The sequence below is a fragment of the Biomphalaria glabrata genome, chromosome 5 (assembly GCF_947242115.1).
Source record: "Biomphalaria glabrata chromosome 5, xgBioGlab47.1, whole genome shotgun sequence".
Lineage (NCBI taxonomy): Eukaryota > Metazoa > Mollusca > Gastropoda > Planorbidae > Biomphalaria > Biomphalaria glabrata.
The window spans coordinates 3,812,169-3,952,840 of NC_074715.1; the positions used below are offsets into that span (position 1 = coordinate 3,812,169).

Below are 140,672 nucleotides of genomic sequence, written 5' to 3' on the forward strand. Positions count from 1 at the left end.
ATTTTTCCAAAACGTATGCCAGATACCCACTAGAACCTGGTGGACTTAGAACTCAGAAGTGTCCTAGATTTAAAACATCCCAGTATTTAACAGGTTTTAAACCTAAAAAAGACTCTGTCGGGGAGCCAAATGCTTTACGAATCAGTCACTTGGCCTTGTTTATTCATAACTTATAACTTAATTATTTTATAAGTCATCATCTAAAAAGCTATGTGCTTTATGTTTGACTGTGTACATTGAGTCTCTCAGCTGGTTTTTTTTTAATATATATGCGTATGGCATGGAGGCCAATACGAGGAAAGCGCAGACATTAACGTCCTGGTATAAATTAGCTCCACACCTTCATGGAGGACCTCAGAACAGTAGAAACCTAATGGGAGGAGGCTTCAGACAATGCCAGTGGCAGATCTTTGTGGAGACAGCTTGACGCCCAATGCGCCTAGCGTCGCGGGAGGACCCAAGTCTAATCAAATAAGTAAGTACGGCATGTTCTCACCATCCAATGGGGTAGTCCCGGATTTCTTCTCAGTCACGTGGGTGTGTTGTTTACATTTATGACCTCATTGATTTCATTATCTTGTAAAAATGAAAATAGTCTAGATCTAAGACATCTTTAAGTAATAAAAAGTATGTTACAATAATTCACTAATTTTTATGATTATTTAGTAGGTCTACTAGATCTAGGCTAGCACTAAATCTAGATCTACATCTTATCATAGGAAGATATTGCCATTATTCGCCATGTATAAGACCACAGTCACGTGACTTTTTATAAAGTAGGTCAGAGATTCGGAACTACATCATTTGTTTGCCACCTTCAGTTGTAAGAATGATGTCGTCCCAAAAGCTATACCCCCCTCCCCCCCCCCCTCGCAAAGGAACGGAATTATTTGATACAGTTTGAAATGGGTAGTGCCGCAGCTTCTATGGCACAGTGTGCAGCAATCTGCCTAAGGGTCACCTAATCCTGATTTTTTTCAGGGTTATCTCCCAAAACCTTTTCGATGATTGGGTATAGCTGCAAGGCAGCGGAGGTTTGGATTCAGAGTTTTCCTTCTCCTAGATGGGTAGCCAACCAAGGCTAACGAGCTGGCCAAAACGTTACACGCCTTTGCCCATTCTCATGCTCCGATGAGCTCAATATCCAAAGTACAAGTGAAGTCCAAGAGTTGAACTGGTTATCAGAGGCTACTTGAGACGTGTGCTTTTGGAAGCAGTTTATAGGTCGTAGTGCACTTATAACCATTAAAACTTCCGCGTTAACAACCATGAGAAACCAACACTAAAATCTATAACAAAGTTTAATTTGAATGCATTATAAAACATATATTTCAAAATATATTGTAATAATTTATTGTATGATAATTAGATATAAGCGTGACGGTTTACATGGATGTCATGTGGCCAGCACCATAAAAACATTACGTTTACTATAAATAATAATAATAATAATAATAATAATAATTGACATTGCCATACCACTGTCTCATAATTTAAGAAAAACTGAAATTGAAAAACAACGAAAATATGGAAACCTAGGCTTGGAGATTAAGTGGTTATTGGGGTTGTCTAAAAAAACAATATACCCCATTGTTATATAACTTCAAGGCCCTTAACCTTATTAAGAAGATTCTCGTTGCCTGCTGCAGACCTGCCAAATCACCAGAAAATTCCACAGCGGAAACGGATAAAGGGACTACAATGACATCTGTTTCCCTTTAACGAAACTCGACCCTGGCGGCGCCAGAGAATAAATAATCGTTCTTTTGTAACATAATAATAATAATAATAATAATAATAATAATTGCTATGAACTGGCACAATCATAATTAAACATATTGACAATAATAAATATCGAGAAAGAGAAAATGGAAAAAGTCTTTACAGATCAAACAGTTCATAGGGTTCAAAATGATACACTAATGACAGGAAATGACGACAAAAAAACTATATTAACCACAGAAAAACAAATGCTTTGTCTGAGTCAGAAAAGGCAAAATATATAGGTGATAGCTAGGTCTATTTTAATAATTACTTGTTAAAATATTTAGAAAAAAATATTAATAAAGTAAAAAAAACAACAACAACAATATAATCACAAGGATTTGTAATCTTAACTCGCAGGTTCACAAGCCAAACTCTTTATTGTATGAGTGGATAATGAATGATATATATATATATATATATATATATATATATATATATATATATTGTAATGACCATGTTCTGTAGTGACTCTATGGTTGCGCACCTGCGCACGAGGATGGACTAAATGAACGGGGAGAGAGGAAGAGGAAGTGCGAGAAGATTGAGATTGTAACGGGTCTTGTTTTGGTGATCTATGTTGATTAAACTTTGTATTTTCTTTGTTCCCATACCTCGTTTAGTTGCCTCCTTTAAATGTTGTAACATTGGTATCAGAAGTGGGATTATAGGCGACTCAACGAACGGGAGGTAAGTTAGTAATGGCTTCCTCTATTATGAAACAACTAGACCAACTCTTGATTAAAGAACTAAAACAAGAGCTTCGGTATCGAGGTCTAAAGCTTGGTGGTAGCAATGAGACACTTACAGCTCGTCTCCGGCAGGCCCTGATTGAGGAAGAAGTAGACCCGGACAGTTATCAATTCGAAGTAGGGCCAGATATAACTGAACTCCTAGGTAAGATGCAGGAAAAGATGGAACTCCTAGGTAAGATGCAGGAAAAGATGGATACACTTGATATTAGGGATTAGATCCATGCAGGACAAAATAGAAACACTCGATTCAGGTATCAGACTGAATTGGTATCGGTTAACCAGAAAATAACCACGATGGAGATCACGATGAACCAGAGAGTCGATGTGGTAGAAAAAGACATAGAAGAACTGAAAGTTCAAGTTAGAGAAGGGCTCAGTAAGGCGCCGGTGAGTAATACAGGATCAATGTTACCCGAAGGGCTTGTAAAGATGAATACAGGATCAATGTTACCCGAAGGGCTTGTAAAGATGAAACCCCCTGTGTTTGATCGGTCCGTCTCCAGGTCAGTCTACAGAAGACAGTTTGAGGCAGCGGCTAAGGTCAACAAATGGGGCAGCGAGGAGGAAAAAGCGACCTCTCTAGTACTGGCCCTTAGAGGAAAGGCTTCCGAAGTACTCCAAGCCATTCCAAACCAGCAGGATTATGCTGCTCTCGTCCAGGTTATGGAGCTTCGATACGGGGACGAGCACTTACAGGAAGTTTATAGGGTCCAGCTGAAGACCAGACAACAGCGGGTCAGTGAAACCCTATAAGAGCTAAAGACGGACATTGAACGACTTGCCCATCTGGCATACCCCACAGCAGCACAGGAGTTCCTCGAACTAATCGTCACTGATGCCTTCATCGATGCCGTTCGAGATCCAGAGCTAAAAAAGGTTATTAGAGTTAGTGGCAAGCGTAAGGCCAGCGAAGCCCTTGTGTACGCTCTGTCCTATGAAGCCGCTAAGAACGCATCCATCAACAGTCATCATGGTCGGAAAATTGGAAGTTCAGGAAGAAGATTTAACACAAGTACTCAGACGGATGACGGAGGTTCTTGAAGAGTATAAGCCAAGCCGGTCACATGGAGCTCATTGTGCGACCAGGGTCCGTTGCTGGAACTGTGGTGAATCTGGACATATACAAAGGATGTGTAGAAGAACACCTAATCAGCAAGAATCGACTCAGCACAGATCAGAAACGGGTGCATGGCCTGGAGCCAATGGCTATCAGGAAAACTAACATTCGTCGGCTTCAAGGGGCAGAAACCGGCGATCCAGGAAATGGGAGCCCCTGTCAATGTCACTCCAATAGCTGTGCTGGGACAGAGTAGGAGTCTTATGGTGGAAGGAAGGATTGGAATTCGGAAGTATCGGTTTCTCATAGACACTGGTGCTTCACGCTCAGTCATTCGGCCAAATGTCGCAAACAGCAATAATACTACAAATGTGAGCCTTTTCTCCCTGAAAACAGCCAGTGGAGAACTGATGCCAATAAAAGGACTTAGAATTTGAGCTCGAGTGTCAGTCATTCGTGCATGAATTTTTGATAGCAAACATAACTGATGATTGCATTTTAGGTCTAGATTTTCTACAGAAATTTGGATTTTCCATTAACATTAGCGGAGGAACTTTGTTGTATGGAAATGTGGAGATTCCTTTGTTAGGTGATAGTGAAGAAGGAAACAATCGAATGATGAAAATACTATTGACGGAGGATACAAATCTGCCTGCACAGTCCGAATCAATTATTTGGGGAAAGTTAGAGAACGGACATGAAAAGTCGGGAACGGCGCTAATCGAAGGAACGGAAGACAATTACGACGGAGTGGCTGTAGGGAAAACGCTGGTCATGATCGGTAAAGATCATCAGAGAGTACCTGTCAGAATCATGAACCTTGGTTTGAGGGAGAAGCATCTACGAAGGGATAGTTACATTGCTAAATGCCATACAATTGACCTAATTAAGAATTGCAACATTAACAACGTTTCTTTTACGCCCACTGAATTGGTCAACCCTCAAATTACCAGGCTTTTGACAGAAACCAAGGCGAACCTATCTGAAGAGCAGTATAGCAAAGCCAAAGAGCCAGGATTCTTTTTCGGGGGTATGTATGTATGTGTGTGTGTGTACATAATCTTTATTACATTCTGTCCCCTTCATTCTTTCGGAACACTTTGATTGTGCCCTAAAATAGGCTCTTCCTGGAGTTAGTGAAAAAATTGTACACTCCTCGCCCTTGCCAGCAAGGGGGTCTGGGGGAGCCCTGGTAGCTCCCCCAGGGCAGTATTTCTGGTAATGAAAGCCAACTAAATGCATATTCTGAGGTACATACAGTGCATTATTTTGCTATTAAAAAGTTTAATTTCAAAAATCTAATGTGCTATTCTTACTGACTTAGACCCTGCCGCACCGTTTGGCGCATTTGCTGGCAAGCTGTTTCCAAATAAATCTATCACTGGCAATGTCTGAAGCCTCTTCCAACCTGCTCTGAGGACCTCCATGAAAGTGTGTCTCCAAGTTGTACTAGAATGTCATCACAACTCTTATTATGCGTAATTCATTTTGTCGCAGAACATGTTGCGCGAACCTCATGCGACGCTCTGTCACAACTTTACTAAGGGGTCGACTCCCATTTCGGCATAGGTTTTCCTTGATTTAGACCCGATCTCTATAACTGACTCCTAAAATCCTTCTTAGCCATCTTTGTAGAGCCACATTTAGTGCTTTTCAATTTCATTGCACTTTATTAATGGAGCCCAGCCACTGGTAGACATGTGTAACTTCTCTTGACTACGATCTAGGAATTAGGTGACTATTTTGCTTTAGATGTTATATCGAAAAGGGAAGTTTTATCGTTAAATCATCTGTTGGGGGGTTTTAAACTAAAATATATCTGGAGACTGGAGTTGTTGTTTTTTTTTAATTCAAAACCACACTTAGCTATTGTCATATAATTTGGTGACTGTAGTTTGCTTTAGAAATAATATTGAAGAGAGAGGCTTTCAACCTTAAAACGCTCTGTAAGGGGATTTTAAACTCAAAACTATCTTGAGGGATTTTAAACTTTAAAAAAAGCCATCTGGAGGAGAGAAGTTGAAACTCAAAACTTCCCATTAGCTTGGCTACGCTCAAAGAATTTTAGTGCGTAATTTGCTTTTTTTTTTTTAATTGAAGAGGTATTTTTAGCTTCAAACTAGCTGAAGAGAGTTTTGTCAAATATAGATACTGAGAATATTATTAATGCCTTTACTCACAAATGTGTAGTTAGACATGGGATACCTAAAACTTTGTTATCTCATATTGCATCTATGTTCACATCTGAACAGTTTAGGAAATGGATAGAAAGGTATAGGATAGAACATGTTAGATCATCTCCATTTCACCTTGAAGGAAACAGTATTTGTGAATGTATGGTTGGAATATTAAAAAGATCATTAGCTAAGATAGTACAAAACAATCAGAGAAATTGGGACCAATATATAAATTTGCTCAGAGAAATAACATACATGAAGCAGCGCAGTTCTCACCATATGAATTAGTCCATGGCAGAAAACCTAGAGATGAGTTACAAATATTTAGAGAAATTTTGATATTTAAAAAGTTAAAAAATGATGAGGAAGAAGTAGTACTTGATTAGAAACAAATATGGAAAGAGGCATATGACAATTACAAGAAATATAAACAAATGGCACATGAAAACATTAATGTGAACAGAAAGTTGAGAACATTACAGGAGGGGGATAAAGTATTATTATTAGTTGTAGATTTAAAAAATTGATTAGGAAATCAATGGAAAGGTCCTTTTGTAGTTACAGAAAAAACAAGTGATGTAAATTATAGGATAAACATGAATGGCAAAATTAAGACTTATCATATTAATAATTTAAAGTTATTCAAAGAAAGAGAAGAAATTCAAAAACAGAACTTAGACATAGATGATAATAAAATAGATGAGTGTTTACTTGTAGTGATAAATGAGGAAAACAATGACAATGATGTTAAAAACATTCCTATATTACAAACTAAAATGATCAAACATGGGAGAAACCTAAGTTGGATAATTTATCACCAAAAAGGGCAAAGGACATGTTAAATGTAATTAAGGATTTTAAAGAATTTTTTTCTAGCTTGTAATTAAACATGAAGTTAAATTAACTAGTGATAGACATGTTTACATGAAACCTTATAGAGTTCCTTTGCATCTTCAGGAAAAAGTAAAGAATGAAATAGATAATTTGTTAAAGTTAGGGATAATTGAGCCATCAACATCAGCTTATGCATCACCCATTTTGATATCAAAGGAAAAAAATTGTGATATTAGATTATGTGTAGATTACAGACAATTGAATAAGATCAATGAATTTGATCCATATCCTATGCCTAATATGGATGATATAGTACATAAGTTAGCTAATGCAAAAGTATTTACTAAACTAGATTTAACAAACCGATATAGTCAAATTCCTTTAACTGATAACGCTAAACCATTCACAGCTTTCATTACTCCATATGGTACATTTCAGTGTAATTTTATGAGTTTTGGACTTGTAAATGCTCCTGCTACATTCAATAGAATGATGAATATTGTAATTGGTCACAGACAAAATGTAATTTGTTATCTGGATGACATTAGTATTTTTCATGAAAGTTGGGAATAGCATGTAAAAGGAGAAATATTTAAATTACTTAAAGACCATGGTTTAACTGTACAGGCAGAGAAGGTAGAAATAGGATTAGATGAAATAACATTTTTGGGTCACAAAGTTAAAGATAATACTATTTGTCCTATTGAAGATAATGTTAAAAAAATCTTGAATATTGAGATACCAACAACTAAGAAACAAATGAAATCTATTTTAGGAATGATAAACTATTAGTATGTGCCAAATTTAGCTGATATAGTTAATCCTTTAAATGATTTATTAAAGAAGGGACAGCCTAGGAAAGTAATATGTAATTTAAAATGTATTAAAGCAATAGACAGGATTAAGGACATTTTTTTCTTCAGATTTAATACTAAGATTACCAGACATGAGTAAAATATTTTTTGTTACTACTGATGCTTCTGGTGATGCTATAGGAGGTTGCCTTATGCAACAACATGAAAAACTACATCCTATAATTTATGTTAGCAGAAAGTTATCAGATGCTGAAAGGAAATACAGTGTAATAGAAAGGGAGGCCCTAGCTATTGAGTGGGTGGTTACTAAATTAGAAAGTTAAATTATAGGAGACAGATTTGTATTATTATGTGATCATAAACCTTTGAAGTTTATGCAAGAAAAAAAGTGTTAAGAATGGAAGACTATATAGATGGTTTTTAATACTTCAAGAATAATAATTTTAGCATGTACTAGTTAAGGGCATGAATAAGAAGTATTGTTATTTTGTTAAAAAGGGAGATAATGCAGTAAATGTTTATTTTATAAATCAGGGGAGATAAGTTTGAGTTATACTCATGGAAGTCAAACAATCATTTTTTTAAAGTAAGTATATTTATTTTCAGCAAAATATTTTTTTATATATATCATCATCATTCATCAACTAAAAGTTAGTTCATTTTTGGAAAAGGGTAAGTGGAGAGAGGTTATACTTATTGATGCCCTGAAAAGAGTTAGGTTGTAAATATTTAACAATTTAATTTGTACAGTATTGTATTTTGTTTACAGGTATAAATTGTGTTGTATGTCACAGTCGCCACTCAGTGCTCAGAGTGTTGACTGTTAGTTGACTTATTGTGATGAAACTTCATGTTTTATGCAGTACTGATTGTAAACTTTCAATTGGATTATGAACAATGTTAGGAAACTAATGAAATTGTATTGTGTGAATTGACTTTTAATGAAGTATTACTCTGAAAACTTGGATGGAGGAATTGGTACATCACACAGCACAAGATATATGTTTGTATTGTCTTCCCCTTGGCCATGTAAATTGTATAGACTTACACAGTAGGAAAGTCTGGACAGAAAAAATTGATTGACATTTTTTTTTTATAAAGGGGGGGGGGGAGGAAATATGTTATATATTTAGTTTTATCGGGGATTTCCTTATGAGCGACGTGACTTTAAATAGAACTTTATTTTAGACGGAAGAGGAAATATGGGAGGATGACAGTTTAAAAATCGAACTCTTACTCTTATGGCGTCACAAGACGTGAACTTAGGACTGTTGACATCTGATATCTTCAAGTTCTAGAAGTCTTATCAACTCATTTCATTAATATATATGTGTGTTCGGACCGCAATCCAGACTGTGAGTTAGTAATAATTATTTAGACTACTTCTAAATCTACTAGGGTCTACATCAGTGGTTCCCAAACTTTTTTGTCTCGTAGACCCCTTGCCATGCTTTCTGGTTTTCGGTAGACACCCTGCTTAACTTGCAAATGTTTGCAAATTTATCAACATTTTAAAAACTTATTTCTAGCTGTAGTATATTGAAGAGTGAAAAGTAATTCAAAGCTACATATGAAGTTATAGAGATATATCTTTTTAATGAAAAGATTCAAATTTAAACTAATTAAAATAACAATTAATGTGTATTGCTTTTATTACCAAACACACTGGAAATGTGTTTTTTCAGGTTTATCACCCATTGCTACGGATATTATGTTTCATATAGAGATTATTGTTCTATGAAGTAGTCCTTGAAACATTAATTTTAATTAATTTGCCTTAAGAATCATTGCAAAAGTTTTCTCAAAATATAGTTTCTTGTGTCTTTCTTAATCCACCACGTGTGGTTGCGCGGAATTGTTTCCACTAAGAGGAGAAGGGGCGAAGGCAAGTAACTGGCGCCTAAACAACTAAGCTTCGAGCAGGAAGGGCTACGCACCTAGCAGAAGGAAAACTGAATTCAAAACTCTGCTGCCTTGCAAGTTGCAACTATACCCAAACAAGAGAAAGGTTTTGTGGGTCAAGCCTGAGGAAAAATATGGAGCCGACGACCCTTATGCAGTTTGCAGCTCACAGCACTATACCCTGTCAGAATCCAATCACAAACTGTATATATATCGTTTGCAAAGAATTACTACAGAAACTTTTAATTTTATAACTCATGCCACCAATGTGCCCTTGAATTGTAGTGTTGATAAAAGAAATTCTTTTATTAATCTCGGACGTAGGATTGTGTAAAAGAGTGTTTAAAACTACAACGACTGGTAAAATCAATGTTGTTATCTTATAATGTTATCCATATTTTGCTATAAGTAAAGAGATAATGATGATGAAAGAGATATTGCAAGACTCTCACAAACCATCAACTTCTCTTTTATGATGTGGAAGAGAGATTTTGTGGTTCTATTCTAAACTTTATCTTTTAGTGTTCAAAAGTTTTTCAAATCTTTATCTATTTTGTCAGTGTGGCATTGTCTCAGATGATCCTCCAGTGCAGTGGTGCCCAACCTTATACAGAATGCGGGCCATTTTAATTTCCGACACTCGTGTCGCGGGCCACATTAATGAAAAGATAAAAAAAATGAAACAGTGACTAAAGCATTTTAAATAGTCTTATCACAATCCCGTGGATGCAGAAAACCTACTTACAGCCATAAGTCAATTATGTAACAAGGGTTATAGTCGTCTTGTAACTGAAAAAAGTTTTTCTACTAAATTAAGTGCTTCTAAACATAGTGATCATACTCAGTAATTGTTTTCGGAAATGTGCAGGTTTATGTATACAACATGGTGTAGAAATCTATTGTCTGTATTGCTCGAAATGTCTGCATGGAAGTCTGGCGTTCTAAGTCAATCAGTTCCAGTTGGTGTCAATCCTAAGCGGCAATAGAAATGATTTCAAAATCTCTTGTTATGTCATTTAGTTTTAAATGGAGATTTTCACCAACATCGTCCAATAGTTTTGTAATTGTCATGCCTGGTTGACAGCTTCTACATTTTTCTTTCAGGCCGATTTTATTCCATCACTGATAGCAAGCACTTTTTAATGCTTCAATTCTCTTCTTAAAATATGAGCAACTCGGTAGCCTCCATTACAGCCGACTCATTTTCTTTATTTCCTGGTAAATATTTGTGTCAATCGGTCAACTCTAGACTTAACTTAGCGACTCTTTTTTTCTTAGCGGCTCAAGCCAACAATGCCACCATATTTTTGTAATGGTTTGTTTTAGGATGTCTTTTTATGTTATGTTCTTTAAAACAGCCACACTCTCTGTAAAAATCAAACATGTTGTCTTGTTAATTTAGATTTAATAAAGATTTGTCCACTTGTTTTAAGTTTTAACATCCAATTCTTCGACATTCCCATGTCATTAACGCACAAATGTTACATGGAATGGCACCAATCATGTTGATGTCAGAAGTACCCGAACCAAAATGAAGAAAAGATGCGCTGCATTACGCACATGAGATGTCAAGGACACGGCTAGCTCAAGACTCGTCCAGGACTCTAAAATAACTGTCAATTCTTGTCGCCAAAAACACCTACAACCTGTGTTCTTATAGAATAAAAAATGAACATAAATAACTAACAAGACAATAGATTCTAGTATGAAATACATCCAAGGAAACGTGAGAGTCCTAACATAGAGAAAATACATTTTTCAACCTTTTTGTAATATATATTTTTTTCATTTTCTTCTTTTTGTGCTGTTTTGGAGGGGCCGGTTAGAACCACGTCGCGGGCCGGATCTGGCCCGCGGGCCGTAGTTTGGGCATCACTGCTCCAGTGTAATTGGTTTCAAATCATCTTTAAAAAAGGCACTTAGGCAACCGCTTGTTTGACAAGGAAGGAATGAATCCCAATTTAATGAATTTTAAATAATCAATGCTGTACAGTCTAAATTCTTTTTGTTAAATATAGTTACATGTAGACAAAATGAAGCTATTTAAATAAGCATTGACATTTAATACAACAATTTTTCGTTTGAATAGCAGGATAAATATTTAAAAGATTAACGAAGGTACAAATCATATATTTGTGTATGAAAGAATTACATTAATGGGTTGTAAAAATTATTTTAAGCCACGACCTGTTTAAATGAAATCTGTTATCGTAGACCCCCATGAACACCTCACAGACCCCCAATTTATTTTTACAATTCGTGGACCCCTTGGAAGTCTTCATAGACCCCTGGGGGTCTATATAGACCACTTTGGGAATCACTGGTCTACATTAACATGTACATCAATGTCATCATTCAATTGAATCAAATATCAAATAATCTACATTACATGTTATAAGTCACACACACAACACCAGCTAAAAAAGGTTCTCTCCACTGCAAAGGTAATACAGCAATTAAGGGTGACGTAAACACACAGTATTCTTGACAACAAAACGCGCCTAATACAAACTACTTTCTAAACATTAAAACACACCTATTGAACATGAAAAGAAACTTCAAGCGCGCACGACAATCGCTGGGCATCGCTGATCGTTCAAAAGTTAAAGTTAAATATTATAAATCTCAAAGTAAACTAATCAGACATGAAATTGCATCACTTTTTCAAACTCTACTAATCAAATTTGATGTGAGAGTCTGAAACCATTAATAAAGCATTATTGCGCTGGATCTGGCAAAATTTGTAGGTAACTGTGCAAGTCTGTCTACAGGACAAGATGATAAAAAAAAAACAAGTATGAAATAGAGTTTACAATGGTTTTAATAGTGGCAAAAATTTGTACAAAAATACTTCATAAATTTGTCATCTATTTATAAACTATCGAAGCAGAATTTATTTATTAACAATAATAAAAAGCCACTGGTTTATGAGTAACAAAATATACTGTATTACAGTGGTTTTTAAATTAATAATTATTTAGTTTTTTAACTATACATTTTGCCCCTTGTGCGAAAGGAAGCCACATTCCGGCTCAACACAACTGGACACTCTTGAGCCTAGTAATCAGTAAACAATTCGACAGCACGCTACATTGTTTCAGTACGTCCGCATTCTAACACTTGCTAATACCTAAAACTGGCCCCGAATCTAACACTATTAATAACTTTTGTTCGGCACTGGCCTTTCATACCATGGTTCCTTAAACGAGGTTCTAGCAATTTTGGATGCGGCATAAAGTATACAAAAAGAAGGATACAGGAACGACCTTATACCTAATTTGACTATCAATCAACGAGCGACGTCTTGTATAACAACATGTCTGCCCTTCAATCAACGAGCGACGTCTTGTATAACAACATGTCTGCCCTTCAATCAACGAGCGACGTCTTGTATAACAACATGTCTTGTAATGACACAAGATGCGTAGAAGTTGATGTGAATCGGGTTTTTCCTAAGTAATGTGACGAGTAAGAACAGAGTAGGATTATGAACAAGAAGAATAACGGACAAGACGCCTAAGAGGACGACGCTAGGCTAGCGACGACAGAGGACTGTGCCCTTTTTATTGTTTATTAAATTGTTGAAGTTATCAGCCTGCGTTATTAAGTATATTCTTGATTCATTCTGTTGTTGTGTCATATGGACTCGCATGCACCAGTAACATATATATACTCATCAACAAAATAGACCATCAACAGATGTGGCGACCCACGACGGCCAGGGCGTCATTTTGATCTACAATCTAGTTAACTTCGTGTTCTGGATATATCTATCTACAATTCTACACTTGGCGAAGTACACTGGAGAAGTACTGGATTAACATTCGTTTGTTTCTACTAGATCTACCCTACGTCTGTGCTAATTATCTGGACTGCAGCTGGATTTTGGCATCTTTGTTCCAGTGGATCTAGACTTTCTATTAGAGAAAATTCGAAACCGTTACCAGCGTCTAGCTTTGTCAGCCAGGTTAGATATTTTTAGATTGAACCTGGATCTATATATAGATCTATATTGACTATATCTATTGTGTCTGAATCCAGAACTATTTCGTCCGTGTAAGTGATCTAGGGCAGTCCGTCGTCAGTATACCTCTATCTAAATATATATACCTCAAGACTACTCAAGAGTGAAGATACCTCATTTTGTCAGGTTTATCTGTTTATTGTGAGTACGGAAAGTCATCTGAGTCTACATATCTAGTATCTACAAGCTGACCGTTGGATCGAGTCACCTTGTCAGGTTTGTTTTTCAAGCTATTAATTGACTGTTGCAGTGTTGCTGAGCTTACAATCTAATCTACACACGAGTGATGGTATACCCTACTACCACACTGCGTGACCATCTATTCAACTTGTAAAGTTGACTAATTTATATTCATCAAAAGAGAGAGTTGGACTTAATCATTTTTTTTTACCTCTCTTGAGACAGCACCACCAGCTTGTCTCAGTATTGACTTATGTTCCTGACCTGAAGACAGAAGCCAGCACCAACAGATCATCAAGTGGAACCGGAACCTTGGAACCCTACCAGAGGACTTTATCTGAGAACCGTACCATACTGTGGCAGCACCAGGAGAGATTGGCCTAACTCAGTACTGCCTGTCGAATAGCCTTTGTGGGAGCACACCTTGCCTTGCCTAAGACTAAGACAGTGGGGAACTTGTGTGGAACTGACCGTTGTAGCTCCGTGGACTGAACAAAGGGGATCTAACTAAAGATAAGTTTATTTTTTCTCTCCATTATTATTAAATTAAGTCTATTAGGGACAGTAGATCTTTGTTAAGAGCAGGTTGCCTGATAAGGGCGTCATTATAGGACACATTAGAAAGTGGACCTGCTCCATTTAATAAAGTCTCGATGATTGTTTAGATTGTCTTGTTTTGTTCGTATCCACGTACATTTTATTTTTTTTTAGAAGTCAGGTGAAGTCATCTTTATTTGTCTCTTTCAGTGTATACTTCCTCTAAAAAGTCTCATCTCATTAGAATAGATTTATTTTTTTGTGTCTTATGTTTATTTTACATTATTCTTATTATATATTATTAATTTTATCTTAAGTAGATAAGGTAAGCCACGTTTAATCTAGATTATAAATTCTAGATTGTTTCCAGGTATTAACTAAATTGTTATACCTATGAGAGCCTTAGATCTATTTTATCCTGAAGACAACTGAGTCTAAGGAGTAATTATTTATATATAGATCTTTTGTCCCGATTAATCGGTTGACATTATTTTATAGATGTGTTTAAACACAGTCTAATTGGTTAGAATAAAATTTTTGTCAGTATCACTGGATTGTGATTTACTGTTGGAGGTATAATATTGATTTATCTATTTGAAGTTGTATTGAATCTAGACTAGTGACTAGAATAGTCCTAGGGGTATTTATTGGCAAGAAGTAAGTCCATTGAATTAAGTATTGAGGTATTGATAAAAGTATATATATGATATTTGTTTATGTGGCCTAAAGTAAGTCCACTGAATTAAGGTGATATAAAATTTGGAGTTGTATTCAAGTATTGTGGCTGTGAGTAAGTCCACTGAGGTAATATTTGTTAATATAACATTGAGCAAAGGTATTTAAATATATATATATTACAAGAAGTATTTGAAAGTGAGTTTTTGTGAAAACTAAATTGTGATATTTAGGCCAATAGGGAGGCCATATCAAAACTATATTGAGACATTGTTTAAAATAAAATAAGCATAATGGCAACAGCTCCAAACTTTGATTATATGGAGACTTTTCGCCAGCAAATTATTGCTGAGGCTAAACAGCTAGAACTTAAAGGAAAGGACCTAACTAGCTATGTACAGCAAATGGTGACAATAGAGAGAGATAGAATAGATAAAGAAAGAAGAGAAGAAACAGAGCGTAGAGAGAAAGAAAAGGATAGGGAAGCACAATTAATAAAAGAAGAAGCAGATAGGAAATTACAATATGATTTAGAGAAATTGAGGTTAGATGCTGAATTGAAAAAACAAAACACAAATGATAGACCTACTGTTCAGAGTGAAAACATAAACAATAGTAATAGTACAAGTAATGGTAATAACATGAATGAAAATAGGGATAATCAAAGTACTAATCATTGGCTGAAAAAGAAAATGCAGCCCTTTCAAGAAGATAAAGACAGTATTTCAGACTATTTAAAGCGTTTTGAGATCAAAATGAGCAGTTGTAACATAAGAGAAAATGAATGGTCTCAAATCTTACTTGATTTTGTTCAAGGTCAAGCATTAACTATTTGTCAGAACCATGATCATACCATTCAGAATAGTTATGATATATTAAAGAAAGAGCTTCTTAATGCCTATGGTCATAATGCCAGTACATTTAGGAAAAAATATTTTGAAAATTTTCCTAGTAGTCAGATAGATCCTCAAACAACAGTAAATCTTGAAAAAGATTATTTCAGTAAATGGATGTCATTTGAGCAAATAGATCAAAGCTATGAAGGACTTAAAAACTTTATTTTGATAGATAACTTTACAAACAAATGTGAATCTCAGTTACAGTCATTTATAAAAGAGAGAAAACCAAAAACTTTAGAGGACATAGTTATTATTATGAGAACTTACAGCAGTGCTTATCCTAATAATTCATTTTCAAATAAAGACAAGAAACACATTGATTTTGTAGGATATAGTAAAGAAACTAAGAGTAAAGATAGACATGAGAGCAGAAATGATAGAAATAGAGATAATACTGACTATAGAGAGATCATCTGTTTTAATTGTCAAGGTAGAGGACATATTGCAGCACACTGTAAAAAAGTGAATTACAATAGATCAGAAAATAGGGACAGTTACAGAAAGCAGAGCAGGAAAGTTGAGTTTAAAGAGAACAGAAACAGAAATAACAAAAGTAGAGTGTATTTCACCAATGATAGGGACAGAGAAAGTAGTGATAATGAAGAAGTAGAAGAGATGAACTATTGTTGGGGTGTAGAAGAAATAAATTTTGCAGAAGATGAAACCAGCAGAGTGAGAGTACACTCTGGTTTTATCAATGGGAAACCTATGAGGTTTGTCAAAGATTCGGGATGCAGTACAGTTGGAATTAGGAGTAACTTAGTTAAACCAGATTGTTTATTAGGCTATGAGAAAAAAGTAAGGTTGATAGATGGCAGTATCAAGCGCTATCAAGCCTGTAAAGTTTTCTTAGAAACACCATTTTATACTGGTTATTGTAAAGGTTTAGCAATACCAGGATTGTCTCATGATTTGCTTTTAGGCAATATACATGGACTAAAGGAACTGACTCAAAGAAAGATAGATAGCTGGAATAGAAGACATGAATACAAAATGAGACAAAGAAATTCTTATGGTAAAGTGAGAAGAAACATTATTTGTTTTAAATGTCAAAGAAAGGGACATATGGCCAGGCAATGCAGAAGTTGTGACTATTCAGATAGAAGATCTGACCATTATGAGTATGGCAGAAATTTTGATAGCAATTTCTTTGATAGACAGTATCATAGAGGGAACCCTCAGAGAAGATGTAACTCTGATGAGTACCAGGGTACAAGGGACAATTGTAGGTCATATGGACCTTACCAAAGAAGAAATGGAGAAGCAGAATATAGTTGGAGAAAGTAAATTCTTGATGGTTTACTTATAAGTATATATAGATATATATACCAGCAATGGTTTAATTGTATAGTACATGAACATATAGTTGGAGAAAGTAAATTCTTGATGGTTTACTTATAAGTATATATAGATATATATACTAGCAATGGTTTAATTGTATAGTGCATGAACATGTTGAGTTCTTTTAGATTGTAAATAAGTTGTATATGTTATGATATTTATTTGTATGCTATAGTATGGCACTCATAAGACAATGTTAATGAGAAAGGGAAATACTTTGAAGAGTTACAGTGAGATAAACTATTGTAAATAATGATTATTCATTTTGATTTGTTTATGCATGTATATATATGTATATGTTCTAGTCAATGGGTATGAATAAGTTGTTTATATATGAATACTATATTTTATTTCCTTTAAAGGAAGATAACTCAGTAAAATATAAATTGGGAATTTTATTAAATCAAGGGAGATAATTATATATATAAAAAAAAATTTCAATAATTAAAGTCAAAGGTGTAAATTAAAGTAAGTATGATCATCTACAGTCATTATTTTTTTTTATATAATCATTATCATCCATTAGTAAAAGGCTAGGTCAGTTTGGAAATGGTAAGTGGTGAGAAAATATACTTATTGGTACCCAACAAAAAAGTTAGGTAGAATAATTTGGAAAGCTGTTGTGACACAAATATTACATTTTGTCTGACAGGAAAGGTTTGGTGTGATGTGAGGCGATCAACCCTGTACATATAGCCAATGACAGTATTTACTCTGAAAAACTCTGTTTTATGCCTATGGAGTCAGCAAAGGCATCGTCGTATGGGGACTATATACATGTCTTGATGGACTTAGTACTATTGGTTGGTGAAAATATTACACTGGACTATACTATTTTATCGTCAATGACATGAGTGATGATTAGAACACCGTATACCGGATATTTTCTTACCAATAACTGTATTGGAACTGTACATATTGTTTTCTTGGTGTCAACATTCAACTACAGGGTGAACTTTGTGACATAGAAACATGGACACCAGGAACTGATGAAGATGGGAAACATGATGATGTCCATCAAGATCAAGATATATGTTTGTTTTGTCTTTCCCCAAAATTTTGGCCATATATATTGTACAGACATGACAGTAGGGATAGTGTTTTAGACTGAAAAAAAAAAAATTGACAAAATTTTTTTTTTTGATAAAGGGGGGAGGAAATATGTAATGACACAAGATGCGTAGAAGTTGATGTGAATCGGGTTTTTCCTAAGTAATGTGACGAGTAAGAACAGAGTAGGATTATGAACAAGAAGAATAACGGACAAGACGCCTAAGAGGACGACGCTAGGCTAGCGACGACAGAGGACTGTGCCCTTTTTATTGTTTATTAAATTGTTGAAGTTATCAGCCTGCGTTATTAAGTATATTCTTGATTCATTCTGTTGTTGTGTCATATGGACTCGCATGCACCAGTAACATATATATACTCATCAACAAAATAGACCATCAACAGTCTGCCCTTCAATCAACGAGCAACGTCTTGTATAACAGCATGTCTGCCCTTCAATCAACGAGCAACGTCTTGTATAACAACATGTCTGCCCTTCAATCAACGAGCCGACGTCTTGTATAACAACATGTCTGCCCTTCAAACAACGAGCGAGGTCTTGTATAACAACATGTCTGCCCTTCAATCAACGAGCGACGTCTTGTATAACAGCATGTCTGCCCTTCAATCAACGAGCAACGTAGCTTTAACAACAAAGACAAGATAATAGTGGTATCAAATCTCAAACATACACATTCAAAATTCATGCAATATTCTATTCAAGTATTATACGGTGTGTACGAAGTGTAACGCAATAAAGACTAGCTTAAGCGCCAATTTATCTCAATGGCAATAAATAGAACAATGAGGTAGTTCCGAATCTCTGACCTACTTTATAAAAAGCTACGTGGCTGTGGTCTTATACATGGCAATAATCAAATATTTTTCTATGATAAGATGTAGATCTAGAGTTAGTGCTAGTTAGTGATATTGTAACATACTTTTTACTACTTAAAAATGTCTAGATCTAGACTATTTTCATGTTTAAATTACAATGAAATCAACGAGGTTTTTAATGTAAACAACACACCTACGTGACTAAGAAGAGATCCGGAACTACCCCATTGGAAGAAATTATATTTTGAAAGAGACAGCCGGAGAATTATTATCATTGCAGAAGTGGCACACATTTGAGACAAAAAAAAAAAAAAGTAACCATCGAAGTCCGCATTTCGGAAAAAAAGAGAGCCTACTGACATTGTCTTTGTGTGGAGTTTGGAACAATAAGTAGCCCTCATCTCAATCTACGCAGTTTCTTATCTTATCATATGAAATACAGACGTTACTTCAAAAAAGAATACGGTTACGTCCTACGCGTGTTCTTATGACAATCAAGTTATGATTGTTAACCAATGATTTAAATTCTGTCAAGTCATTGGTTTTCTGGCTAGCTCAGGCAACCCATTCCATGTTTTAATAGCACTAGAGAAGAAGGAACATTTGTACAAATTTGTTATAGCATATCTAACAAGGTATGTACCTTCTTAACATATTGCATTCCTATGTCAAATTGGAAATAAAGAAAATCATATTTTTTTTATTAATAGTACACACCAAAAAAAAAAAAAAAAAAAAAAAATAACGATTACTAAATGCACAAATCGAGTGTGTTTGTTTTATATTGAAAGTATAAGTTTGTGTATGAGCTTCTCTTCTGTAATAAAAAGTTCTTGATTTGTACATCGCTTACATTAAAAATACTTCTTAATTCAATATTGAAAATATAAAATAAAACAAAAGTACCCGATGAGCAAATTATATATAAAGCACTTCCGTTTTGATGGCAAATGGTTTACGAAGGTGTCATGTAACCATCACAAAGCCTTTACTTTAGCCATTAAATGAGAATTGACTCAAGGACCTCCCAGTCTTTACAAGAAAACCTGTGGCTATCAGTTATGATGCCTAGGACTGCCACTAGGCCAACGCGCACATATATTAAGAGTGTACATTCTAAGTTGTTATCAAGTATATTGTGCAAAATAAATAACAATTGCAGTGCTTTTCGCGGGAGCGCAAGGCATTTTCAAAGCAAATTTTTGAGTTTGCAATCATTTTTAGTTCATAGGTAATGATTGTGTAGTTCTTTTTAGACTATGAAAGATGTGCTTAACACACTTTTTATATATCTATGTGCATGATTAACAAAAAATCTTTGAGAGCGTTTTGTGTTTAAAAAAATCGAGAGACCATCTTTTTATCATTTGTCATTGATGGCAAAATGCCCCAATTGTTTTTTTCTGGAAAAATTTTCATACTGATTGGGGCTTGCCACTTTCTCATATTGTGCATTGCTGGTCTCATCAACATCTGAGGATAACTTGTCGTATGGGTTTTGACTTGAGACAGTCTCATATTGACTTTCGTTCTCTTTCTGTTTCCCGTCACTTTCGCTCGAATCTATGTCATAATGATCATGTATGGAAATAGAATCATTTCTGTCTATATTTTGAATACTTTCATAATGATCATTTTCTTGAGACTTTGCGACATTATCAATACCAGCATCAGATTTTAGCTTTGTTGGTTGGACTCGTCTCTTGTAAGCAACTGTACCAGCCATTATCAACAAAACTACAACAGTAGCTGCACCAACTGCAATGCCAACAGCAACATATACGTCCATTGGATCTATAAAAACAATGTAATAAAAATATATTAAAAAATATATAAATCTTTTTTTTTTCTTAGCCTAACTTTACATTTACAACTATATCTTTCAATAATATAGAAGTTATTTCCCTTTTGGAGATCAAACAAATAATAATTTATCACGAATTAATTAACTAGTTGGTAAATTTTTTAAATTAATGTATGATTTGTTAGGTGCAGTAAATAATTTGATGTTTCAACCTGATCCGAGAATGTGTGTGGGAGAAATAACGTGTTATGTTGCTTCGAGAATGAGAGAGAGAGATGGAGATTTGATAATACGTTTTGTTAATAATTGTAAACATTATTCCAGGTCTAAAATTTCAACGAAACTAAAATTTTATCACTACAGTATCCTGACTGATCCATTTTTTACACTAAAAAAATATATTGTGAATCAACTTCTAGTTGGGTTACGGCGATGTAGTTTATAATAATGTCAACGTTATATAAAAACCAGATCAGCTTAGGCTGTGTTTATCTAAATGTACAAATGTTAATAACAAGATATAAAAAAAAACATAAACACACACGATAAATCACATTTCATAACAACTTACTTCTGTCACAAAAATCTCCGACATAGTCAGGCTTACAGGCCAGACATTTACCAGTACTTACGTCACATGAGTCATTCAGGCAACGACTAGAACATTTTTCTAAAAAAAAAAAAAAATGTGTTTAAAAAAATATTTTATTTTTATAATTTTAATTAATGTAGGACTCCTAACACTAATTTGAATTAATGTATATGCAGTTTTGTATTCCTATTTATTATATGCTTATATCCAATAGTACGTATTATTGATCAAAATAGAACCTGTTAAATACACTGAGAAAAAAAGTCTTTTAAATAGTTACTTATAGAAGTCTTTCTCAAACTTCAACATTGACGCTAGTCATGTTCATTTTGAGTAGGTACTTCGAAACAGATGATGTATACATCATCTGCCCTATAGACAACAAGGTCTGAAAGGGGAACTTTACTTTTTTACTTCGTACTCTGCTCTATTTTATGCACCACATTAGTTTATGCACCATATTAGTTTATGCACCATATTAGTTTATGCACCATATTAGTTTATGCACCACATTAGTTTATGCACCACATTAGTTTATGCACCACATTAGTTTATGCACCACATTATTTTCTGCACCATATTATTTAAGTTATTATAACGTTTTTCGCCCCGCGCAATCGTTTTTGCTCACTACCCCTCTCCACGGGCCTTATTTGGTTTGTATCACTGGCATTGTGCCTTTTGCTAAGCCAGTAATCTGTTTGTAGTTCTGTACATAATGTATACTTACTGAGAATAGTATTTAACTTAATAGTTTATATTGTGTTTCCTCTAAATTCTAGATCTAATTGCACCTATGTCATAATTCGTCATTGTGCCATTAATACACTATCGCCTGTTGTAACTACTATACTTTAGCCATCGATATTTCTTGCTTAAGGTAAAAAGTTGTTGGACTTCACAACGCACCCCAACAACGCACTCTTTAAGTTTGGCTTTTTGTGTATAATGTTTTGTAATACAAGTTATGAATATATATATATATATTAAATAGTGCTGAGAAGAGAATTAGAACATAACAATAAGGGTCATTTACATTTGTAGAACTTGAAATTGGGTTGAGTTGTTACTGAAGTTAATAATACAATTTTAAATAATATATTTTCAATATATATATCGCAGGTTGGGCATATATAATCACCAGGCGCCGTTGCATTTTCACCCTTCTTTCAGCTTCTTTTGTGTATGACATCTGCAATCCGTGACCCTTCCTTTAAGCTCTCTCTCCATGTGGATCTATCCAATTTGTATCAAGGATTGGCCTCTTTAGTCACACAAGAAGTTGCAAAGGGAAAAGATCGTCTCTCGAGACGTAAAATGCCATATCTCTATCTATCTATCTATCTATCTATCTATCTATCTATCTATCTATATATATATATATATATATATATATATATATTTATATATATATATATTTTTATATATATATGAAAAAAAGAGAGAGAGAGAGAGAGAGAAAGATTGACATACTAATATATTTGATTTAAAATAAAATTAAAAACTCTACCAAGACACTGTCTCCCATACATTGTTTTGTTACAACGCAAACAATGTCCGTCATAACGGTCACAAGTTTGATCAACACATGAAGTACTACAGATGTTGGAGCAATTTTGACCATAGTATTTAGAATCACAAACTATGTGGAAAAAATAAAAAGAAAAAAATATTTTATCAACGAAATAAATGTAAACTAATATTATGTTTCTAAAATGTTCAACATAACTACGACTGAAGGATGAGAAAAAAAATCACTACAAATCTGCATTAAAGTTACGTAATAACGTTACTAACAACTAGCCCATTTAGATGTTTCCTTTTTCAAAGGTTAGTCTTTTGCATTTTCAAAACAGGTCTTCATAGCTTTTATCAGTACAAAAATCTGTTATATGACCTTTATAACCTTTAGCAATTTTCTCCCACGTAATAATGACACTTTAATTTATAGAGCGCTGTATAATATATATAAATATATATATAAATTTGGCTCAAGGTGCTGTGATAACATTACAAAGAAAACCACGAGACCTAAAATGACAAAGTAATCTAAAAAAGTTTTAAACAGATGGGTCTTAATTATCTTCTTGAATGTAGTGTAGCATGTCGTCAGAGATCAATGGGGGGTAAACTCCAAACCTTTGGTCCGTGCACTGAAAAAGCCCGCAGACCGTAACTTTTGAAGGAGAAACGTGGTACCATTAGAAGTGGTGAATCCATAGAGCGCAGGGCTTTCTGAGGGACATATGCAGTGATCAGTTCGCTAAGGTACAAGGTCATTTCTTTAGTGTAGATACACTGGTGACAAAGTGTCGCCACCTTGTAGTCGATTCTCGCTTTTACAGGAAGCCAATGGAGTGCGCACAAGAGTGTAGTGGCAGAATCTCGTCTTATTTTCCGTTGGACGATTCGTGAAGCTTTGTTCTACATTCACTGCAGCTTGACGATTCTGTCATCAGGTACACCTGTTAGAACGGCGTTGCAGTAGTCAAGACGGGAGAGTATGAATTTCACAGCTAGCTTATTCGTTGACTCCGTTTTTAAATATGGTCGGTTCTGGCCTAATCTGCACAGCTGCTGATAAAGACCCTTGCAGAGTTGATGTCTGAAGTCCTGAGATTCCACTTACATGCATCTTTGTAGGTTACTCTTCAGCATTATCTAGGTCGCGTCTCTTAGAGAATAACCTAGTGTACGACATAATCTTTGTAGCACCACCTAAAAACATGTACACTATAAATAACCAGCCAACCGGCGGCGTAGCATAGTGATAAATGAAGACTTCCTAAAAGTCACAGTTGCCTAATGGGGTGGGTTTGGGCAAACAACTGTAGGCGCATGCCTAGAGAGTCGACGTGCATGCGAGTTGTCCCGCATTGTTGGGCGACGTAGAGACTTGCTCTCTCTCTCCCTCCCTTCCCTTTTTTTTCTGAACCGCGCTCTCTGTCGCCGAGAGAGTTACTTGGGGTAACTGTAGTCCGACTTGCAGAAATAAAGAGTTATCTTTTCATGACTTTTTCATCAAGAGTTAAAAAGTCGGCTAGCGTGTCCCACATGGTGTGGTGACAGATAATTCTATATACAGATATGTCGCATAGTCGTTGTTTTTGGATCGGATAACATTTTTTTAAATGTGATTTTGCTAAATGATATGTTTTTTTTTGAATTATATATACACAAGCACAAATAAAATAAAAAGAATGAAAAATATTTTTAAAAAATAAAAGAGAGTGAGAAGGAGATAAAACCAAAACATAATGAAACAGTTGCTACTTTCTCTTGTTTTTTTACACTGTTCTGATTTCTTCCTCTTTTTTTCATTATTTAATTTTTTTCTTTAATTCATCATCTCAATCCCTATTTTCCCCCTCATTTTTCCAATTTATACTCACCATCACGTTGTTTGTTATTATGACTTTGTATTTCACTCTTATGTTCTTACTCTTTGTTGTTTTTTATGACACTTATTACGTAGTTCTTCTTTTTTGTTTTTGTTTAATTAAATTATTCAAACTCCTAAATCTCGTTCTAAATCTATGATTTCTCTATTCTTGTTGCCATGACACATATGAAGTCTCACCCCACAAACGTGACCATTTTCATCTTTCCATTAATTTTCTATGTCTCTTTTTCCACAATTATTTCTTTTAATGACAAAACAAGAATCAATTTAAAAAATATATATTTGTTTAGCTATTAGCGATAATTTTTTTTATTGAAATCAAACAAAGAAAGAAATAGTATTTCATGGTATATGTTGAATTAGTCCCCGTTATACTTTGTAGAGAGAAAGCTTTAAATTTGAAACTAACAACAGATAACTATAAAATTATCTTTTTTAATAAGCACTTCCCTGTCGAAGTGATATGGATGTAAAATTTCGAGAAGGCTCGAGTCCTGGTGTTCAAATTCAGGTCATTCACCTTTTTTTTAATGCAATTAAAAAGCGATCGCGGTAACATTCACACAAATAGCTCTTCTTTCTCCCCCAACCCTTTTTCAGCTGGTCCAGACAAGTGATAGAATCCTAGATTATTGAGAAAGCCAAGCGTATAAAATTGCATACACGCATGCAATTGTTAAATTTGTTTCAAATCAAACAGATTTGTTTTTTTTCAGTCTAGCTCTATTACAAACGTAATATATGACTAATCCAACACAAGCTTTGTTTTTTATTTAATTTTATTTCTATATTTTTTTTTTTTTAAATCTTGCTTTCTCTTTCATTTAGTTGAAAGGTTATAATACTAATATTATGGGCAATTTTTTATATTATTTTATATTATTATATTATTATATTTTATATTATTATTTTATATTATTGTATACAGGTCCAGTCTGGATTTGCGTAGAGCCTTTATTATAATTTTATTACGTCATTCTATCGTGTGTATAGTTCTCTTTACATTAAAAGACTTTACTTACTGATGTTACAAAATTCTCCTTTATAACCTGGTATGCAGGTCAAACATCTTCCAGTTTGAGGATCACAAACATTTTGAGAACATTGCGCAGAACAGGTTTCTCTGCAGTTGGAACCGAAATGTGTTACGCTACACGCTATTTCATGAAAAAAATAATAATTGTTTAAATAATTTACTAAAAAAACCTTCAATTAAATAGATTGCACATAGAAAAAAAATATTTATCTAATTACTTTTTATTTCTTTTTTTTTTTAAGTAAACGTAGCGATAACAAACCTCTGTACACACAGACACACACACAAACACACACAAACACACACATACACACACACATACATTTTTTTATTGCCGGAAGTCGTAATGAATATAAGCAATCTTCTTCCTCTCAAATGCTTCTTAACTCTTTCTCTCCTAACTGACGATACCAGCGTTGATTCAACCAGAATGTGGTAAATAATTACGGAGAGAAAGAGTTAATGGAATTAGTCTCATTTATACTTTGAAGAGAGAAAACGTTATTTTTAAAAACTAGCAATATGTAACTATAAAATTATCTATTTTCATTGTCATTTCCCTGGCGCAATGGCGTTAACGTAAACAGGCTTCACCTCGGAAGTCTGAATTCAGGTAGTTCACCTTTTTTAAAACGCATTTAAAAAGCGATCATGGCAACATTCACACATATATCCCTTCTTTATCTCCCAACCCTTTTCTCAGCTTCAATGCCCTCTTACAACCAGTCCGACTTCTGGCTTTCACGCAAGGCCCAGATATTGAGTTCTGCGGAACTGTTTTCACTAACAGAAGACATGGTGTAGGCGCCTAAACCAGAAAGCTTCGGGCAAGAAGGGGCTCGTTAGCTATAACTGGTTACAAACCTGGGAGAAGGAAAACTCCTAAGTTCCTGAGATGATCCATAGTCGCTTCACGACTGAAGGGGTATACAATATTATTTTTAGGTTGCTAGAGTTTGACTGACACTATATAAACAAATTGAATATAAGAAGTTAAGAATTAATTATTAATAGGCCTACTTTGTTTTTATATGTATAGAAAATCCCTATTTCAATTTTTTTTTAAAATCCAGGGTTAAGTGCAATGTTGTCTAACATGAACTCAAAGCTTTCCTAAATAACAATCCCAATAAAATTTAAATTAAAAATAGTCAGCTACCATTTACATAAAATAGTGAAGTCTTGCTAATGAAACAATAGAAAACACCATTTTTTTAAAATTAGTTTTCCTAATTGATATTTGTCCCCAGATTATGTTTTGACCTTTTGAATCCCTTCAATCCTCAACGAAGTCAATGATGTCATGGAACGATAAAGAATTCGTTGTTTGTTTCATAAATAAGGGAAATTTTGACTTCGAAAATGACGCGACTAGTAAAAACAATACTAGGCTTTGAGGAAGAACAAAGTGTAAACATAATATTTATGATGGCTTTAGAGAAAAGCAGATTTTATGGACGTGGAGATTTAGCTTGACGACATTCGATAGTTCCCTTCTTTATTAATAAATCTGTTGTCAACTATCTTATCTTGTCAAGCTTTCATCTGTGTTATTAAATTTTCGTTATTTTAGTTTTAACTCTGTTTTATCAGTATAAGACATAGCGCGGATGTGCCTAACCATACAAAATTATATTGTGTTAATTTTATATTCGTACTTACGATTATTGCAATAAATCCCTGTGTAGCCTGGCTTGCAACTAAAACATTCCCCAGTGATAGCGTCGCAACTGTTGTCTACACAATTAAAGGGACACATCTTGGTACAATTTAAACCGTAAAAGCTTTTACTACATGCTGTATAATAAAGAAAACTAGGTTGAAATGATTTTTAGCTTGAATGGGGAAAGACTGCTATTTAGTTTATGTCTGTCCGTCCTTCCGTCCGATTTGTTAAGTTGTTGTTTTTTATACAACATTCTAGCTAAAATTAATGTTTAGGTAATGAAAAAATTTCGAATTTACATCGAGTTTTGGCGAAGCTACAAGTGAGATTTTATTTTCATTTTTATACATATATATATATCATGAAATTTTAAAGAAAATCGTTCGAACCGTTTTTGAAATAGCAATAAATACAAGAATTGCTTGTTTAAGAATATTTAACTACGATTCCTGAACGTTGTCTCATTGCAATTCAAGCATGCTGCAGTTTATTATTCTGTATGTAAATAAATGAATTTGCATAAGTTTTATCACATCAAAGCATATCCACACAGCTAAAATCATAAAACATAAAGAAGGGGAGGGAGAAAGACTGAAAAAGAGCAAATTAGGTTAAAATAGAAAGAAAGAAAGTAAGAGGGGAAGAGACGCAGAGTTAAAGTGATAGATAGATAGATAGATAGATAGATAGATAGATAGATAGATAGATAGATAGATAGATAGATAGATAGAAAGATAGAAAGATAAATATATAGATAGAAAGATACAAAGAAATGTAGTAAGGTAGATAGATAGATAGATAGATAGATAGATAGATAGATAGATAGATAGATAGATAGATAGATAGATTAGATAGATTAGATAGATTAGATAGATTAGATAGATAAGATAGATAAGATAGATAAGATAGATAAGATAGATTAGATAGATTAGATAGATTAGATAGATTAGAGAGATTAGAGAGATTAGAGAGATTAGAGAGATTAGAGAGATTAGAGAGATTAGATAGATTAGATAGATTAGATAGATTAGATAGATTAGATAGATAGATAGATAGATAGATAGATAGATAGATAGATAGATAGATAGATAGATTTGAAAAAAAAATTGGTTATGTTAACTTAAAGAATGTTCATATTACGAATTTTTCTAAAAATATTCAAACCATCAGTAAAGGAGGATGTTAATCCCACGTTAATCTAATCAGATATTATTGTCATTTTTAAATCATTCTAACAGCTTAGAGCAGTGGTCGGCAAACCGCAAATGAAAACAGCAATGTTTTTACAAAACATAAACTTGAATCATTTTAAATGACATTTAAAAAAAACAACAAAAGCTTTGCTTTACTAGGAGTATATTTCGAAAATTTAAACAGGAGTAAATATATAATTTGGAGCTATTTAGTTTCAATAAATGTGTCTTTGATTAACCATAGGTAAATGCGAATTAAACATGTTGTCCAAAGTAAGGAAAGAACAGCGAAAAAACGTTATGTATATGGAACTATTCTATGTCTTAAAAATCAATCTCCGTTCTCCAGAACTTTATGACTTACTTGCAGTGCAATGAGGAAAGTCTTGATACCCGATGCATCCAGTTGAACACAAGCCAGTTAATTTATCACAAGATGAGTTGTAACAAGAAGCGTTGCAGTTATTCAAACAATTAGGTCCCCATTTAGTAGAGGCACATTCTAAAATATAGCATTTTATATGGTAATTAGAACATTCAATTACATTTATTGATTTTTAAAAATACACATTAGCAAGTGTAATACAGATATTCAAATATAGTATAGTTACCTTAATTATAAACATTTTATTGGATATAAGCACAATAAATTATAGCACTAATATTGATTGTAATAGTTATTATTTTGATAAGTATAGTCGCATTCAAGAAAAACAAAGATAAAATATATAATATAAGTAATTCAAAAATAATAATCTACCCATAACCATCTTTTTTTTTTATTTTGTTTCCGATATCAGATTTAAGGTTTCAGACAACTAGACCCAATATCTGTGATTTAGGGTTTTTTATATCAGGCAGATTTTAACAGCTTCAAATAATATATTTATCTAGGTTTAAATTTCGTACTTATGGAACATGCATTATGTCATTCTATTTAGCCCTTTCTCAGAAAAAAAAATAAATGTTGGTCTAGTGTGAACTGAAAAGTTTGTACAAACTTGTTTCGTCTTTGGCTTTTTCTCCTTTCAATAATTTTCTTCAACTTGTCTAGAAAAATTGGCAATTTTTAAAGTTGTTTTTTTTTCGTTTTTTATATGTATTATGGGGCCAATATAAACAAAAAAAAGTTTTTTTGCTTTTTTATTGAGACTTATAAGTATTGTCTCGAGATTTTTTCTAAAGAATGCGTTCAGTTTTTTTTTAAGTTAAGTTTTTAAGGAATTGGCACTCAAAATGGCCACTCGGGCAGGTAAAAAGAGAATTCAATATTGTCTGCAAGAATATCAGAAGCTATATACTAAAAGTTAACCCTTTCTTTGCCAATATCAACTGAAGGCACATGTAAGTATCGAACGTTTTGACGATATTACCATATTGTTAGGTCGACTGAAGACATGATACCTCATAATACGGGTATACGAGCATAGACTAATCATAATCACATGTTTAACTCTTTCTCTCCTAACTGACGATATTAACGTTGATTCCACCAGAATATGGTAAACAATTACGGAGAGAAAGAGTTAATATTCAAAGAATTGTCGATTGAGAAGACATGGTTCAATGTGAATCTTGCTTATCTGATTATTTAATTGTTGGTTTTCTAGTGGGGACATTTTATTAATCAAGGTTTTTAGGAAAAAACGTTTCCCTTTATTAGCACTCCAGTTTTTTGTCAATGTGGTGCCGGTTAGATCCGTAAATGTACAATATGAAGTACTACTTTTAATTGATGTTTTAAATTATGTTTCACTTGTATACATATTAATTATATTTTACACATTTAAAATAAAAAGGTACATATTAATTAAAATATAAATAGATTGTATAACAGAATACTCAATTTAGTAATGAAAATATTTATATTATTTTTTAATAACAAAAACGTTTGCAAAACAAATTTACAAATATATTAGATAGCAATGCTCCATTGTAATATAGTCGCACGTAAAATTTAGAAAAATGGTGTATTTTTATAATTAAAAAATCTTGCGTATTAAAAAAAAACAACTAATTGATTTGCTTTCAGAAAAATATAAAGTAGCCATTGCATCATTAGTTCGAAAGGTTTAAAAAATGATGTCTGATTTTCAAAATCATTTCTAGCTTCTGTGATCTAAACAGGACTGACGAACCACACAAAAATTAATATCTATTCCCCTTTCTGGGCCACTAAAAACATTTTTTGTATGTATCTAATTTGAAAAAAAAACAACAAATTTTTAATGGCATACACTGAATATACTATCAGTAAAACTAAACGACAAGATACCACTGAGACCGTTGGCTTAAAATATACACAGTTAAAACATCTCTAATTCAAATCATTTCCATATCATGTTCTTTAGATGTTTAGATTAAAAGTTTACTTGTATATGCAGTATGTAATTTTCATTAGCTATTTTTTTTAAATTTCGTCTAAGGGAAAAAAGCTGATTATCAACAGTTGGTGAATGCTATACTAAACAATATTCCATTTCCTTGATGGAAAATACGTAACAAAAAATCAATTGTACTTTCTTACCTAAATAGCCCGCCAATTTTGTAAACAATATTTTAAAAAAGGTTTTAGCCATCATGTAAATTGGATGAATTAAGTGTTAAAAATAATGTCTCCAATTCTTTATTTACGAAGATAATGAACAGAATGTTTATCAATGACTTAAATTATTCCCTGGTATTCCTAGCTGGCTCAGGCAACCCATTCCATGCTCTTATATTACTAGGAAGGAAGGAGTATTTGTAAAAATCTATACTAGCATATTGAACAAGGAAATTTCCGTTATCTTTTTGTATTTCTGAGTATTTTATTAGTTGTTTTTTATGTATTTGAAGATTATTATGTATAATTGATCCTTTTCTTTTTTTTTTATTATTTTAAATTTAATTAACATAGAGTAATTATGATTTAATTATAGACATATCCTTCACCTTAATTATATCCCTTACACTGTGGGGCACCACGTATATATTAATTTTACCATCTATCTATAGTCTTGTTTATCTTTGCCTTGTTTAGAATCATTTTGGTCTATTCTTTTATTTCGTCTTCCCATCACTTTCTCATTCTGCCTCTCCGTCTTAGCCCTGGTATTGTTCCATAAAAAAAAGGTCTTAGCGAGCTTTGATGACCTTGAGGTAAGGCCATTAAGTTTTAGTTTTTTTTTTTTTTGTTGTTTTTTGTCACTTACCAATAGAACATAGTGGTGGATCTGATTTGCCGTTGCAAATGGTATTGCATGTTCCGAGTTGTACATGACAGGATGATTTACAGGATTCTGGACACAGTTTTTTACACTCTAAACCCCAAAATCCAGGGAGACAATCTTAAAAAAATAAAGAAGTTGCTAAACGCAAATTGGTAAAAAAAATAGTAATGCTACATCATCAAATCAAGGTGAATTTTGGAAAAAAATGTTATCCTTACCTGAGCCCATTTAACCATTCAGTTTGAGTTTTATTTATATTATTTATTTATTTATATTAAACAAAAAAAAATAAATTAAAAAAAACAAGAAAAAAATAATATATAATTTTTATACAGTCATAATCTAACACCCGAAAGCAGAGGGCACATTCCACTAGTCGGCAAAGCAGGTTTTTAAGTAACTAATTATAAGATAAACATTGCAATGCTATTTGTATTATACAATCTATAAGTAATATAAGCTTCTAACTTTGATATGTCTTTACTTTGCTTGTGTCTGTTCCAGTTTCTTAATGTTTTCTTGAGTTGAGGGGTCCCTAACAGAGGATGTATATTATATTATTGGCCTAAACAAGGTTAAATATAATTTTAGTTTTTTTTTGTTACTCTTAACAACTGACATTTTTCTGGGTGGAAAGACATGCTCCAATTTGATTCCCATTTCTGTAATTCATCTAATTCTCTTTGTAAAATATCTGTGTCATGTGTTGTTTTTATTGTTCTATATATTATGCAAACGTTTGCAATTAATCTGACTTTTGTTCCTGAAGTAATGCAATTTGGTAAATCATTTATGTAAATTAAAAATAGTAGTGGACCTAAGACTGTTCCTTGAGGTACGCCTGAGTTTACTGTTATCGGTGTTGATTTAGAGCCATTTATTTTTACAGTTTGTTCTCTCCCAATCAGAAAATCTTTAATCCACTGATGCAGTGCACCATTAATGCCGAAATATTTTAATTGTTTAAGCAAACTATGGTGGTGAACTTTGTCAAAAGCCTTATAAAAATCTAGTAAGATGGCATCTATTTGTTCACTATTATCTAAACCTTTTGAAAAATCATCAATTAGTCCTATTAGTTGTGTTTCACATGATCTATATTTCCTAAAGATATGTTGTTATGGGGTAAGGACATTATATTTGTCTAATTAGTTTATGATGTTGCTACATATTATGTGTTCTAGGATTTTACATGTGATGCTCGTAAGTGATACTGGTCTGAAGTTTCCTGGGTCAGATTTTTCTCCTTTTTTAAATATTGGGGGTGACATTAGTTTCTTTCCAGTCCCTTGGTACTCTGCCCTGGTTAAGAGATGCTGAAAAAGTATTTTGAACACTGGGGCTAGCTCATTGCTTAGTTCTTTGAGTAATCTAGCTGGAATACCATCAGGTCCAGATGATTTATTCGGTTTGATATTGGCTAATATTTTTTGGATTCCCTTTTCTTGTACTTCTATATCTCCTATGCTGTCTACTTGGTTCAAATTAAGTAATATGTCCTTGTCTCCTGGGGCTGATGCAAAGTATTTGTTTAGGATGTTAGCTTTAGTCGTTGTTTATATTTCTAGGCCGTAAGGCCGCGGTAAGTTAAATAAGAGTTGTTTTTTTTTTCATAAATATATAGAACTACACAATATTTTATATTACTACTTATCCATTTATGTCCGTCATTTATGTTATTCAATATTTGTTGGTACTAAGACCATTTATTTCAAGTTTGTAGTTAATCATTTAAAGTCGTTTATTACTGCAATAGCGGGTCGATATGGGGACTCTGGTTGTTTTCAAATCCTATTGAAATCCCTACAACCCACTTATTCTAAATTAATAATAAAAAAATCGAGAGCAATTAATATTTGATTAAAGAAGTAGAGCAGAAAACTTTTGAAATAGTCGCATTTGTAATGTATTTACAATTAACTAATTAAAATTATTTAAGATGAGTCCAATATAGTTTTATATATATTAAGTCAAGGTTTTTATAACATAGACATTTAAAGAAACAACAAACACTTCAAAAACTAAACAAAAAGTGGAAAGATACATATACATCCAAAAAGAGTTACCTCCATAGGCTTCAAATTCATTTAAGCAAACGAACGGTGTTGCATCCTGGTTAAATTTATTCGTCTGGCTAATTCTAACACCAGCGACAGAACTGCCGTTCAAGTTTAATACTGTGTAAACAAGTTTTGTTGGTTCAGAAGCATTTTGGTAAGTAAATATGGTCAGGTTGTTGTCGTCTAGCATTTCCAGAAGGAAACCTTTCAACCTTTCTTTTTCAGAATCGACTTATGAAATAAAAAAAAAGAACAAATCATCCATATTATTATATTATTTTTAAATTGTATGTATAGATGTTTCTTTTTCAAATCTAAGATGGTTCTTTTCTTGACAGATTATTACATTTATTTTATCTGTAAAAAAATATTTACTATACATTTGTAAAATACAAAATACCACCAATTCATAAATCAAGAGATCTTTCAAATCGCTGCACAGATCCACATAAAATTGCGTACACATGTTTCGTTCACCTCCTAGACAGTCACTAAGAAAGGTTTTGACTGGTTCCCAACCTAAAAACCCCAATTCTTGAAAATCCGCAAGTTTTCTATCAAACCTTTCTATTTTATTATCGACAAGCAAAGCTCTGAAAGTTGTAAAGAATGAATATATATATATCCGGGGGGGGGGGAAATCCACGCCCACCACCCCACAAAAAAAATATACTACCTGGAAATTATATGTAAGGCTATATTTACTAATTTATCAAAATATACAAAATAGATTAATAAATTACATAAATTTAGTCTAAAGATTTCCAAAGCAGGGCACACTTCTCCCGAGTATCTCAAGACATACGACCAGTAACTAACAGAAAATAATATATACAGTTTACAACACAGATCCAGTGGTCAGGCTAGTAACTCAGGAGCAAGTGAAAACTAAACAGTTTGAATGCCCTTACATAAACTACTCAAAGGAAATCACTTTAAAGTTGCTAAAAATAGTTAACTCCCCATTATATCACAGCTGCAATTGTACTGTTAATATGTTTTGAAATACAAACATAAATATAAATAAAATATATTACATAATCCTACGCAAGCTTTTGTCTAGTTTCCTATACAATATCAAATTTAATATATATTTTGTCGCTATATTGGCGTACACATATAATTTAACATGCCAATTGTGGGCCGGGTTGCATGGTGATGCCCGGGCCAATTTCAATACCAAGTCCAACCGTGCTACAAGAACTATTTAGCCTATATTTAGAAGTGTCGTGCTAAGAGGCTTCTGTCTACAGAATGTTGTGAGGCAAGCTAGATCCAGAAAAATATCGATAAATTCATTCTTAAAATACAAGCAATAACACTTTTATTATTTTAGCATTTCCTTGTTACAGAACTATTTTATTACTCGACGTAACATTTTTCGTTACCAAGTAGCACGACATTATGATACAATGAAACAAGAATAGCAGACTAGAATTTAACAACAGGCTACTGAAGATAAAAAAAAAAAGCCTCATTACCTATGTTCTCCACGTGACACACAGATACAGCATGGACAGCGCTTTATAGAGCTTGAATTTTTGTTCTCAAGCTACACAATAAGTGGCGTTTTTTTTAACACATCTTACTAAAATTAGATAAACTACTTAATCACACATAGGCGTTGCAACTTTAAAATAACCAATTTTCTCATAGTTTGAACTGGATTACAGATTAGCTGCCTTTATGTTTTGACACGCGCAAAGTATGATCATTGAGTCAGAGAACATCATTTGATTTGATTCTTCTTCTTCTTCTTCTTCTTCATCGTTCTCATTGTTATGTTGGAGTGTTCATATGACTAGACCAATACATGAGATGAACTGCGCAGTGGTTTCCAAATCAGGGAGCTCTCCATATAGTTTTCTTTCTATTGGGGTGATTTGGGGCCAATGTCTTATACGGGCCTCTTGGTAGAGAGAGCAGTTTTGGAGGACGTGGTCGGCATTTTCTGGTGATACTCCACATGGGCAGATTTCACTGGTTCCAATTTTGAGCTTCCGGAACATGTGTTGTCGCATTCTGTTGTGTCCGGTCCTAAGTCGAAAGATTAGACGTTGGTCTTGTCGGGATAGCTTATAGTAAGCATCATCTTTCTTGTGATTTAGATGGGAGCTCGTCCATTTCTCATTTATTTTATCTACAATTAATTTCTTCATTTCTTCTGGATAGAGAGCAGAGTTTACTTGTGAGTTTGGATTTGATTCTAAAATAAATGTTCGTATTGCCTGTGAAAATTAACTAACATAAATATATTTGCTATTCAAGATAATGTTTATAGTAATAGGTTAAAAGATTTAGAGAAATATAAAAAAGAGAGAAAAAGAGAGAGAGAGAGAAAAGAGAGAGCGAAACAAAAACAATAGTGATAGCGAGAGATAAAAGAATAATGTTTTCTTTTAAGTATTATGTTTAAACACTTACTTCTGTTATATAAAACACATTTTTTTATATTGTATTCTTGACCGAAATTCACTGTCCAGTATGGAGTTATATCACCTATGTTGGTATGACTACAACGTCCACCGTAACAAGAAACTAAAATCTTTCCATCAACAGCGTATTTTGAGTCATCTGAGTGAAACGTCGATGATTGGGAAGTCTTTTGAAAAAGTGCAAAATTACGACCTGAAAAAAAAAATCACGATATATTAATATAAATATAAAAATAATTATTATAAATTACACCTAAAAAGAAAAGGTGATAAATGTTTAAGGCATAATTAATATTAACATAATAACAAAATCAAAGACATAAGACATACTCCGAATTACGTCTAAGACAAAAAAAAATCCATTACAGCATACGGCCTATTAATAATAACAATGACAAGTCTACGTTTCCGAAGGATTAAGGATATTTAGTGTTGTAGCGTTGGTGGTGATGCGGATGGTAGTTGTAGTAGTAGTGTGGGTGTACTTAACCGAAACGTATCATCCAGGTCAGCACTAGACCAGCGGTCATCTGTGAGTTTGGTGAGTGTCACACGCAACGAGTGATATTACGAAGGCTCGAAAAGCAACTACGTTGGGAATAGCTGTAAAGAATTTGTCTTCTATAAAGAACTTGTCTTGTGTTAGTTCTTACTGTAGACAAATGGCTTCATGTAAGTGAATGCGACACCACACTGTACTAAGTGTATGATTCTGATAATAGAATATGAATAGATTGATCATTCTCGATTACTTTAATAGGAACAACAATTATATTAACACTCAACAATGGCGTATAAAATTTAAAAAAAAATTACAACACACACATACACATATAATATAAAAGAAAAAATCATGAATATACTTAAAGTATTAAATGTGCACAAATTAAACATCCAAGGGTGCGTGGACTAGATTCTGCATTGCAATATTTCAAAGCATCATCAAACACCATAACAATACCAAAATATTCAATTCGCACATATAGAAAAAATAATATATTCTAACTATACACGGACTAACCAAAAAACAAACAACAACACTCAGACCAGGTCAGCTCCACAACTGACTAGACTGAACACTCAATACCCCGTAATAATAAAAAGTTTACAAACACACACACACACTCTCACACTCCCCTGCTCTTGACAATAGCACTCAGTTCAGTAGTGTCAAATATAGTTGGGTAAACACCGAGAAATGTCGAGGGTTGTACCCGTCCGATTCCAGAAAAACATTAGGGATCCTATAGTTCGTCCATTTTGGTTCGAAGATGACTATTTTTATCATCCATAGGCTGAGTACTTTGCACTAGGATTTTGTGCCTCCTCATGTGGCTGGTGAGACCTATTTGAGCCCGGAATGTTCGACTGCACACTGGGCAGGTTATTCCAGATGGAGCTAGTGTCATTGGCCTTACTTTTCTACTCTGGCTTTTTTCTTCTGCCAGCTCTATTCTCTTTTCCTCAGCAACCTGTGCGCCAGTTTTCACATCGCGACGCCATGATGTTATTTCATGTGCCTTTGTCTCCCAGGTGCCTGGGTCTATGCTGAACGCCTCCAGAGAAGCTTTGAGGGTGTTTCTAAAGCGTTTACTTTTGACGTCTTTTCGATGCTTTCCTTCCCTAAATTGGTCTAACAGGAGTTGTTTAGGAATGCGGCAGTCTTTCATTCTGCACACGTGTCCTGCTCATCGCAGCTGGGACTGCATCAGGATTGTGTGGATGCTTTTCGAAGGACTTCAGTGTCTGGTATTTGTTCTTGCCATTTGACATTTAGTATTTTCTTAGAATGTCATGTGGAAGTGGTTCAGTTTCTTTACAGGTTTTATGTACACTGTCCACGTTACTAAAGCATAAAACTATGTATTGAGGCTGACAGCTCAGTACATCCCTAGCTTTGTATTTGTGGTGATACCTCGCTTGTTCCATTTTTAGACAGTCTGCCATAGTAGGATGCACTGACCTTTGTGATGCGCAGGTCGTATTCATTATCGATCTTTCCGTTTCTGGAGAGTGTGCTACGAAAATCTGTCCACTGCATTTATATCATGTCCATTTATGTTGATGCTTGGATCCGAGTAGGCTTTCCCTGCAGGACCCGATGGAAAAAAGAAGCAGATCAGGACACAGATCTTTTAAAGTCCAACCAGATTTGGGAACTGTGCTTGAAAATATTGGTCCTATGCAAGAGCAGATCACCAGTATCAAGCGATAACAGATGGGAGCTATTCGTAAAGAGATCGCTTCTATGCGAGAACAGATGAACTTCGAACTAGGAAACACCATTGACAAGACAGATGCTATGGACTTGGGAATCAAAACCAAAATATTGGTTTAGAGCCCAAGCATACATTCTGTGGAGGAGAGGATCACCATTATAGATGAACAGATGAATGGGAGTGTCAACGCAGTGGGGAAGTCCAACTAAGAATTAAAGACACAAGTTTATTGTAACAACACTAATGCACGGGAAGCGAATATGACGTCATTCGTACCTGATGTTTGCTGAAAAAAATGAGGCCCTTTTTTATTTGATGGTTTTGTGTCCTGCTCCATGTACAAGAAGCATTTTGACGTAGCGGCTTAAGTAAACAAATAGATCAGCGAGGAGGTGAAACCAACTGCCCTTGTGTTATCTCTAAGAGGAAAAGCCTCCATATCACTAAAGTCCCTACCAAAGAAACAAGACATCGTCGCTCTCGCCCAAGCTATTGAAATCCGATACAGAGATGAAAATTTGCTAGTACCGTATAGATAAAAAGAAAACTACAGGAGCAAGAGACAAACATCGAACGCATCACGCAATTGGTTTACACAATAGCCGCTCTAGATTTTTAGGAAGTTATCATCACATACGCTTTAATTGATACGCTTTGAGACCTCGAGTTCAAAGAGCCATCAGAGTAAGAGGTAAACGCAAGGCTATCAAAGCTCTAGTTTACGCTCTACCATATGAATCCGCTAAAACTATTCATGGAGCGCTCATCAAGTCAAAGCGGACAATTTCGTTTAACTTGTCAGAAGGGTCACAGAGGCACATGACAAATAAAGAACATCCCAGATACGAGACCATTAGCCTAGGTCCCTTTAAGATGTTGGAATTGTGGTGAAATTGGCCATATCCAAAGAAGCTGCACTAGAAACGATCGGTACCCATCACAAATTTAAAAAAAGTATACAGGTTCCTAGGAAAACTAGACACTAGTTACAATTGGCAAAGACAAAAGGGTACCCGTTATGAACTTCGGCTCCGGAGGTAGACATTTACTGGAGGGTTAAACCATCTCCGGCTGCCATGTTACGAAGTGATACGAAACTGCAACAACAAATTACTTTAATCCTTGCAGAAATTGAAACGATCGTATCAAAAGAGCAGTACACCAAAGTAGAACATTTCCTAAAATAATTTTCTGACAAATTGCCATCTGATGAAATGGACCTTTGGCGGATAAATCTGATTCAGTATTGAATAGACGCAGGAAACACTAGGCCTATCCGAAAGCAGTAATGTCGACTGACTCTAGCAAAGTATAAAGAAGCTATGGACATGATAAATCGAATGAAAATAACAGACTTACCAGTTTTACTGGCTCGGTTATCGAGATGATGTAGAAGAATGGTGTCGAAGATGCGCCGCATGTACAGCAGCAAAGAGCCAGCACAGGAGATTAAAAGGACATATGCAGCAATACAATGTTGGAAATCCCTTCGAAGAATTACAATCGATGAAGAAGAAACATTTCCAAGTCACAGAAAGGAAATAAGTACATTTCGGTAGCTATTGACTATTTTACTATATAACCAAAAACGTTTGCGATACCAAACCTAGAAGCCACCACCATAGCGGAAATACTTGTGGAAAATTGGGTTGGCCGATTGGGTAGCTAGTTTACCAGAAAAAAACATGGTTGAGAACATTTCGTGTACATTTATAAATATTTTTGAATTAGTGATATTGAAAATATTCAACTACTATGTTTCTTTATAAATATATTCTTGACATAATCTCCCTTACAATTATGTATTATTTTAGTAGTGGTGTATTGTTTTATTAAAAAAAATCGATTGCATAATTAGTTTTAAAATTAAAACGGTTTGCTTTTAGACAACAAAAAGTAGCCGTAGTACATAAGCTTTGCAAGCCACAAGGATTGTTGAAATATGATTTTCCATTTCTCTTCTAGTTTTTGACATCTAAGTGTGATAGCGGACAGACAGACATTTTACGCAAACCTAAAAGCAACATTTTTTTTTCCTTACTGGGGCAGCTAAAAATGAATCAGTGTGGTTTAAAATAAATCTCCAGATACTTAATAGTCAAAACTTGTAATACATATGGAATATTAAATACGCAATATATAAAAAGATATATTTTCTTAATAAATGTTTTAATAAGAGAATAATAAAATCTTTACAATTTTAAAAGAAATGTAAGAAAATAAGATATAATATACCTCCGCTTATAAAAATGGTGCATATAGATTCTACACTATTTCCTTCAAGTTTTAATGTTGTCATTGCAACATTGTTGTCACAAAATATGTCAAGTGTTGTTTCGTCTACAGAAATTAATCTTGCATTCTGACATAGTGCATTGTTTAAGCTGAGGGTTATGTTTCTGAAAGAAGCTTTAAAAAAAAGCAAAATAAGTCTTAACTTTTTTGTCTAACTACTTAAGATGCTTGTTGAAGTACATAGATGTTTTTGCTAAAATATTAGTACTATTTTGAATGTTTTTTTTTTCATTCTTAAATAAACTTATATCCAGGCTTTTGCCAAGGGTCTGTGAATGGAGCATCACATGAAGAATGCAAGTACAAGTAAACTTTTAGACAAACTATGACACACGAAGACCAGGGATAGAAAACAAAAACCCTTCATGTTTAAGCTGATGAACACTTGAATAATACCAGTCAGCCCCATATGCAGGTCCCTGACACACATAAAAAGATAATAATATAATTGACTTATTAGACAACGTCACACCCTGTGGACCGAATCGTCAACCGCAAAGCTTCCACTGAGAAAGCTTGCTGAATACAACGAGTTAGACCAACGTTCTTAATGACAACAGCAAAGTCACCCATTTCCTCTCTATGTGCTAGGGAAGTGACGACAACCAAGAATGCGGAAGTGTTGATTCAAGTGGCAACTTAGGTAGTCGTATCCGTGTGCGTAATCCGTCAAAACAGATGACACAGACCTGTGAACCGCGAGTGCTCAAACGTGACATACGGACGATTAGTCAGGAAACTACAATGGTATTGTTATGACTTTGCCATGCGCACCGCCATCCAAGATAGTGCAGAAAGAAGGTGCGCACTATCAGTGACCAGACAAGTCGGATGTTGACATAAGAGACTAACGATTTCCGCCCAAGAGAGAGCCAATATGGAGATGCTGTACTCAAGGCAGATGCCCTTTGTGTTTGTCATGTCTCTATGTAAATAAATATCGATGTGCCTCGTTGAGTTGCCTCACTTAAGTTATTACAATATGAAGACCCTAAAAAATAACTCGAGATATGAATTTGTGATAATCTAGAAGAAGCTGGTGGCACTTCAGTTGGGTTTCTATCGCATTCAAGAAGGTCTTTGGAAACCTTTATATGAAAGAGTGTTTAGACAATGCTGTCCTGACACCGTGAGTCCAGTAGGACATTATTCCGATAGAGAAAACAAGTCCAGGACGAGACAGAGAGACTAGTAGAGTTTTGTATAACAGTGCGGGAATCTACATTTAAATGATTTGTAAAATTAGTGTCTCGTCATGGGCGCCCGCAGGATTTTTCTCACGTGGTTGCAATCTATGGCTTTATTTGCAGTTTTAACTTTCTTATTACTTTCAAGTTACGCAGATTATTAAAAGAACTAGTGCCCCCCCCCCTTTTGTTTTAGACAATGTGATAATGACCACTTTTGTCATCCAGGGGCTAAGTGCTTTGCACTGAAGTTTTGTGCCTCCTCAAGTGGCTAGTAAGACCTATGTGATCCCGCACTGTTCAGCTGCACACAAGGCAGGTTATTCCAACTGGAGGTATTGTCATTGGCCTTGCTTGTCTTCTCTGGCGTTTTTCTTCTGCCAACACTGTTATCTTTTCCTCAGCTATTTGTGCACTAGTTTTCACAACGCGACGCCATGATGCTTTGTCATGTGCTTAACTCTCCCAGGTGGCTAGGTTTATGCTAAACGCTATCAGAGAAGCTTTGAGGGTGTCCCTAAATCATTTTATTTTTCCGCCATGTGAGTGTTTTCCTTCCCATTGGCCATACAACAGTCGTTTAAGGATGCGGTGGTCTTCCATTCTGCAGACGTGTCCTGCCCATTGCAGCTGGGACTGCATATGGATTGTGTGGATGCTTAACAGACTCACTTTTCGAAGGACTTCAATATCTGTCATATTTTTTGCCATTTGGCATTCAGTATTTTTCTTAAACATGTCATATGGAAGTGATTCAGTTTCTTTGCATGTTTTCTGTATGCTGTCCACGTTTCTGATGCATAGAGGATGACAGTTCGAGAGATCCTTAGCTTTGAACAAGCTGGCGATGAACGCCTATCTTTCACAGCGCTGAGAGAATTTTTCACGTTCCAGCTCTTGCATCGTTTTATGGAACCAAACAGAAAATCCGGTTTTGGTACTCCATTCCTGTATATCTAAAATTTGGCTTCTAGGAATTCAGAGAGGGATGCAAGCCCATAGTCTGACTCAATCACTCCTGCTTCCTGAACTCTATAATCTCCTCTGCCAACACGCAAATATCGTCACAAGATATAACAACAAAGAAAATCAGAGTGAGTGAAAATATTATAGCGGATTCACTATCTAAGCATTGTTGGCAAAATAGTTTTGCTTGTGCGGCACTATCCAGGCTACAAATGATAGCCTCTAGAGTGTCATTGTCGATTAAAGTGTGGTAGATCCACCATAGAACTAATATCCTCTTTACGATTATTGCGGGGGAAATTGAAAGAGAGAGAGACAGACCCTTTTACATCTTTTTTGTTAATCTGACTGAAGACTTTGCCATAACAAAATTGGCTTTCTTTTTAAACTCCTAGGGAGAAAAGGTTGCCTTTTGTAACTACTAAATTTGATTGAGTGCTTTCACTAGAAAACAAACACAAAATGTACTATCTAATAATGAAGCCCAGTAAAAACCTTACGTAACCATTAATAGTCAACCAGTTTACCATTTTTTGCTATCTTAGCTCCATCATATCCAACGATATTCTACTAGATTAAGACATTAACACTAGGCCCCACGACACGGTTGCAGAAAAGAGTGTGGGGCAACATTTTGCTGACAAACAATACTAAAGCTTAGTGATGAATACTTTGCAATACGGAAGTGAATCATGGTCAACCTACTAATGGCAGGAAAACAAGCTGTGTCTTCCACTTCCGATGCCTAAGACGGATTTTTAAAATAAGGTGGCAAGATAAAATTACCAATGAGAAAGTGATAGGAAAAGCAGTGTGCCAGAACATCAGCTCTGTTATCAGCAGTAGAAACCTTGGCTGGCTTGGCCACGTTCCTAGAATGCCAGTAGGTCGACTTCCAAGAAACATTCTGTATGGCGATCTAATAGAAAACAGGAGAGCCGCTAGTCGCCCACTTTTACATTATACGAATGTATGCAAACGCGACATGGAGCTCTTCCAAAATCGACACTAACAGCTGAAAAAAAGTGGCACTTGCAGAGCGAGCATAAAGAAAGAGTTACGGATTGCAAATGCTATACATAAAAGGAGCAGAAAGAAGGGTGAAAATACAACGCCTGGTGATTATATATGCCCAACTTGCGATCGCAGCTGTGTATCAATGATTGGCCTCTTTAGTCACACAAGAAGTTGCAAAGGGAAAAGATCGTCTCTCGAGACGTAAAATGCCACAGATATACAGAACAGAGCATTATTAATAAAATTAAACAGATAAATAGACAAGATAACATTGAATACGATTTTCTACTTTAATTTAAACAAAGTTATGTTTCAAATGTAAACGTTCGTATAGATTACTAAGAAAACATACATTTGTTTATTACATTCACCCTTAACCAGGTAAATGTTTGTGGTTCACTCCAAGTGAATAAGACATAATGAAGAAGTAAACGTAGACTACAATCTTGTCTTGATGAGTTAGACCTTAAGGTTTCACCACTTGGTGGCTCTATCTTTGCATCAATTACAAGATCATCTAAAAATAAAAGTGAACATTTATTAGAAAAGTTTAAAAGTATTTCTTGGCTATAAAATATTTATTTTTCACATTTCTTACTTATAACTATATTTTTAAATAAAACAACAACATCAAAATAACTGTCATCTCGCATTGTACACCCCAACATCAATATTTAGTAAAGTAAGTTTACTACACTAATAGGATTTTAATTACATTAACCCAACCTTTATTTAACCTTGTACTAAGGATGATTAGTTCATATTTCTTGGGATGCACGCAATCACTAAACAGTTAGTGTTAAGTCAGTCTCTAAGTAAGTCTTTGAGTTGTTTAAACTTATATCTAGACATAGAGATCTGGAATCCATTCTGATTTTGATTGTCATCAATTGTGTGATATGGATATGTCGAGACTGCGTGTTATCTAATAGTCCTTTTAATAAACTTATAACTATAGTGAAGTTCGTATTGGAAATCTTTTTTTTTAAATTAAATCAGTAACTAAATCAATAAGTTTCTTAATAAATGGACAATTATTTTAAAATGAGCCATTGATACCTTTTCTATTGTGACTTAAGATGATTTTTTTTTTACCAATGCGCAAATCTATGAATGAAACTTTTTAAATGAAGAAGTCTGTGAACTTTTTAAAGAAATTACCTACCCTGAATTTTGTAAAGTGGTGTAAATAATTGAAAGAAGCTGCTTACATAATTGATTTTGGCGATAAGGAAATATTGTCCCCGGTCTCAAGGGAGACAATAAAAAATTGTCAAGAAAGGGAGAGTTTATAATTTTATATTAACTTTGTTCTTTCCTAACAACGCTTGCTGCAGTTGTAATCCACAAACATACCAAAAGTATTGGAATATAGTTTTTTTTCTAGATACATTCATCTATACTTTCATTAGTAAAAAAAAAAAAGGTAGTCTTACCGAGAATATTTGACTTTAGTAAAAACTTTCAACATGTATGTAAATAGACTTTAGCATCTATTTCTGGCTCTTGCTGTCATCATTTTCTAGACCTTTGCTGCAGTCTACTCGACATTCGTGATGGAAATCATGAATTGTGCTTTTGAAACTATTTTTTACAAAACTTTGTTTTTGTAATGGTGGATTAGCTTAATTTAGAGACCTTGTTGCCAGACATTGTCAAATCCTTTTGGTTTCTTTCATTGAAAGCCGTCTTCTATTTCTTGTTTGATAAGGGCAATTTGATCCTATGTTGATCTTCATTTTTTAAAGCCAGCCTTGGCTTCAGTGAGTAGGTTATTTGACTCTAGTATCCAAGTGAGTCTGTAATTTACCACTTTTTAAAGTAAGTTGCTGTTTCAACCGACTCTCTACAGTGTCGTCATCGGGCATTAAAATTTTGCCGGAACAGGGCAAAATAAGCATCAACAGGGCAGTGCCCCGTCCTACACTGCGCAATAATGGATTGTTCCGACCTTTTCAGCCTCCACCATGGATCGTCGCGGGGCGACGCAAATGCTGCCAGACTCCACGTGCTTTGTTGGAGCCATCCCAGGATTTCAACCACTTGTCCTGTACCCATGAGAAAATACCAGAGCTCGCCACTCCTAGTCAATGTCACTGCTAAAAGCCTCTATTTGGAAAGCTTAGTGGCTTGATTGGACTAGTCGATTAAATCTCTGGTGAACATCCAACCCTGTATTTGCATTAAATTGCGATTAATATATTTTTACCAGGTTTTAATGTTATCAAGAAATAAACCATGTTGACTGTCGTCTTTTAGCGTCATGTTTTAACAATTCCTTATAGAGGCTTGCCAACTCTTCGTGGATAACTAAACGAACACGGGTAACTAGTTATATTTCCAGAGACAGAGATGATCAACTCACACCTCCATTTATTCGTTTAGTCCATCACGTTGACTTCATTGATAGGCAGGGGACCACAGGTCAATTACAATGGGCATAGGCTTAATGTTAGCATATTGACACTCTCTAGAGGTCATACCTTTCGAGAGAACGGAGTTTATTTACTTGATAAACACGTCAATTATATGGCTAGACTAAAAACACAAAGGACCTTTTGCTACACAGAAAACAAACCGAGCGATTTCATAGCCATGTAAGCCATTAACTAATTACTTTGTAGATAAAAATATAGCGTACTGACATTGTAAATATCATCATTGGCCTCCTTCTGTCGTAGAACAACTATGGTTCATCTCGCACAATTCCTCTTGTGGCTGTGGAACCCATGTTTTGGAGAGACACTCTCGTCCACAAATATTGCAGGTTAAGGTGGCTTTTGTTTCGGTGGTAGGGGCTGTCCATTTTTCGCATTGTCCATTTTTCTTCCATGGCTGAGGCCCATATTCTTTCGCTATCCATAGCTTTCTTGGTCACTGTCTCCCTCCATCTGGTGCGGTCTAGAGCTATGTCTTCCCAATGGTCAGTATTGATGTTCACTGATTTGAGGTGCCTTTTTATTACATCTATGTAACGGAGGTGGGGGCGACCAGTTTTTCTTGAGCCAGTCGCGAGTTGTCCATTGAGGATGCGTTTGTCCTCCATCCTGCGAACATGTCCAAGCCAGAGCAAACGGCGTTGTCTGAGGGCTGTAAAGATGCTGGGAATACCTATTCGTGCAATGATCTCAGTATTGCACACTTTGTCTTTTTCTAAAGTGTTAGCTTGAACACCACTTTTTGGGGTTAAGTGTATTGATCTGATAACGCTATTCTTAATAATTAGTGTCTCATAACTACTCGTTATCACTGGACTTTTTTTTATACTTACGATGAGTATTTAGCCACTATGAATCAGGATAAGACGCGACACACCTGACACCCATAAGCTGTTAAGCTTTAAGTCATCAATCACAAACAGAGGTTAAACAAAGAGGTAACAAAAAGGGAAAAAAAATAATATTACGAATACAGGCATGTTATTTCACAGTTTTACAAAACAATCTATTTACAAGACGGGTAGCTATGCGGCTCCGGCTCCAGTTACGGACGAATATCATATTTTACTATTCGGCCAAATCCGGCTCGACAGAATATCAAAAAAGTGCAATCCAGTGAGCCCCTAATGTAGACCGCGCCTTTTTGAGGGAAATACCGAAAAAAAAAAACAATTGGCGACACAGTGATTTCACCGTTATTTCTTTTTAACATAATCATCCAAAAATTAAATTAGGCTATGTTGAACACTGTTAATGTGTATATTCCATCAATCGTCACAAACGGTTTTTATTTTATAAAAAATATATACTAATACTAAATATACTAAAGTTATAGACCACCATTTTTTCATGAAAGAGAAATGTATTTGTTACTATTCCTATTTTTCAAGACAAATGAAATCTAAAAAATGTTCTTAATCGTTGGACAAAGAAAAGTTCCTTAGAACTATTACACCCATCTGTATTTTGTAACCAGCTCCATTTTATTTCACTTACACCCTTTTTTTTTATATTTGTCTTCAGATTTTTTAAAAACAATTATTATATGTCGAATATATAGATAGAATTGGCAGGTAATACTTACTGTACTGACAGGCTAAACCAAACCATCCATCACTGCAGGACGATCCTAGACAGTTTCCTTTAGAGTCACATGATCCTTTACAGCGGCACGCGTATTTACATGGTAGGGCATAGTTTACAATATTACAAAAATCTGTTGTATAAAAAAGAAACTCATTTTATGCATGTGTTTAAATTGTATCGTTTATCATCTCAATATGTTTTAATTATAAGAAAACAGATTAATGAAGTTCAAAATATAATTTAAAAATAAAATTAAAATGAAGTTATATTTTTTAACAAAAGAGAAAGGTAAATAAATAATGCAATAAATATGCGACTGTTTCGTAGAGAACATAAGACTAAAATGCTTTTTAACGTTGGATTCTCCAAATATTGCCATATGCATTCTATATTTGGGTTCCTTCAACTTAAAATACTACCAAAAAAAAAACAACTTCAACAGACGTAAGAATAATAAACAAGGTTACAAAGACAGTTTGTGTAGAAATAAAAACTCAAAATCGGCCCCCAGAGTGGTTGTCACTGCCTATTTCTAGTTGTAGGCGTGATGACGCGAATGCCTCTAAGTGTTGTAGATACCTCTTCTGGTATTGCTGTAATGTTCTTTAATTAAATACTTTCTCATACGCACTAGATTTGCAGGTGCGTGAGAACACTAACGTATTGAACTCTCCAAGCACAAACGTTCCGAATTATTAATAAACGCTCTTGCAGCAGACAAGAATTTTATTACATATAAAATATAGATTACAAAAGATACAGGCGACTTCAGCCTTCACCAAATATAATACAATAAATACTGGCTACTCATGCCATGTAGACAAAGTAATCACATCAATATAAATATAAGTCCAAAGAAATCTCTTAAGTTAACACTTGCTCAAATTTGCCACCGTACATATAACAGACAGAGAAAATTATATTACAGCCACTCTCTGCTGGAGTTCTTCACCAACTGATTAACATTGACCCTTATTTTAGAGTCCTTTAAACTTATTCTCGTGTTCTCAGCACGGAATATTAAAATAGGTGACTGAGTCCCTGAACTTTATTTTCGTGGTCTCAGCACGGAATATTAAAATAGGTGACTGAGTCCCTGAACTTTATTCTCGTGGTCTCAGCACGGAATATTAAAATAGGTGACTGAGTCCCTTAGACTTGTTCTCGTGTTCTCAGCACGGAATATTAAAATAGGTGACTGAGTCCCTGAACTTTATTCTCGTGGTCTCAGCACGGAATATTAAAATAGGTGACTGAGTCCCTGAACTTTATTCTCGTGGTCTCAGCACGGAATATTAAAATAGGTGACTGAGTCCTTGAACTTTATTCTCGTGGTCTCAGCACGGAATATTAAAATAGGTGACTGAGTCCCTGAACTTTATTCTCGTGGTCTCAGCACGGAATATTAAAATAGGTGACTGAGTCCCTAAACTTTATTCTCGTGGTCTCAGCACGGAATATTAAAATAGGTGACTGAGTCCCTGAACTTTATTCTCGTGTTCTCAGCACGGAATATTAAAATAGGTGACTGAGTCCCTAAACTTATTCTCGTGTTCTCAGCACGGAATATTAAAATAGGTGACTGAGTCCCTAAACTTATTCTCGTGTTCTCAGCACGGAATATTAAAATAGGTGACTGAGTCCCTAAACTTATTCTCGTGTTCTCAGCACGGAATATTAAAATAGGTGACTGAGTGTCACTTCATGTCACAGAGGTTCTAAAACTGGACTGTGACAGTGGTCCACCCAGGCAGGTCAAAAGGAAGGTTTCAATTTTTGCAGAAAGAACATCAGAATGAAATTATATCAAAGACAAATGACAGAGAAGAATGAAGAAGGTTGGCAGATCTTCTGTGGTGCCCCAGCGGCCCAGCAGACAAAAGTGAAAGTAAATGTTATGTTAGAAAGGAATCTGGCGTACCGGATGTCTTATAATGAGTTTCTAATTGATCTAATTATTTTTTAAATGGTCAATCTCTTTTTCAAATCCTCAAGAAAAAACACTTTCTCTTTTAGTTAAGTGTGATATTTAATGCTTGTGCTATTACAGTTCACAGGATAATATGAAAAACTACTTATTAATTCTTGTTTTTACTTATGTCGAACTTATATACATACTGAATAGAATTTTTCTCTTTAAATAAAAGTAAACATTTTTTTTGTTTAAATGTACTAGATAGTATGACAGAACTTAGTAACTTAGCAAAACAAATATATTTTTTTTTTACAAAAAATTTAAAACCATTAGCTTAAGTGTTAAAAGATATGACAGATAATAATCTCCCTTACTTAAGAGATTCCAGTATTTGTTACTATTATTAGTAAATAGTTGTAAAATTGGTGTATTTTGATGAAAAAACTGCATGCATACGTGATTTTAAAAATTAGATTTTTCGCTTTCAGCCGTTACATCAGAACTTTGAATAGTATAAAATATTATGATGTCGGATTATCACTATCTTTTCTAGTTTACTAGGTTTAAACGGGACGGACGGACGGACTGACATTTCACTCAAAACTAATTGCGTCTTTTCCCCTTTTGGATGAGCTAAAATGCGCTAAAAATTAATGTTTATATTTAACTACTTTATAATAAAGCTTATCTTTGAGTTCAAAGATTCCAGCTGTAAACTTCATATTTTGCCAAGTGAAGCTTAACCATTGTCCACTATTTTGTTTACCTTTTTGAATCATTTCGGTCTTATGGCCCGATATTATTACTAACTTGGTTAAATATCTTATCTTATCTTATATAATACAGACGTTACTTCAAAAAAAAAAAGATGATTACGTCCTCCGCGTCATGCATTTAGTCATGCATATTAACCAATGACTTAAATTCTGCCAAGTGACTGGTTTTCCCGGCTAGCTCAGGCAACCCATTCCATGCTCTAATAGCACTAGGGAAGAAGGAGTATTTGTACAAGTTGTTCTAGCATTTGGGATGAGGAATGTGCCTTTATCTTTGTGTCTTTCAGAGTATTTTATTAAATTTTGTTTTTGTATTTGTTGATTATGGTTCAGTGTTTTATGTATAATTGCTACTTTACTTTTGAGTCCTGATGGCTTTCTAAATTTAGAGATTTTACTAAAGGTGTCACTCTAGTTAAGTGTGAATATTTGTTTGTTATGAATCTCACTGCTCTATTTTGTGTCTTATCTTATATATATATATATCAATAGTATCTCGGGGGCCGCCTCTGAGTTTGTGTGATCATGTGCGTTACAACAAACTGTCTTTGTAATCTTGTTAAATTAATTGTTTTATATTCGGATAAGTCATTTCTTAAAAATTATTATATTTAATTAAATGACGCTTAACAACATAAAGATAAGCTTCCTTATTGCACTCTTCAGTTAACTGCATCTTTCAATTTCAAGAGATTTCAAGTAACTCTCAATTTCTCGGTAAATAGAGCTGTGTGAAAATAAAGTCATATGTTTAGGCTTCTTGATATTCTAAAATACCTGCAGTGTAATGACAAAAAGTCAGTATTCTGCGGCATTTGTTAATGACCTCCAGCTGTCTTGTTCTGAAGCCACATACACCAGATGCTCTCTTCTACGTCAGCTAAAGCGTGGAGCAACTCTTTTACGCTGACCACCATGTCGCTCACAAAAAAAACCTTTTCATACGTTCGTCCCACATACATGATACGTGTCCTGCTCAGCGTGACTGTTGGACCATAAAAAGTCCTCTCTATACTGTTCATACCGGCGTTTGCAAGAACATCGTTATTTGTATTGCGGTCTTGCCACCGTATGTACATGGTGTAGCGCAAGCATCTTTGGTGAAAGTGTTCAAGTAGTTTTAGTTACTTTCTGTCTAATACCCATGTCTCAGATCCATATAGAAGGGTTGAGAGAACCACCGTCTGGTAGACATTGACTTTTGTAGGTAGGCGGATCGATTTATTCCGCCTAGCTCTTGCCTAAAGGCGTCCAAAAGTACTACTGGTTTTGGTCTGACGGTTATCAACTTCCCTTGAATGCTATGCTTCCTAATTATATGAAGAGCTCTACCACGTTAAGGGGCTGGGGCTCTGTTGCTGTATTAATCTTGGTTCTAACAATTACATTGTTAATATACATCTGTATTTAATAAACTGATTGGGAGGTATAACATATGACGTAAGAACGAAAAATCCCCTTCGACTCACGGCCTAGTTAGACTAATAAAATGTCTTTATCAACACGAGAGAGTTGACAAGGTTTATATAGCATTTTGTAAAAATATCAAATGTAAATATGTCAAAAGAAAGGATTTATTCAATGCTTATGTCTTATTTGTTTTGTTTTTATTTTTTTTAAGAAATCAAAAGTAAATATGCTGAATAAGCGATTTCAAAACGTATATTGACGCTTTTAAGTTGTAATTTGTTTTTAAATAAATAAAATAACCTATTATCGATGCGTAGTGTTGTTTTTTTTAGATGTCTTGGCAGGAAAATTAAAATAAATTTATAAAAACAAATACTTCAAATAATAGATTTCACACAAACAATTGCCATCCGTATTTGGCAAAACAAACAAAAAACTAAAATACCAACCAACAGGTATACGTTATTAGTTCTAGCTTCTTTTCACGTATCATCTTTTAACATCCTACGTTTGTACTTGTTACGTGATTGTTTGCTGCCTTAAATAAGATTCCATTTAATCACAAATTACTGTCAAATCAAGCACCACATTTTAACAAGCTAAAGGCAATCAAGACTTAAGTCCCCCGACCATTGTCCATCCACACGAGGTGAAAACCCAGGGAACTCCACCATAACAACATAGACATAGCAGCATTGAGACTCAGCTTGCAGACGAATGCGAACTCTACGAAAGAGAATTCGGATATACTTTCTACTGGAGCGGTAAAATCAGTAAAGTACGACGTGAAGTCGCAATTGTTTAGTGACTAATCATTAGTGACTAAATTATTAGAGCTTCAAAAACATGGAATTAACGACAGCCTCATGCCCCCAAATCACGATACAAATTGTTTACATATTTTAATTGTTAGCTGTTATGTACCCACTATGACTTCTTCAATCTAGTAAAAAATGTTGGGACAAATCTATTGACAAATAAGGACAAAATAAACTCAGGGCGGAGCATTTTAAAAGGATTTCTAATATACTCTCCATTATCAATGATTCAGCCGTATACAGGCTAAAGCAAGTACAAATAAATGAGAAAATGGATGCCCCCTCCCCCCAAAGCAATAGGAAACTAATCTAATTTTTCAACAGCTTGCATACGTTAAAGTGCGAGGAGCTGACTTCATTCCCGCAGAGGTCTACAAAAAGATGAATAAGCTCTTTTTGAAAGAGTTTATCGGCTTAATTATGTGGAAGCCAGAGTGTATACTACGACTTTAAAATGTCATATTTGTCCATATGAACACAAGTGGAAATGAAACCGGGAGACAACTCTTTTCTCTATGATAGACAATTTTTATAACTATTCTATTACATCGGCTTATGCAGGGGTTCTCAAACTGTGGTCCGCGACCCCTTTGGGGGTCGATTGACGATTTGCCAGGGGTCGGATAAGACCATAAAAAAAAGAATTGTTTTTGTCTATTCTTCTATTACTGTGTGTGTTTGCGGGAGAGGGGGTCACGGCAGAGTGGGGGGGGGGGAATTGTAAAAAGGTGTCGCCGAGCCTAAAAGGTTGAGAACCGCTGATCTAAAGCATGGGCTACTACCAGGCAGCCAATGCGACTTCAGTACGGAGTGTGGAAGCTCATGTTAGAGCTTCATGACGTCGGCCTTTGTGACGGAACATCATTCGCTCACCTATTAGTTATCATTCACGTCAACAGCATGTATTTAATTCAAACTCAAACACCTTGTCAAACCTTATCTTTTCTAACTCTAGGCACACCTACCATTCCCTCCCCCTTTTTCGTTTATCACACTGAGAGAATGTTACCTTACCTCTCCTCCCATCTCTCCCTATTCAGCCCTCTGGGCACAGAGGGTAGACGTAGGAGGGGACATAAATATGGTTCTGACGACAGGTAAGATTCCTCAGCTGGACTGGTGAAGAGGTTTAAGCGGAGATAATCTTCGCAGGTCACCACGTTGTGTGTCTCTCTCTCCCCTTCTCATCGCGACGCAATAATTCATAGTGCTTTCTTACATTTCGCCTCAACTGTTCAACTCAATTCTAGTCTGTATCTTACAACGTTTTTCATAATTGCGCTTCTTTCTGGAGGGAAATTTTAAAATACTCACCTCTCTCCCTCACTCTACCACCCCCTGGCATCTCTAAACCTTAACCTAGCAATCAACAAGAGCTGAAAAGTCTTCATTGATTAATTCATCTCTTCCAAGAAGAGTCATTGGCTTTTACAACCGGTAGCAGAAGTTGATCTCTGCCTCTACAGCTAAACTGCGTACGGCCTAGATCCGCTTCATCAGCTGGATCTGTGCCTGTATGTATAAATCTAGCGCAAGTGAAGTCTCCTAGACTCATACACACGTACTCCTCTTGTCACATGCTGTAAAAAAAGCCGAACTATCCGGTCTCACCAGCCACATGTGGAGGGCAAGAAAACCATGTGCAAAAAGCTCATCATCAAAAAGTCATCATCAAACCACGTTGGACGGACTATATACTTTTTAAATAACGTCGTCTGAAAAGATGCATCCTTACAAAAACGAACATATTTTAAACGTTACTTTTTAAAAAAATATATGTTAATAAATCTTAAACATAAAATTATACCACAACTAACTTTTTGTAAATAAGAAAAAAAAAAGGTTTTTAAGATTTCAAGCCTTCAAACTTTAAAACCTCTTTAAAGTCAATAACATTTGCTATTTTATTTTCAACTAATTGTTCTTAATAAATTCATTCTTTTTAAAATCATTTTAAAATAGCACCATAGCAATAATAGCAATTAAAGAGATTCCATAAAGTCTCATCGATATACTTTACGAATTATACCTTGTTTTGCTACCGTATTAAGAACTATTATTTTTCATTTTATTTTCATTTCAATAATAATTAGGCCTGATTAGGAAGAGAGATCGTAACAATATATAAGAATTTATTTAATTAATGAAATAAAAAAATAATAGAAATTCCAAGGAGCTGCATCATGTTTTCTTAAAAAAAAAAAAAAGAAAGCAACTATTAAAAATGTTTACCTTGACAATCCACTGAAATTATAAAATAAAACAGTATCCATAAAATCATTTTATTTGGTTTAAGTAAGTAAAAAAAAAGTCACAGTGATGTGTGGCCTACATGAAATCACAATATGTAAAGTATACAGAATAGAACTATGACCCTACATTTGAATTATATCCATTCAACCAATTACATTTTTTTTATCAAATTAACCAGGAAGTAGAATACATTTCAGTCCAAGATCTATTCACAAAGTGTTTTTTTTAGCATTGACTATTCTATCGAGTAGTCAAAATAGAAATAATTTAATGAGAGATCAAATATATTTTATTTTATTCTTTTCTGAAATATAATAATACACATTTGAGAATTTAATCAATGTAATTTAGAAATACTGATGCTTTAAATACTCCTCTGTTTTAATTTAAAAGATTAATTCATTCTTTAAATACTGAAAACATTCGGCTTCGTTACTTAGTTATATGAGATTAAATTCATTTATAATTCCATCGCAGCACATTCATAAATCATACCAAACACAAAGTAGTGTAGTGAAATATCAAATTAACGACACTGGTCCAGAAGTTATCCATTCTTTACATATTACAGCAGTTAAAAGAGTATCACTAGTAGACAGGCCAGCTGACAAATAAGAAAGACAATTCAGATAGTCTGCTCTGCTTGCGCACATTTTAGAGATGCTAAATTACATTAGCAAGTGACATTATACAGTTTTTCCCAATAATAATGATGTCAATGTTTTCGATTCTGAAGATAAAGGATGAGTGTGCACTGTTTCACATGACCACGCTAACCCAGATGCCACCTGCATATTTTCCAGTATTTCGTGCAGACAAAGCCGTGTTCCGATGGCTGTCTTTTAAAAGTTTTTTTTCAAAAATAGCTTTTCTATGCGTCTCATATATTTGTCCCGCAGTCTTTGTGAGATCTCTAATCAAATCACACGTTTGGAGTGGTTAAATCCTGGATTCTCATGGGTGGACACATTTCTTTAAGAAGGCTCTAACAATTTTCCTTAAAATTTGAACCTTAATGCATATTGTTTGGAAATAAAAAAGCTTTTTGGCCAAAAAATTAATTTAAATGTGACTAGAGGACTATAAAATACTCATCTGGAACAGAATCTACGTTTTCGAATATTTCCGCATGTAGGCCCTATTAATTAAAAAGTTTAATAAAGGAGGTTGTCTCAGCTAGTTACTTTTGTAGTAAAACTGTACACAATCTAATAACGACGATTTCTTCAATGGGCGATAACATCATTTTTGCTATTATTTATTTTAAAAACAAATTATGCTAAGCTATTACTTAAAATACTATATCCTAGATGGGACAATTACATAAAGTAAAATTTCAAATGGTCCATAACAACATCCACAATTTTTTTTTCAATAATTTGTAAGTATTGAAAAACGTTCTCTGTAAGGAAACAAAATTAAATAAATGTTTAAATCTGTTGTTTTATTAATCAGTAATTGATTCATACTGTGACATATAAATCTATTTATCAGGGAATTTACTTCACTATACTGATATATCCTGCTATTTACAATGGAAATGTACTTTATTATAGTGACATATCCTGCTATGTACACAGGGAATGTACTTTACTATAGTGGCATATCAAGCTATTTACACTGGAAATGTACTTTACTATAGTGGCATATCAAGCTATTTACACTGGAAATGTACTTTACTATAGTGGCATATCAAGCTATTTACACTGGAAATGTACTTTACTATAGTGGCATATCCTGCTATGTACACTGGGAATGTACTTTACTCTAGTGGCATATCCTGCTATGTACACTGGGAATGTACTTTACTCTAGTGGCATATCCTGCTATGTACAGAGAGAATGTACTTTACTATAGTGACATATCCTGCTATGTACAGAGAGAATCTACTTTACTATAGTGGCATATCCTGCTATGTACACAGGGAATGTACTTTACTATAGTGACATATCCTGCTATGTACAGAGAGAATGTACTTTACTATAGTGGCATATCCAGCTATGTACACTGGGTATGTACTTTACTATAGTGGCATATCTAGCTATTTACACCTGGACTGTACTTTACTATAGTGGCATATCCTGCTATGTACACAGGGAATGTCCTTTACTATAGTGACATATCCTGCTATGTACACTGGGAATGTCCTTTACTATAGTGACATATCCTGCTATGTACACTGGGAATGTACTTTATTCTAGTGGTATATCCTGCTATGTACACAGGGAATGTACTTTACAATAGTGGCATATCCTGCTATGTACACAGGGAATGTACTTTACTATAGTGGCATATCAAGCTATGTACACTGGGAATGTACTTTACTCTAGTGACATATCCTGCTATGTACACTGGGAATGTACTTTACTCTAGTGGTATATCCTGCTATGTACACAGGGAATGTACTTTACAATAGTGGCATATCCTGCTATGTACACAGGGAATGTACTTTACTATAGTGGCATATCAAGCTATTTACACTGGGAATGTACTTTACTATTGTGGCATATCCTGCTATGTACACTGGGAATGTCCTTTACAATAGTGGCATATCCTGCTATGTACAGAGAGAATGTCCTTTACTATAGTGGCATATCCTGCTATGTACAGAGAGAATGTCCTTTACTATAGTGACATATTCTGCTATGTACACTAGGTATGTACTTTACTATAGTGGCATATCCTGCTATGTACACTGGGAATGTACTTTACTATAGTGGCATATCCTGCTATGTACACTTGGAATGTACTTTACTCTAGTGGCATATCCTGCTATGTACACTGGGAATGTACTTTACTATAGTGACATATCCTGCTATGTACAGAGAGAATGTCCTTTACTATAGTGGCATATCCTGCTATGTACAGAGAGAATGTCCTTTACTTTAGTGACATATTCTGCTATGTACACTAGGTATGTACTTTACTATAGTGGCATATCCTGCTATGTACACTGGGAATGTACTTTACTCTAGTGGCATATCCTGCTATGTACACTGGGAATGTACTTTACTATAGTGGCATATCCTGCTATGTACACTTGGAATGTACTTTACTCTAGTGGCATATCCTGCTATGTACACTGGGAATGTACTTTACTATAGTGGCATATCCTGCTATGTACACTGGGTATGTACTTTACTATAGTGGCATATCCTGCTATGTACAGAGAGAATATACTTTACTCTAGTGGCATATCCTGCTATGTACACTGGGAATGTACTTTACTCTAGTGGCATATCCTGCTATGTACACAGGGAATGTACTTTACAACAGTGGCATATCCTGCTATGTACACAGGGAATGTACTTTACTATAGTGGCATATCAAGCTATTTACACTGGAAATGTACTTTACTATAGTGACATATCCTGCTATGTACACTGGAAATGTACTTTACTATAGTGGCATATCCTGCTATGTACACTGAGAATGTACTTTACTCTAGTGGCATATCCTGCTATGTACACTGGGTATGTACTTTACTCTAGTGGCATATCAAGCTATGTACACAGGGAATGTACTTTACTATAGTGGCATATCAAGCTATTTACACTGGAAATGTACTTTACTATAGTGGCATATCCTGCTATGTACACTGGGAATGTACTTTACTCTAGTGGCATATCCTGCTATGTACACTGGGAATGTACTTTACTCTAGTGGCATATCCTGCTATGTACAGAGAGAATGTACTTTACTATAGTGACATATCCTGCTATGTACAGAGAGAATCTACTTTACTATAGTGGCATATCCTGCTATGTACACAGGGAATGTACTTTACTATAGTGACATATCCTGCTATGTACAGAGAGAATGTACTTTACTATAGTGGCATATCCAGCTATTTACACTGGAAATGTACTTTACTATAGTGGCATATCCTGCTATGTACACTGGGAATGTACTTTACTATAGTGGCATATTTTGTTATGTACACTGGGTATGTACTTTACTATAGTGGCATATCCTGCTATGTACACTGGGAATGTACTTTACTATAGTGGCATATCCTGCTATGTACACTGGGAATGTACTTTACTATAGTGGCATATCCTGCTATGTACACTGGGAATGTACTTTACTCTAGTGGTATATCCTGCTATGTACACGGGGAATGTACTTTACAATAGTGGCATATCCTGCTATGTACACAGGGAATGTACTTTACTAGAGTGGCCTATCCTGCAATGTACACTGTAAGTGTAAGTCCCAAAAATATAAAAAAGCAAATGTTACATCTGTTAATTAGGTTTAATAATAGGATACTTTATTTTACTTAAATCCATTATTTTTAGCCGAATATAAATTATGTTAATTTGTTATTACTTAAAGACTGGCCTCATTTTTTTTATTTGTAATTTTTGACAATGTTGTCACTTTTCAAGAACAATATAATATTAAAACGCAGCTTTAACAACACAACAGAGACACAATGTATAAAAACTTGTTCTTAAACGAAAACAAAATATAACATAGCATTGGCAATTAATTTTTCTCAGAACATACACTGCCATTGTTGACGTGGAATAAGGTTTCATATTAAGATCTAGACTTTCTTAGCTTAACCCTTAAAGTGCTGAGCTGTTTTACAATGAGTGCAATGAGTACAAACAAAATGGAATTACAATACTGATGTTTAGAGGCTAAAACTCCCTAACGCGTTTTAAGGGTTAAATACACTTTGGATAATCGTGTATGTTACAAATGAAATGAGGTTGCTTGTAAGAGTACCCCATGTTACATATTAATGGGGATTGATTCTAAAAGAGCACCCACTCAATATAAGAAAATTTTGATCAATTAATTTATCTATTAGCGGGTATAGCTAAAAATATTCAATTAGAATTATAGCTAGATTTAGATATTTTAGATCAACAGATCGGTGTTAAAAGTGTGCTGGCGGCACGTTCGTCCAGAGGTGTACTGGTCCCTTCTTGTACTGCCTAGGTTATTAGGTATAACCTCCAGGCATGGGCGTAGCCAGGATTTTTTTTCTGGGGGGGGGGGGTGAATTTTTTCTACACCCCCCCCGACCCCCCTCCTCCGCGAAAAAAAAAATTGTATGTATTTATGTGTGTGTGTGTGTGTGTACATAATCTTTATTACATTCTGACCCTTCATTCTTTCGGAAGACGTTTATTGTGCCCTAGAATAGGTTCTTCCATGAGTTAGTGGAAAATTGTAGATTCCCCGACAGTACTAGCAAAGGGGTCTGGGAAAGCGCTAGGAGCTTCCCCTGCGCGGGGCAAAGCCCCGCCGCCAAGCACTATTTCTGATATTGAAAGCCAACAAAATGCATATTCTGAGGTATCTACAGTGCATTTTCCTGCTATTAAAAAGTTCTTTTTTAAAAAACCTAATGTGCTATTCTTACTGACTTAGACCCTCCCTCGTCGTTCGGCGCATTTGTCATCCAACTGTTTCCATAAAATTGTAGACTCCCCGCCATTACTAACAAGAGGGTCTGGGGGAGCGCCAGGAGCTCCCAAGCGCGGGGCGAAGCCCCGCTGCCAAGCACTATTTCTGGTATGGAAAGCCAACAAAATGCATATTCTGAGGTATCTACAGTCCATTTTAATGCTTTTAAAAATTTTTATTTTAAAAACCTAATGTGCTATTCTTACTGACTTAGACCCTCCCACGCCGTTCGGAGCATTTGACGTCAAGCAGTTTCCATAAAAATCTGTCACTGGTAATGTCTGAAGCCTCTTCCCACCTGCCATGAGGACCACAATGAATGAGTGGCGTCAAGTTGTACTAGGATATCATTGCAACTCTTCTTATGTGTAATTCATTTTGTCGGAGAACATGTCCAGCAAACCTCATGCGTCGTTCTCTCACAATCTTACTAAGGGGTCGACCCCCAGTTCGGCATAGGATTTCCTTGATTTAGATCCGATCTCTATAACTGACTCTTGAAATCTGTCTTAGCCATCTTTGTTGAGCTATATTTAGTGTTTTTCGATTTTAGTAGATGACTATTCACTGCAGTTTATTAATGGAGCCCTGCCACTGGTAAAAATGTGTAACCTCTCTTGAATACGCTCTTGGAATTAAGTGACTTTAGTTTGCTTTAGATTTTATATCGAAAATAGAAGTTTTATAGTCAAAATCTTCTGTTGGGGGTTTTCCACCTCAAAATGCTCTGTAGGGGGATCTTAGACTCAAAACCATCTGGAGGGGTTTTAAACTTTAAAAAAAAAAGCCATCTGTAGAAGAAACTCAAAACCCCCGATTGGCTTGGCTACGCTCAAATAATTTTAGTGTGTAATTTGCTTTTTTTTTTATATTGAAGATGTATTTTTAGCACCAAACCCCTCTGAATGGGGGTTTAAACTCAAAACCCCTTTCGGCAACGCTCATAGCATTTTGAGTGCGTAATTTGCTTTTTTTCTTACACTGAAGATGGCGGGGGGTTCAAACTCAAAACCCCTTTGACTACGCTCATAGATTTTAGAGTGAGTAATTTTCTTTTATTTATATTGAAGAGGTACTTTTTAGCTTCAAACTCCACTGGAGGGGAGTTTAAACTCAAAACCCCATAGACTACACTCATAACATTTTTAGTGTATAATTTGCTTTTTTTTTTAATTATTAAAAAGAGGTATTTTTTACCTACAAACCCCACTGAAGTTGGGTTTAAACTCAAAACTGAGTCAAAACCCATTTATCTACGCTCATAACATTTTGAGTGCGTAATTAGCTTTTTTTTATATTAAAGAGGGGGTTTATCGTAAATTTTTGACGGGGTTTTAAAATCAAAATCTTCCTTAACTGTGCTCTTGGAATTAAAGGATTTTCGTTTGCATTTTTTTTGTTTTGTTTTATAGAAGAGGGGGAGTTAACTGCAAAAACCCCAGGTAGGGGGTTTAAAACTTAAAACCCCTGGTAGGGGGTTTTAAACTCAAAACCCCTAGTAGGGGTTTTTAAACTCGAATAGCTCTGGTAGGGGTTTTAAACTCGAACCCCCCTGGGGGTTTTAAACTCGAACCCCCCTGTTAGGGGTTTTTAAACTCGAACCCCCCTGGTAGGGCATTTTAAACTTAAAACCCCTTTGGTTTTGCTAGGGCAAATGATGGTTTAGTATTAGAATCTCACCTAAAATAAAGAAAACCAAAGCAAAAAATCAGTCACTAAATTCCGACTCCCCCCCCACAAGGGGGGGAGGGATTTCATTTCGGGGGGGGGTTTGAACCCCAAGAACCCCCCCCTGGCTACGTCCATGCCTCCAGGTATACAATTCAACTAATGTATGCAACAAAAGACTTTACAAAGTCGCAGGTAAACATATCTACAAAGTTTATTTACATGAGTAAAATAAATGTGTAAATAAATGGACATCAATTCACAGGCCGACACAACGAAAAGTAAACAAAAGATACTCAAAAGTAGTATAGCACACAGACCTAGTCATATGTTACATTATCGTCACATTCTGGTTATCAAAAAAAAAAGGTCACAGGCCTCAGGTCAACACATGACAACTTTTGACCATTCTGGGGTTACAAGCTTCAGACTGACACTAGCCACTTTAAGCCAAAAAAACCAAAAGGGTCATGATGAACTATAGGCTTCAGGAAACCTATGAGCCTACAAGCTTCATAGAATCCCACCTATAGACATCCATTTGGTAAAGCCCATCTGATGTTTCAATACAGGTTGAATCCCTCAGAGAAAGGTTACAAAATTATGTCACGTTTGGGAGTACCCCAGGATGCAGAACACCAGGGTAAAAATATACTGCCTGGAAATCATTTGAGGCTTTATCTACCAATAAATACATTATATAAAATACAATAATACTAAAGACATACTTAGCCCAAAGATCTCTAGAGCAGGGCACACTTCTCCGAGTACCCCATGACACACGACCACTAACTGAAAAAAATACTATTCACAACACAGGTCAACTGGTCAAGCTGGTAGTTCAGGAGCAAGTGGCAACTAAGCACAATTTGCAAGGCCTTTTATAAACTACGTAAGGGGAATCATTTCTGTCTTTACAAGTAATCAAAAATAGTTGGTTCCCCATTATGTCACACCCCCACCTTAAAAATGCCCTTGTGAGGAAAACATGACGCACAAGGCATTAAACTTAAACCAATGGGGAAAATGACAGTATCAAACAAAATAATTACAAGTTAACATCTCTACTAAGTTACCATTTCAACATTTCCCCATTAAATCCTCTGTTTACAAAATCATCAAAATTCTCTACAACATTAAGTAGTCCACTATTGTAGTGAAAAAAAAATCGCTAAATTTACATCATCAGCTTAAACTTATCAAAATCTAGTCAAGTACTCATGTGCAATAAAAATATTAGTAGACTACATAGTGAATTTATACAAAAGAAAATACATATCAACTCTAAATAGACTTAATATCCTAAACTTCATCAGAAGTCAACAAGCTTGTAAACAGGACTGGTGACTGGGTGGTTTAGTGCTTTGTGTGGCCATCTGGTCTCTCTTGACATCACAGCCGTGACACGGTCAACAAGATTCTGCTAAGTACAATGTCTTTCGACCAAATACAACAGGTACGGGCAAACAAGCCAGATGTAGGAACTTCTAAAAACTATGTAAGGGGAATCACTCCTGTCTTTACAAGTAATCAAAAATAGTTATTTCCCCATTATGTCACAGACTGACGAAACGATGAAATTAGTCGCCTTGATCTGCTGTTAATTAAAAAAAAAGGAGAAAAAAAAAACGCTACTATACTTATAAATATAATACAAGGAAAACTGGCATGGAAAAAAAAAAGAAAATATGGGAACCGAAAGCTTGGAGATTAAGCGGTTATGCAATTTATTTAAAATAACAATATATCCTGATGTTATATCAAATGAGGAGATAATGACGACATCTGACCTCATAGATACCTTTCGTAATATTCCTAAGAAGATTTCTCTTTGGGTGTCAGAGGGCGCTCCTGCAGAACTGCCACATCAACATAAAATTTCTCAGTGGACATTGTTAAAGGGCCTACAATGAATTATGTTTCTCTATAAAGAGGCTTGACCCTGGCAGTGCCATAGAATGAATATTAATTCGTCTTCAACATAATAACAACCAAGGTTTGACATTCCGTTGGTTTTATTTAGTTATGGTTCTTGTAATGGGCAGGTATGGCGAGAGTGAACATGTTACTGTGTTATCTTGGTATGATAGTTACATCCCCTTGTTTAAGTACTCCCAGGTTATGAATGTGAATAGTATCGCACGTGTTATGAATGGTTTAGTATTTCTTGAATGTGTGAGAGAGAGAGAGAGTGCATTAGTCGGTGGAATCTTGTCCCTTTCCAGGAAGGTTGGACAGTTGCTTCTCGGACTGGTGTTGGTGTATTAGCTATTATTTATTGAGAGTTGATGTCATTGTATATATATATATATATATATATATATATATATATATATATATATATATATATATACATACAATCTTCGAGTCCGAAGATTAGTAAGGAATGCAGTATTTCCCGAGGTTGGGCAACCCCAGCTGTGACCTACATATTTTGCCACATCTAGGGCAAGCAGGTGCTTGATTTAGGTTTTCTTTTCGCCGTCTGCGTTTGTCCTCAGTAGCAGATTTTCTTTTGGTCTCAAATGTGCATCATTCATGAGCGACCTCCAGCTGTCTCGTTCTGATGCCACATGCAACCATATATAAGTTATAATAGTTTTATTTAATAATTTACACCTGAAAGTTGCGCTGGGCCTATGAAAGTACGGGGCCTACTGTGACCGCATAGGTTGCTGTGGACCATGGCCGGCACTGATTGTGTAAGCAAACGACATTTCTAATAATGTTATCAGCTGTCATCTTAAGGATTCAACTTTAAATTATCTGTAATTTTTACTTCCAGGCTCACTGACCTATATTATTATTATTTGACCGAAATGTATAATGTCCATTCTGTAAGATTTATGATTAGAGCACGGACAGTTTTATCAAAGAATAAATTATTGTCGCTTTCTTGCTAAGTTTTCATACTTTGACCTGATTAAAACTACAAAGAGAGTTATAAAAACGGTCAAGATGTGGTCTGAAGAGGCTGTAGAAAAACTACGAGGATGCGTTGAGAAAACTAACTGGGAAATCTTTATTGAGAACTGTCCAGACATAAACGAACTAACAGAAACTGTTACCTCATATCTATCATTCTGCGAGGAGTTAACAATTCCAACAAAAACAATACAAGTCTATGGAAACAATAAGCCCTGGATGACCAAAAAAATCAAACACCTTATTACTGAAAAGAAAACAAAGTATAAGGCTAGCAACGAAGAGTTTATAAATGCTAAAAATAAACTGAGAAAAGCAATAATTGAAGGGAAAAAAACATACAAAGAAAAAATTGAGAATTTCTTTGCAAAGAACAACTCAAAACAATGCTGGGAGGGATTAAAGAAAATAACAGGCTGCGCCTCAAAACGAAAACAAATTTTAGTGGCTGATGATGAGAAATTCGCCAACGAACTAAATTATTTCTATTCTCGTTTTGACAAAGAAGATTTTGTTGAACTACACAAAGAACTTTTCAACACTCTGTCCAAAGGAAAACAAGAGCCCTACGTCAATTTTGTAACGGAGGATGAAGTGACATTGTTATTTAAGAGAGTAGACGTAACAAAAGCTTGTGGACCGGACAAAATTAGTGGCAAGCTGATCAAGCTATGTGCGGGGCAAATTTCTTCTATCTTCTGTCATATCTTTAACCAGTCATTGCAAACGTGCGTAATTCCAAACATCTGGAAAACTTCAGAAATCATACCAGTGCCTAAGAAACCAAAAATAGATTGCTTAAATGATTTCCGCCCAGTAGCACTAACACCTATTGTTATGAAATGTTTTGAAAAATATATTCTGAAACAACTTGTAGCAAAAGTCAATAACAGCCTAGACCCTCACCAATTTGCATACAAAGCAGCTAGAGGAACTGAGGATGCCATTCTATTGCTTTTGGACCAGCTTTATAAGCATCTCGATATACCCAAAACATATGCACGAGTCCTCTTCGTAGATTTCTCCTCGGCTTTCAATACCATACAGCCACATCTAATGATAAACAAACTGAGTAACTTAAATGTAAGCCCTTACTTGCAAGCATGGGTTCTAAACTTTTTAACCCAACGGCCCCAGTATGTTAAAGTCAACAACACCAAATCGTCAACTCGAGTACTATGTACGGGTGCTCCACAAGGTTGTGTACTTTCTCCTGTGCTATACACTCTTTACACTAATGACATAAGAAGCATCTATGACTCAGTTAAACTCATTAAATTCGCTGATGATACTGCCATAGTCGGTCTTATTTCAGGAGACGAAACTCAGTATCGAAGCTCGATAGAAGAGTTTACAAACTGGTGCACCGACAACTTTCTAGAACTGAATGTAACAAAAACTAAAGAACTTATAATAGATTTTAGAAAGAAAAAACAAACTATACGTGAACTGCAAATAAACACTACATCTATAGAACAAGTAAAGGCATATAAATATCTAGGCATTATCATCAACAACAAGCTTTCATGGGAAGACCACCTTGGAACTCTGACAAAGAAAACAGCCCAGCGACTCTTTTTTCTATACAAACTCAACAGTTTTAAATTAAACAAGAAGATCCTTGAGACATTTTACGGCGCGACAGTACAAAATCTGCTAACATACGGAATAAGTTGTTGGCAAGGCAACGCCTCATCTAAACTGTTGCAACGTCTAGAAAACATCATTAAAAAAGCATCAAAAATTACACTCACAACATTACCACATTTAAAGGAACTTTTTGAACAAACGTGCCTAAGAAAAATCGAAAAAATCTTGGAAGACAACGGCCACCCGCTCCATCAGAACTACGCCAGGTCGTCGCGAAGTGGGCGACTGCTGTCAATCAAAACAAGAACGGAGCGGTACAAAAACTCGTTCGTACCTCACTCGGTCAGACTCTATCACCGCCACTCATTGATCAGGGAACATGAAATGCACCAAGATACCTGTGTGTAGTCGCTGAATGAACTCTTTATGTTGTCTGTTGTATTTATGTGTATTTTTCTGTTGTGTTGTCTTTATATGAGAAACGAGTCCTTGTAATCACAACAAATTTCCGTAAGGATCAATAAAGCAGTCTTAGTCTTAGTCTTAGTCTTAGTCTTAAACTAAAAAGAAATAAAATAAGGTCAATTCGTTAAACATCTTTTTTTTTATGGACCAACGAAAGAAGATAATACATTTCTTAAGTGGATATCTCCAGACAAACAAATACACACACACACACACACACATATACCAGATACCCATTAGAACTAGGTAGTCTCAAAATTGTCCTAAATGCTAGCATTAACCAGATTTTGAACAAGACCCCTTGGTTCAGAAGCCAAACACTCTACCTCTCATCCACTTCGCATTGTTTATTCATTGAGAATAACTTAAATTACTTTACATTAAGCATCATCCTATTATCAATGTCTTTTTTTGTTTTACTGTTTGTAAATAGTCTCTCAACTGTTTTGTTTTTATAAGTATGGCATGTCTTCACACTCCAATCTGTTGGCCTCCTTCAGTCGTATCGAGTATGGTTCATAGTTGAAACCTGGGCATTATTTATGGTCGGAACGATGTCAGCCACAAAGCAGTTCCCCCCTCTCCACGCAGCTGATGTGAACAAAGGAACGGAAATATCCGATACAGTTTGGGATCAGTAGCGCCGCAGGCTCTTTTAGGTTGTAGCGCAGTGTGCCTCAATCTGGCTAAGGGTCCACAGCTCCAAATTTTTCCTCAGGGTTGTCTCACGAAGCCTTTTCGGTGATTGGGCATAGTCGCAAGGCAGCGGAGGTTTGGATTAAAAGTTTTCCTTCTTCTAGATGGGTAGCCAACCAAGGCTAACGAGCCTGCCCAAAGTTTACTGGTTAATGCGCCATTTATTCGCCTTTACACCTTCTCCTGTCAGTGGTTCGGAATGGCTCAATATTTGAACCACAAGGCCAGGGGTTGAACTGGTTGTCAGGCTACTAGTGACGCGTGCCACTGGAAGCAGTTTATAGGTCATGGTACGCTTAAAAGCATTAAAACTTCCACGTTAACAGCCATGCGAAACCAACACTACAGTCTATAACAGGTTTAATTTGCATGCATATTAATTAACATATACAATTAATACTTTGAAAAAACATACATTTCAAAATACATTGTAATAATTTAATGTAATAATTTAATGTATTATAATTCCACGACATAAGCGTGCATTTATTAAAAAAAAATGTATTGTACGTTCATATCAACATTAAGGAAAAAGATAATGGTACACAGGTCATACCTTACACTCTATTAGTGGATGAAGGTTAACAAGGATGTTATGTGGCCAGCACCATAAAAACATTACGCTTACTACATCCACTACTACCAGTATTACTACTACTAATAATAATAACAAAACAAATAGTATAGGTTAAAGGGTCAAGAAGCCAAGTGCGCTTTGAACTTGGCTTGGCTTGGCTCCCTACAAGGGGGGGGGGGGGGGGCGGGGGTCGAGGTTCGACACCCGACTCGGGCAGAGTTGTGTTTACTGAGCTGCCTAAGGCAGCACGGAAAACCAACTCCTAGATACCCCCACCGGTCCAGAAATGAAATTGGACCAAAAGCGCTCTGGGCATGCTATAAGCATATAGCATATATGAAAGTAGCGCTATATAAAAGTTATAATAATAATGATTTAAATTTAAGAAAAACTGGACAAATGGACAAAACAAAGAAATATGGGAACCTAGGCTTGCAAATTAAGTGATTATAGAAGTTGTCTAAAATAACAATATACCCTGTTGTTATATCAACTGAGAGGATAATGACAACTGACCTCACAGATAGCTTCAAGCCCATTAACATTCTAAAGAAAATGCTCTTTGCCTGTCAGAGGGCGGTACTGCTTCAGACCTGCTACATCATCAGAAAATTTCTTAGTGGACACTTAATTTTGTATCTCTTTAACGAAACTCTACCCTGGTAGGGCCCAAGAATGAATACTTGCTCATTTCTAACATAATATAATAATAATAATTATTATAATAATAAAAATAATAATAACCAGACAGTGAAAAATATAATAATAATAATAATAATAATAAGTAAATTGTCCGTATGGAAATTTGTCTTACAATTTGTACATTACATCAAATAAAACATTGAACTAGAAAAAAAAATGTACATTCACACCAGACTCACTCAAAATTTACATGTAAAAAGTTTATAACAGATCGTTTCTCTTTAATGATTTGATTACCAGGGGAACAAACCAGTTTTGTGTCTGTTTGTCTGTATTTCTTTATTTCCAGAATCCTTTTAGCTTCTTTATAGATGTTTGTCTCAAACCGCTGCCCAAATGGGATTTGTTTCACCAGCAGCATTTAGGATACTAAGGAGTTTAGATTTCCGTACCAGGCAGTCATATTAAAACTTAAAATATTGCAGATGTGAGCGTGATAAAACATAGCCAAGGCCTGTTCACTAACATTAAACGAAGACAGTTTTCTCACTAATCGTTATCTTTGCTGCTCTTGTTTGCTGATATAAAACTCATATGTTGTTATGACTTAAATCAAGCAAACCCTTTAAGTTTCCTATCTAATGCTAGAGAAGACAGTGTCGCCACGAAATCGACAAGATTTGTAATCCTAACCCGTTCCTAAGCCTAACTCTTCATCGTCTGAGTTAAGTACAATTTATGTTGAAATCATTAATAAGTAAATGTAGAGGACAGTTTTCCTTGAGACTGATTGCAGTACAAAAACAAAAAAGACATCAAAAGTAGCTTAATAAAAACAAAACAAAGCTTATATTAAGTGTAATTTTGTCAGATATATTCAATCAGTTATGTGATTAAATAAACCTAGACCAGCGGTTCTCAATCTTTTTTACTCGGCGACCCCTTATTATAATCTCCCGCTCTGCCGCGACCACCACCCACACAGCACTATAAGAATAGACAATAACAATCCATATTTTCGATGGTCTTAGGCGACCCCTGGCAAATCGTCAATCGACCCCCAAGGGGGTCACGATACACAGGTTGAGAACCCCTGACCTAGACTAACAATAATAAATCTGGGTGATAAGAAATATTTTTAGCAATTGTTTCTTTTTAGCGCAATGTCATCCTTTTAACTCTTTCTCTCCGTAATTATTTACCACATTCTGGTAGAATCAACGCTGGTATCGTCAGTAAGGAGAGAAAGAGTTAACGTTCTCAATGCGCTATAATCCTAGCACTTTGTTTTATCGAACTAGTGAAGGAAGGGAGAGAAGCAGTTAAAATTGCTAGGATCGCTTTTTAAACAGATTGAAAAAAAGTAATATTACTAAACTCATGGCGCAAGCCTACTCAAGGGACGTAATTTAACTTATACTACCACATCTGTCATACACAATTAATTTCCCTTGTTCGATAGTAAACATAGGAATTAATTAATTAATTAATAATAATAATAATAATTATTATTATTATTATAATAAGGCTTGTCTTCGAGTTCAGAGATGAGTGAGAAATGCAGTATTTCCCGTGGCTGCACAGGCCCAGCCTTGACCTGCGTATTTTTCCACACCCACAGCAAGCATAACAAACCCGTGTCCGCAGGTGGTCGAGTTCAATTTTCCTTTTCCTACTGTGCCTGTCTTCGTCAGCGGATTTTCTTTTGGTCTCTAATGTGTATCCCGCGGCCTTCGTGAGTGACCTCCAGATGTCTCGTTCTGATGCCGCATGCTCTCTTCTATGTCAGCTAAGGCAAGTTTGCGCCGAAGCTGGTCTTGGAATCGTTTCCGTTGGGCACCTCTATTACGTAGACCACTTTTAGCTCACCAAATAAGACTGCTTTTGGCATACGTTCGTCTCCCATACGGGATACGTGCCCTGCTCAGAATTAATTACCAATACTTTATTAACTATTAGATTATTTTTTTAAAACGATTCTAGTTCTGTCAGGTACGAAAAATAATTGTGCAAATTTTTTACATGATCCGAGATTTTGTATGGGATAAATAAGGTGCTTAACTTTTTTTACCAAACAGACAGGGTTGATAAAAGTTTTGCAAAATACAGAGCTAACGTGATTCTAAATAATAATAGTTTCTTCTTTAAAACCATTCTTGAAACAAAATACGGCTGATTACTATATGCTATGTCATTTTTCAATGAAGGAAATAGTCTCATATAGCATTTCTCTAGGAATATTTTCATATATGCTCTCGTTTAAGCATTTCTGATATTCTACTTTGCTAGTGTCTTCAGGTTGAACTTTGTCGTAATGATCTACTTCCCCTGACTGTACGACATTCTCAACACCAGCCTCTGATTTTTGTTTCGCTTGTTGAACTCGTCTTTTGTAAAGAACAACAGCAATAACCACTAAGAGAATTACAGCCGCGCCCACACCAACTGCCACGCTAATGGCAACAGAGGACTCCTGGATATCTGAGCCTAGTAAAAATAGTCCAAAGACATATTCATTGATTAGTGAGTTTGATGAAATGAACAAATCTATAATAGATTATTTATATATCAATCAACATGGCATATCGATAAAAGACAAACTTTTAATAATCGTTTTAGCATAACAGGTTTAATACTTATAACAAAATCACATTTTTTAAAAGCCTAAACGTATGTCTGGTTGAGTTATACAAATACAGTAAAATATATGCTACATAATAAAATAATTTGCGCGTGGGTAAGGTTTTGTGTCCAACCGATACTTGAAACATGTATAAATCAATTTTAGCTCTAGATTATCATCTTTACATTTGTCGTCGACAATAGCTGTGGTTAGTAATTAGTGGCGTAGTCTAGTTTTGGAGGACCTGGGGGATTGACCTCTTTAGGGGCCCTTGCATTTTGACAATTGACATCTTGACATGAGATAATGGCGCATTATTTAACTGTAAAATCAATTTTCGGACACTCATTTGGGGGAATCTTCAAGTTGGGGCCCTGGAAGTGATTTTTAAATTTGGACTTTCTCCTCCGCCCTAGCTATGCCACTGTTTGTAATAGCGTGTTAAAACCTACTCAGTATATGATATAGTCAAGTTATTGTACATTTAGTAATAGCTCTATGAATACCAGCGCCACGAAAAAAAAGTCCCAAGATGATAAGGAAGTTATTATGTTACCCGCTGTAATGCTACGTTATATTTGTACTCTACAAGACTTACTATATCGGATATCTTTGATACCGCTGTTGTGCGGATGTAATTATATATCAAATTGGATTATATTTGTGTAACTACTATGAAGTTGCAGTATATTGTTATTATTGAATAAACCTCATATTTGGCTCTCTAATTTGAATATAAGTCAATTTATACTATTTCTGTTTGTCATTACCCATCTTGCCTTGTTAGATAATCTTTAATCCAAAACAGAGAACTTGGAGAGAGTTTGTGTCATTGCTGCATGCTGCTATCTGAGCCTCTTTGCCTTTTCGTTAGATCAAACCCGTTTATCTAGCCAAAAACATCTTTTTGCTTATAGATCTTTTATTATTATAATTTTCTTTTTGCTAAACTGTGTCCAAAAGATAATATGAACTTGATTATTTGTCCACTTGATGTCCATCGCATCTCACAGACTCCAAGGATGACTGTGATATTAATTGTTTTTACTTCATAGAGTCTGAGATTTGTGCAGATTTTTTTTACTTCCCTTGTTCTAGCTTTACTTACCAAATTGATGACAGGAGGTTAACCCTTTTTTTTATATTCTTGTTCTAAAACTAAATTTAATAGGCAATGGTATGTGTTTTTTAAAAGTGAAATAGTAGTGACAAAGGTCCCTGGGTTGAGAACATTGAATTAATATCAAAATTTAAATTACCATGATCGTACAAATAGTTTAATACCTTTATTTGTTGTAATTCATCAATTAAATTTTTTTGCGTAAAATTTATTTTAAATTAATGAATTTTTATACTTACGTATGTCGCAAAAGTCACCTTTAAAGCCTGGTATACATGCTATGCAACGTCCAGTTTTAGAGTCACAAACAGTTTGAGAACATTGGGAAGAACATTTTTCTGTGCAATTTTGTCCAAAATGTGTTTCGTTACAGGCTTTTACATTAAAAAAATATATAAATTTATAAATAAATTAACAAATCATTAAACAAACATATTTAAATAGATAATGACAATAAAAAAAGGGTTACATCAAATCATTTATATTTCTTTTTTAAAGTATATTTACCCGACAAAAAGCTACATAATTACATATATAGAGAGGTGAATATATATCTAATACCTAGACTATCTGATAAAGCTGGCCTCTCCACCAACCGACAAAACATTCAACGTTTTCATCCCCTTCCCCCTTGGTGTCGCCCAACGACCCCAGACATACGATTGAACCTAGTAGACCCTAATGCAATTAAGCTTAGTCGTTCATCTAACGAGCTTCAAATCCTAGCTCTGGAGACCATTAATGCCTTCAAGCCCAGTGCTATTTTTGCATACACTGTTGGGTCGGCATTAACAGATTCTAGAAGAGCAGGCTATGGAGCCTACATCGACTTTCTTGGCTCTTACTCAGTAAAAATCTTTGGACCATGTGGTAGTGTTTGCAGTTTTGATGCGGAGACCATGGCAGTCTGTGAAGCCTTAAAGGTCATTGACTCTCAACTCGGCAAAGGGGATTCCATGGCAACACACATTGTTGTGGTCACTGACTCAAAATATGTACTACAGGCTTTGAAAAGCCTTGGACCATGGCCCACCAATATTGACACTGTCATCATGGCCTCACACAACATAAAGCAGTGCTATGAAACCCCTGTAATAATGCAGTTGGTACAAAGTCACATAGGTGTGACTGGCAACACTATTGCAGACTCTTTGGCCCACCAGGGAGGGCTAATTCTACCCACTGAACAGGCTGTAAGTTTTCATCATGCTCTGGCTATAATTCAAAAAACAAAAATAGAAAAGTGGTTTGCGTGCTGGGACAATTTCCAGGAGGCCCGTGGAGTCTGGGGGAGCATGGGGCGCCCTGACCGCACTTCACCGTGGTGGAGACTATCCAGGCCTGAGCAAGCTATTATAGCATAGTACAGGACAGGTCACTGTTGGTTTTTGGTATGAACACTTTGTTTTATATTTTCTAGAACGAAGATCAGCTTTGCAAAAGATCTGACTCTTCAAAAGCCTGCATGTTGTTTTGTGAGCCGATTGTCTACATACAGTTAAAAGCATCTAAACAGAAGAATGTTAAAAACTTCGACAAAGGCAGAGATGAGGATAATGTCTCTGTAATTTTTATCTTCTGTCAAGATGAAGATTTACAATAATTCCTTTTCGCCAGTCTCCAGGAACTTTGCCAACAGAGATTTAATAGATCAGTCGTTAGTGTGTAACAACGCTCTTTCCCTTCGTTTTTTTAGCATTTCTGTTGTAACCATGTTGTTCTTAGTACTACAACGGAATTGTATCCTCATTTGTTCTAATTGTATTTGTCTTGACCTTGAGATCATTGTTTTTGGAAAGGTTCTTAAAAGTGTAAGTTAGGTCTGTTTAGTTGAGGCTCTCTAACAAATGCTCTATCTTGCATCCTGGTCTTCTTTAGTTAGCAAAGTTTTGCCTTTTTTTGTCTTTTATTGGTGCTCCATGTCCACCCATTGCACCAGTCAGGTGATACGATGGATAATGTGTCATTGCTGCGTGCAGCTGTTTATGCTTCTTGACTCTTTTGTTCAATCCAGTCCCGTTTATCTCGCCGACAGCTTCTCTTTACTTTCAGATCTGCTTCCCTATAGGCTTCTTCCGCTAAGCCGCGATCCAGTGTTGCATTCTTTTGGTCTCGTCGACATTGAAATCTTTCCTCAGAATATTAGAATCGTATTAAAATATATTGTTTGATGGAACTAGGGATTGCGTTATTGATATTTTAAATAGATTTTGGACTTGTATTAAAACTAATATTACTTGCTTTTTTCAATTTTACTTGAAAAATAGTTGACAAATAGTCATACATATTTTCTTTTTATTCTTGTTTTAAAACTAAATTTAATGTTTTTTAATTAAATTCTGTAAAGATTATTAAAAGTGATTTCAAAGGTCGTTGAGTTGTGAGAGTTGAATTAATATCATATTAAAAATAATTAGACTTTTAAAATCTTACAAAAATACTTTGTTTTTAGAATATGATTTTTAGCAAGGACAATTATTTTAAAAATATTCCATTAAGTAAATACATTTTATACTTACATATGTTGCAAAATTCACCTATATAGCCTGGTATACATGTGACGCAACTTCCAGTTTCAGAGTCACAGACACTTTGAGAACATTGCGAAGAACATTCCGATATGCAACTGGATCCGAAATGTGTTTCGTTACAGGCTTTTATGGTCAATAAAATATGAATTTATAAATAAATATATTAATTGTTTATAAAAAAATTATATCATCAACTCGATTATGCTATAAATACTTTTTTTCATAGTAAACTTTTATAAAGTACTTACCTGACATTACCCGCGGCCTGCGGGTCTATGTTTGTGTTTACTAATCTAGTGGATTGGATTTAGATGTATGTTAAACTTAACTAATGATTCTTTCAAGTTTTTTCTCTTTCGCTACGAAAATAAAATTAGTTTTGCGAAAATGGGTTTACCCGAAGTCGATACATACATATCTATTAAAAACGAAAAGAGCGATAGCTTTGTTAAATAAATTGGGATTATATAGTAAACAATTAAACGAAATAATTTTTAGTACACGATTCATAAATGAATATATTCCTATCTCAACTCGGTTTCGCAGCTTTCGTAAACGAATGAATCGAATGTATTAAAAATGCTTTAGAAAACCAAATTTGAATGTTTATTTGATCAAAATATGAAATGAATGTACTATAATTAGTATGTTCGTGTGTTAAAGTATAAAACTTTATGTGCGAAGACAAATTTTATCATCTTAGAGCTGAATTAGAGTGTAATGAAAGCATGTTCGTCAGGAAATCTGTTGTCACAGATATAAGGAACTAATTTATGTAAAAAATGGTTTTGAAGCACATATTTCAAGGTAAATTTTATTATATAATTAAATAAATGGACATTTCTTTGTATTTGTATGTGTCAAAGTAACAAACTATCTGCGCAAAGTGTATTTCTTAAAATTAGATCTAGATCTAATTTCTTTCGATCTTTTCTCATGTCAACATTGTAAACATGGCCTAGATCCATAAATAATATAGCTTTAATAGAGTCGGACAACTTTTTTTTTAGGGTCTTAGGTTTGATTTAGGGCTACAAAACATACACTACGGTCTAAGTTAGTACCCAAGGAACATCCCTGCCTAGTTTTATCAAGATTGGTCAAACGGTTTTGATTTCTATTAGTCACATACATACATACATACATACATGCATGCATACATACGCCTTACTTTATACTTTATAGTATAGATAAATGTATGGGGCGATAACAAAGCTATACTATATATATTGAGAGACAGAGAGACGTTAAATGATTTGCGGAGGTTCTATTTAAAGTGCATTACCCATCTTGCCGTGTTTGACCACTCTTTGCTCTAGCGAGACATCTGACGATGCAATAGATAGTATATGGATGGCTGCCTGGTCGTGTGGTTTGCGCGCTAGACTGTCGTTCAGATTTATCAATGGCCCCGGGTTCAAACCCTGCCCGCTCCCATCCCCCGTCGTCCTGCGGGAGATTTGGACTAAGAAGTAATTATCTTCAACTCTGAAGGAACATCCGAAACATGTAAAACATTTTACAAACAAACATTTTATATGTGTCATTTCTGCATGCAGCTATCCAAGCCTCTTTGTCCTCCCGTTGGATCCACTCCCTTTTATCTAGTCGACAACTTCTCTTTTAGATCTTTTTTCTAATAAACCTTTTTCGCTAAGCTGTGTCTTAAGAATATTTGTCCATTCTGTGTCCCACGCATCTCACAAAATCTATGAATGTCCATCGCGTAAGTGTCGAAATCTTTTAAAAGTTTATCTTATCTTATATAATACAGACGTTACTTCAAAAAAGAAGATGATTACGTCCTACGCGTCATGCATTTAGTCATGCATATAAACCAATGACTTAAATTCAGCCAAGTCACTGGTTTTCCTGGCTAGCTCAGGCAACCCATTCCATGCTCTAATAGCACTAGGGAAGAAGGAGTATTTGTAGAAATATGTCCTAGCATATGGGACGAGGAATTTTGTTCATATTCTATATTTCTCGGTTTCTTTGTTTGTTTACATTTAGCAATTTCTTTCTCTCTCCTAAAGTCATTTTTTTATGTCCTATTCGTCATATATATATTTTCTTATTTTTTTCTGTTCACTTTCTTTCGGTTTCTAAGTTTTTCTTATCTCTCTTTTACCATTTCTCTTTTTCTAAGTATTTACATCAAGTTGTAAAATTGCAATACAAATATTTAGAGATAAATACTAAGACGAATAATTTTAATTTATATATATATATATATATATATATATATATATATATATATATATATATATTAATAATAAAAATAGTTAGAATAAAACCAGTACAGAACTGAAATATCAAAGAAAACAAATAAATAAACTAAAGATTGTAGATAATCTTTTCTAAAAAAATACATTTACTTATATACTTAAATATATTAATTATATCAAAATCAAATAAAAAATTAGTAGACATTTTACATTCGTTTAAGATAATTTAAAACATTTGTTTTTTTTTTTCTTTTTCTTCAGTATTTACTACTTTGTGTAACATTTCTTTAAATTCATGTCTCTCTATACTTACGTATGTCGCAAAAGTCGCCATCAAAGCCTGGTATGCATGCCAAGCAACTTCCAGTTTTAGAGTCACAAACAGTTTGAGAACATTGCGAAGAACAATTTTCTGTGCAATTTGGTCCAAAATGAGTTCCGTCACAGGCTTTTACATTTAAAAAATATACCATTATATATGTATCTTTTTTTTTTAATAACTTAAAAAAACAACTTATAATATTGAAATAGATAATGACAAGAAATAATTGGTTTCAACAAATCTTTTATAAAATTATCAACCAAAATATTCACATTTGTTCATATTTATGTATAGACAGAGAGGAGACAGAGATAGAGACAAATATACATTTTACAAAGTAACATAAATAGACATTTATAAATTAAGCTTATAGGAAACTAACGGATATAGTATATCCCGACAAAATATTGCCGACAAAATATCGCCGACAAAATAGCTATTTTGTTGCCGCTATTTTGTTAGCACTAATTTGTCGGCGAAATTTTGTTGGCGCTATTTTGTTGGCGCTATTTTGTGGGCGCAATTTTGTTGTCGCAAATTTGTCGGGTCACCGTAAACAAAAAAAAATAGTTTACTATAACTAGTAAAATCAATTAGTAAAAACAAAATGAGTAAGTATATTTTATAACATTTATTTTCTCTTCAAACGAAACATTAAATTAAAAAATGCAGATTGTTAGATTGTTTCCTTAGCTAATTATGTCGTCACGACTACGCTTAAGCTTTAAAAACTAAACGAATGAGGAAGGTAGTATATCCCGTTGCTATGCATCCCAAACTGCGACCCATATTTTTTGCCAAAAACAGCGAAGGCATAGGAATTATACGCCTAGGACAATTTAGATTTTCTTATCGCCGTCTACGTCTGTCTTTTGCATCGGATTTTCTTTTGGTCTCAAATGTGTATGCCGCGGCCTTTGAACGTGACCTTCAGCTGTCTCGTTCTGAAGCCGATTGCACCAGGTGCTTTCTTCTATATCGTCAATATAGAGTTCGCAAAGACATTTTTATTTGTAGTGCGGTCTTTTCAACGTATGACCATGATGGAGCGCAAACATTTCTGGTTAAAATATGGAGTACTGTCAAGTACAGTTGAGACGGCTGGCGTCTTGATCTTGGTCTGCGATCGAGTCCGACACAACGAGCCTAGTGTGTGAAGTCAGTCCTGAACTGTTGAACCCAGTTCAAGCCCAGAACGAGACGGAGAGGCCAGTGCAAGAGTTGATACGGCGGAACGGTGTTATCGGAGAGATAATTGTACAGTGTACGTGTTGCCAAATGTACAGTATTGGCTGTTATTTATTCAACTATTGAAGTGTAACGTTACTTTGGAGCCCTGAGTTGTCAAGTTCTTTAAGTTGGTGGTGTAAGGTGCAGTATGCAGAGGGCCTGGATAGTGAGATTCGTAACAATACATATAAATACGGATGTTATATATATATATATATATATATATATATATATATATATATATATATATATATATATATGATTGTGTGTGTGTGTGTCTTTAAAATAAATAACTTTTATACTTACTGATGTCGCAAAAGTCGCCTTTAAAGCCTGGTATACATTCCTTGCAACGTCCAGTTTTAGAGTCACAAACAGTTTGAGAACATTGCGAAGAACAATTATTTTTGCAATTTAGACCAAAATGTCTTCCGCCACACTCTTTTAAATCAAATATATGATCAAATATATAATGCCTTTAAATAAAAGGTTTCATTAAAATATTTAAAGATTTTTACTTTTTAAATTATATGTAGCGAAAACAACGCTACACAATTATATACTGTGTGTGAGAGAGAGAGAGAGAGAGAGAGAGAAAGAAAGAGAAATGGTTATAGGTGTAATATTTTAACGAATTCACAAAATAATAATAATAAGTTTAAATTAGTGGAGTCTAACTGCTAAATGTAAACAAGTAAATTATGAAAGTGAATTAGTTAATAATAATAAATAAATATATTATAGAAGACTCATTTTTTTCCACAAAAACAGCCACAAACCAAAACGTTCTGAAAATACTATTTTTCGTTACCTTTCTAGCCTGATAGTTGTCACAAGACGGATATGGAACACCCGCCCTCTTCCCCCCCCCCCTTTTAATAAATTTCAGACTCCCATTATAAAATATTCAACATCCATACAATATTATCATGCTTTAGCTTTATATCAGTGGTTACTATCGCCATAGTCTCACGTGAGGTCACATCATTTCCCCACTGATAGTCTAAAAGAAAATAATTAACAGTTTCTTGGACACTTGGTGGTACAATAAAAAAAAAAACGAAATTTTTATTTTCATTTTAAATGTTTTTATTTTTAGCGCCTCATAATAGAAAATGACATGTATCTGTGTTGTGTGTGCCCTTTTGTCCTTTTGTCCTTTTGCCCTTTTGTCCTTTTGCCCTTTTGTTCTTTTGCAGTATTGTCCTTTTGCCCTTTTTGTCCTTTTGCCCTTTTTATCCTTTTGTCCTTTTGCCCTTTTGTCCTTTTGTCCTTTTGCCCTTTTGTCCTTTTGTCCTTTTGCCCTATTGTCCTTTTGCCCTTTTGTCCTTTTGTCCTTTTGCCCTTTTGTCCTTTTGTCCTATTGTCTTTTTTGCCCTATTACCCTTTTGTCCTTTTGTCCTTTTACCCTTTTGTCCTTTTGTCCTTTTGCCCTTTTGTCCTTTTGCCTTTTTGTCCTTTTGTCCTTTTGTCCTTATGCCCTTTCGTCCTTTTGTCCTTTTGCCCTATTGTCCTTTTGTCCTATTGTCCGTCTGTCAAGTTTAGATCTCAAATACTATAAACGATATTGAAAATCCAATTTAATGATTATCGAAACTTGTGAAATTATAACAGACAACTAATAACTATTTTCTTATCGAGCACGCTAGCGCCCCCACGGGATGTGTTTCTATAAAATTGTGTGCGCTGGGACTGTAGGGGCGATAGGGGGTGCTGGGGACAATGACGGCCATAGGTGGATCTGGGTATATAAGGGGGGCGTAGTTATGAAGGAATAATTTGGAACTTCACTAAAACTAAGCAAACAAACATTTTTTTTTTTAATTTAAATCTATCAAACAAAATATCAACAAATTATAGTTAGCTTGCTTCTAATTTAAGAACAGAAACAGCGTTAGAAATTGAGTTCGGGAATCCACATCGTCTATGTTGAATTTCTTACTTTTTTCTGTATTTTGAGAGTAGTATATTTGATATAAAGCTAAAATCCAAACATTATAAGTAATCATTTTTTAAACATAGTAACATAGACAATTCCGGTCTCGTTAGTGAGGAAAAGTTGCTACTATTCAAAAAGTATATTCCCATAATTTTTATTGAATTAATTCTACATTAAAAGGTATTTCAATGTTTTACTTTAAATTACACCTCCAAATCAGGTTATACAATGAACTTATAGCTATTTCCAAAAATAAAATAATTGAAAAAAAAATCATACCAATTATAAAAGTTTCTTCTATTCAAATAATTAAAACAAAAAAACAAAAAACAAAGCAGAGTATGGTTTAGTGGAGTCTTAGAGAATGGCATAATTTTTTTTTTGCCACAAAAATAAAATATAAAAATAAAGTCTTATAATGTTGTTAGAATATTGTGTCACAAACCGCCTATACATGGGAGTCGCTCTAGCTGTTTGTGATGGTCGTTGTCTAGGCTTTGGATCACTGGGAAAAGATTCCAATCCCCAGTTTAGTCTTTTGATGACGCGTACAAGTGTGATACACAGGCAACAACTTGTTAAAGATTGTAAAGCCCGACAATTGTATTCATTTATAAAGCTAATTGTAAAAAAAACTGTTAATAAAATAAACTGCCAGTTTGTGAAACAGTGTGTAAAACAGTGTGTGAAACAGTGTGTGAAACAGTGTGTGAAACAGTGTGTGAAACAGTGTGTGAAACAGTGTGTGAAACAGTTTGTGAAACAGTGTGTGAAACAGTTTGTGAAACAGTGTGTTAAACAGTGTGTGAAACAGTGTGTGAAACAGTTTGTAAAACAGTGTGTTAAACAGTGTGTGAAACAGTTTGTGAAACAGTGTGTGAAACAGTGTGTGAAACAGTTTGTGAAACAGTGTGTTAAACAGTGTGTTAAACAGTGTGTGAAACAGTTTGTGAAACAGTGTGTGAAACAGTGTGTGAAACAGTTTGTGAAACAGTGTGTTAAACAGTGTGTGAAACAGTTTGTGAAACAGTGTGTGAAACAGTTTGTGAAACAGTGTGTGAAACAGTGTGTGAAACAGTGTGTGAAACAGTTTGTGAAACAGTGTGTGAAACAGTTTGTGAAACAGTGTGTGAAACAGTTTGTGAAACAGTGTGTGAAACAGTTTGTGAAACAGTGTGTTAAACAGTGTGTGAAACAGTGTGTGAAACAGTGTGTTAAACAGTGTGTGAAACAGTGTGTGAAACAGTTTGTGAAACAGTGTGTGAAACAGTGTGTGAAACAGTGTGTTAAACAGTGTGTGAAACAGTGTGTTAAACAGTGTGTGAAACAAATGATGAGCAATATTGTTTGGATCGTTTTGCTAGCTCTTAAATACGGCACCTCCGAATTTGTACCTATTCCACATTCTGTTGGACCTTTGGGGCGCCATGCAAGATTTGTCGACCGTCCTTCTCCATTCCGAAGACCTTGTAATATGGCCATAGAGTTTTAGTTAACGTTTTTGTACGATAGTTAGCAGGTCATCATGGGGTCCCATGGCTGCAGTTACCTTGTCTCTAATCTCTTGGTTTGTGATGCGGTCTTTGAATGTGATACGTAGGATACTTTTGTAGCTTCCTAATTCCATTGCTTGGATCCTCTTCTCTAGCAATGTAGTCAGAGTCCATGACTCACAAGCATATTAAAATGTGGCCTTGACCAGGGAGCGCAACAGTCTACTTTTGTTGCCGAGGGCTATGTCTTTTGTCATACCACATTCTTTATAGTTTTGAAATTGCGGCTTGGCCTCTGAAAGCAGGCCAGGTCTCTTTCCCTTACCTGACACAATAGCTCTGACGTATTAGGGTCAAGGCCAGATGAGGGCCATCAACTGTACTATGTTAGGAACCTAGTTTATTTATAGTATTAGTTATTTAGCGACGCACCATAGAAGACGTATATTGAACGGGACTGGTGACGTTTGGGATATTTTGGGTTAGAGACTGGAAAATCAGTTAGTGATAGAATTTTCTCGGGTAAAGACGTGTTTTATTTGACAGAGACTTTTACTGTGGCCTTTTCTTGGAATAAATATCTTATGAATAGTTCATCAGTGTTGACCACATCTCTTTACTCGTTAAATCGATCGTCTTGTTTATTATGTATTGTTGATCAACTACATTGAATACACCCGAACAATAAAACTCAAACGCTTGCAGAGTAATTGATTGAAATTCACAGTCATCTATAGTTGACCTCAAAACAGCCTCAACAAGTACATTACAACTACAATAAACTACATGATGTTTATGAACAAGAAGTGGGGTTTCTTGTCCACAGCAACTAGATCAACTGTGTTGTGAACTAACCCTTTAACCAGTTGACACATCTCCATACGTGTAATGCAACACACCAAAAAAAAAATCCATCTTTCAAGCCTACTTTCCTACACCAACCTATGACAAAGAGGCAGTAGAAGAGTTTTATAAGTAATTACAGGAAGTGGTCAAAAAGGTCCTCAAAATGGACATAATTGTTCTACAAGGAGACTGGAATGCCAAAAATAGGAAGTAGGCACAGTTCTAACGGACTACAACCAGATCGACGGCAGCTGCGTTTTAAGGCAAGCTTCCATACGATCAAAACAAGAAGTTTTCCTTCAGCTGCAGTGGAAGCGACCATGACCTTGTTATAATGACCTTTAAATTACTCTATGAAAAGTAACTAAATACGACGAACCAGGCGAATATTTTACCTAGATAAGCTAAAAGAATCCCAAATAGCTTCAATATTCGAGGCATAAGTAGAAATACGCTTTGCATGCTAAAAGTATCTTGGAATCCAATAACCAGGATATTGATAAACAAGTTAATTAGCTAAACAAAAAAAAGCAGTCCCAGATACTTGAAAAGCTCCGCCCGCCAAAAAAAAAAGAAATTAGGTAAGAGAGGATATATTCCAACTGTTTGACAAGCGACAAGAGCTAAATGGTAAAATGTTTTCAAACCCAAAATATGTCCATGAATACAAAAGCTTCAATATACTTACTACTGAAAAAATGAAATGAAGGAAGCGAAGAAAAAGTGGATATATAATAACTGTCAAGAAACTAAACAGGGACTAAACAGGAATGACAGTAAAGCAAGATTACAAAGAGAGTTTGTGTTATGACACAAACTCAGAGGCGGCCCCCGTCGGAGTTGGATCTCTGTCAGATATGCCTGTTCGCAAGGAATATTCAAGACGTGAGTTAATTTTAATATCAAAGTAGCGTTTCAAAGAGTCATTTGCCGTTGTGAAAAACGTTTCGGGTGTTCCTTATAAGTTTAAAATAATTAACTTCTCGTAATGGCAGTAAGCAGGGTATGAACCCTTCCTGGCCTTGTGCAGTTTTAAATCTGGACTTTTATTTGGATTTGTCGATGGTTCCTTGTTCAAACCCTGCCTTCTCCCATTTGGACTAGGGAGTAAATAAACAACCTGTCGAGATAATTAGTTCAGCATGCTAACAGCATGACTTAATAATAATTTAATAGCCTATTATTATTAAAGAGATATATTACATATTAAGCCATGGCATCTATCTGATATGTACAATATGTCAGACAAGCGATTTTAGATAATCTTTCAGCATTGATTTTTAATTAAAAAACAAAAAAAGTAAAGAACAAATATATTATGCTTGTACTTCTATGTCTCAGCATAGTTTTTAACAGAGATATTGGCATTTTCAATTATATTGAACTAGAATGAAAATGTAGATCTACCTAAATTAAACTTCTGATTTAGCACTCTTAAGATCTATATCTACTAGATATAGATCTTCAATACAAATTTGGAATAATGTAGATGTAATTTAGATAAGATTTATGTAAAAAAAATGCTAGATAATCTATCAATAGACTGAATGCAAGATTAAATTTAAAAATAGTAGATTAGTTTTCGTATAATATAACACTGCAATATTGATCAAGACGTTTGGAATCAAAATCTACATTACTTCTAGAAATTGAGATTCTACATCTTGATTAGTCTATATCAGTTTAAACTAGATCTAGAAATTCTAGATCTAGACTCTACAAGGAATTTAATTAGAATATAAATCCAGATCTAGATTTAGTGTTAACTAATCTAGATCTAGTTTTAAAATCTAGATTAGATCTTAATCGAGCTATCATTCCTTTTTTAAACACCACTCACATAATTAGGCTTAATAAACATTACTATTCCGAGTTGTTTTAGCATTGCATTTGAAAATAAAATTCTTATGACGTCAAAGGAAAAAAAAACCACTACATCACACGGCCTAGTTATACTAATAACGCATTCATCAATACGAGCCAATTATCGAGTGTTCATAGACATTTGTGCACCGAGTGAGTTCTTTAATCTTTTTATTTACAGAATAATTCCATATGACGCCAAAGGAAATAAAAAAATTCACTACTTCACACGGCGTAGTTAGACTAAAAAATGCCTTCATCAATACGAGCAATGTTTTGAGGGTTTTTTAGCATTGCATTTAAAGAATCCATTTATATGACGTCTAAGGAAAAAAATTCCATTACGTCACAAAAGGCTTGTACCAAAAAATGTCTTTATTAACACAAGAAGTTTAACGAGGGTTCATAGACATTGGTGCACTGATTTCTAATAGAATTTATTTAAAGAGGATCAAACCGGCATTTTATGTGCGTTTTGTTTTCTGTCCGTCATCTTAATATAATAGACAACATCTAAAAGCTATTAAGAAAATATGATATACTACTTATTAATTGTTGTTTTAAAGTCTGTCCAACTTATATGCATACTAAATAGATTTTTTCTATTTAAAAATAGTAAACTTTATTTTTTGTGTGTAAATGTAGTAAATGTAGTAGTCAGTATAAGAGAAATGTAAAACCGTTTGCATAAATGTGTTGAGATATGTTGTGTAGTACTGTACCCTACTAAGGAGCCTCACTTGTTTGTTACTATTAAGAGTGAATATTTGTAAATGTGGTGTATTTTTTATGAAAAAACTGCTTGCATACGTGATTTTTAAACTAGATTTTTCGCTTTCAGAAAAGAAAAAAGTAACCGTTGCATAAGAACTTTGAATGACCTAAAATATCATGATGTCCGATTTTCCTTTTCTCTTCTAGTTTCTGACATCTAAACGGGACGGACGGACACACAAACTATTAGCGTCTTTGTTTCTATATTTAAAACAAAATTCACTTATCATTAAGTAAGTGTTAATACAAGTGTCTATTTCAAGTCTAATGCCTGAAACCTTTTATTCATTTATACCTAAACGTTGAATAAGATAAACATTAAATTCCATTAGTTATTATAGGGTACAGAGAAACACTATTTTCACATTAGTTCATAAACTTTTTAAAACAATTTTAGTAAATGTGTTATTATGATTAAAAAAAAAAAATTACCGTTTGCACAAATAACACCCGCCTTCTCTTCGGGCTTACAGTTATGTTTACCCCATCCAGCATGTGAACAACTCGTTAGGGTCGACACATATGCTGTACAGGTGACATCGTCGAGTAGGAAGTCGTAAACGTGGTTCGTTTTAAATCCATTGCCACTCACCGCTTTGGCGCCAGGTCTGTCAAAGTTAAAGTTATATTCTCATTATTTAGTGCTGTTGTGTGGAGTGTAGACCTAGATACAGGACTTTTTACTAATTGATATTAGACACTATAAAGAAACTGTCTTAGCAGACGGAAGGCACGCATTATGTTTCTTTTATGAAGTAAGGTAATTTATATTTGAATGTTTCCCTTCGAGAATTGCACAGCGTTATTCTTCGATATAAGTTTTAGAAATTCATCTTTATGGCCTCTACTACTAGTGAAAAGTCAACTAAAAACTTGAAAACCTTTAGTTTAACTAAAAAAAAAATTAAGGTCAATGTTTAATTAGAAAAAAAAAAGGTTTCAATCCAATTAAGTTATTTTTTTTTTAGTTATAAACAAAAAGTTTAATTAAAATTTTCATTTTTTTTTAAGCACTTGGTAGAGATTGAAATTCATATTCCTGTTTTCTGGTCATGTTATATCAACAACTTTAATTTTAGAAAAAATAGATGCAATTTACAACTATTTTATCAGTCATTAATTGAAGAGGGATAGGTTAAGTAAGAAGCTGGTATAAGTTATGGACTTAATATCTGCATTTAAATGTAGCAGCATAATAAAATGTTATTGACCATTTTGAAGTTTTTATGCAATATTAGAAATGTAATAAGAAAAAAAGAAACAATGAAGAGTAACCTAAAACAAGGCTTTATTAAACTAGAACGAGACGAACTGACGAAAGAGACATGGACAGTAACACACTAGATCAATGTTGTGAACATATTCTCACGACGTTACACAAACATAAACAAATAGTAACTAAGTAAGCTTTGGGACTAAAAGTAATAATCAATTATAAATTAATTATAATACACAAGCACATTTCATATAATATCTCCTTTAATACCTAAACAAATTATTAATTCAGTAATGAAATCTTAAGATCTGACAACTGGTATATATTAGTATATTATTAATATTGATCTCGACGTTTGGAAATCAAAATCTACCTTTTAGTCTAGAAATTGAAATTTTATTTCTTGAGCTAGTCTATATCAGTCTAAACTAGACCTAGAAATATATATATATTAGAATTAAAGCCGAATTCTTTTGTGCTTTCGTCTGATCGTCATGTTAATAGGAAAAAAACACATTTAAAAGCTATTGAAAAGTTGATTAACCTTTAACTTTCCTTCCTTCCGAAACATCGCAATAGTTTTAAGTATATATAATAGATTGTTCAAGATGTTTTTAGTGAGAGAAAAAGAGAATTCTAGATAAATCAAATACTGGTAATCAAATTTTCTGTAATGGTCTCGTAAGAAAAATAAATGTACCATAGCCATGTGGATAGATTTTCATACAATACTTTGGTGTAAGAAAGTTGTTTTCCCAAACAAATCGGAGCATAATATTAACGATAATTTGTAAGAAAATTTAAGTAATGTAGGCTGCTATGTTTTTCAAAACCAAATCCTGAACATTCTTAACAGATTAAAAAAAAACTTCTGTTATGCTTCAACAGGAAAATTAAATGTAAAATAAGTTTAAAAAGTGATTTTCAATATTCGTTTCTAATAAATTACTTTATTATTTTAAAATTATGAAAAACCTATTGTCGATATTTTTTTTTAAAAAGTCATTTGACATAAATTTGTTTTAAGTTAATAATATGGAACAACTAGATATCGATAATTAAACTATTGTGACTTATTGTCCAAGAATATAAGAGTAAAGTAAGTCAATTGTGCTTTCTCCAATAATCATTTGACATATTTTTTTTTATAAAACAATATTTGGAAACTTTATAGTTAATGAAATATAAGTCAGTATAAAGATTTCCATTTAGCATTTATATGCTATTTACATTTAAAACCTGAACAACATATTATTGATCATGTGTTATTGAAACGTTTAAGCACGGAATTTAGCTGTACTATATGATGGAAGAGCAAAAAACATTCATTGGCATTGATTTTTCACAAAAACATCCGGAACAATCTATTATATATACTTAAATCTTTTGTAATATTTATGAGGGAACGTTAACGGTTAAATCAGATTTTTAATAGCCTTTAGTGTTGTTATTTTTTTTTTACATAAACGTGACGGACAGAGCGACCAAAAGAGAAAACGAAAAAAAAGCGTCTTTTATTCTGATGGGGGCGCTAAACAAAAAATTAATAAAATCTGATTATTTAAAAAAATTTGAGGGAACTGGTTAGTACCACGTCTTGCCGCTGCTTGTCACGCTACTGCACGAAAGTCACTGCATAAAAACTCCATTTTGAAAAATATTACATTACTATTTTAACTGTGAATAGACCTTGTTTTTAATGATGTAACTGTATGGAATTTAGCTTTTGTAAAGGAGAGTAATCCTAGAAAGACATTACGGGCACGATATGGCCTAAATTGTGCCGATGTGCCAAAAACTCAAAACTCTTAGCCTTTATAGGTAGATATATTACACGTTCGCCGGTAAAGGAAATGATTATCTTAAGTAAAACATCGTGTCACATACAGCAGTGTATGACAGTCTGGAGAAATTAGATCCTTTCTGGAAAATAAAAACGCGTTAACTAAGTATTGTAGCAAAAGCATTAAAAAATTACATATTCTAAAATATCCTATACCAAAAATAAACATACTTTCGTGATCATTATATACACATTGATTACACTGTTTTGTTGCTGTTGTTTTTTTTTTATCGTTTTGTAAATCGTTTTACACAACCTAGCAGCCATAATTAACAAAGTCATCAAAAGCATCATGAACATAAATTGTTTTAATTGCCAAACATTTTAGAAAGCACGGTAAATGGAATATAATTTATATTATAAGTCTTAAGACGCTCCCACTAATAATAAAACAAACTCCAGGAATTATGTCATGCTTTACTTACTGCTGGCGCATTATATTGTGTAATTTTAAAATCGTTTTTAATTCACTAATTTATTGAATGAACCGCTTATTTGGAATAAATACTCATCTACCAATACAAAAATCAAACATCATACGTACATAGTCGCAGCTAAAGTATGCAATAGTAACATAAAAGCAGTCTGATTTTACTACTTCATAAGTTTTTGTTGATTTTGTTCAATTACTTGTCCGTCAAGAGAACATGTCAAATCAGACTAGATGAGATCGTAAATCTTTGTCTAAAAGTAGGAATTTCGCAATAATGATTTTGAGTATGTTGCAGATTGTTTACAAACACTTGTTGCCTTATTTTTTTTTTAATAAACATCTCTTAAAGCTATAACTGTTATAAATTTGCTACAAGCCAATATCGCTCATCATTGAAATCTAATAGAATTTATCACATTTATTTGATAGGCCTTTAGATCTAGACTTGATAGACGGTGCGCGAAATGTTCCTAACATTAATGAATAGGGTTTCTTTATGCCAAAAAAAACATAGAACGGTATGTTTTAAATAAGTATTTTGTTGTCTTCTAGCAATATATTTTAATAATTTAAAAAAATAAAGGTTAAACTATAGTTTTGCCAGTGTAGGGAACAAAGGAGTAATTATTATTAAAACGATATACATTAACTGTTATATTTCTAAAGCCTTTTTCGAGGAACGTGCCCACCCAGGTTTTGCCCATACCCAATGTGCGACTTCAAAAGAGAAATTAAATTGTAAAAGTGTAATAAACATTCAATGTGTTGCAGAACGCCACGGCTTGTATTAAGGTCAGCCAAGTATTAGGACCAAAACTATTGTGTCTATGTGTTCATTAGCCAGAGTCGACTGTCTTTAGTGACATTAGAACATTAATATTACCTTTGAAAACCCAACATGTAACAGACCACTTCGGCGTTACTATCGGTCCATCCATCGTCGCAGACATATCCCCATTTGTTGTTATGTAACACTTCCACTGTTCCCTCCAAACTGTTTTTTCCATCTCGTAGTCGTATTCGTAGGTCAGTAATGACTGTGAATGTTCAATTTTATATTCTAATTTTGGAAATTTTCATTCACAGCAGTTAACTACAAAGAAATAACTTCTATGTATCTCCGGTGTACAGACTACAGGAAGTGAGGATCATATAAATATATTTTGTTCAAAGATGAACAACAGTTTTCTGCTTGCTCTTCTTAGCACCATAATATTTCAATAAGGCGTCTTTGACATTTTTAATTGATACAAATTGGCTTTTAATCTCTGTTTATTTTCCTACGTTTTGTCTGTAAGTTAGTTTATACCACTCTGCATTCTTTATTTCGTATTGTCTTTTTTTTTTACAATTTTACTGTATTTTATGTCTTACGTGACGCAAACAGCTTCTTAAACATTAGAATATAAGAGCAAATATAAAAGGAGATTACAGTGGTTAATTTTTCTAATTAAAATCTAATTAAAATGAATATTAGATTATAGTACCAGGTAACCTTGCCTTGCTTTTTTAAATGATTTCGTGTGTCAATCTTCTGATGCATGTTAACTCTTCCGCTCCTAATTAACGATACCATCGTTGATTTGACCCCATTACATTTATTTTTGGTTTTGAAAACTTGTATTTGTGTTAAATAAAAAGAGCATGCATTTTCCTAAAATTCTATACCAATATTAACGTTTTCTAATTTCAAACAAAAATGTTATTGAAGTTTCATCATAACAGAATAGACTGTAAAAATGTGAAAAATGAACAATTATGTCATATCGTGGAAATGATTACGGTTATTTAGAGTTATATGCTAAGTCGTTGGTTGTCCTTGTTGATTCAGGCAACACATTCTATTTTGTTATGGCACTAAGAAAGAAGGAACAGTTTTACAAATGTTTTCTAGTGTATAGAATAAGAAATATGCTTCTATCTTTGTGTCTCTCTGAGTATTTCTTTAGGTTTTGTTTTCCTGTTTGTAAGTAATGCATATTGTTATATAGGCCTAACTAACGTTAAATAACATAAGACCCTAAAAAAAAAAGATACCCACTCTATGAAAGTATTACTATCTGTATAATATAATTTTGTTTTAATGAGACAAGACCCAAAGGTCTCGCTAAGATTTAAGAGCTAAGGCTCCATCTAGATCTAATTTTTAGAGATAGACTTTTCAAAGATTTTTTTTACATTGATACATGAAAGGTCAAACTATAAACCATTTGTATGAAAAAAAATGTTTTTTTCAAAAGCATTCAAAAATAAATTTCTATGTAAATAGTTGCAAATATTTTTATGACCTACTTTTATGATCCTCATTCAGGTTTTTTCGAGCTTCTTTTCTTATACAAGAACCAAAGTTCACGGTTGCGTTGAACAGAAAATCTCACGAAGCTTGCATCTAGATCTAATCCTTAGATGATAGATCTGCTTTTCGCATTTGCATTCGCTTAATTATAACATTATTATTATGTTTAATTGTTTCTAACACAATATAGCAGCGACTATATCAATGATACGTAAATTATGACCAACGAGCCGCGGTAATTATCTGGGTAGTATCATCAGTAAGTATAGAATATAAATAATCTGTACTATTCATTAGGTATATTTTCTTACAATTTTAGCATTAACCCAAACATAACTATAGAGAACTAATATATATATATATATATATATATATATATATATATATATATATATATATATATATATATATATATATATATATATATATTTAGAATTGTATAAATTATCAAAATATAAATGTGTAATTATGATTTAAAAATTACCGTTAGCACAAATAACACCCGCCTTCTCCCCGGAGGCACAGTTATGTTTACCCCAGCCAGAATGAGAACATTCGTCTAAGGTCGACACATATGCCGGACAGGAGACTTCGTCGAGTAGATACTCGTTATTAAACTTGCTCGATGTAAATTTATTTTCACTCACCTCTTTGGCACCAGATCTGTCAAAGTTAAAATTATATTCTTATTAAATGTATTTCTAGATACAGGACTGATTTATATTAGGCGTAAAAAAAGAAACAAACTTATTATGTAAGGGACCCATTATGATTTTTTTTACGAAATAAGATCATCTAGATTTGAATGCTCCCCATCAAGTTTTGCACAGCGTTATTCTTCGATATGAGTTTTAGAAATTCATCTTCCTGGCCTCTACAAAGTGTTACTAAAAAGTTAAAAACTTTAAGTATTGCTGAAAAAAAAATATTAAGGCCAATTTAAATTATAATATATATATATATATATATATATATATATATATATATATATATATATATATATATATATATATATATATATATATATATATATATATATATATAAATTTAAAAAAATATTTCTCCAGCAGGCCATACTCTAATTTTTTGTAACTTTAAAAAAAATATTTCACTACTATTATATACATATATATATATATAATAGTAGTGAAACATTTTTTTAAAGTTACAAACAAAAAAGTTCACTTAAAATATTTAATTCAGCACGTGGTAGTGATTTAAACGCATAGCTCTAATTTGTATTTATAACATGTGAACAAATTGGGTTAAAAATGCAATTAACAACTATTTTGTCAGACTTTAGTCGAATTGTCTGGTAATTTACATGCTGGTAGAAGTTATGGAGTCAATATTTATACTTGAACGTAGCGGCATAATAACATGTTTTTGAACATTTTAAGTTTTTATGCGCTGTTACAAATAAAGTTGCTACGATTTTTTAGCGACTCCCGAAAGGAAAAAGACTCTATTAGTTTTGTATGGCCTGTCTGTCCGTCTGTCCGTCCGTCCCGTTTAGATCTCAGAAACTAGAAGAGAAAATGAAAATCGGGCATCATGATCATTCGGATAATTCAAAATTCTGATGCAACTGCTACTTTTTTCTCCGTAAGTAAACTATCTAATTTTTTAAATTATATATGCAAGTTAATTTTAAAAAAAAATATACCACTTTTCAATGAAACACTCAGGGGAGGTAGCTTTTTTTTAAAGTCATGGACTTCTCCATTAATAACTCAAGCTTTATTCATAGATTAGCGCATTGATACAAAACAAATTGCATCTAAGGTAAGAATGGTAAAAGTGTCAATGGAAGATTATAAAATATATTTTCCATTTATTAACTAACTCATTTAATACAATACTGATTCAAAAGTTGTTTTTTTTTTCTTTTTTTTTTAATTGATACAAACTTCGTTTGAGTGATAAGCTTTTTTACATACCAAACTACTTTTATAGCGCGCAGTTTTGACATATTATCAGTAAAGGGGCCAACACTTGTCAGTCTCAATAAGGCTAAATAGAGCCCAGATCTAGATGTTTTAAAATATATATAGGCCTATATATAATTTGAAAAAAAAATTTTCTCCAGGCAGCTTAAAGGTGCAGATTTATTTATTTTGTAAACAATAGTATCACTTTAAGAAATGAATCGGATACGAACTGAATAGAACACAATTTCCCGGTAAAAACATACTATTTATAATCATAGCATTGGCCTAGGTCTAGTAAAGATTAAACGAGTTCTACTCTAGATATAGTAGAATCTATATTAAGATTCTAAAATTAGTTCTAGATCGAGATCTAGAATTAGATCTACATAGATCTAGTTCTAGACATATACTTAGACCTTGAATCTAGATTTAGAACTAGAACTAGGTCTAGATCTAAGCCCAAGACTGTTTTATTGATCCTAATGGAAATTTGTTGTGATTACAAGGACTCTTTCTCATATAAAGACAACACAACAGAAACGTACACATAAATACAACATAGAAAGTTCTACGACTACACACAGGCATCTTGGTCCTGATCATGTTTCCTGATCAACGAGTGGCGTTGATATAGTCTGACCGAGTGTGGTACGAAATAGTTTTTGTATCGCTCTGTTCTTCTTTTGATTGACAGTAGTCGCTCACTTCGCGACGATCTGACATAGTTCTGATGGAGTGGGTGGCCGTTGTCTTCTAAGATTTTTTCGATTTTCCTTAGACACTTTTGTTTAAAAAGTTCCTTTAAATGTGGTAATATTGTGAGTGTAATTTTGATGACCTTTTTATGATGGTTTCTTGGCCGCGCAACAGGTTAGATGAAGCGTTGCCTTGCCAACAAGTTATTCCGTATGTTAGCAGAATTTGTATAGTCGCGCCGTAATAGTATTTAGGAACTTCTTATTTGGTTTAAAGATATTGAGTTTGTATAGAAACAAAAGTCGCTGGGCTGTTTTCTTTGTCAGAGTTCCAAGATGGTATTCCCATGAGAGATTGTTATTAAGATAACGCCGAGATATTTATATGCCCTCACTTGTTTTATAGATGCAGTGTTTATTTGCAGTTTATGTATCTAGCTAGATCTATGTCTAGTTTGTACGACAAATGACTATCGAGATATTAATTTTTATTTGCAAGGGGAAAGTCTTGTTAAGTCATTTGTACACAACTGTAGCTTAAAGTAGGTGTTTTTTTTCGTATTGCCAATTTATCTAATTTTGTAAGAAGAATAAATCTTTTTTAGTTTCTCTTTATTACATGTAACATGTTATTAATTTTGAATGTATGGATAAGGTTAAAAACTATTATTTAAAAAAATGAAAGTGTAAGCTAAATGAATAAATGGAGATGCTGTGGCTGAGAGGTAAAGCACTTAGAACCGAAAGTCCTGTGTTTGAATCCTAATGAAGACTTTTGGAGGACAACTTCGGGTGCCGATTTTGAGTCTTTGTAACCTAGTTTTGTATTCACGTTGTGTTTAATTTTTGTAATTTTATAGTGGTGATCTGATATTCTTATCAATATTCAAAATTTATTTCTTTTAATATATTCACTCGTGGCAAACGATAATTTATTATCTACAGAAACATTGGATGAAACTGAATCACAGTCCAACTATGATCAATCAATATCCCCGATAAAAAGAAATAATGTCACAATCCAAAATTTACATATCCCGATTCACTAACACAATAGAAAACAATCCTCAGTCAAGACATCCAAAAATCATAACTTAAATTTCTTAACACATTTACACACTAATTAAGGTCATTAACGCCCAACAGCATAAACAAAAAATCACCCTACTTAGCACGTAAAAAAAATGATTAGTCAGGAAGGAACAGGGTTACAACACTGCCTCCTACCTATTTCTGTTGGTCCCAAACAGACTCTGGTCTCCTCGCAATACCGGTGCAACCGATTCAGCTGCACAACCTCTTCCTGGAACACCAAGTCAGTCTGGCCGAGCCCATTTTCACTGTGTGGCATGACTTCCCTAAACTCCAGCAAACATTTGCAGAACCTCAACACGCTCTTCCTCCGACAGATCCTCACCCTCATCTCTAAGTATCCGATCAACTCGAGAATCACATGACGAGGCAATAAACACAGAGACCACAACATCACACGATGCTACAGGTTCCATTGGACAACAAGTGGCGCTAACATTCTCATTCTGATGGTTGTAAGCTTGAGTGTTTAACTTCATAACCCGACCAACTACCCTTCGGTCGTTTCTAATAACAACCAGTATTCTCCCCACAGGCAGTCTACTCTGAGCTTTCTTTGACTGCTCTATAAGGCTTGCGATGGACACAGGATCATTACCGTCTATTGTGTCACATATAATGGCTTCAGACTGTGCGGGTATGCGAATACCTTTCGTTATCAAGACCCTCTTTATCTGTTCTTCTTCCATGTCGTTCCCCAGCAACGGAATTTCAAGATTTTCATATTGCACCTTGCCACCCCCAATGTTCAAGGAGAGTAAAAAAAAACTGTATGAAGTCTAGTCCCAGAATACAATCATCCATGATATTGGCGACGAGGAATTCGTGACTAAAAGGTTGATTTGATATCACAATGTTTACAGTGATCTTGACCTAAAACTGGCAAAAGTTGTCCACTAGTTGTTTTTATAGTTAGCCACTTACTTCTGAATTACGTTAGTCTCAATAAGACTAGGATGAATTATCGATCTCGATGCGCCAGCATCCAATAGCAATCTGAAAAAACGAACTCCTATTTTCCCTTGTACTCTCAGACTTCTTTTTTTCCTAGTACGCCACTGGGATGATAAACCTAGGGTTTTCTAAGAATCTCGCTGCCTGTCTCCACCCAACTAGACCGGCAGAACTTAGTTTTCCTGGTTTTGAGATTGGATGATGGCATCTTGTCTACCCAGTCCATCTCTCTCTCTTGGTCGGCCTGCATACCCTGGAGTACAATTTCTCTGAATGTGGCCAGGAACATTGCAATTCCAACAGTGTCCAACCTGTCTATTTGGTCTAAGCATTTGCTGAGACCGTTGGTCATCTATAGTTTCCACTACTTTTCTAATAATGAATTTGTGAGGTCAACCTCATCAGAATGAAGCCCTAGACTGAAATGGGCTATTTTTATGTCTTAGCTGCCTCAAACGATAAGGCGTATATCAAAGCATCGCTTGCCTCTCTTTTTCCACTTAATCTGATAGCCTTCTTCAATTCGTGGTCACGAGCACCATCAATAAACCCGTCTGTTATGTGAAAGTCTAAAATCTCCTGGGTCAAGGTCGGATAAGACAGGCGTGCCAGTCGTTCGATATCTGTCACCAATTCCTGTAGTGTCTCTCCTGATTTTTGCTGCCGAGTGTTCAATTGCACTCTATAAACCTCATTCATGTGTTCGTCCTCCAAATAGCAATTTTATTGTTCTATAAATGGTCTCGTAATCTTGCTGGTCGTTAACTATCTGTAGCCATTCAAAGGCTTTTCCACGTAACGATAACATCAATACAGTTGCTTTTTCCTCGTTCAGTTCAGTTGTTCACTTTAGAAGCCGCCTCAAATTGTCTTTTATAGACTGTCTACGAGACTGCACCATCAAAAATAGGTGGCTTGACTTTTCAAATTGCTTTGCTTGATCCTGAGATTGTTTTCATGCGTGGAACCTTGCCCAGCTCGAACTTGACTGCCTGGACCTCATTGTTAAGGGCGTTAATCTTTTGCTCCATCTCTACTGTAAGCTGTGACTTTACAGCGGCGATTTCTTCCCTTGACTTACTTTTGAATTCCTCCAGATCTGTTTTCAAACCAGTCGCCATTGCTCGCATTGACTCTATAAGTTTTTGTTTTATTTCACTTAATATTCTTCCGAGATCAGCCATTATTTCAAACTCGTAAGTGTCCGGGTCAATCCCGTCTTTACCCGTCTCTCAGAAGGCAAACAAGGGCCTTTTTGTTTCCGGACGCTACGATGTCCCGCTTTCTTAACTCATGACAGATTTCGTCAATATGAAGGTTATAAAGGCGTTTAGAAGTATACATGTTATAAGTAAAGTAGGCGATATCCCACTTTTGACACCAATTGTTAAGACCTGGGATGGAACTAAAGAAAATAACTTACCGAATCTCAGAACGCTGGTATCTCTCTGATTGTAGAAGCACAATCCAACTATGATCAATCAATATCCCCGATAAAAAGAAATAATGTCCCAATCTCCAAATCAATTATAATATCCCGATTCACTAACACAATAGAAAACAATCCTCAATCCTCAGTCAAAAATCGTAACAAATTTTTTTTAAACACATTTACACAATAGTTAAGGTCATTTGCGCCCAACAGCATAAACAAAAATCACATTACTTTGCTCATGGAAAAAAAAAGTTAGTCAATGAGAAACAGGGTTACAACAATAGTAAACAACACGGGAGGCTCTTTAGTAAGGTAGATATTTATTAACCATATTTATACAAATTTATGCAAACGGTTTTAGATTTTTTGTCAAAATGTTGTATTTTACATTTGTATTGCTCAGGTATATACGTTTTGTCATTTAAAATTCTACATTTACAGAAAAAATGTTTACCTTATTTTTTAAAAAGAAAAAAATCAAATTAGTATGCATATAAGTTGGATAGAATTTAAAACAACAATTACTACATTATTTTTCAAATCATCGCGTTAATAGCGTGAACATTCCACACATACGAAACACTGAATTAAAGGATTATTTCTTTTACGGACATGTTATTTTTTTTTAAGCATTTAAATAAGAGATTGACCCTTTTACTAAACAGTTAGATCTATTAAATGTTCATTATAAGACATTAGTTACGCAAGGTTCAAATCGAACTACAATTCACTTTCATCTATCATTTGGCCTGACCGCTGGGGCACCACTAAAGATCTGTCAACCCTCTTTCTCCATTTTTCTTTGTCATTTGTCTTTGATATAATTTTATTGTGATGTTAGTTCGGAAAATAAGGAAATCTGCCTTTTTATCTGTCTGGGTAGATTACTTCGCGGCCGATTTTGAGTTTGTGTTTCCACCCAAACTGTCTTTGTAACATTGTTACTTATTAAGAAGGATTTAAACTTTGTAAAAAGAATTAGATTGAACCGTAGGACTTCTTATATAATATAGAAGTCACTTTAAAAAAAGAAGATGATTACGTCCTACGTGTCATGCATCTAGTCAAGCTTGTTAACAAATGACTTAAATTCTGCCAAGTAACTTTGGTTTTTTTTGCTAGCTTAAGCAACCCATTTCTTGCTCTAATGGCAAAAAGGAAGAAGGAGCATTTGTAAAAATTCGTCCTAGCATATGGAACAAGAAATGTTCCTTTATCTCTGTGACTTAAATTCTACCAAGTAACAGTTTTTTTAGGCTGCATTAAGCAACCCATTCCTTGCTCTAATAGCACTAGGGAAGAAGGCGCATTTGTACAAATTCGTCCTAACATATGGAACGAGAAAGATGCCTTTATCTCTGTGTATTTCTGAGTATTTTATTACAGTTGGATAGATTATCTAGGTCTAAATCAAAGACACCCTACTAAAAATTTTATCGAAAAATTGTAGTTTTTTTTGGTTAGTGAATCCATCTTTATAACTGAAATAATTTTTAGTTTTAAAAAACTTTTTTTTTTGTTTAGAATTAGATTTAGTTAATTTTACAAAATTTAGTTTGTTTCCCATTATTATCTACAGCTCAACTTTTCTCAGAGTAAGAATTATACAGGTAAAAAGGTTAAAAAAAATATGTTCAAATGACTAATAGTAAACTTTTTTTCCCTATACAAGATATGATTAATATTTTTTCTTGGTGTCTAAAAAGCACTAATCTTTCTTTAAAAAAAAAAAAAAAAAAAAATATATATAAAACATATAAGTATCATTCTTTCTTCAAGGCAAAAATACAATACACATATTTAGACATCTTTATTTTCAACTTTTTAAAATGAAATAACTTTGTGTAAGATACATCTTTCTTATTATTTAAGGAGAAAGATTTAAAGTTAAAAGAACTAAATCGAACCGTAGATAGATTATCTAGATCTAAATGATAGACAATCTCTAGAAAAGTAATGAAAATTTGTCAATTTGTTTTTTTTTTTAGTTTAGGTTAACTATCTTTTAAAATTAGTAAAATTTATTTGGTTTAACTACTTTAATTTTTTTTTTAATTTAGTTAATTTCCATCACTATCTAGAACGAAACGTTTCTTCAAGTAAAAAGAATTCAGGTAAAAAAAGGTTTAAAAAAAGGGGTTAAAATGGCTGAAAGTAAACTTTCTTTTCAATCAGATATAAATAATGTTTTTTCCTGGTGTCTAGAAAACATAATTAATCCTAGTAAAAAAATAGAAATATGCAAGTCAAATTAATTCTAAAAAAAGAAGAAGGTGACACTAGTCTATATACTATGCCGAGGACTTTCGAGATAAACATATTGCACGTACGCCTGTAAAGGGAATGATATTCTTCGGTAAGACATTTTGTCAGATATAACAATATATTACATCCTGGAGAAATTAGATCCATTCTGGTATATGTAAGTGGAAAAGAAACGCATTGACTGGGTTATTTTTGTAAAGAAGCATTTAAAAGAGGTATACATTCTAAAATGTCCTATATCATAGATACAAATATTTTCGTGCTCATTTTTGTGACATTGATAACAATGTGTTTTTTTTTTTGGTCGTTTTATAAAAAGTTTTACTTACATAGCATCCATAATTTAAAAACAAATGAAAGGTATAATAAAAAAAAAGGTTTAATTTTAAAACATTTGCGACTATTGCTCAGTGACCAAGTCTACTAGACTTAATATAATATTCCTTTGATAAGCTTTTAGATGTACAATTGAAAGGCTCAAAATAATTATAACATTATGCTAAGAAAAATTAAAGATTATAATCTAGAGATTTTTTAGTCTGGGGAGCGAAATAGTAACATTTTTTTTTACCATCGATATACATTAACTGTCATATTTCTAAAGCAGTTTAAGTTGAACATGCCCACTTAGGATTTGCTCATTCCGTATGTGCGACTTGTAAAGAGAAAATAAATTGTAAAAGTGTAATAAACATTCAATGTGTTGCAGCACGCTGCGTCTTGTACTCAGGCGAGCCAAGTGTTAGGACCTAAACTATTGTGTCTCTGTGTTCATAAGCCAGAGTCGACTATAGTTAGTGACATTAGAACAAAAATATTACCTTTGATAACCCAACATGTGACAGACCACTTCGGCGTTAATTTGGGACCATCCATCATCGCAGACATATCCCCATTTGTTGTTATGAAACACTTCTACTGTTCCCTCAAATCTGTTTTTTCCGTCTCCTAGTCGTAATTGTAGGTTAGATGTGGCTGTGAATTGAGATTTTCATATATAGTAGGTAACTTTAGCACTAAATAATTTGATTATAGTTTCTTTTACATTGTTTATTTATACAAATTAGCCTCCAATATAATCTTATTTCACCATAGACCAGTGGTATTTAACCTTTTTCGGCTTACCGCCCCCTTTTCGTATTTTTTCTAAAAAAAAAAAAGCCAGCTCCCCCCTCTAAGAAAAAACACTTATAAAGAAGTGTGGAAAAGCAAATTTTAATCAAATATCATCTATTTGATATTTTGTTTTGCTGTCAATAACACTTATCCCGTATGAGAGACGACCGCATGCCAAAGGCAATCCTCTTTGTCGAGCTTAGAGGACGAAGTTACAAAGGTGTCCATCGTAAGCGCTATAAAGATCCATTCAGCTTCCATTTTGCCCTCACTGGCATAGAGGAGAGTACCTGGCAGCAGATGGCCTCTGAGGCCGATGATGCCAGTGTTCTTTTTGAGACATGTATTCATATTCTGTATTATTCTGTACAGTGTTACACGCTGAGCTGCTGGCGTGATTAGTAATATACTCTGGAGAGTTTAACGTATAGCATATATGTTTGTCTCGTGTCAAGAGTACTCCAGGAAGCACGGACCCAGCATTCCACGACATTCGCATTCTTCAACATTACACCATTTAACCTTTTTTATAATTACTTCAGGAAAAAAATTCAGATTATTTACAGACGATTGCATAATATATAGAACAATAAAAACAACACGACACATACATTTTACAAAAAGAATTAGATGAATTACAGAAATGGGAATCAAATTGGAGCATGTTTTTCCACCAAGAAAAATGTCAGTTGTTAAGAGTAACTAAAAAACTAAAACAAATTAAATCCACTTATCCAATTCATGGTAAACCAGTAACACAGACTAAAAACGTAAACTACCTAGGTGTTATAATAAATGAAAAAATGTCATGGAATCCACATATTGATAAAACTATAAAAAAAAAATCAAACAAAGCATTAGGGTTTATTAAAAGAAATTTATATAAATAAAAAAAGAAAAAAAAACTGAAATTTTATTTAACCTTGGTTAGGCAAGTAATAAAAAATGCATCCTCTGTTTGGGAACCCTCAATTCAAGAAAACATTAAGAAACTGGAACAGACACAAAATAGAGCAGAGAGATTCATAATAAAAAAAAACCTCAAATTTGAATAGAGTAACACCTTTAGTAAAATCACTAAATTTAGAAAGCATTTAGGATAGAAGACTTAAAAGTAAAGTAGCAATTATACATAAAACATTGTACCATAATCTTCAAACACAAATACAAAATTTAATAAAAATACTCAGAAAGACACAAAGATAAAGGCACATTCCTCGTTCCATATGCTAGGACAAATTGGTACAAAAGCTCTTTCTTCCCTAGCGCAGTTAGAGTATGGAATGGGTTGCATGAGCTAGCCAGGAAAACCAGTGACTGTTAATATGCATGACTTAATGCATGACGAGTAGGACGTAATCATCTTCCTTTTTTAAAGTTAACGTCGGTATCATATAATATATATATATATATATATATATATATATATATATATATATATATATATATATATATATATATATATATTATAAAGTAGAATGTGAGGGGTATGTATGTATGTATGTATGTATGTATGTATGTATGTTACTTATAGACATGAAAACCGCTTGACCAATCTTGATAAAACTAGGCAGGAATGTTCCTTGGGTACCAACTTAGACCTTAGTGAATGTATTGTAGCCCTAAAACAAATGTAAGACCCTCAAAAAAAAATAAAGTTGTCCGACTCTATTACAGCTATAGTATTTTATGGATCTAGGCCATGTCTACAATGTTGACATGAGAAAAGATAGAAAGGATTTAGACCTAGATCTAATTTTAAGAAATACACTTTGCGCAGATAGTTTTTTACTTTGACACATGAAAAGACAAAAGAAGATCCATTGATTTCATTATATAATAAAATTAACCTTCAATTTTGTGTTTCAAAAGCATTTTTTACATTAATTAGTTCCTTATATCTGTGATTACAGATTTCCTGACGAACATTCTTTCATTAGACAATTCAGTAATGAATCGCGTACTAAATATTAATTCGTTTAATTGTTTACTTTATAATCCCATCCCTAGATCTAAAACTCTAATTCAACACTAAGATGATAAAACTTCTCTTCGCACAGATAGTTTTATACTTTAACACATAAACATATTAATTAAAGTCCATTCATTTCATATTTTGATCAAATAAACATTCAAATTTGGTTTTCTAAAGCTACATTCGCTTACGAAAGCTGCGAAGCCGAGTTAAAGGCCTAGATCTATATTCATTCATGAATCGCGTACTAAAAATTATTTCGTTTTATTGTTACTTTATAATCCCATCCCTAGATCTAAAACTCTAATTCAACACTAAGATGATAAAACTTCTCTTCGCACAGATAGTCTTATACTTTAACACATAAACATATTAATTAAAGTCCATTCATTTCATATTTTGATCAAATAAACATTCAAATTTGGTTTTCTAAAGCTACATTCGTTTACGAAAGCTGCGAAGCCGAGTTGAGATAGGCCTAGATCTATATTCATTCATGAATCGCGTACTAAAAATTATTTCGTTTAATTGTTCACTTTATAATCCCATTTATTTAACAAAGCTATCGCTCTTTTCGTTTTTAATAGATAAGAATGTATCGACTTCGGGTAAACCATTTTCGCAAAACTAATTTTATTTTCGTAGCGAAAGAGAAATAACGTGAAAGGATCATTAGCTACGTTTAACATACATCTAAATCCAATCCACTAGATTATTCAAAAGCAAATGTTTTAATTTAAAAAAAAATGGATTTAAGCCTATTAGGCTATTTTTACATTGACACATTCGCTTTACTTATTACATTATTATTTCGTTTAATTGTTTACAAAACACTCTCAGTGACTATATCGAAAGTAATGCGCAAATAAAGACCCGCGGGTCGCGGGTAACATATGTCTAGTATATATATATATATATATATATATATATATAAATATTGTACTAACTTAAGTGAGGCAACTCAACGAGGTACATATTTGTTTATTTACACGACATCACAAGTACATAAAACATCATCTTTCTTAGGCACAGTCTTTTCACTTCGGCTCTCAACTTGGGCGGAAATCGTTCTCCTCTTTTCCAAATGTTGACATCCTTTACAGTCTAGTTTATCACAGTGTGTAGCTTAGATGGCGGTGCGCATGGCAGAGTTATAACAATATATATATATATATATATATATATATATATATATATATATATATATATATATATATATATATATCATGGGCGTAGCCAGGGGGTGTTGGGGTTCAACACCCCCCCCCCCATGAAATAAAATCCCCCCGCAAGGGAGGGATCGAAATTTAGTGACTGATGTATGCTTTGATTCTGTTTATTTTAGGTTAAATTTTAATACTAAACCATCACTTGTCACATCGCAGCCAAGGGGGTTTAGAGTTTAAAACCCCCAACCAAGGGGTTTTGCAGTCAAATCCACCTATTCTATAAAACAAAAAAAAAAGAATGCAAACAACAATCCTCAGATTCCAAGAGCATAGCTAAGGAAGTTTTTGATTTTAAAACCCCTCCAAAATTTACGATAAAACTCCTCTTCAATATGAGGCTATCCAAACATCAGTCACCAGTGCTTAAACCCCCTCCCCCTCTCCAAGGGTTTGAAGCTAAAAAAAATACCTCTTCCATATAGATTCAAAGCAAATTACACACTCAAAATGCTATGATCATTACCAAAAGATGTTTTGAATTTTAACTCCCCTTCAGCGATATATATATATATAATCAATTTTATTAAATTATCAAATTGTGCATTTGTATTTATGATTTAAAAAAATACCTGCAGTACAAATAACACCCGCCTTCTCCGTGGGGCCACAGTCATGTTGACCCCAATTAGAATGGGAACAATCGTCTAAGGTCAACACACTTGTCGGACAGGAGACATCGTCGAGTAGGTAGCCGTAAACATGGTCCGATTGATATCCATTATCCGTCACCGCTCTAGCGCCAGATCTGTCAAAGTTAAAATTATATTGTAATTATTTCTTGGTTGTGTAATTCTAGATCAAAGACCTCCAATTATTTGTTCTGGCCCTATAAAAAAAACATTACCTTGTAATGAAAGGGGGGACGCATTATGCTTCTTTTACGAAATAAGGTCATTCATACTTGAATGTTTCGCTTCGAGGTTTGCAAAGCGTTATCCTTTGCTTGAGTTTTAGAAATTCCCCTTCCTGACCCCTACTGTTAGTGTATATAGACCATATATATATATATATATATATACATGGACTGCCAACTTTGCGCAATAAGCCTTTATTTTTTTCATTTAAATAAGTCCCGTTCACCGAGGCGTCCTTGGTTGCATGTAAAAGTGACTTCCGGTAGAATTTGTTTTTGCTATATAAAGAAACCATTCCCGAAGTTTTATATCATCACTTTTACAGGGAATCATGAATGAAAACTTCATTGTCATAGAAGATGTTACAGAGGTGAATGTGCACAAATCAATGTGTGACTTTTATAACTGTAAAGCTTTATAACGTTTTTTTAGCCAATATAGACAAATATGTATAGTCCGTGAATATTCTTGTTTACGACATTAAAAGTTGTCTGCATTGAAAAAAAAAAATCTTGTTCACGATAAGACCGGCCATTGGGTGGCCGCCCACCGCGTATTGGCCCGTTTGAAGGTAAATAATACCTCTTTAATATTAAAAACAAAGCAAATTGACCACTAAAAATTCGATGAGTGTAGTCAAAAGGGTTTTGAGTTTAAACTCCCTTTAGTAAAGTTAAAAGCTAAAAAGTATATTACGCTCTCAAAATGCTATGAGAGTTGCCAAAAAGGGTTTTGAGTTTAAACCCCCTTTCAACAGGGTTTCATGCTAAAAAAATACCTCTTTAATATAAAAAAGCAAATTACTAAAATTTTTTGAGCGTAGCCAAGCCAATTGGGGGCTTTGAGTTTAAACCCCTCTCCTACATATGGCTTTTCTTAAAAGTTTAAATCCCCTCCAGATGGTTTTTGAGTTTAAAATCCCACTACAGAGAGTTTTGAGAGGGGAAAACCTCTATCTTCAATATTATTGAATAGCAAACTACAGTTACCAAATTCTAAGACCGTAGCTAAATGGGGTTTTGAATTAAGAAAAAAACAACTCCAGAGATTTGTTAGTTTAAAATCCACAACAGATGATTTTGACGATAAGACTTCCCCTTTCAATATAAAATCTAAAGTGAACTGAAATCACCTAATTCCAAGAGCGTATTCAAGAGAGGCTACATATTTTTACCAGTGGCGGGGCTCAATTAATAAAGTGCATTGAATAGTCATCTACCGAACTTGAAAAACACTAAATGTGGCTCAACAAATATGGCTACGACAGATTTTAGGAGTCAGTTATAGAGATCGGGACTAAATCAAGGAAATCCTATGGCGAATTGGGAGTCGACACCTTAGTAAGGTTGTGACAGAGCGTCGCATGAGATTTGCGGGACATGTTTTCCGACAAAATGAATTACTCATACTAAGGGTTGTGATGGCATTCTAGTACAAATTGGCGCCAGTAAGGAAGTAAGAATGCATTTTAGTTTTTTGAAATAAAACTTTTTAATAGCAGGCAAATTTACTGTAGATACCTCAGAATATTCATTTTTTTGGCTTTCAATACCAGAAATAGTGATTGGCGGCGGGGCTTCGCACCGCGCTTTCCCATACCCCATTGCTGGCAATGGCAGGGAGTCTACAATTTTTCCGCTAACTCCAGGAAGAAACATTCTACGGCATAATAAACGTCTTCCGAACGAATGAATAGTCAGAATGTAAAAAAGATCATGTAAACACACCCAAACTTACTTTTTTTTTCGAAGGGGGGGGGGGGAGAAAAAATCCCCCCAAACCCCCCCCCCCCAGAAAAAAAATCCTGGCTACGCCCATGGTTTAAACACAATATTTCCTAAAGAGATTTTTTTAAAATTATAGAAATAACGTAAAAAAAATTTCAGACTTTGTAATTTTAAGAATCATCAAATCAAGGACAACGTAATATTCATGAATATCTAGCTATCAAGCACGGTACTGGTAGGTATTATGAAGCACGTTCTCCTTCCACTCAGATGTTCACAGGCACTAGGCAAATTCTAGTACTGTTGGTGGAGTAGTAACATTATACATTAAGTTCATAACAAGTCATTGACTCAATCTTAGTTTCATATATATAGTACCAAGCTACCATATGGTTAAGTTCTTTACTGGTAAAATCAATTCTGAAAACATCTATCAAAAAAGTTCTTTAAAAAGTATATTAACAATATAGTAAAGTATATTTGAAGTTTTAAATAAAAAATGCTATGGAAATTTATTATAATACAAAATAGATGCAAACAAATATTACAAAAAAGGATTAGTATAATAATAACAAAATCTTTGACATTGTATTCAGTAATATTATGAAAATTTTATGATTAATTAAATACACTTGAAAGAGATGAAAACTAACTTTACAATAACTATTGGAAATTTTCTGCACAAGCATAATAAAAATAATAAAAGCTAATAAAAAAGTCATTGAATATTGTATTGAGTGTTTGAAAAAAAATGCTGAAAACCATAGTAACTATGCTTTACTGCACACATTAAAATATGAACTTATGTTTGCAAATTTGTAAGAAGAATTCGAACACTGCATTTATTCTTATTTATTCTTTTTGCTCTTGCAGCTTTTTAAATGGTCAAGGCATTCTGAACTAGTCAGAATTGTGCTTTCTTGGCAACATTTTTCTTAAAAAAAGGTATTAAAAATTATTCTAAAAATTAAAAAAAAAGGCTCAGCGAAAGATTTTAAAATTTAAATCACTAGAAATGGTTGGACATTAGTGGGTTTTTCAAACCACTGATTGAGATTTTTTTTCTTATAAGCTCTTCAGTCATGCATTAATTTGACTAAAATTAAAGTATAAATTTTAAACTGCCATTCGTACTGGAATATTCATAGGAAGAAATTCTGGCATAAGAAGTGACTTTTGTGTCATTAATTCTATTTATAAGAAAGAATCATTTCTTCTTGAAATAAACATCTGCTGGGAAAAAAAAGATCATTATTGTTATTTTAAAAATTTCTAGTGACTAGTTCAAAGAATTATGTAAATACTTTATTTAAGCATTTTCTTAACTCATTTAACATCCGTTTCTATCAAGATAAATGATTAATCTGTACTTCTAATTGATCATTTATTCACTATATATTTAGTTCTTACACAAGAAAGTATCATTCATTGGCCTTCTTTAGTCGTAGAACGACTACGGTTCATCTCAGAGTACACTTCCTCATGTAGCTGTGAAGGCCACTTTGGAGAGACACTCCCGTCCACAAATAGCTCAGATTAAGGTGGCTTTTGCATCGGTGGTAGAGGAGCTGGCCATTTTTTAGGATTGTACGTCTTTCTTCCAGTCTCTCTCCATCTGGTGCGGTCTAGAGCTATGTCTTCTTAATTGTCAGTATTTTAGCTCACTGTTTTGAGGTTCCGTTTTATTACATCTATGTAACGGAGGTGGTGGTGACCAGTTTTTCTTGTGCCATTCGCGAGTTGTCCATAGATGATGACTTTCGATATGCGCTTGTCCTCCATCAGGCGAACATGTCCAAGCCAGCGCAAACGGCGTTGTCTGAGGGCTGTAAAGATGCTGGGAATACCTGATCGCGAAAGGATCTCAGTATTGCACTATCTTTCTTTCTATGTGACTTCCAATATCCTACGGAGACATCTCAAATGGAATGAGTTCAGTTTTCTCTTGTTTTGCATTGGTGGTCCATGATTCACTGCCATACATCAGTGTACTCATAACGCATGCCTTGTAGATTTCCATTTTGGTCACCGTAGTTAGCTTCTGGATTTCCCAAAGTCTTGGTATGAGTCTAGCGAAAGTCGAGGCAGCCTTCCCTATGCGTTTTTTTATCTCCTCTTCTAGAGACAGGTCATCTTTAATTGGGTGGTTCTGATTTTAAATTTGGCCCTCAGTCGGGCAATATTTAAGAGTTTGCCATCAAATCTGGAATGGAGATAGATGCCTTCTGTGGATTCGTCAAAAGCGTTGTTGATTAGCAGTACAAATAGTATTCCAAAGAGAGTTGGGGCCAGGGCACATCCTTGTTTAACTTCGCTGTTCATACTGAAACTTTCGAAGCTGGCACCGTTGAATTGCGCTGCACCCATCATATTTTGGTGGAAAGATACGATTACATTTAGTAGCTTGGATGGACAGCCCATTATGTGTAAAATGTAAAGATGCCATCTCTGCTAACTAGATCGAAAGAATTTTTCAGGTCTATGAACGCAATATGCAAAGGCATCCTTTGTTCTCTGCACTTTTCCTGGAGTCGGCGGATAGAGAAAATCATGCCAATCGTGGATCTCCCTGAGCAAAAGCCGCATTGTGATTCTGGATAGACCCGATCAAAGAGTTTTTGTAGCCTTCGAGGAATCACTTGAGTAAAGACTTTGCCTACAATACTAGTATGGAGATTCCTCTGTAATTGTTGCAGTCACTTCTGTCACCTTTGTTCTTATACAGTGTAATTATTTTAGCATCCCGCAGGTCTTGTGCGCAGCCCCGTCTTGCCAACATTTGCAAAGCAGTTTGTGTATAGGTTGGATTAGAGTAGTTTTGCATTGTTTTAGAAGATCTGGGGGGATACCATCGCGTCCTATTGTTTAGCGGGCAGCAATGTTGTGTATGGCTTTGTTGATCTCTGAAAGGGTGGGGGATTCGTCTAGCTCGTTTATTGTGGTAATAGCCTTAAGAGAGTCAGAGACTGAGCTTGTTGTGCATAGAGCTCAGAGTAATGTTCATTTGTTGGCATTTGTCTGTGATAATTTCCCCTAGTGGTTGATTGAAGAGGTGATGTCTTGTTTTGGGAGGATCCGAGATCCTTTTTGATTTTTTCCTACATCCCTCTTATGTTGGCATTGGCTGCAAGCTGGCTGGATATTTTCACTGAGCTCTACCCAGTATTCATTGGCACAGATCCTTGCTGTCCTCTGCTCTAGCTTCTTTCAGATTTAACAGGTTGCGTTGAGTAGGTTTTGCCTTGTATGTAGCGAGTATATCTCTCTTTGCTCTGTTGACATGTGCTAAAATAGCTGATTTAGAGTCAAACCAATTATTTTGTTTGGTAATATATTTCCAATGATTTCCAGGGAAATCTTTTGTGTGGTTGACTTTTTCACAAGTCAAACGTTTGCTGAGTCACTCAATTTTATCCCAGCATTTATTATTATTAATTATTTATTTTATTTTAAATAATTCTTATTTTTAACCCCAATTTCATCACCAACCCCACCTTTTCTTCTTCTTGCTAGACTGAGTCCACCACTTTGGCGACAATAAGATCACGACTTTTAACCTATCTCCCCTTGACCGGGGAATAGACAAACAAGCCGTCAATTACAATGATCCTAGGCGCCGGATGTCCGACGTATACGGCCGACACACCTGGGCTGGAAATATACTTCATTCTTTCTTCCACCCCTACCCACATCTCTCTTTGAATAAGGAGATTACTCGTGTCAATACGATTCATGACATTCCATAGTGCGACTTCCGTCTTGAGTCAGGTTAACCCTCGCGAGAGATAGTCCTTAGTGTATCGCCTTTCCTGTTTCCGCCCATCTCCTCCGACCTTTATAAGCTAGACTTAGTCGAAATAGATACACTTTGTCATTACTCCTTCTCGCTGACAGTCGAGTCTGGACTAATAATGTATTCTCACTTCTAGAGGAATACCTGGTGATACGCCTAACTTAATCACAGTTCCATCTTAATTAGTGTATATTTCTTTCTGGATATTACAATGTGTATGTTACTTATTTCCTTTATGTTTTATGTTTGCATTGTGTATTTCTCACTGTCGTAAGTGGGAAACCTAACCATTGCATATGTACATATTTATATATCGCATTAGCCTATGTCCACAATATCATTGCTACGTTGCTCAATTGATCGTTCACGCAACCTTGTATATATTTGTACATCTTTTTTTTTTCCATTTCTCTCGGCTGACCGCCTTGATAATCTTGTTAACCATTAACACTGCGCTTAGAAAAGATATATGAATTATCTCCCCTTTCCCCATTTAAATTTAACAAGAGTTGCGCCCCTTGAACGGACGCTTTCTCCATTTTAAATTTGCATCTTTCTATATTGTTTGTCTCGTTGCGTGCCTTCTCCCGATTTATCTCTAAAGGACCAGTGTGTGGCACCTTAAAAATAATCATCCCCAAGACACCCAACGAGCCACTCATACACGTCATACACGAGGTCCGTCACAGACATAACTGGTTAATCGTACTTTTAATTGAGAATTTGTTTCACTATATTACACAATTCTTACACAAGAAAGTATAACTTAAAGGAAAACACATTAGATAACAAAAGAGTTATATTTGCATGCATGAGCCAATTATCATTTTAAAAATACCCTGCACATGCTGGAGGCAATATGGTATGTTTTATTTACAACATAACAACAATATTGTGTAAATATTTACACACAGAAAAGTAGCTTTAAAAAAATAGCTAATGGATTCTTACAGTTAAAATAGACTTATAATAACGTTTAAAAATAAATTAATAATTTAATAAAAAAAACTTACTGTTAAATGTATTTTTATAGTTTCTGGCACTGGGTGCAAACTTTTAAAAACGATACAAATATATTGTGAAAAAATCTGGGTAAATACTTGAATTCACACATTGAATTGTAGCAATTAGTGTGCCATTAAATATCCTTTGTGTACTTCTTCGGTACTTAATAGAAAAGTTAAAATTTAGATCAACAGTTAATAATAGCACAATTTGGTACGTACTGGATTGTGTGAGAATATCGGAAACAAGAAAATAGATCCAACTATAATGTCTAGCAACTGTTTCTATCTAGGCAAGATATGAGTAGTGATCAAAGAGCTAGATATAGATACGTTTAGTAAATGAGTAAGCGAAAGAGAAATGCTCATCAGAAACAGTAAATCTCGATAGTAATAGATCTAAATACAGATTCTAGATTGAGGCTTAAGCTAGATCATACATATAAAGAGTCTAGGTCTATTACTATTATATAAAATCTAGAATATACACTAGTCTAGAACTATTTAGATTAGATTCTTTAGTAAAGTAGATCTTTAAAGAATGATCTGTGAGCCAAGTGAAGAAGTTAAGACGACGTTCACAAATCAGATTATAAAATACTCTGAAGTACAAAAAGATAAAGGCACATTCCTCGTCCCATATGCTAGGACAAATTTGTACAAATACTCCTTCTTCCCTAGTGCTATTAGAGCATGGAATGGGTTGCCTGAGCTAGCCAGGAAAACCAGTGACTTGGCAGAATTTAAGTCATTGGTTAATATGCATGACTAAATGCATGACGCGTCGGACGCAATCATCTTCTTTTTTGAAGTAACGTCTGTATTATATAAGGTAAGATAAGATAAGATTAGTCATCATGTCATGACCAAGCTCAGATGAAGCTGATCATAATCAAGATAGTTCTAGACTTCAGATCTATCGAAGGAATATTAGTCTAGACCTTAATCTAGATCAGTAGACTTGATATTAGGCTCTAGATCTAAATCTTGATTCTATGGGTAAAGACGATGATGTATCTAACAAGATCTAGATCTATATATAGATAGCAACAGGACTCGAGCAACAAAATGTACATTTCAAGAGTTTAACAACTATGATCTAGATCTAGATCAGATTTAGACTCTTCGGGATGAACGCGACGTTCAAAATATTTTCTTAGTCATAAATGTGTTAAAAGTTCTATAGGCACAGCCAGATTTTTATAACAACAAATTCTGATTATACCAAATAAAAATGGGGCATTTACAAAAAATATAGTTCTAAGTAGTTTATTAATAAATAAAAAAAAAAGTAGTGCGTACAGTCGTATTTGTAGATAAAGTTTATAGCCATAGGTCACTACGTTTGTGTGACAGTCAACATGTTTATGTGTAAAATACTTTCTATTAAAGTAGGACCTAATGATTCTAGAATTTTATTGAGCAAAGACATAAGTGGAACAATATCAGATCTTTTTATGACTTTTAGAAGAATTGAATGTTATTTGGACTTCTATTTAGTTAGAAAAAAATTAATAATATACAGAGCCGAAATTTTTATGCATATTTTTCAGTTAGTGATAAATACATATTTTTTTTATCGTTGATTTTCCACAACTATAGATAAAAATGCACATTATGTTGATTAAAAACTCTAAATCAATAAAAAAAAATTGGTATAGATATAAACAAAAGTTGGTAAAGATGTAAGAGTTAAGGCTTAGTAACTCACTATTGTTATTTTATTTAGACTGACTTACTCGCAGACTTAACTTATATCACCCATATATACAAAGTTAATTAATGACAATCTCGAAAAGTATTGACTCTTTCAGTAAATCGCTTATTTAATTCAAATTTAGAATATACACTGTAAAAAAACACACACACACACACACACACAAAACAAACAACTAATTGTCAAATGTAATGAAAAAAAGAAAAACAATAATCCAAACTGGCAGCACCATATAGAATAATGCAATCAACATGAATGTCGCAAAAGAAAATTCTATACCGGAAGTACTGCGTTCTTAAGTTTTTGATGAACGACACTTATGTTTAGTTGGCAGTCTATGTATACATATATTTATATTTTATGATTTAGAAAAAGTTATTTAAATTTTTTTTTCAAATTTTATTATGAAATAATTCATGTAAGTAACATAGTTAATATTACTTATGTTAAAACCAGTAGATCGAATCGTAGGTCTGCAATCTACTTTATCCTCGTCTAAATCACCTCCCCCCCCCTTGTTCCTAAAGTAAAGTAATTAATAGTGGTCAAAATATTTTTTTTTTAAAGTTAGTTTCACAATCTTTTAAAATTGGTAATACATTTTTAGTTTAACTACTTAACTTTTGTTGGGAATTAGTGGGCATTTTTTTATAGTTTAGATTAGTTACCATCACTGTCTACAATTAAAACTATTCTCAGGTAAAAAAAAAAAGGTTATATATAAATCCAGGTTTTTTTTATCAGGCCAGCCAGATATTAGGACAAAAACTTCTATGTCTCTTTGTCCATCAGCCAGAGTATTTAGTAACGTTAGAACAATTATTTTACCTTTGATAACCCAACATGTGACAGACCACTTCGGCAGCTCTTTGGGACCATCCATCATCGCAAACATATCCCCATGTGTTGTTATAAAACACTTCCACTGTCCCCTCAAACCTGTTTTGTCCATCTCTTAGTCGTATTTGTAGGTCAGTAATGGCTGTGAATGTTCAATTTCAAATTCTAATATTAGAGATTATTATCTATAAATGGTAGGTACAAATAAAGACTTTTGGTATATCTGGTGTAAAGACTACATTAAGTGAGGATCATATAAATTTATGCATTTTAAAGGTTAAACGATAGTTGTCTGCCTGCCTCTGTCGGTGAAATGCTTGTATCCCGAGCTCCTGTTCGAAGCATTCATGTGTGTCTATTTATAAGGACGAGAGGGGAATTCTATTTTTAATAATTGAAAGCTAAAATTAAAATTGCAATACTGTTTTCGCAATGTAGCAAAATTGTTGTGAATGTTGTTTTTTGTAAATTTTATATATATAAATACATATACCTTAAAATTGTAAAGAAAACTGTTAGATAAAATGTATGTGTATTTATGTATATATATATATATATACATATATATATATATATATATATATATATATCATGGGCGTAACCAGGGGAGGGAGGTTTGGTTCAAACCCCGACCCCCCCCCCCGAAATAAAATCCCCCCCCCCCCGCAGGAGTGACTGATCTTTTGCTTTAATTATGTTTATTTTAGGTGAAATTTTAATACTAAACCATCACTTGCCCTACAACAGGCAATGCGTTTTGAGTTTAAATCCCCCTACCAGGGGGTTTTGAGTTGGAAATACCCTACCAGAGGGTTTTAAGGGGTTTTGAGGTTGAAACCCCCTACCAGGGGTTTTGAGGGGTTTTGAGTTTAAAACCCCCTACCACGTGTTTTAAGTTTAAACCCCCATACAAGGGGTTTTGAGTTTAAAACCCCCTACCGAAAGGTTTTGAGTTTGAAAACCCTACTAGCCCTGCCAGGGGTTTTGAGTTTGAAACCCCCTACCAGAAAGTTTTGAGAGGTTTTGAGTTGGAAACCCCCTACATGGGGTTTTGAGTTTAAAACCCCCAAACTGGGGTTTTAAGTTTGAAACCCCCTACCAGGGGGTTTTGAGTTTGAAACCCACTACTAGTCTTTTTTTCATTTAAATCCCCCTCTACTATAAAAAATGCAAACGACAATCCCAAAATTCTAAGAGCACATCTAAGGAAGATTTTGATTTTAAACCCCTCTCCAAAATTTACAATAAAACCCTCTTCAATATAATAAAGCAAATTACACACTCAAAATTGTATGAGCGTAGCTAAAGGGGTTTTGAATTTAAACCCCTCTTCTGCTGAGTTTGAAGCTAAAAATACCTCTTCAATATAAAAAAAGCAAATTACGCACTCAAAATGTTATGATAATAGCCAAAGGTTGTTTTTTTTTGTATAAACCCCGGCAGCGGGGTTTGAAGCTAAAAATTAAATCTTCAAAATAAAAAAAAAACAAATTTCGCAATCAAAATGCTATGAGCGTAGCCAAGCCTATTGGGTATTTTGAGTTTAATTTTTTCTTTCAGAGAGGTTCGATGCTAAAAATACCTCTGCAATATAAAAAAAAAAGAAAATTACACACTAAAATTCTTAGCCAAGCCAATGAGGGTTTTAAGTTTCAACCTCTCTCCTCAAGATGGCTTTTTTAAAAGTTTAAAACCCCTCAAGATAGTTTTGAATTTAAAATCCCCCTACAGACTGTTTTAAGGTTGAAAGCCTCTCTCTTCAATATTATTTCTAAAGCAAACCATAGTCACCAAATTCTATGACCGTAGCTAAATGTGGTTTTGAATTTAAAAGAAAAAACAACTCCAGATATATTTTAGTTTAAAAACTCTAACAGATGATTTTGACCATAAAACTTCCCTTTTCGATATAAAATCTAAAGCAAAATAGTCACCTAATTCCAAAATTTAGTCAAGAGAAGTTACACTGGCTGAAGGTCATAGAATTCGGTGATGAAATTGAAAAGCACTAAATGTGGCTCTACAAAGATGGCTAAGACACTCGTAAGACAATCCGCCAGACATAACACTGTTCAATCAGGCCGGTGAGAGGGAGCTCTTGTTCGCTTTTTACTGGCCTAGAGTTTCAGGAGACTATGACTCAACTCTATTTGGCAATTTCAAATTGGTGGACCCTTAATGATTTGGGGCTCGGATTCATTGAACCCCTTCGCGACATGTATGCTACGACACTGAAGTGTGGTCCCTATAAACATATCTTATATACATAATATATCATTTCAAGAGAAGCCGGTAACCATTTTGTTTAGGCAATTAGCTCTTTTATACGCCTTAAAAGAAGAGTATGGCGGATAAATTGCTTAAGCTGCCAATGAAAATCAGTTATCCCAAGTACGGCTCTAAAGCAGGCGTTTAATCCTCTCCAAACGCTTCAATCAAAGTTGCCTCCAATCCAAAAGGGCGTATAGTTGTCGCGGACCACATCATTGTAGCCCAGAGGAAAGCCCTTGGCAAACAAAGGATTTTACTGCATTAGATCTTGAGACATATGGAGATCGCCAATGGGTTAAGGTATCACTTTTTAAACTTCTGAATCGAATACATATGCATTATCATTATATAAAAAGGTGCCGGTACATATTTATATCATATATATGATGTCTGATGTAAATATACAGTTTGTATTTTGATAGTTATAATGTTTTGTTTGGTGTAATGCACAAATTGTAAGACAAATTTCCTTACGGACCATAAAGGTTATATATATATATATATATATATATATATATAACTCATATAAAAATATGTATAAAATTATAGACAGTTGAATCTTAAAATGTATATTTTTTACCTTGGCATTGCATTAAATTGAAAGTCATCAAAAGTATCCACAAAATCATTTTCATCTAACCAAATAATGCTAAATGGTAAAATGACTTTTTAAAGCTGATTGACATGTATATCTGTCTGGACACATATGTCACAAAGTACTTGAGATATATCTACAGTTTTTATTTCCGGCTTTTGAGCATTTTGAAAACAAAAAGTAATATACATCCATGTGTGCTTCTGAAAATATTTCTGCTTAATATTTTCAAATAATTTCTTTGAGACAGCAGCTCCTCAACATTTATCCAGATTTTTATTAGTAACTTAATTTAAAAAAAAACCAGCCTATATTAAACGTAGCTGTATAATATATTTTGAATCATGTAATTACATTTCTAAAAGAACCATAAATGTATGCCATTACATATATTTAACCAATAGTTTAAGTTTAGCACAATTCCATGTTTTTTTAGCGTTGTCAAAACGCTATTATCCTATCAGATGTCTGGACATGTTTTAAAATTGTGAGGGGTAGAAAAAAAGAAGGGGTTTTAGGGAGATCGCTTTTTAAATGCATTTATAAAAAAAAAAGGTGAACGATCTGAACTCAAAATCTACGCCAAAAGCATCTTTAGCTTCCTCAAGTAGATAAAGACTATGTCAGAGAAGCGCTTATAAAGATACATATAGTTATTTTATAGTTATTTATTGTTATTTTCTTTTTTCTCTACATGGTATAAGGAGTACTAGTTAGACGTATGCTCTCCTAATCAGTCAGGTACAATTTCTCTTATTCGAGATTCCAAACAAAATAATTAATTAACACTAGTAAATTTACTCATTTATTTTTTTTTAATTCTTGTTTTCTCAGGTAAAAAGAAATTGTGCAATTTTATCTTGATCCGAGATTGGGTGTGGTACAAATATCGCGTATAAAGTTTTCCAGACAGACAGGGTAATTTGATAAAAGCTTTGTAAAAAAAGAATATTTAGCACTTATGAGCTGTGCTGTACAGGCGACATCAGACATATTGTCGCAGTTATCTATGTAGAATATTTGTATTACACAAATAACAAACTAGTGTTTAAGAGGGAAGACATATTAGGAACTCCGTTTATTACGTAAACACAAGCGGTGTTGCACTGACGCGCTAGTGTGCAAATGTACATATAATACTATTATGTTACATCTCTCTTCTTTAATTTAGAAAACCTATTTATCAGAATAACTAACAAACTAGTCAACTAAAAAGTCTAATCAGTTCATCACAAATCAAGTCTTTTGGGTTTGTTAACTATTCTGCCTGAGCGTGTTACATAAGGTTCATTTGGTCTAAAGGTGTTAGAAGAAGCAGTGTGTAGTGGCGGCTCAAAATCTAGTGTAGTTTGTAATCTTGGACTCTCTAGATCTAGTGGTTCTGGTTGTTCTGAGATGTCATCTGGAAAGTCATAATTGTTGTCAAATCTGTTTGCTTTCTCAGAAGACTTTCTGATGTGTTTTCTGTTTCTTCTGTAGACCTTATTTCCACTTTTGACATTATATGATCTAGGCTTAGAATGCTTCCAAACTACTGTTCCTGGTTTCCACTTAGAATTAAGTTGCATTCTGACTGCCGTTCCGTCTTGTAGTGGATTATGACTCTTAACTCCTTTCCTCTTATCATAATAATGTTTCTGAGACTGTTTCTCGGAGTCAAAGTGTTTCTTCACCACCTTGAGATCTGGTGTCTTAGGTGTGAGTATTTCCTCGCTAGAAGGTAACAAATTTCTGGGTCGGCGTCCCATGAGTAATTGTGCTGGCGACAAATTAATATTACTCAGTGGAGTAGTTCTGTAGTCTAATAGCGACAGAGATTTGTCTTCGCTTTTCTTCCAAAGTTTCTTCACTGTTTGAATAGCTCTTTCAGCCTCGCCATTAGAACTCTGAAAATGAGGACTCGACATTTCATGCTCTATTCCGTATGATTTACAGAAATTCAGGAATTCCCTTGAAGAGAACTGTGGCCCGCTATCTGACCTTAACTTTCTAGGTATTCCATGGCATGCGAATATACTCTTCATTGCTTCGATGATATCTGATGTAGTTTCCTGTGACAGTTCTTTGACATCAATAAACTTTGAGAAGTAGTCAACTAGAAGCACATACTTTTTACCCTCAAAGTTAAACAGATCACACCCAACCATGCTGTATGGAAGGTCTGGTGTCTTGGTAGGCATTAGCGGCTCTGACACATTTTGATTCTGATGTTCAGCACACCTGCTACAATCCCTAACTGTCACTTCAATGTCTGCATTCATGCCTGGTCAATACATGACTTCTCTGGCTCGCTGCTTACACTTGATTATTCCTAAGTGAGACTTGTGAATCAGATTTAGCATGTATTTACGTAAGCTTGGTGGCATGACTATTCTCAGACCTTTGTATATAATACCATCCGAAGTTGATAACTGGTCTCTTGAATCCCAATATGACCTGACTTCAATTGGAGTCTCGCTTCTTGTGTCTGGCCAACCAGTCATAATTACTTCCAGAAGCATTGAAAGTTCCTTGCTTGTACAGTCTTTAATTTCACTGTATTTCGAATCACTTACAGAGATCATATGCACTGAATCATCTGTAAATTCACATGTCTGTGTATCAGTATTTGGTAGATGTGCACGAGAAAGTGTATCAGAGATAAACATTTCCTTGCCTTTTCTGTAACAGACTTTCAGATCATACCACTGTAGTCTTATTAGCATCTTCTGTATTCTCATTGGTGCTGACAATAGAGGTTTCTTGAAGATTTGCTCCAGAGGTTTGTGATCATTATAAACTGTTACTTCTTTACCAAATATGTAGCAGTGAAATTTGCTTGTACTATACACAATTGAGAGCATTTCCTTCTCAATTTGAGCATATCTTGTTTCTGTATCTGTGAGAGCTCTTGATGCGTATGCAATTATACGGCCTTCCTGGAGTAATACTGCTCCCAGTCCATCTTTACTTGCATCACATTCTATCTCTACGTTCTTGTTGACATCATAATATGACAAAACTGGAGGGTTTGTACAAAGATGTTTCAATTCTTTGAAACTCTTGTTTTGTTCATGATTCCATTGAAATTCTATATCATCTTTTAGAAGCTTTCGTATTGGAGCATCTGCTTGACTTAGATTAGGAATAAATTTTGCTAGGTACTGAATTAAACCTAGAAATCTTCTGATTCCATCTTTGTCTTGAGGAGCTGGCATGTCAATAATTGCCTTTATCTTTGCTGGATCTGGTTCTAAACCTTTCTCTGACAAGATGTGACCCATATAAGGTACTCTGTTTTGCCTTATCTTGCACTTGTCATAGTTCAGATTTAGATTGTACTTCGTTGCTCTTTGCATGACTTGTTTCAAAATGTGATCATGATGCTCAACATCTCTACCAGCTACTAGAATGTCGTCTATGATGACATATGCTCCTTCAATTCCTTGAAGCATTTCATCCATAATTCTTTGGTAAATTTCTGGCGCTGATTTAATACCAAAAGGTAATCGTAACCATCTATATCTTCCCAGAGGTGTGTTGAAAGTTGTGAGAAATGAAGATTCTCTTTCAAGCTTTATTTGCATAAACCCTGACTTGGCATCGAGAACTGAGAATATCTTCGAATCTGGAATGTTAGTGATCACATCTTCAATAGTTTTCATCGGGTGATGTTCCCTTCTGATTGCTTTATTGAGATCTTTTGGATCAATACATATTCTAACTTTGTCATTCCTGAACGAAACAACCATGTAGCTAACCCATTCAGTAGGTTCATGTACTGCAGTAATAAATCCATCAGCTTGCATTTCTTTAAGTTTTTCTTCAACTTTATTGCGTTGAGATGCTGTTAAGCGACGTGGTGGATGAATAACTCCTTTAGCATTTTCCTGTAACTGAATCTTGTATTCTCCTGGCAGTGTTCCAGTTGTTTTAAGCATTTCAGGAAACTCTCTTTGTAACTCGTCTTCTGCCTTGGATTCTATGCTGTCAATCCGTTGTAGTAGTCCTAAACATTCTGCTGTGTCACCACTCAAAATGTTCTCTTGACTAATGTCTACTACCTCAAACCTTGCTTTCACCTCTTGGATATTATTTTTCAAAGGTAGTACTACTGCTCCTAAAGTCTTAATAACATGATTAGAGTAAGACTTGAGCGACTTTGCTGAATAAGCAAGTTTTACTTTGTCTTTGAGCTTTTCAAACTCTGACTTGACAAGAATGTTACATCTTGCACCAGTGTCGATACGAAAAATTAATGTCTTGCCATGTACGACTAGTTTTACAGTCCACTTGTCTTCAACGACTTTGATGTTCTCAATTTTACCCTTTTTATACTGGCTACTTGCAGTGCTAACAGGTATAATATTTTCATCACTGTGACTGTCATCTTCTACTAGATTGACGTTGCGTCTTTTTCTGCACATTTGAAACCAGTGGTTTTTCTTTTTGCAGTAATTGCATGTGGTTCCTATTGCTGGACATTTTCCATTTTCGTGGTTCTTGCCGCATTTACTACATAATTTATCTGAGTTGTCTTTAGACTTCTGCTTGAGTACATTGTGTGACTGTCTCTTGATTGCTAGAACTTCTTGGCCCCTAAACATTTTCACTTGGCTTTGCGACATCTCATATTGTTGTCCTATTTCTATAGCCTTGCTAAGGGTCAACTTCTGTCCCTGATCAAGAAGTCTTAATTGTACCTTTTCGTGTATGACTCCACTAATGATCAAATCAATAAGTATATCATCTGGATCATCATACTCACAGTCCATAATGAGAAGCTTTAGGTCTTTAACAAAGTTATCAAAACTTTCTCCTTCTACCTGCTTTCTCTGATGTGCTCTAAATCTAGACACTCTTTTATTTTGTCTTGGCCTTATGTAGTCTTCTATTTTCTTTAATAGAAATTGCGGATCTCCCTCTTCACTATCAGTAATATTTAGAGTTTTGTAAACTTCACGGCCCTGTTGACCTATCCACATTCCCAGCCATCCGGCTTTTAGTTTACTATCGGCACCAGCTAACGGTCCTTTGAAACAAAAGCTCACCTGCTGTTGAAATCTTATAAACTCTTGATACAGATCTTTAGCATTCCAATTCAAGATTGGTTGCTCAAAATAAAAAGAAGCCATTCTTAGATTAATAAAAACCTTTGTCTGGACAGCTTTTCAAGTTTTATTCTGACACCATGTAGAATATTTGTATTACACAAATAACAAACTAGTGTTTAAGAGGGAAGACATATTAGGAACTCCGTTTATTACGTAAACACAAGCGGTGTTGCACTGACGCGCTAGTGTGCAAATGTACATATAATACTATTATGTTACAGTAGAATTATTTCTCTAATTGATAGTGCGGCGTTGATCACTATATTGATGCCGTCATTACACTATTAATATTTTCTGTGTAGACTAGAGGACTGAGCTTTTGTTGCTTGTCACAACTTCTAGTGACGTAAATTTAGTGTGTGTGTGATTTGCGTCATTTATCGTCTAGTACAGTCTCTCCATTGTTTTGTACGTTGGTACAGATAGACGTGTTTTGAGAGCTCTTGAATTTCTCCTTGGTTTTGTTACTGGATAGCCTTAGCATTTGCCTTGGACATTTTTTTGTTGGATTATCTTGACCCCTGTTTAGGGTGAGTTTTATTGTTCATTGTATAGTTTTTCTATTTGAATTCGTTCGTATTTGTAAGTCTATAATTAGACTAGATATAGATGATTAGAAGAATCCTTTCTTTTATCTTCTATAGGGTTTTAGCGTCAAGACTAAGTTTTAGTCGTAGTCTCAGTCCAGGACTCTATTTCAAGTATTAACGTCAAGTCTAAGTAGTGATCTTAGCTTGGTGTCAAGTCTATGTGTTAGACTCTGTGTCAAGTCTCAGTGTTAAGACTTGTTTATCCAGTCTCAGTTATATATTGAGAGTACAACTTTAGGTCTACAGTCTACAGGACTGAGGTCTTTCTCTCAGTTGGTCATCTGGTGTGCAATTTGGTTTTTACATGAGTCTGAGGTTCAAGATTCCGGACTGCGGGTTGCATTGGTCAGACCTGATGCTGTAGTATCAACTATGAACTTCTACTTTTGGAATTGTCGTCAGTGGATAGTGCCTGATCTAGAGGCTAGATCTACATATATTACCAGTTGTTGTTTTTGAGATTGAAGGTCTATGTGATCCATTGAACTAGCTATTATAGTTAAGGTAATATATTATGTATTTCATAATTATTTGAATGTTATTTATCTAAAGAGACTAACTGGATCATTTTAGATTGCATATTATTACATATTGATATTTCATACTATTATTATCACATCATGGATCAGTCATTTGTAAATATATCACAAGAATAAATTTTATTGTTATTTAACATCATACACGTAGTTTATTAGTTTATCTACAACTATATGTGTATGGTGTGCTTGTCAGGCTGAACTTGAGCCAAAATATTATAAGTTCAGAAAATAATAACAATAACACAAATTGAATTAATATCTAATATTAATAAATATTTACATTTGAAATACCTAATACTATTTTGATAAATACATAACACAAGAACCTGACACATATGTCTAAAACAAAACAAAAAATACTTCATACTTATGTGATACAGATAGTATCAGAGTCAATGTGTGGCAAAGTTAAATCTTTGAATTGCGCTCCGCTTTTGCGTTAGGCGAAAAAAGGCATTTTAAGAACCTTTTTTTTTTCAATATAAAAATAAGGCTTGTCTTCGAGTCCGAAGATAAATAAGGAATGCAATATTTCCCGTGGCTATGCACATGTTTTGTCTCATCTAGGGCAAAGATAACCATTGTCCACTGGTGGTCGATTCTTTTCGCCTTCAACGCCTGTCCTCTATATTGGATTCTCTTTTGGTCCCAAATGACGCCTTATGGAATAATTTTTTAAAATGAAACGCTATAAGAACTCGGTCCACTACTTCACTTACATATTTTTTTAATACGAGAGAGTCAACGATGGTCAACAGACATCACTGGATTACTTTTAGCCTTTACGGCAATGAAATAGAAACATATCTGGTGTTGGGAAGTGGTTTTCCTTAAAAATCCGAACCAAAATGTGAAAGATAATGAGGTTTTGTAATATTTTAGCAAGTACATTTCATGTTGTATAAGCTAGAAGTGCGATTTTATATACAGTTAATTATTTTTTTCATAAAAATCTCGTTAATTTGTCGTTAAAAAAATACATTTTTAGCACCCTGCCCTATAAAAGAGAAAAGCTGCTATTTGTTTTGTGTTGTCTGTATGTCAGTCTTTCCATCTTTATTTTCAAATGCATCGAAAAAGTGTAAGTAGCGTTAGTTGTTCCTGATTTATTTATTTTTTTGTAACATGCAATTACCAAAATGTCGAAATTAATAACTTATTGATGGATTGGATTTTTGGAAATCGCTTGTTTGACGTATATTAAATTTAATTTTCAATCCAAGACGTCTTAAAATCTCATTACCAATAATAGGTTATTTCGTTTTTTTTTTAAATTAGAAAATATAAAAGCGTTAATTAACTTTTTAAAACCAATTATTAGACCAATTTACAATTGATTTTTTTTTTAGCAAAATGTCATTTTTTTAAAAAAGATAATAAGTGGATTTAAAAAAAAATACTCAAGTATAAATGTCTGCATGAAATCCTTATTTTCACATATTTAGAATTGATATTTTTGCCAAAAACATCTAAAAATTGTATTTTCGATAATGTTATTTTTTAAAGAAAAATATTGATTATAGAAGAGTATTGGAATTTGCTTATTTGACATATTTGCATTTAATTGGTTGTTTAGTATTTTATAAAAATAAAAACATATGGGTGACTAATGACTTGTTTTTAACGCGCATTTGTATTTCTAAGTATTTTAGACTATTAAGAGACACTCCAGTGACGCTATGGCGTTATTCTGTTATCTGAATTTGATTTCTGTAATCATCAGTTGTTGTTTATTACATGTTTTGGATAAACCTTCAATGTTGAAGATAATGTACTTCCTAGTTCAATTCTTTCGCATGACGATACGAGATCGCAGCCTGCCAGGAATGAACACGGGTCCAACAAGATAACGTCAGTTCAGATTACTCAGTCCTTCTATATGTCGTATATCCCTCGTACTGTAAGTCTTGTATTTTCATTTTATTTAAACTCTTTTGAGTTTTTAATTATAATTATTATTATATGTAATCAAGCATTCTTTATTTTATTGCTTTTTTTTAAGATGACTACACTCGCCATACATCAAGGATCTAGATTTTAATTAAACACTCAACAAAAAACTTAGCAGATGTAGTGCTAATTAGAGCTTGCCTAAGTAGTCAACCTAATCCAGGATGTAAAAATATTTGAAGTGGTAATCTACTACTTTGTTGTTGTTTTTTTAATTTTATTTTTATTATACTTTGTTTTGCTTTGACTTACGAATGACAAAAAGCGTGTAAAAAAGAGAGATACAAAGAAAGAAATCTTCTTCTTCTTGAAAGTTTCAGGTAGAGTTGAGCCTTCGGCTTTTGGAACTCTAGGCCAGCAAAAGTGAACAAGAGCTCCCTCTCACCGGCCTGAATGAGAACAGTGTACATTCTTCTGTCTGGCGGGTGGGTCAGACTCACCGCAAGAGGCCGCGTACACTAAGACCCCCGCCATTTTCCTTTTCTATACCAGGCTAACCGTGCGGGACATGCCATTTATGTAACGGCCCCTTGAGGAACAGCGCCTGGATTGTGACAAGGTTGTGGGAGCTTTTTTTACAACTCCGCGCATTGTATTGAGGATGCTCTCGCATCCCCTTAGGCACCCCCACGGGAATCTTGTTTTGCTACCCTTTAGCCTAATCGTTTCCTCCTACGATCGTTTCCACCCGGGCGCCACTATGAGGCAGGGTAGCATGCCCGGGGGAAGAAAGAAATAAAAAAAGAGTGAGGATGGAAACAATGATAGATTATAATTACTATTAAAATTGTTAATCATCTTAAAAAGTTTAATATAAATAAAAGTAAATCCTTGACACAACTTTATTTGACTAATTTTCTTATCTCAGAGTCCAGTTACCAGCTCGATCTCTCAGAGTACAGTCACCAACTAATTTCAAAATCACACATCACATCTACCCACTACCCTTCACTTATTCGCGTTGACCTGTTGACAAGTATCTCAATAGCATGCCAGGGTAAAGTGAGACTATAAATGTAGCCCTACCGTTACAAAAACAAACACAGTTTGTAGCATTCTTGAACTGAGGGGTTCCTAACAGAAGATGCCCATTCTAATATTGGGCTAACAAAGATTTATTCATAGATGTAAAACTATTCTGTTCCTATATTGATTTATAAATAAAATTGTGTGGTGTGTGGCTAAATAGCAAAAACAGCATGACTAACTATAAAGAGAGGAGTTGTGTTCAAGCCCCCAAATGTAGCGCGAAAACCATCTGATTGACATTACACACACACACACTGTAACACAAAATGCATTGGATTACAGCGCAAAGAAAATGCTTATTGGATGATTAAATCACTATATAGTTTAAGTTTAAACAATAAAATCTTTCTAAATACATTTGAAAAGAAAAAACAACAATATCTGTTATTCAACTTAAAAAAACAACATTACACAAGATTATCACACACACTCAAGCGGCACGCCATTAAATTTACCAATGGACCAGGAATATATTAAAGCCATAATATTGTATTGATCGTTTATTAAATGATAATCATTAGGTGTTATGTTTCACAAAAAAGCAAATAGTGCAACACCTCGTCTTTGATAAGACTCTTTCAAACTCTTCTGGAATAACTAGAGCATCGTTAACTAATCACCTAAGAACAACATTTAAAACTTCCGATACAGAGTCGCTAGCACCTACTGAAGTAGCTCAGGGTGTCACCCCTCCCCCAAATAACTTTCTTGAAATATGTTCCATTAAAAACTATCGCTAGTTAGTTCTATTTATTGTACCAATACAGTAAGCTGATTACCTACTATAACTTATTTTGTTCTCAAATATGAAATTGTTTATGACATTTATTTAAATATTATTGCAAATTTTACAATGATATTTAATTAAAATTTTAAACAGACTTAACATTTTATGAACAGCTTTCTTAGTTGTACTTTAAGAAATAAATAATGTAACGTTGTGATGTGATATTTTCACTCAAACAACCCTCTAGATGTGTCTAGGCTAATTTGGGCATTTATCTAGAGATTTTATTATTACCTTTTCCTATGTGTCTGCTTTTGCCAAAATATATTTATTCCAACTTGGTTGTCACCCTCAAAATGGTGTCGACCGGTGTGGACCGCACCCTTGCATCCCCCTTGTGACGCCACTGCTCTAAGATATGTCTAGAAATTTTTATTTTTTTTCAGATGTGTCTATTTTTGCAAAAGACATATTTTTTTCCAACTTTGTTGTCAACCTCCAAAATTGTGTCAATTGCTGCGAACCGCACCCTTTACCCCGCCCGCCCTAAGTGACGACCCTGATCCAAGATACCTACCTCTCTCCAACAGTTTCAATTAATATATCGGAATAGACTAAGAAATTTATAAAAAATGACCCCGTAGTACCTATATTTCTATTAATATTGTTAGGCGCCTCCGCGCTAAGTCTTTTCCAGATGCGCCAAACGGAGGTAACACTTAAATATCAAAACAACACAGGCGAAAGGCAAACAATATAAAGGTAGTCGACGCTGATAAACGATGTGGAACAAGAAGTTTAAACTTCTTCTTCTTCATCGTTCTCATTGTTATGTTGGAGTGTTCATATGACTAGACCAATACATGAGATGAACTGCGCAGTGGTTTCCAAATCAGGGAGCTCTCCATATAGTTTTTTTTTTCTATTGGGGTGATTTGGGGCCAATGTCTTATACGGGCCTCTTGGTAGAGAGAGCAGTTTTGGAGGACGTGGTCGGCATTTTCTGGTGATACTCCACATGGGCAGATTTCACTGGTTCCAATTTTGAGCTTCCGGAACATGTGTTGTCGCATTCTGTTGTGCCCGGTCCTGAGTCGAAAGATTAGACGTTGGTCTTGTCGGGATAGCTTATAGTAAGCGTCATCTTTCTTGTGATTTGGATGAGAGCTCGTCCATTTCTCATTTATTTTATCTACAATTAGTTTCTTCATTTCTTCTGGATAGAGTGCAGAGTTTACTTGTGAGTTTGTTCTCCCACTCTTGGCGAGTGTGTCAGCCTTCTCATTTCCTGCTAGTTGTATGTGAGCTGGTATCCATTGAATAACATTTTTTTTTTGCTGTTGTTGTTGAGCTTTGTAAGTGCTGTTCTGAGGTTTTTAATATAAGGGGAATCAGAGTTTTGCAGGCTTTGGAGGGTTGTTTTCGCGTCTGTTAGAAAGACAATCTGACTGTGAGGGGAACTTGGATGATTTGCTAGCATAGTAGCAGCTAGTGCTAGTGCTTCCCTTTCTGCTCTGTGACTGTCAGAGAGCTCTCCAGTTGCAATGGATAAGTTTAAACTAAATCTCCATGTTAATAAAAATATACCAATAAAGTGGACATGATTGAATAATGTCAGTTCTTAAATACATTAACGATTTTGTTTCAAATAAAAGAATTTGTTTTTAAAACTACAAACTATGACTATGCACCAAATATCTTTTAGTACAAAGACAAGGCGTGTTAATCTAAATAAAAATAAGGCATTACTGTATAAATTCGCATTACATACATAGCAGCGACGGCCGACACATTTTTAAATTTTCTCTTGACACTTTTAGTGGGCAAGTTAACGTAATATTCCTTAACTACGTCAAGCTGACCATACATCTGTCTAGATGTGCGGGTATATCTCCACAGGTAGAGATGAGCAACCCCCACCTTCTTTTCTTTGTTTAGTCCATAACATTGAGTTCACAGATAGACAGCTGACCACATTAAGCCAGATGTCAACGTGTTGTGGTCACATCTTATGAGGAAACTGAGTTTGTTTACTTGATGAAGAATTTTTATTACGAGGCTGGACTACAAGCCATATATCTATAAAATGAATCTGGTATGACTTTATTATGAGATTGTCAAACAAGGGTCTGGACCACAAGCCACACATTTTACACATTTGACCAGGTAATTAATTTGTTTACTTTGAGTTAAGTCTTAATTAGTGGGCTGGACTACAAGCCAAACATCTACGCTGTTACCAAGATTGCTAACTTGGAGATATATGTCAATTATGAGGTTGGACATAAAACACGCAGATTGATTTTTTGCAACTATTAAACCAAGAATATATTATTAATAATTATTCTATTTATTAGCTTAGTAAGCTATGAACTAATTTAAATGTTGATACAAGTAGAAATGATCTGTGTATATTAGCATAGAAGACACTGACCAGAGGTATCTTTAAAGGTATCTTTAAAGGGAGGGCTCAAGAGACTCAACACCCTCAACTTCTTACTTGTTTAATTCATGACGCTTAATGTATTGATAGACATTGACCATTCTTAACGCAGAATCGATTGACGCAAATTGTTAAGACATATTGACACTCTCTAGAGATGATGATACTAAGTTTGTTTACTTGGCGAGAATTGAATCAAAAATTGGCCATAAAATATAAGCCAACAGGACCTGTCCTGCTTGCTCAGGCCTGGACAGCCTCCACCACGAGGAAGTGCGGTCAGGGCGCCTCATGCGCTCCCACACTCCACGGGCCTTTTGGGACTTGTCCCATCACTCAAACCACCTTTCCTTTTCTGTTTTTTGAAATATAGCCAGAACTTGATGAAAGCTTACAGCCTGTTCAGTGGTTGGAATTTGCCCTCCCTGGTGGGCCAAAGAGCCTGCAATTGTGTTGCCAGTCACACCTATGTGACTCGGTACCCACTGCATTATTACAGGGGTGCCATAACGTTCTTTAATGTTATGTGAGGCCATGATGACAGTGTTGATATTTGGTTAGTAAGTTTTTTGACTACAAATTTTCAATGACGTCAAAGGTAAACAAAACAACAACACCGCCTACGTGATGCAAATATGAACAACTTTTAATGAATTAATAGACCTAATTAAACATTTGCGCACCATCTTTTTGTACGCACTATAAGCCTTGTAAACAAAGAAAAAAGTCACCTATACGGCTATACGTAATTAATGTGTCAACAAATAATAAAACTAGCAAAATACAATAACCAAACAGGCCTTTCAAATTATAATGCATTTTTTCACATATTTCCATAACACATTAATCTACTTAGTGTTGTAAAAGTCTGTGCATTATTAAAATTCATAATAAAAAGTTATGAATATTTATGAATCGTATTGTAATAATTAAATATTTTTTCTACATTTATAGCATTGACAGAGCTCTACGGTCCAATCTCTATGGTGGGGTGGAGGTTTTATCTGGAAGCAGGTTAACCTTGACGCCTTTATAAAAGCCTTGGGTTCGAGTACGATAATTAAGGAGAAGTGCAGTATTTAACGTGTTTTTGTGTGTAGCCCGCAGCCTTTATAAAAAAATCTCCATTTATCTCGTTCTGAAGCCGCCTGCAGTCAGACGCCTTCTTCTATGTCAGTGAAAGCATGTTGGTGCCTAATCCGGTTTTAAAACGTTTCTGTGGGACATCTCTGTTACGTTTACCACATTTCAGCTAACAAAAAAAACTACCTTCAGCAAACGTTTTTCCCACCATACTGGAAAATGTTTTATCCAGCGTAACTGTCGGACCATAAAAAGTCCTTCTATACTGTCCATACCAGTGTGTTCAGTATTGGGACTTGAGAGATTTTCTTATTTTAATCGCCATGTTCATTGACATTTAGAACTAAAAGAACACAAAAGCAACTTATCGAATTGGGAGTCTTTACCAGACCCAAAATAAGTCAATATATTTCTTAAACAAACTATTCAAAACGAGCAAGGCTCATTCACCTGGTAGACCTTCTATATAAATATTAACATATTTTTTTTTCAAATAACCATACATCATTTAGATTATAATTTGCTAATGTTACACAAATTATGCTAAGCTATTACTTAAAATACTATATCCTAGATAGGACGACTGTCGAAAGTAAAATTTAAAATAATTCTTATAAACATCAACAAGATTTTATGATTAATTTGTTATTGAAAAACGCCCTCCATATAGCATCAAGATTAAATTATATATCAGTAATTGATTCCTACTGAGTTATATCTGCTTTATCCACTGGGAAAGTACTGTTCTTCAGCGGCAAATCCTATGTACACTGGGAGTGTACTTTCCTATATTGGCAAATCTAGTTTTTTAAACTGGGAGATAGCTGTCCTATCTTGCTATAATGTAAAATGTTTGACATGTTTTGGATGTTCCTTCAGAGTTAAAGATAGTTTACTTTTTAGTCCAAACTTCTCGCAGGACGACGGGAAATGGGAGAGGGAAGAGGATGAACCTGGTACCATCGATAAATCCAAACGACAGTCCAAACGACCAGGCAGCCATGTAAACTGGGAATGTACTTTCCTACAGTGGCATATCCTACTATGTAAATTGGGAATGTACTTTCTTTTAGTGGAGTATCCTACTATGTGAATTGGGAATGTACTTTCCTACAGTGGAGTATCCTACTATGTCAATTGGGAATGTACTTTCCTACAGTGGAGTATCCTACTATGTTAATTGGGAATGAACTTTCCTACAGTGGAGTATCCTACTATGTCAATTGGGAATGTACTTTCCTACAGTGGAGTATCCTACTATGTAAATTGGGAATGTACTTTCCTACAGTGGAGTATCCTACTATGTTAATTGGGAATGTACTTTCCTACAGTGGAGTATCCTACTATGTAAATTGGGAATGTACTTTCCTACAGTGGTATATCTTACTATGTAAATTGGGAATGTACTTTCCTACAGTGGAGTATCCTACTATGTAAATTGGGAATGTACTTTCCTACAGTGGAGTATCCTACTATGTAAATTGGGAATGTACTTTCCTACAGTGGCAAATCGTACTATGTAAATTGGGAATGTACTTTCCTACAGTGGAGTATCCTACTATGTAAATTGGGAATGTACTTTCCTACAGTGGTATATCTTACTATGTAAATTGGGAATGTACTTTCCTACAGTGGAGTATCCTACTATGTAAATTGGGAATGTACTTTCCTACAGTGGAGTATCCTACTATGTAAATTGGGAATGTACTTTCCTACAGTGGAGTATCCTACTATGTAAATTGGGAATGTACTTTCATACAGTGGCATATCCTACTATGTAAATTGGGAATGCACTTTCCTACAGTGGCGTATCCTACTATGTAAATTGGGAATGTACTTTCCTACAGTGGCATATCCTACTATGTAAATTGGGAATGCACTTTCCTACAGTGGCGTATCCTACTATGTAAATTGGGAATGTACTTTCCTACAGTGGCATATCCTACTATGTAAATTGGGAATGTACTTTCATACAGTGGCATATCCTACTATGTAGACTGCTAGTTTACGTCTTAAAAATATAAAATCTTATAAGAACAAGCAACAAACGTTAGATCTGTTAATTATGTTTAATAATAAGATAATTTATTTTTCTAAATCCATAAGTTTTAGTTGGAATAAAATTATATAATTTTTTTTATTACTTACAAAGCGGTCTCATTTTGTTTTCAATTTTTGAAAATGATGTCACTTTTCAAGCACAATAAAATAATAAAACGCAGCTTTAACAATTAAATAGATGTGACACAATGTATAAAAACTTGTTCCTAAACAAAAATAAAAATATATTACATAGTACAGTACCTGCATATGGTTTTTCAGAAACGTACACTGCTACTGTAGATGAAGAATAAGGGTTTATATTTGGTCTCGAGATCTACACATTCTTAGCTTAAATACACTTTGGTAATCGTGTACTTCTTTGTGTATTAATTAAAGATTTAATTAAATAAATATACGTCAAGTAACTTTTTGTGAATTGAATTGTAAGTCTGGATCTAGTGTCATTTTTACCTAACTGTATATTAGGTAAAATAAGGGCTGAAAGTCAAAGACTTAACAGCACGATTAAACAATGAATAAGAAACAATATTTAATTGGGGTTGGAATGATCCAAGATGAAATGACCATCGATGAATTGACCGGGCTTGAAATGACCGGTTACCACCAAACTTTTCTGTACCATATATCTGTATCTAGTACTCTGGTCTACACTTCAGCCTTTAATTGTTACCCTGTCTGGATCTGTATCACCAAATTATAATTTTACTTATTTTAAGTAGATTAATACATGGGCGTAACTACGATTTTTTCGAAAGGGAAGAATAAAAATCTTCCATTTTTTACAAAGCTTATATCAGCTCACTCTGCCGTCTATCTGTCTGTCTAGTAAAAAGTGTGCACAATAAGTTGTTTCTCTGTCTTTCTGTCTGTCTAGTAAAAAGTGTGCACAATAAGTTGTTTCTCTGTCTTTCTGTCTGTCTAGTAAAAAGTGTACACAATAAGTTTCTCGCACACTCATTTTCGGATCAAATGGAAACTTCGCAGAATTATTCATTGACATAGACAAGACTTAAATAAAACTAAATTACTTAATTATTATTTAGTACTAACAAAGGAAACTACTCCTCCCTTATTAACAGATATGGCTAATTTGTTAGGTTTCATCCCCTTAAATAATTGTTAACGCTATTTATCCCTCAAGCATTCTGCTATCAAGTTAATACTTTTAACAAATTATTTATTGTATCTAAAAAAAACAAAACGAATCAATAAAATAATACCACATTAATAATTATTTTGTTCATATTAAATATCGTATTCTTTCCTTTGAGCTATGTTTTGTTGTTTTGTTTTATTTATTTTTTTAGATTTTTTTATATATTTTTTTTCTGATTAAGCTTAATGTGATCGCTCTTACAAAACTTCATAAAGGAGACTTTGTCTTAGAAAAAAACACCACCACCTTTTTGTTACCTGTTTATTACTATTGTCAAGAAGTCGTTTTATGTAGTATGGTTAAAACTCATGTTTTATTTTATCTTCATTAAAATTCTTGGCTCTGTATCAGCTTCAAATACCTCGGAGCTATTGTCTCAGATGAGGGAACAAAACCCGAATTATTGGTCCGAATAGCACAGTCCACAGCAGCCCTTTCAAAACTTAAAATAATATGGCAACAAAATCAGACTGATGCGCTCTCTGGTCATGGCCACATTTTTATATGCTTGCGAGTCGTGGACGTTGAATGCAGAGCTTGAGAGGAGGATTCTAGCAATGGAATTGAGATGCTACAGAAGGATCCTAGGCATCACATTCAAAGACCGCATCACAAACCAAGAAATCAGAGACAGGGTTACTGTAGCGATCGGAGCCCATGACGACCTGCTAACTATTGTGAAAAGACGAAAGCTTAAAACCTTTGGCCACATTACAAGATCTACGGGGCTCGACAAGACCTTCCATCAGGGAACAGTGCCAGGGAAAGAAGAAGAGGCAGACAGAAAAAGCGATGGGAGGACAACATTAAAGAATGGACGGGCCTGCCATTGAGAGAGGTTCAAAACAAGGCAATGGAGAATGACGGTCGACAAATCTTGCCTGGTACCCCAACGGTCCAACAGACTAAGGGATAGGTAAAGGTAGGTAAAGATAAAGGGCTCTGTATCAAATGCTTCTCTCATAACTAGACGTCTAGATCTTGGTGCAGTACATTCTAGCTGTGCTTAAAAGAAACGTCGTGTTTCTATAATGAGTTTACGTTTATTATTCGTTACTTATTTGGCTTATAGATAAATTGTGACTTAAAAGCTAAATAGTTTTATATTTATACGTAAGTTAAAAAAAATCAAAGATGGAAAATACAAACTAAAAATCAGTAATCACAAATTATGTCACTTGAGCCCACACAGACGCACGTACATAATATTTATTCATTTTTTCACACGCTATTATTGTATATTGTCATAATGACTTTGTTTGATATTGACACTGTCCGTCAATGCATTGACACATCTAACTTTGTTGACATGAAGTTGTGGAGCTGTTAAAGTAACTGGAGAGAAGCTGTGAATGGAAAAAGTAAAAGAAAGTAAGCCGAAAACCAAGCACCCATTCAGTGTCGCTATATACATTTAGTGTCGTACCTATAATACTTGTACATCGTAGTACACCCCTATAAGAACTAACCAAAGTTCGTTACTGTCTTGAAGAGGGTGCTGAGATGCAGGAGGAGATGCCGGTTGCAGTTGTCCTTCGTGAAGCGGGCCAGCGGGGTATCCGCGCGGACCAGGTTTGGTCCCAGTTGCGATGGGTGCGACAAGTCTGCGAAGTGGGGGACCGCCGCGTCCATGGGCGGCTCCGGTGTGGCCGGTTGGGGGTTCGCTTACGGGGGTGGACGGAGAGGGCGCTTTAAGGACATCCTTGGGCTTCTCTTGGGGACGGAGTCGCATAGCGGGGCATCGAGGGGAATTGTGGAGTTTCGCAGTGAGGGCTGGCACACTGGTTGCTGAGGACAAAAGAACGGCGCTGGAGGAGGAGGGGCGTTGAAGAGAAGAAGGGAGATCGGTGGCACTGGTTCCGGCTGGAGTCGCTTTCCCGATGTGCGGCCGGGCATTCCATAGTCACAGGGGTCCAGGGTCACAAGGGTCTCACCAGACATATAAGGAGGCACATAACCCCAGTGCAAAGTCGTCTTCAGCTTCCTGGGTGACAAAAGTGGTCATTATCGAACCACGATGGTTGAACTATATATACATATATAGAGAAATATATTGTTGTAACTCCAGTGGCGGACTGAAAGGCTTAATGTGTGTGCAGCCTATTGATACACACGACTCATGCCAATCACACAGATCAACGGCTGTCGATAGACTAGGGACAGTACTGCTAATAACCACAAGTATGACCTGTGTTGTGGTCATGTGATCAAGAGCCTTCACGGTCGAGAGACAGTGTGTTTAAAAAGACAGTTGAGTCCAGAACAGCAAAGCAGTGAGGACTGTGTGGTACCTTTGAGTCTTCGAAAATGTAGCTGTACGAGCTGAAGAGACTAGTAATGTTTAGTTAGGCTGTTCTGTTAAGTTCAAGAAAGCATTTGAATTGATGTAGCCAATTGTGTTGAATTGGCTGTCGATGTATTTGTAATTTAATAGCCACTTTGTTACTTGAAGCTCTTGTTGTCAAGTTCTTGTGTTAGATGCGCTGTTATGTTGTTAAGTAATGTTTGCAGAAGGCCTGATAGAGAAGATCGTAACACTGTTGTCAGAAGTGGGATCTCTTATGGCTTCTGTGAAACTGCTTGCTGAACTTGATCTAAAAGAATTGAAACAAGAGCTTCGGTGTCGTGGACTGAAATGCTTTGAAAGAAACAAGGAAATCCTAAGAGAACGCCTTCGACAAGACTTGCTGGACGAAGATGAAGACCCCAACTCGTATCTGTTCGAAGTACAACCAGATATCAGAGAGCTTATGAGCGCCGTGAATGAACGGATGGACTCGTTCCTGGTACAGCTGAGTATGAAGGTCTGTAGCATAGTTTAACAGATAGGTATCAGTACCTCGCTGAACAACTCTGGAGTTATTATGTTCTTCTGATTCTAAATTCTGTATTCACCAGTCTTCCTTTTTTTTTTTGGTTTTCAATTTTTCAATGTTCTTTCAGAGTTGAAAACAATGTTCTTCCTTGTCCAAACCTTCCTCAGAAAAAAATTTGTAAAATTATCACTGCGGTCAGCCGAGATAAGGGAAATAAACTAAGATGTACAAATATATACATGGTTGCATCAACGATCAATTGAGCAACGTAGCATTAATTGATTAATGCAATACTTAAATACCTATGCCATGTTTATGTTTTCTACTTACGAGAGTGAGAAATACACAATGCACTAATTAATTATAAATGAAATAATAAAATACACATAATAGTCTCCAGTGAGAAATATGCACAAAGTAATTAAGATGGAACTTGTGATTAAGTTCGGCTTACCAGCATATATTCATCTAGGAGTGAGAATAAATGAAGTAGTCCAGACTGGATTGCTCAGATAGAATAAGAAATGAGAGAGAGAGTGTCTAATCCGCCTTACTCTACCGTATATAGGCCTGGAAGATATGGGCGGTAACAGGAAATGTCCTAGGCTAAGAATTATCTTACACGTGAGTGAAGTCCGACAAGAGTCGCACCTGGGAGTGCCACGAGGCGTGTTGACCCTAGTAATCTCTTTGATCAATGAGAGACGTGGGAGAGGGGGGAGAAAGATTGGTTCGCATTCCACTCAAGGTTGTGTCCACTGCGGCTTTCAGACATCCTACGGGTGAGATCAAATAGACTGTGTTTATCTTTGCCCCTGTCAAGGGAAGATAAATGAAAGGACGCCAAGGTGGCGGACCAAGTCTAGCTAGAAGAGGTAAAGGTGGGGCGGGGAAAGAAAGTGGGGATAGGACAGGGAAATAACTAAAATAAAATAAATAAGTAATGAATAATAATAATTAATGCTGTGATAAATTTGAGTGACTCTGACAGCAAACTTTTGACTTGTCACAGTGTTATGGACCTCATTCACCAATTGTAAACTAATAACATTTAGCCACGTGATAATATTGCTAAAACAATGAACATAACGTATCACGTGACAGCCTTTATGAATTAAATATTTTGTATAGAAGATATAGAGAATAACGTGGCTAAATGTTGTTTGTTTACGATTGGTGAATGAGGTCCAATCATAGCTCATGGTTTATTATTAAGTTGAACTCTTTTAACTTAATAGCAGTCAGTAACAGTCAGTAAGAGAAGTCAGTAGAGGGCAGTCATTGAATGTAGTCACTATAAAGTTATTATAAAGTAGTTGAGATTTGTACCAGTCAATAAGTTATTGTCAAGTATTTCTATTATATTTGTATTATTACTGATTATTCGGATATTGTATCTTATTTCCTATGTGATGTTATTATTATTATTATTTAAAAAGAGAGACTATTCATTCTCTGGCGAAGCCAGGGTCGAGTTTCGTTAAAGGGAAACAAAATTCATCGTAGTCCCTTTATCAGTTTCCACCGAGGAATTTTCTGGTGATGTGGCAGGTCTGCAGAAGTACCGCCCTCTGACAGGCAACAAGAATGTTCCTAGGAATGACAAGGGCCTTGAAGGTATCTGTGAGGTCAGTTGTTATTATTCCCTCGGTTGATATGACAATGGGGTATATTGTTACTTTAGATTATTTCCATAAAAGCTTAATCTCCAAGCCAAGGTTTCCATATTTTCGTTGTTTTTCCAGCTTAGTTTTTTTTTTAAATTATGAGATAGTGGTACGGCGATGTCAATAATGGTAGCGGTATTTTCTTTTTTATCGATGAGCAGCAAATCAGGGCGATTAAAATCTACCGTTTTGTCAGTCAAAATAGGCCTATCCCAGTACAGTAGATGATCCGTAGACTCGAGAAACTTTTGTGGTGAGAGTATTTGTAGTATGCAGGAGTGTCCTTACCAATCAAATTGTGTGTCAAAGCCAAGCCATTATTAGTAGTATTATATATATATTAAATATATATATTAAATGTATTATTTGTGTCTGCTACCTCAAGAGTTATTTCCTCATTTACCAGAGAGAGGTGTGAACGTAAAAAGAGTGTATCCGGACAATGCCTACATGTAATATTATAATATGAACCAAAGGTTACCCAACGACCATCCAAAATAACGTTGTGACATCAGGTTATGTTTTTGTATTTGAAGATTTTGGTTCAGTGTTTTTACTTTTTATTCTTCGCATCTTAATTTTTTTTAAGTGTAATTATTTTACTAATAGTGTCAATCAAATCAAATTGGAATATTCGGTTGTTCTAAATCTTGCTGTTTTATTCTGTATTTGTTGAAGTTTCATTATGATATCTTTGTCACAAACCGCCTGTATATAGGGGTTTATATGGATGGTTGGGATGGTGGTTGTATGGGGTCTTGGAATCACTGTCCAGCTACTACAAACTAGTTCCGTCTCTTGACGACAGCAACATTTTAACTTGTAATAGTTGAACACGAACATACTCTCCAAGTGAAACCTCATAACTTTTAAGTTAATGAAACACTTTATTCATTGTTCTTATTTACAAAGTAGTACGTACGTAGATCATCAGATCAATATTTAAAAATTAAACGTTTAACACAGACTATTAACGATCGATAAAAATTCTTTTCTTACAACTCTCTAGCCATAGTCTCTGACTATGACAATATCCGCGCTCTCATTCTTTTAGAACTTAGTCATTAGATCGCTCTCTGTGTGCTCCTTCTTCCCTAGTGCTATTAGAGCATGGAATGGGTTGCCTGTGCTAGCCAGGAAAACCAGTGACTTGGCATAATTTTAAGTCATTGGTTAATATGCATGACTGAATGCATAACGCGTAGGACGTAATCATCTTCTTTTTTGAAGTAACGTCTGTATTAAAGAAGATAAGTCCAGCCACCAACTAACTTTAAAATCTCAGATACCCCTACACATTTTTATGTTAACCTATTTACCAAAATCTCACCGTCTCGTGCATGCCATGATGGAGTGAAACTATAACTGTAGCCCTACCATTACAATAACAAACACAGTCTGTAACATTCTTGAGTTGAAAGTTTCCAAACAGAGGATGCATATTCTAATATTGATATTCATAGATGTAAAACTATTTTGTGCCTAGATTGATTTATAAATAAAATTGTGTGGTGTGTGGCTGAGTACAAAAATTGCATGACTAGTTATAAAGTGAGTTTGAGTTTGAGCCCCTAAAGCAACACAAAAGCAATTTACAGACAGCATAAGCAAACCTTGTAAAACATAATTTACTGGACCACAGCTACTGATTATTGGGTATGATCATGTTTTAGCTGGCGGATTTACATATGGCAATAACTCCTAGGCAGCCGATTGTTGCCAGTTGGAATTTGAGCCAAAAAATTAAATAAATAAAATAAGTTATCTTTTGCTGCCAACTATAAATGTATTTCTTTTATGTGTATATTGCGTTAGGGAATGTAGATCTACTATGTTAAACAAAAATGATATAGATCTACATTTCAAAAGTGACTATTGGGAATATAGATAACTTTATACATTTTAATGTGTTGTATATATTGAGTTTGTTAATAATAATTATATAAGGTTTTACTCTGACATATTGTAATAAAATTTTTAAAAAAATCATCCTGTTTTTTTTTTTTTGTTTTAATTTGCTGATGCTTTGTATTATTACTTGTCACTTTGTGTGTGTGTGTTTGTGTGTGTGCTAGTTATGTCCTAATATATTTCTTTTTACTTCACAATTGTGAAGTGTTTTAAATTAACCTAGGAATTACGTTTACAC

General features: G+C 34.6%; 2 protein-coding genes across 6 annotated transcripts; both read right to left on the bottom strand.

The window, feature by feature from the left end:
• Positions 1–19,603: 19,603 nt before the first annotated feature.
• Positions 19,604–55,222, bottom strand: LOC106076529 (uncharacterized). 2 transcript variants are annotated; one of them, XM_056029050.1, is made up of 13 exons: positions 55,109–55,222; positions 47,956–48,087; positions 44,285–44,449; positions 40,703–40,876; positions 36,238–36,441; positions 33,820–34,044; positions 31,736–31,870; positions 28,906–29,043; positions 27,345–27,419; positions 25,669–25,803; positions 22,754–22,885; positions 21,223–21,321; positions 19,604–20,641 (listed from the first exon to the last, which is right to left on the bottom strand). In XM_056029050.1, exons 1-13 carry the CDS (start codon positions 55,155–55,157, stop codon positions 20,211–20,213), a joined length of 2,094 nt encoding a protein of 697 aa, XP_055885025.1. In that variant the 5' UTR covers positions 55,158–55,222; the 3' UTR covers positions 19,604–20,210. The 2 variants fall into 2 exon arrangements, with proteins under 2 accessions (XP_055885025.1, XP_055885024.1); XM_056029049.1 differs by having other exon boundaries at positions 27,345–27,479.
• A 9,293-nt stretch (positions 55,223–64,515) lies between these two features.
• LOC106079432 (deleted in malignant brain tumors 1 protein-like) lies at positions 64,516–117,569 on the bottom strand. 4 transcript variants are annotated; one of them, XR_008777890.1, is made up of 13 exons: positions 117,352–117,562; positions 114,489–114,642; positions 105,135–105,310; positions 101,067–101,220; positions 92,358–92,536; positions 90,461–90,614; positions 86,518–86,693; positions 79,477–79,611; positions 77,932–78,066; positions 75,379–75,513; positions 73,099–73,233; positions 67,298–71,603; positions 64,516–65,150 (listed from the first exon to the last, which is right to left on the bottom strand). XR_008777890.1 is itself a non-coding variant. In XM_056029053.1 (12 exons), the coding sequence occupies exons 1-12, from the start codon at positions 117,404–117,406 to the stop codon at positions 71,308–71,310; spliced, it is 1,884 nt and encodes a 627-aa protein (XP_055885028.1). In that variant the 5' UTR covers positions 117,407–117,562; the 3' UTR covers positions 64,516–71,307. The 4 variants fall into 4 exon arrangements, 1 of the variants encoding a protein (XP_055885028.1); XM_056029053.1 differs by having other exon boundaries at positions 64,516–71,603; XR_008777892.1 differs by lacking the exons at positions 90,461–90,614; positions 92,358–92,536 and having other exon boundaries at positions 117,352–117,569.
• Between the last annotated feature and the right edge of the window lie 23,103 nt (positions 117,570–140,672).

What these genes read in the sequence shown, in the direction of transcription:
- LOC106076529 (XM_056029049.1), bottom strand. Translation starts at nt 55,157, where the DNA reads ATGATTTTATGGATACTGTTTTATTTTATAATTTCAGTGGATTGTCAA. An exon ending in AATTTCAGTGGATTGTCAAG is followed by an intron (nt 48,088 to 55,108) that starts GTAAACATTTTT and finishes TTTATACAACAG; the next exon opens with ATTTTTGTAATATTGTAAAC. An exon ending in CGGAGATTTTTGTGACAGAA is followed by an intron (nt 20,642 to 21,222) that starts GTAAGTTGTTAT and finishes TTGTTTTTATAG; the next exon opens with ATCCAATGGACGTATATGTT.
- LOC106079432 (XM_056029053.1), bottom strand. Translation starts at nt 117,406, where the DNA reads ATGAAAATGATTTTGTGGATACTTTTGATGACTTTCAATTTAATGCAA. An exon ending in CAATTTAATGCAATGCCAAG is followed by an intron (nt 114,643 to 117,351) that starts GTAAAAAATATA and finishes GAACATTCACAG; the next exon opens with CCATTACTGACCTACAAATA. An exon ending in TGGCGACTTTTGCGACATAC is followed by an intron (nt 75,514 to 77,931) that starts GTAAGTATAGAG and finishes TGACCATAAAAG; the next exon opens with CCTGTAACGAAACACATTTC.